This window comes from Perca flavescens, chromosome 9, assembly GCF_004354835.1.
Source record: "Perca flavescens isolate YP-PL-M2 chromosome 9, PFLA_1.0, whole genome shotgun sequence".
NCBI lineage: Eukaryota > Metazoa > Chordata > Actinopteri > Perciformes > Percidae > Perca > Perca flavescens.
The window spans coordinates 14,818,453-14,952,147 of record NC_041339.1 but is presented as its reverse complement, the minus strand read 5'-3'; the positions used below and the strand labels follow the sequence as shown (position 1 = coordinate 14,952,147).

The 133,695-nt window shown below is 41.6% G+C and overlaps 6 protein-coding genes and 1 long non-coding RNA gene across 10 annotated transcripts in view; 5 read left to right on the top strand and 2 right to left on the bottom strand.

The window, feature by feature from the left end:
• slc35a3a (solute carrier family 35 member A3a) overlaps positions 1-3,775 on the top strand; it is a 12,691-nt gene extending 8,916 nt beyond the window's left edge. The window contains exons 6-8 of the mRNA XM_028587289.1: positions 1,158-1,276; positions 1,434-1,567; positions 1,681-3,775. Of these exons, the coding sequence (XP_028443090.1) occupies positions 1,158-1,276; positions 1,434-1,567; positions 1,681-1,771 (344 nt within the window). The 3' untranslated portion in view covers positions 1,772-3,775. The remainder of the gene's footprint in view (positions 1-1,157; positions 1,277-1,433; positions 1,568-1,680) is intronic.
• Positions 3,776-7,568: 3,793 nt separating this feature from the next.
• Positions 7,569-10,045, bottom strand: fam78bb (family with sequence similarity 78 member Bb). Its single transcript, XM_028588505.1, has 2 exons — positions 9,780-10,045; positions 7,569-8,091 (listed from the first exon to the last, which is right to left on the bottom strand). Exons 1-2 carry the CDS (start codon positions 10,043-10,045, stop codon positions 7,569-7,571), a joined length of 789 nt encoding a protein of 262 aa, XP_028444306.1.
• A 2,033-nt stretch (positions 10,046-12,078) lies between these two features.
• Positions 12,079-19,404, top strand: rex1bd (required for excision 1-B domain containing). The gene is made up of 5 exons (XM_028588062.1): positions 12,079-12,230; positions 12,801-12,883; positions 13,054-13,258; positions 17,132-17,220; positions 18,970-19,404. The coding sequence occupies exons 1-5, from the start codon at positions 12,228-12,230 to the stop codon at positions 19,040-19,042; spliced, it is 453 nt and encodes a 150-aa protein (XP_028443863.1). The 5' UTR covers positions 12,079-12,227; the 3' UTR covers positions 19,043-19,404.
• Positions 19,405-20,258: 854 nt separating this feature from the next.
• On the bottom strand, positions 20,259-31,943 carry crlf1b (cytokine receptor-like factor 1b). 2 transcript variants are annotated; one of them, XM_028588450.1, is made up of 8 exons: positions 31,673-31,943; positions 28,784-29,062; positions 27,901-28,030; positions 27,500-27,672; positions 23,711-23,868; positions 22,860-23,028; positions 21,446-21,631; positions 20,259-20,564 (listed from the first exon to the last, which is right to left on the bottom strand). In XM_028588450.1, exons 1-8 carry the CDS (start codon positions 31,728-31,730, stop codon positions 20,548-20,550), a joined length of 1,170 nt encoding a protein of 389 aa, XP_028444251.1. In that variant the 5' UTR covers positions 31,731-31,943; the 3' UTR covers positions 20,259-20,547. The 2 variants fall into 2 exon arrangements, with proteins under 2 accessions (XP_028444251.1, XP_028444249.1); XM_028588448.1 differs by having other exon boundaries at positions 21,450-21,631.
• tmem59l (transmembrane protein 59-like) lies at positions 31,623-47,214 on the top strand. Of its 2 annotated transcripts, XM_028588451.1 has the most exons (9): positions 31,623-31,949; positions 32,968-33,357; positions 34,689-34,794; positions 35,891-35,985; positions 36,170-36,322; positions 43,214-43,319; positions 43,438-43,552; positions 45,055-45,172; positions 45,402-47,214. In XM_028588451.1, the coding sequence occupies exons 2-9, from the start codon at positions 33,193-33,195 to the stop codon at positions 45,558-45,560; spliced, it is 1,017 nt and encodes a 338-aa protein (XP_028444252.1). In that variant the 5' UTR covers positions 31,623-31,949; positions 32,968-33,192; the 3' UTR covers positions 45,561-47,214. The 2 variants fall into 2 exon arrangements, with proteins under 2 accessions (XP_028444252.1, XP_028444253.1); XM_028588452.1 differs by lacking the exon at positions 31,623-31,949 and having other exon boundaries at positions 31,989-33,357.
• A 1,929-nt stretch (positions 47,215-49,143) lies between these two features.
• LOC114562095 (uncharacterized) lies at positions 49,144-96,352 on the top strand. The gene is made up of 5 exons (XR_003693440.1): positions 49,144-49,486; positions 77,200-77,298; positions 77,868-77,926; positions 86,513-86,615; positions 95,647-96,352. It is a non-coding gene; the product is annotated as an uncharacterized LOC114562095 (long non-coding RNA).
• Positions 96,353-100,342: 3,990 nt separating this feature from the next.
• Positions 100,343-133,695, top strand: part of ssbp4 (single stranded DNA binding protein 4) — a 93,661-nt gene continuing 60,308 nt past the window's right edge. For both annotated transcript variants that reach the window (XM_028588095.1, XM_028588096.1), the window contains exons 1-4: positions 100,343-100,490; positions 114,607-114,679; positions 121,542-121,603; positions 130,616-130,700. In XM_028588095.1, coding sequence (XP_028443896.1) covers positions 100,435-100,490; positions 114,607-114,679; positions 121,542-121,603; positions 130,616-130,700 — 276 coding nt within the window. In that variant the 5' untranslated portion in view covers positions 100,343-100,434. The remainder of the gene's footprint in view (positions 100,491-114,606; positions 114,680-121,541; positions 121,604-130,615; positions 130,701-133,695) is intronic.

Sequence of the window (133,695 nt, the reverse complement as noted above, 5' to 3'; positions counted from 1 at the left end):
GAAATGTAAGTTTATGACATTTAATCAATGCATGTTGATCAACAGAGATGTTTGAAAAAAGAAAAAAAAAATGTTTCTGAAGCGAGTTCTTCTGTGTGCAGTTTCCTTTCTTCCCTGCGCAGAGAGCAAGCTGTGCTTTTTACCTCCGATATGTTTCCGTTAAGATAAATGTTCCTGTCTAGTTTATTTTTACCCTGGAGCGTGTGAGGCATGTGTTAAGTCTCCTGCGATTCCTGGTGTGAGCTTGGAGCTTTTCACCTGCGTTAAATGTTAGAGCCTAGATCTGCAACAAGAGCAGTAAAGAAAATGCTGTGTATCTTTTTGTTGTTGTTAGTAGTTGTAAATTAGTGCCGAAACCATTGGTTGATTAGCCTAGTTTGTATAAACTAATTAAAGTCATTTGACAAGCAATGTAGCAGACCTTTCTCTATTTTATAACTTCAGGCTTCCGGCTGTTGAGCTGACAAAACGAGCAATTTAAAGTCACCTCAGATGTAATTGGCATTTTTCACAACAATTGAAATAAGTACATCAACGTAACTGACACATTAATGGAAAATGAAAATACTTGACAGTATTTTAGTTACAGTTACAGCCTTATTAGGAAAGTAGGGGAGAAAAGCAACGTAGTTGGAGTACATGCTGTGGCAAGATATTAAATTATGCTTATTTGCTTTCTTGCCCGAGAGTTAGATGAGAAGATTGATACCTCTCTCATGTTTGTCCACTGGATCTGAAGCTAGATCCAGGAGAGGGTCAACTCTGGCTTAGCTTACTTTAACGTCAAGACTGAAAACGGGCAAATGGCTAGCCTGGCTCTGTTCTAAGAAGATAAAAAACGACTTCAAGCACCTTTTTTTTAAAGCTCACTAATCAACACTTTGTCTCGTTTGTTTAATCTGTACAAAAACCGAGGTGTAAATCGACAATTTGTGGTTTTGTGTTTATGTGCCAGACTATTTCTATTTCTGGCACAGGGACTGACTAACTAAGACGCGCTAAACCAAAAATTTGCCTTGCATTCTGTCTGAACACACAGTTGTCTTGGTACCATCTAAATGTCTCTCTTTAACTGAATTGTTATGGTTTTATTTTGGTCAAACTTTGGGATGAATTCTGTGGACAGATCTTGTGTGTGTGTCTGTGTGTGTTTCCAGGGATGTTTGGCCTGGTGTTTGGCCTCTTTGGGATGCTGAGCTACGATGGAGAGAGGGTGAGGGAGTCAGGAATGTTCCAGGGGTACAGCACCGTCACCTGGACTGTCGTAGCGCTGCAGGTAACACTCACTCCACTGCAAGTGATTCAATATGTATATAATATCACCAAGCCTCTGAGGGTATCCGACTCTTTATTTCATGGATCAGACTCCCTGTCAACCCGTTCAGGTCATGCCTTTGTCCATCTGTGTCTGTGTGTGTTTGTTGTTTCTCCAGGCGCTGGGGGGTCTGGTCATAGCAGCGGTCATCAAGTATGCAGACAACATCCTCAAGGGCTTTGCTACATCGCTCTCCATCATCCTGTCAACTCTTATATCGTACTTCTGGCTACAGGACTTCGACCCCACTAGGTAGAGGAAGCAGTCACTACCTCTCCCTCTGTCTCTCTCCTCATATTTTCTTACTTTTCTTTCTCATAATCCCAATTTCTCGAGCTGACGGTGCTGTCTGCTGTCGTCCACAGTGTGTTCTTCATGGGGGCTGTTTTGGTCATCGCAGCCACTTTCCTCTATGGCTACGAAGGCAAGCCGTCCCCCAACCCCAGCAGGGCGTAGGACACTCACGGCTGACACTACAGCAGCTGTAGGAGGTCCTGTTGAAGCGTCAAGACATGGAGTTGAAAGGAGGACAGAGAGCTGGAAAAAAAAAAAAAGAGGGGCAAAAGGTCATTATCGTATATTGTGATCCTGAAAAAGGAAAAGACAGAGCAAAGAAGAAGGAGAGGAGGTAAGCAGGTTGGGTACAGACTACAAGAAGGTGAAGAAACAAAAAAAAAGCAAGCACAACGCTTTGATGGGTCTCACACACCAAAAGTGCCTCAGCTGAAGAAGGGTAACTAATGAGAAAAGACAACTGTGTCGAAACAGGATTGTGTGTTTTTCTTTGTTCCTATAATTACCGCTGTAGAGATGATCCTGGCTGCCACACCTCCGCATCTGGACCGACTGATTGTGTTCATAAGAAGCCTGTTTGACTGCCAGTCACTGTTAACTGCCACATCAGTCACGCCTACACAATAAAGGATTACAGAGGCTGACCGGCAGTAGTTTCTAAATCTTCTTCAAAACCACTTTTTTTTTTTTAGACGTAGTGCAACTTCAGCTTAAATTGTTGACTTGTTCGCTTTAGAGTTGCGGTATTTAAGGCTCTGACCATTTTTCTTGTCCCATTTTGAGCTCTGAAAGCACATTTATGTGCCATTTTCCCACCTGAAATGAGTCTTTTTTTTCCAGCCATTGTTTACACCAAAGCTCTGTACAATACCGCAAGCTCTCTTAGGCAAATGGTTTAGGATGCCTGGGAGGCATAACTCGGCATAACACTCAATGCACCAAGAGCCTTTAGACTATGGTAGTTAGTTGCAGTGACCATAACTAATATTGTTTCCAAAATGGTTCCCATGTTACGTTTTGTCCAGTTATTTTTGGAAACGTCTTTTGTTGCCAGGCAACATATAGTCATTGGGATGTCTTTGATAACCAGTGACATAATTACTGTATGACTGGTGTCTGGTGGAGTTGAATGTTTTTTGCGGTAATCTGGGTGTATGATTAAATGCTACAGGAATAAACTAATCGGACACTTGAGACACGCTGTTCTCGGCTGTAACTGTGGTAATGATTTGAAGATATTGATTCTTGAAGTGAGAGTTTGATTTTGTGGTGAAGAGTATTTTGTACAATTTTGAATTATGTTAACCTTGAATAATAGCACCATTTTAAATTGTAATCTATAAATCTAATCAAATTGTCTGTTTGAGGTATCTATTAATTGGTTAGGCTTCCACATGACTTTTCAAAGCCACTGAATAGAAACATCCAGCTCCTTACGTCCTGTGCTCGTGTAACAATACACGCTGTTGATTTTGTGGCAAAGTAATCAAAAATGGCTGAATGTGGCCCAGTTAAGTCTGAACGTACTGAATTATACTGATCACATCAGACATGCGTGAAGCATTATTTACATCAGTGGTTCTCGACCTTTTCGAGTCGCGACCCCCTCCCCCCCAGAGTAATAAGGTTGGTGTTTGCGGCCCCGCCTTGACAACAAGCAAAAGAGAGCTGCAAACTGGTATCTACATGCCTCCCCCTGCTGATTTTGAGTGATTTTTTTTTTTTTTTTGTGAATGCTCTGATTAATACATGTAAACAAATAATGCTTGGCTTTACAGTTTAGTTTTAGCAGCTAGCCCCTAGCCTTGTCCAATGTGATCCAGGCTCTGTGGATTTTTTATGCATTTGTGACTTTTTCTCTCCCCCTGACCTGCCTTCAGACCCATTTCTGTGTTCCAGGAACTCCTGATCTACAGCTCTGAATATAAGACATTAAAATGGGCCAAAGTAATGTAAAAACCATTCCCCAGTCTAGGATATATGTTATTGCATTTTTTTTTCTCCCCAACCATCTGGCGACCCCCAGAAATGATCTCGTTACCCCCCTTGGCGGTCCCGACCCCCAGGTTGAGAACCACTGATTTACATCACAATTTGACTGGTGTTTTTCTTCTGGAATGTTTTTTTTCTTGGGATAAAGCGGGTATAATTAATAACTTTATTATTTTAATTACCAATATGTGAATCTTTTATAAAAGAAAAATGTTTCCCTTTATCTTTTCTGACTGTTATTGTGTTGAATTCCTCGTGTATCTCCCCTTAACATCTTTTCTACACTAAAAAGCAGACCTTTTTTAACCGCAGCAGTAGCAACAAATCAAATTAACATTATTCTTTACAAATTATCAGGGAGCCATTTTAGCAGCTTCTCATTTATTCCAACACCCCCCCCCACCCACCTTGTCTAATTTAATACTTGGCATGTCGCCTTAGAACTGCAAACTACATGGCATGAATACATTGACACTTTGATATTTTTGGCATTTGTTTTAATGCGTTTAAAAACACTGCATGCAAAAGCCAGACAGTCAGAGAGAAAGGACTGTAACATGGCAGAGTGCCATGTCCTTCATATTATAACACTGTAAATTACCATTACCCAGCCATTTTCTAACCAATAACTGTATCAGACTCCAATCAATCAACAGAACAAGTAGAAACTAACGTGTTAAGCTCTTCATGAAGGGCCGCGTACCGCTCTACCTCCAGTCCTCAGGCACATCTGTTACTGTAAAAGACACTTGAGGCCCTGATACACACAGACAGCAGACTGTGTGACCTCATGGTCAAGTATAAATGTATTTTCGCTCAACACTTAATTTTTTTTTTGAAAGATAATATTTTAGGGCATTTTTAGGCCATTATTTCCACAGGACAGATGAAGACATGAAAGTGGAGAGAGAGGGGGAACGACATGCAGCAAAGGGCCGCAGGTCGGAGACGAACCCGCGGCCGCCGCGTTGAGGAGCATACCTCCATATATGTGCGCCCGCTCTACCAACTGAGCTAACTTGGCCACAACACTTAATTTTAATAGGGGCAATATGTGAAAAAGGTTTCCACTTACTTTGCCCCTATAAAAGACTCCATAAGATCACCTCCTTTGATTCTCCAGTTAAAAGTGCTGCTCTAGCTGTTTCCCTTGATTGTCAACGTGGGCTCTCAAGTGCCTCACAAACTGCTTCAGTGTCATGGCTACAATTGGCATGTTGTTAGAATATCCAGTGTCCATGCTTCTCTATGATGAGTGTGTTGCAGGAAGTGCAATACACAGGCAGGGACACTCCTAGGGTCGTTCCAGATTGTGTGTGTGTGTGTGTGTGTGTGTGTGTGTGTGTGTGTGTGTGTGTGTGTGTGTGTGTGTGTGTGTGTGTGTGTGTGTGTGTGTGTGTGTGTGTGTGTGTGTGTGTGTGTGTGTGTGTGTGAGTGTGTGAGAGTGTGAGAGTGAGAGTGAAAAGGCTTATTCGGTTTGCACCAGGAGTAATGAGCAGCAGCATGGGTAAGATAATGTGGTTCCTTCCTCTGTCTCTCTTCATCTCTGTCTCATCTGGACCAGCTCAGCACTTCAGCGGCCCGCTGAGTGTGAATAAACAGAAATACAACGTATAGACCTGCTTGGAAAACAACAAGCAACATTTTCAGATATAACATGATTGTGAAATGTTCATATTCTGTAGTCATAAATCCTCATAAAAACACATTTTATAAAAGATCATAATGGCACAAGAGACAGGTTGTCTGTGTAAACCAGATACTGCACCAATCTTTAAAGGGTCACTTCACCCAAATAAAATAATAAAAGCACATTTTCTTACCTACTTCTGTCAGTATCTCACCATGTAGAAAGATTTCAGATATCTGTCACTTAGATTTCTGCCTCCACCCAATACAATGAAGGTGAATGCAGGGCCACTTGTTGGTGTCCAAGGCTTTGACAAATTTCATTAAAAAATCAATAACATGTCTCATCTGAAGGTTTTCATTGTAAAAACTTTCTACTGAAATGGTTCCTATGAAAACTGTTGGTATCAAAGTCCATGGATTATTCCGAGTAACCCAGACACTGTTTTTGGAAAGAAATATTGCGGTTGAATCTTGGTGGGAGATCGGTCCACCACTTTGGTCCCTATTGAAATAGCTCTACAACTACTGATGGATTGCCACAATATTCTGTACAGATATTGATGGTTCCTAGACAATATGTCCTAATTATTTGGCAACACTTCCTCTAGCTCCACCATAGGTTTGTGCTTAGTACAGTATTCCAAGACTACTATATGGTTGGTGCCCAGGGGATATTTTTTAATTACTTTGGAGACTAACTGACTTTCTACTAAAAGTCCAAACATTTATTTGTCCAATACTTTGCTTATGGCCAAATACCTACAGAAAAAGACAGTACCATCAGCCTCGGCTGTACTTTGTGCAAATTAGCAATTGTTACTAGCTAACACTCTAAACAAAGATAATTAACATGTTAAACGTACATGCTAAACATCAGCACGTTAGCATTGTCATTGTGAGCATGCTGGCATTTGTTGTAACTACAGCCTCAGAGCTGCTGGCATGGCTGTTTAAATGCAGTTTTGTCAAAGCTTTGATCACTAAAGACATTTCATTCATCTCCATTGCATTGGTTGTGAGACACAAATCTCACTGACTGATATTTCAAAACTTGGACAAATAAAATCTGAAAAAAAGTCTGCATGGCTAAATATTTTATTTGTAATTTAGGTGAACCGATGCTTTAAGTAAGTCTTCTTGTGTAAATACAGTTCTCTTTCACTACAATCTTTATTCTTAAAGATGTGTTATAGCTTTGTTTGTCCTCTTACAGCCACTGAAGGCAGACCCATTTAATTACTTGTAAAATAAAGTAACCTTGCTTCTTCACCTCACAAACCTGATTAGATTGGGCAGGGGAAAGACAATGTTTGTTTACCATTGGAGGCTGTCGTTAACACAGGCATCACTGGCTTTCAAAAGGCAGGGAGGGAGAAGCTCTGCAGCTTTGATGAACTGGCCATTTGTGATTGAAAAGCAAAAATCCCACTGCAGGGCTTCATGTAAGATTCTTCTCAACGCACAAATCGTGTGCATATCATGTAATCCAAAAGCTGTGATTTCTACATTTTCTGTGATATGTAAAAAAAAGCAAAGTAGCTCTAAGGATGCATGTGTCTTGGACAATCTTTCTGTGTATAAATCATCTTGAAAAATGTCCCTCCCTATAGCATAACCACGAATGAGGCCCGTGTGTGTGTGTGTGTGAGAGTGTGAGAGTGTGAGAGAGCAGCAAGCCTGGACCCAGCCCTGGGTTTCCATTATAGAAAACACACAACACACATGCCTGTACATCAACCTGTAACATTTCATTTGATATTATAGTTCTCTCTGTCCGTAATGAATACACCCCGCAGCAGTGTTGTATGGCAAATAAACACTATCCCCTTTCCTTGGTTGCACTCTTACACAGCACTTTACAGTACAGAGCAGGCCAGTATTATGTCATCATTAAGGCTGAAGAACCTTTTTTAAACAGGGTCTGTGTTTAGGCTTGATCATTTCTTTCTGGGCCTGAGTAGCTACAGTACAGGTTTGAGTTACATCCCAGCACTAATGGTGGATTTCAAAGTTAGCTTTGCTCAGTTGTGCTGGGCTGCAGTGAAGGCCTGAATACCCAACAGCTCAACAGCACCAGAAGTGGAGACCGACATACTTTCTTGATCGTCAAAGGCAGCGGTGGGGAAATTAAGGCAGCTGTCCCCTCGATACTTTACACGCAAAAAAACTGCAACTCTTATTCGCGCCATTGGCACAAGTCTCAGCCTGCTTATATATCTTAATTTTGTCTGTTTTTTTGTCTTTTAATCTGATTATCCTTTTTGCCGTTTCACTGCTGAAGTGACCCACTATGATATATAATATAACTAACGGCCAATCAGATGCTCTCAACGCTCTACTTGGGTGGTATGACAACAAGCGGAGGCCCTCTCCTCGGCCTCCACATCAGAACCTGGGCGTCATTGGCGTTGGGCCTCCCCATGGCGTTAGCAGTGATGGGCTCCATGCGGGTCAGCACCCGCGGCTGGTCCTGGTGCACCCGGCCCACCAGCCTGGCCCTGGAGCCCAGAGGCAGGGACGGATCCACCGCGATATCGACCCTCATCCTCCACTTGATGGTGTGGAGCAGGATCTTTTCCCTGGACGTGGTGTTGAGCGCCACCAGCCAGGTGGTGAAGCTCTGGTCCCTTTTGATGTTAGTCAGTAAGGGCGTGTTGGATTCACTGACCGGCACAGCCCAGGTGACGCTGGGGTAAAAATTGTCATTCATGCTAACGATGAAGCGGGATGGCTTAGAGGTGGGGCCCACAATGGTGACAGTCTCTGTTGTGTTTCCATACCAAGGGTAGCTCACACCGTCTGAGTCGCTGATGGCCCTCACCAGGCCTTCTCGGAGCTGAGGCAGCTCCCAACTCGACCTGAAAGGAGACAGACAGTATGAAACTGGAAACAGGAGATTTCTGGGTAACTGTGTGCCATTCATTTAAAGGAATACGTTTGGTGATATTCTTTATATTCATTATTATCAACAAAAGACCAAAACCAACAATGAATTGATCCTACTAACAGTTATTGTCTGTGTGGCCGAAGCCTGATATAGCTCACAGCACAGTACACTTCTCCCATTACCGCAGCAAGGTGAGAATTTAAACTACTCAAGGTCAGCAGAAACAAGATCTTCAACTGCAGTTAACTTGCTTTTTTGAAGCCCAATCAGTAATGTTTTACACATCCAATCTGCAGGTACATTCTCATGGTTGGACCTCCAGATGAACATAAGCATTTTGTGAGTTTCTCAACTGATAATTGAAAATAATTAGTCCTGACATTGAAGAAAATCCCTTTCTTGTTGATTAAATGATTAATGATTTTTTTTTTTTAAATCAAGTCAATTAAAAATAGTCAATTAACAGTTAACAGTCTTGGTAATTCATTTATCAATTATTAATCATTTATGTTGTTTATCAGGCAAAAATGCAGTCTGAGGTTACAGCATCTCAAATGTGTAGATTTGCTGATTTTCTCTGTATCTCACAGTAAATGTAATACTTTGGGGGGAGGATTTAGACTGTTGTTTGGCCAAATGAAGCAATTTCAAGATGTCATCTTGGGCTCTGGGAAATTGTAAAAGTCAGCGATTTATTTGACATTTTTTTATAGACTAAATGATTGATTGAAATAATAAAAATTGACAGATTAAGTGATAAAGAAAATGATCATTAGTGTCTAGTTTTACAACAAGAAACATATTTACATATGTATACATACATATTTAAGTATATGAGCCACCAGTCAATTTAGAAGTGATAGCAGCATTTTGGATTGTGGTGATGAGGTAACTCTTTTATTAACATTTGGATAAGGGATTGCTGGCATACTCGTGTAGACTAGGCTATCTGAGGTGTGAAAAGTTGTGAAATTTAGTTTACAAGAAGAAAATAACAAGTAGATTTCAGAAAGGCTTTAAAATTCTTTATCCAGACACAATCTTGCAAGGAGACTACAAAAGCCGCCTGTAATTGCTATATGGGGTTCAGTATGTCAGTGGATTATCTCATCTCTTTGTTGTGCCAAACAGTTTTTGTCATCTGGTGTCCCCCCTTCCATCTATTTGTTGTGCTTTCATGACCAATCCTAAAACCACCATAAACCCCAATCGCTCACTCCTAAACCCAACAGGATTAAACACCCCCTCACATATGCCCTCAGATAAAAAGGCTGTGTGTGTGTGTGTGTGTGTGTGTGTGTGTGTGTGTGGGGGGTGTGAGGGTGTGGGGGAGGACATGTCTCCGTGGTCACAATTTGAGTGTGAAAGCATCAACTGTTGTTTAGCTCCTCTAATAGCAGCTTTTCTATTTAGGTGCCAGAGTCACAGGAACAGAATCTGTCGGTGGGCGTTTGAATGAAGGAGGCTGACAAGCACAGTTAACCTGCTGCGTGCACCAATGCTCCTCTATGCAACTCAGTGTGGTGCACAAGCATGAACACGTTACTATAGGTACATAGTGTACAAGTAGGCTATGCACGCAGGCTCTTTCTTTTTTTGTATCTAAAAACACGTCACAAGGGTGTAATGAGGACGCAGGTGACAGAGGTGTGAACTCACATGCCGACGTCTCCATAGGTGTTGTAAAATTCCATCTGGGTGCACGCCTGGATCCAGCCCACCACCCATGTCTCATTGCGCGAAATGGGGGGCATCACAATCCGCGCCGAGGCTTTGAAATACGGCGTCTTGTATCGAAGCACTATGGGCGAGTTCTCCTCAATGACAGTCGGGCAGTGGTCTATGGTGGCGGACAGGTCGTACACCACTATGTTCTCCCGTTTAATGCGAGACTTGTTACAGGCGATACTCTGGATGCAGCCCATGGCTGTGCACGTAAAGGTGATGGTCAGGAGCAGCCAAGTGAGCCTGCCAGGCCTGGGGAACAGCACTGCTGACTGGGACTCGACCAGCGTCAACACTATGAGGCCGTGCATCAGATGAAACTGTAAGGCAAAGGTGGGTGCTACCACGCTGTAGGCCCAAATCAGAATCACAATAAGGCTTCAGTGAGACCACAACAAAGCGGGGGCAGCTGGGTCCAATGAGACCAGGATCCAGGTTCAATCCCCCTTGTGTCAGCAGGCACCTGCTTTGCTGATGTATGGGCACATCAGCCGGCTGCGGGGGCGCTGCTCAGTGGCTAACCCCGTGCTCTGACCTCTCTGGAGGCTGCACGCCACAAGAGAAACACCCTGCAGGGCTTAGTAAAGTGTCACATGAATCTTTGATACAGGTATGATTGTATCCTCTCCACTCAAACAGTGCACACTGTCTGTTTCCGTGTGCCCTCTCATCAAGGATCCGAGCCGTCTGCACTCTTGCTTGGACCCCTGCATGTAACCTTTGATCCTCTTCTTCCTTCCCCGAGCTGTCATGTCACAACAGGCGTCCGGGGACCGGCGGACACCGGGGCGCAGGCAGGGGGACCCTGTGGTCGGGCGTCGAGGCTTGTTGACGCGCCAGTGTGCATGAGATGCTGCTGCCTATAACCTGAGCGGCGGCGTTACTGTCCGTCATGCCTGTCGACTCGACGGGAGGGAAACCCGGTGAAACAAACAAAACCTTGGAGTCCGAGCATTTGTGATGGGGGAAAAAACAGCGTCCTCCTGCAGAGTTAGACGACACAGGCGGCGGGTCTTTCCCGATCAAATCGGGGGAGACAATGAGCTGCAAATAAACCGACTGTCAACATATGTTATATACTGATGAAACACTGACATTATGGCTACAAAATATCAGACAAACAGTATCATCTTAACCGTGTATAGGGCCTCTCGGCATCCTCATTTGATGAAAGCTGCACGGCTGTGTGTCGCTGTTCAGCCTGCGTGGTGCTGAAGATGCTAAATGGACCAATGAACGGCAGAGGGAGACTGAAGGCGTAGGAGTGCCCGCGTCTGCACAGTAGTAGCTTTGCGACCTCTTTCCTCCATATTGGAATAATGCTTTCTAATCGCACAGACACAAAGCAGACAATGCCCACATAAGCCCCCAGTCGATGGGCTAATTCTGTTGAATGGGCCTGCAAGATAAAGCAACAGGTGGATCTTTGCTTAATCTCAGGAACGATTTTTGTGATGATTTAGCCCAAATATTTGGCTTATAAAACACCACTCAATCTCTTATTGTTAATACATTTTAATAATACACACACGCACTGTAATGAAATAGAAAGAGATGGGGTGTTTCTGATTTTGTAGAGAAACATTTGATTGGTTAGTGGCAGTCAGACGCAAGAGGCGTTTTGACCCCTTTCAAAATAAAACCGTCTTGCCAAAACAAACTCACCACAAGGTAAATAAGAAGTTGTCCCAGTGCATTATTGTCATGGAGTTGTAGAAGTTTTAAAAAAAATGTAAGCACCTTAAGGACTTTTTTTTTTTTTTTAATGGCAACCAACATAATGAACAATGGGTTGTTAGACTGCTGGAAAATGTACAGCCAACCTGCACCTAACACATTATGACCCTACACTCTGCAGTCTACTGTAGACTTCATAAAGAGTGTAGGGTCATAATACAGGTCATCCCATCATGTGATGACCTGTATTATGCTTTTTAACTTTCAAGCTGCTCTGGGTTAATGCATGGATGCAGGGTTAATGGACAAAAACTGTCCCTGTTGCAGGAAGAGAGGTTCAGCACATAGACTGTGTAAAAATAAGATTCAGTATCATTTCACAGGAAGATGTCATTATAAATGTAGCACTAAATCAAAGAGTGTAAACATAGAGTAATACCGTTTACACTGTAGTTGTGAAGGAAGAAGTCTCTCTTGTCAATAGAGGCTACAGAAGCAACTGTGAAAGTCCGTTTTTGTGTATGAGAACTTTTATTTTGAAAACACACGATGCACAATGCGCTACATCATCATTTCCGTGTGGCAAGGCAGGCCGGCTGCTTATTCACATACAGAAGTAAAACAACGTCCTGTATTTATGAAATATAAACATGTCACTGTGATTAACTGTGGAAACCCAGCGACAGAATTTTCTGCCAGGTTACAATGGTGAGTTTTTGACATTTTATACTACAGTTAAATGTCTGAGAGCCTCTAAATTAGTAACGTTACTTCCACATGTGCTAAGCTAATCAACGCTAATGTTAAGTTGGCTAATGTAGCTGAATTTGTAGCGTTAGTGTCAGGGTTCTCTTAATACATCCATGGTTATAACGAGCTGCTTGTTACCTGTAACTTTATGCTCACAAGCTTTCATTTTATTTTCTCTTCATAAACACTAATTACAACCAGTCAAGTATAGTACAATGTAACATTATTCAAAATTATATCAATAATATAGTGTTTTTATTGGGACTTTAGCCCGTAATATGTCAAAATCCACATCATATGAGAGCTCTAAATGGAAAAAAAGTGCTTACTTAGTCTGTTAAAAGACCAAAACATATTCATAATATGGATACAAATATTTGCAAAGCTTTAACAACATATAGCGTAACTAAGTTTTTCTAATTGAGTGACAACGACGATAATAATAATAATAGGATGGATGGATTCATATTCTGATAATTCTCTGCATGCTATATGTTACCTTTCTGTAAAGTGATTTCCTCCCTGTAGGTCCCCACAGACTTTAAAGCCCTGATCCAGAGGTTTTATCAGCTTCAGGCTGAGCGGGTAGAGACGTATCAGCTCTTTGAAGAGTAAGTTTAAATCTAGTAATGACGCCACCACACTGTTGTTAAATTATTGTAAAGACACAATCACATTTCCTCCTGTCTCCAGGCATCATTGTCCTTGATTTTGGGCACATACTTATAGAAATCTAAATTGTACGCCTCACTTTTATTTGTTTTGTTTTTCTGCCTTCCAGAGGACATGAGGCCTACTTGAGGACAGGGCCCCATTATGACTTCGACCACTACAGGCAGCTGGTCCATGAGATAACACAGGCCTTCTGCGGCATCTCCAAGGAAGTGCTGGAGATCAAGGAAAAGCTGCACCATGAGTTTGACAGGCCAGCCCTTTCTGAGCACATTGAAAAGCTGCAGAGCAAAGAGAAGCAGAAACTTGAACTGGTATGTAACCACTCGCTGTATGTTTCATTTTTGAAATATTAAAACAGCAGTGTAAAAGCCAAGAAAATCAACATCAAATAAAATGAACAAGTACACTGGTTGACCTACAGTACATATAGAAGGTGAAGGTGATGTAATCAGCAGACTAGTCTGGATCAACGGAAGTACATTTCCAGGATAATTGCCTGACGTCCCGCGCGTGGCTCACGCGCCAGATGTTCCTCACCTTCCGCTCTCTGTGTGTTGCCGTTCTCAAACTCTGTTCACTTTGGGAAACAACAACAGACTTAGAGCAAGCTACGCGCTGAAAAAGGCATGTTTTTGAGAAGATTTGGATCATGCAACAAGGCAGACCTGCTTGGTTTGTTCGGGGAATGATTGTTAAGATTAACAAAGAATATGTTTACGGCATTTACTGTCTAACTGGGACGTTTTGGGACCGATTGGAGAGGATTGCTGTGGACGAAGTACACACGGCGATACCCTGGTAAGAACTAATGACGTATAGCCATGTATCCAGCTATTTAAATAGCTGATGCTGCTGTATTGTGTGAACATCCATCCATCCATCCATCTTCGTCCGCTTATCCGGTATCGGGTTGCGGGGGGAGCAGCTCCAGCAGGGGACCCCAAACTTCCCTTTCCCGAGCCACATTAACCAGCTCCGACTGGGGGATCCCAAGGTTGGAGATATAATCCCCCCACCTAGTCCTGGGTCTTCCCCGAGGCCTCCTCCCAGCTGGACGTGCCTGGAACACCTCCCTAGGGAGGCGCCCAGGGGGCATCCTTACCAGATGCCCGAACCACCTCAACTGGCTATACTCCGAGCTCCTCACGGATGACTGAGCTTCTCACCCTATCTCTAAGGGAGACGCCAGCCACCTTCCTGAGGAAACCCATTTCGGCCGCTTGCACCCTGGATCTCGTTTTTTCGGTCATGACCCAGCCTTCATGACCATAGGTGAGGGTAGGAACGAAAACTGACCGGTAGATCGAGAGCTTTGCCTTCTGGCTCAGCTCTCTTTTCGTCACAACGGTGCGATAGATTGAATGTAATACCGCACCCGCTGCACCAATTCTCCGACCAATCTCCCGCTCCATTGTCCCCTCACTCGCGAACAAAACCTCAAGGTACTTGAACTCCTTCACTTGTGTGAACAGTTAACTTCATTTAATATTGTATGTGGCGTTTTCTTTTGGTGTGCGAATGTTGCACTAAAACAAGTTCCTCTCAGAGAATTTTTTGCAGAGCCACTGGTCTGGCGGGGCAAAAAAAAGACTAGTGATAAGTATACACAAACATAGTTCAGATCAAGAGACAGGTTGAGAGGAAAATTAAGAGATGGATATTTAAATAAGAAGAAATTATTTATTTTTTTTATATATTTTTTATATATATATATATACAGTGGTGTGAAAAAGTGTTTGCCCCCTTCCTCATTTCCTGTTCCTTTGCATGTGTGTCACACTTAAGTGTTTCGGAACATCAAACCAATTTAAACAAAAGTCAAGGACAACACAAGTAAACACAAAATGCAATTTGTAAATGAAGGTGTTTATTATTAAAGGAGAAAAAAAATCCAAACCATCATGGCCCTGTGTGAAAAAGTGATTGCCCCCCTTGTTAAAACATACTATAACTGTGGTTGTCCACACCTGAGTTCAATTTCTCTAGCCACACCCAGGCCTGATTATTGCCACACCTGTTCACAATCAAGGCATCACTTAAATAGGAGCTGCTTGACACAGTAAGGTCCACCAGAAGATCCTTAAAAGCTACACATCATGCCGAGACCCAAAGAAATTCAGGAACAATTGAGAAAGAAAGTAATTGAGATCTATCAGTCTGGAAAGGGTTATAAAGCCATTTCCAAAGCTTTGGGAATCCAGCGAACCACAGTGAGAGCCATTATCCACAAATGGCGAAGACATGGAACAGTGGTGAACCTTCCCAGGAGTGGCCGGCCGCCCAAAATTACCCCAAGAGCGCAGCGACGACTCATCCAAGAGGTCACAAAAGACCCCACAACAACGTCCAAAGAACTGCAGGCCTCACTTGCCTCAGTTAAGGTCAGCGTTCATGCCTCCACCATCAGGAAAAGACTGGGCAAAAATGGCCTGCATGGCAGAGTTCCAAGGAGAAAACCACTGCTGAGCAAAAAGAACATCAAAGCTCGTCTCAATTTCTCCAGAACACATCTTGATGATCCCCAAGACTTTTGGGACAACATTCTGTGGACCGATGAGACAAAAGTGGAACTCTTTGGAAGGTGTGTGTCCAAGTATATCTGGCGAGAAGGAACACTGCATTTCATAAAAAGAACATTATACCAACTGTAAAATATGGTGGTGGCAGTGTGATGGTCTGGGGCTGTTTTGCTGCTTCAGGACCTGGAAGACTTGCCGTGATAAAAGGAACTATGAATTCTGCTGTCTACCAAGAGATCCTGAAGGAGAATGTCCGACCATCTGTTGGGTACTCAAGCTGAAACGAACTTGGGTTCTGCAGCAGGACAATGATCCTAAACACACCAGCAAGTCCACCACCGAATGGCTGAAGAAAAACAAAATGAAGACTTTGGAGTGGCCTAGCCAAAGTCCTGACCTGAATCCTATTGAGATGTTGTGGTATGACCTTAAAAAGGCCGTTCATGCTCGAAAACCCTCTAATGTAACTGAATTAGGACAATTCTGCAAAGATGATGGGCCAAAATTCCTCCAGGATGTAAAAGCCTCATTGCACGTTATCGCAAACGCTTGGTTGCAGTTGTTGCTGCTAAGGGTGGCCCAACCAGTTATTAGGTTTAGGGGCAATCACTTTTTCACACAGGGCCATGATGGTTTGGATTTTTTTTCTCCTTTAATGATAAACACCTTCATTTACAAATTGCATTTTGTGTTTACTTGTGTTGTCCTTGACTATTGTTTAAATTGGTTTGATGTTCAAACATAAGTGTGACAAACATGCAAAGGAACAGGAAATGAGGAAGGGGCAAACACTTTTTCACACCACTGTATATATATATATATATATATATATATATTTAAAAAAGTATATATTGAAAGGGGGTTCATAAGTAAAGAAACAGTCAAATCCAACTGTGTAATTAAATTAATCAAATGGCTAAATTCAGAAGACAATGTTTAAAAAAAATCTACTCTATGTAATGGAGGATTCATTTATTAATTTTTTATCTTTTTTCCTTTGCAAATTCTTTGTATAATTGCCGTATAACTTTACATATTATTTTACAAGAATTTCAAGAATCCATTTAACCTGCCACATTTAATGTTTCAAACCTTTAATAAATATTTAGCATGTAATGCAATTCTATTTTAAGTGCATACTTTTGGCTTGTTTGATACAACTCTACTGTTTTACCACAAGGAGGCAGACTTCTTATTCAAAACATGTCATTCTCTTTCTCTCATTTCACCACTGTCATGTTAAGGATTCAGCAGTTCTTAATATGCTGGCAGCTCAAGTCATACATGTCTTAAAGCAAACACCATTTAAGGAGGAAAACTGATGGGAATATTTGGGTTCTGATTCAAGTCAGTGATATGTTAGCTGCAGTCTGTCTGTGACGCTCATCATGATTGGACAGACAGTTTGAGACTGGTGTAAAAATGTTGCGCCTCAGTGCTTCCCACATTCTTCAACAGTCCGCATTTCATACATCTGGTGTTCAGAGGTGATGTGTAGCACTTTTGTGTGAAGTTTTACACTCCTATACTATTAACTCAACGTCCTTTCTGCCAGCAACATCACGTCATAAAGCTCCTATTATCTTAAGAGTTCATCTGTCTCCCCTCTGTCCCCCCACTGATGAATGGTTTGCATAAATCTTATCTGATGTGCCTTCTCAACAGACAGCCAAGCTGCAGCTGGCCAGGCAGCGGGCCCAGGATCACCCGGAGGACGAAGACTGTCAAGAACAGATTCAGGAGATCAAGCACGAGTAAGAACAGCTATTACCACCCCTCAGTTTACTGCGTTCGCTCCCTGCTGACCCAGCCACTCGCTCACTATCAACCTGCTTGTCAGTGCAGCTGACAAGCAGGTTTATTTCCTCATTTAAACAGACTATTCTTTGGTTGTAAAAAAAATTAATATATATATACACAGTGGGGGAAATAAGTATTTGACCCCTTGCTGATTTTGCAGGTTTGCCCACTTACAAAGAATGCAAAAATCTACAATTTTAATCATATGTACATTCTAACAGTGAAAGACAGAATCCCAAAGAAAATTCCAGAAAATCACATCATATGAATTTATTAAAATTGATAACCATCTGATGAGGAAAAACAAGTATTTGACCCCCTGGACAAACAGCATGTTAATATTTTGTAGAAAAGCCATTATTGGCCAGCACAGATGTCAAACGATTTTTATAGTTGGTGACAAGGTTTGTCCACATTTCGGCAGGGATGTTGGCCCACTCCTCCCTGCAGACAGCCTCCAAATCATTCAGGTTCCGAGGTTGTCGCCTTGCAACTCAAATTTTAAGCTCCCTCCAAAGATTTTCAATCGGATTCAGGTCTGGAGACTGGCTAGGCCACTCCAGAACCTTGATGTGCTTCTTCTTCAGCCACTCTTTTGTTGCTTTGGCGGTGTGCTTAGGGTCGTTGTCGTGCTGAAACACCCATCCTCGACCCATCTTCAGCTCTTTCACTGAGGGAAGGAGATGTCGGTCCAGAATTCCACGAAACATGGCCCCGTCCATCCTCCCCTCAATACGATGGAGTTGTCCCGTCCCCTTGGCTGAAAAGCACGATGTTGCCACCACCATGCTTGACGGTGGGGATGGTGTTCTTTGGGTTGTACTCGGTGTTCTTTGCCCTCCAAACACGACGAGTTGAGTTGAGGCCAAAAAGTTCTATTTTGGTCTCATCTGACCACATCACCTTCTTCCAGGCCTCTTCTGAGTCGTCCAGGTGGTGAATGGCGAACTTCATGCGGGCCTGTACATGTTTCTTCTTGAGCAGGGGACCTTGCGTGCGCTGCAGGATTTCAATCCATGACGGCGTGAGTGTGTTACCAACCGTTTCTTTTGTAACTGTGGTCCCAGCTGCCTTCAGTTGATTCATCAGTTCCCCCCTTGTGGTTTTGGGATGATTCCTCACCGTTCGCATGATCAGGGACACCCCACGAGGCAAGATCTTGTGTGGAGGCCCAGACCGAGGGAGGTTGGCGGTGGTGTGGTGCTTCTTCCATTTCCTGATAACTGCACCGACAGTTGATCTTTTCTCTCCAAGTTGCTTTCCGATTCTCTTGTAGCCCATCCCAGCCTTGTGCAGATCAACAATCTTGTCCCTGATGTCCGTAGAAAGCTCTTTGGTCTTGCCCATGGTGGTGATGTTGGATGCTGGTTGTTTGGGTGTTGACAGGTGTCTTTTATACAGGTAACGAGGTGAGGCAGGTGTATTTGATGTAGATAATTGGTTCGGATTGGGGCTGTGTCTTAAAGAAAGACTAACTGGCTTGTAGAAGCCAGAATACTTGCTGTTTGTCCAGGGGGTGATTTTCTGGAATTTTCTTTGGGATTCTGTCTTTCACTGTTAGAATGTACATATGATTAAAATTGTAGATTTTTGCATTCTTTGTAAGTGGGCAAACCTGCAAAATCAGCAAGGGGTCAAATACTTATTTCTCCCACTGTATATTCACAAAATATTTGTAACAAAGTAACTAATGTGTTTTCCAGGATCATCAAGAACAAAGAGGCTCTGAGTGAGATCATGCAGGACTTTAAGTATGACTCTGAGGAGTGTGATTGACAGGCGGCTCCCAGGAGGCTTGCAGCCGCCCTCTCACATCACCAGACGGCCGAGCTGACCGATTGGCTCTGCCGCAACTTCCATCTTGGACTCCTCGGCTGCACTTATCGATCCCCCTCTGGCTCCGCCCTGCTCGCTGCTGCAGTCTTACTCCACCCAGGGGAACTTTCACATTCTGGCTCTGTTTCTATCTGTCATGGGTTTGTGTTAATGCATGCCTCAGCAAAAAAAAAAAGAAAGAAATTGATGAAATGTGTACATACTCTAAAAGGTTAAATAATTCCTGGAGGCTTATCCTGCTATCTTTGTTTACTTGATGAATTGTATTTTAAAGAAATATAAAAAGACACTTTCCAAGACAAGTTTGACTTTGTACTGTTTTATACATTATACTCAGTATTTCTCAGAGGCACTACTGGTGCAGTAAAAGAATATAACTTAAAAAAAACTTTAAATATGCAGTTATAAAAATATAAACAGTATGAAAAGGTCTTCAAACAAATGGTAGACAGTATATACATTTTACAGATAGTGAGGCCTTATTTGGGAAATTAAATTCAACACCTTCAGGTAGCTATTTTAGGTAGCTCGCTACTTTATGTCGACTGTAATTACTGTTTAAAAGGGCTCAGTGATTTCACATGTCGTTTTCACTGAACTAGAGCTGAAACAATCAAATTAGATGATCAGCAGAAAATTATTTGCCAGCTATTTTGATAATTGATTTTTTCTCTCTCTCTCTCTCTCTCTCTCTCTCTCTCTCTCTCTCTCTCTCTCTCTCTCTCTCTCTCTCTCTCTCTCTCTCTCTCTCTCTCTCTCTCTCTCTCTCTCTCTCTGCATTGTAAATTGAATATCTTTGGGTCATCTTAAGAAGCTGTGACTGGTACTTCTCACAATTTTCTGAAATTTCATAGACAAAACGATTAATTGATTAATCAAGAAACTAATAGCAGATTAATTGAAAATAATCCTAATGGCAAAAACAATGTCAATCTCACATATTCAGATTAGCATGGAGAAAACCACCACTCTACAAAAATATTTTGCAAAACATTTCTTGACCTGGAAAAGTAAAGCTAGGGTTGTTCTGTACATTTTGTTCCCTGTTCCCTCATGTTACTACCATTGCTTTAGTATCATTAGACAAGTATCATCAAAGACTTGCATTACATTAAGTTGACTTAAAAAGTCTAAACTGTGACGCTAACCTTTTTTCTTTTTTTTTTTTCTTTTCCAGAATAAAAGTACAGTTACTGAAGCCTTTAACATTTGTGTCCGTGCAAACAGATCTAACAGATTCGGCCAGGGGAAATGGCAGAAAAAGGCTGAATTGTCTCACTTCAGTTATCTTCCACTCGGGCCCTTTAAAGTCAAGTTAAGGCGGTATGACCAAACACTGCAGTATCCCTCACACAGCTGGGACCCTCGGGGCCAGTTATCCGTCAGTTTCTTGATGCTGTTCTGGAATTAAACACCACAGTGGTGCTGAGCGGTGCTGCTATGAATTATCGTCTTGTAGAATCTGAAAGGACAAAAGCAGATGGTTCACACTGGGATAATTCAACGGGAAAAAAACCATGTCCTTTACAGTCATCACGATAATTCCTCGGTCTGGCTACCACTTCTCTGTCGTCCTCTCTTCATCTTTCTTCGCATCATCTTCTTATTCTCTGCGTATCGCTCCCAGCCCCCTGCTACCTTTCTCTCAAGGTAATCAATGAGAACCTGTCACGGTTTGTGAACAAAGACATTATTCAGGCGACAGCGTGTGCCCCCCTTAAGCACAGAAACCCAGAGACTGCTGAGCTAATTGAGTCAGGTGGAGTGAGGGTTTCTGTGAGTTCAAGGACTGAGCAGCAGAGGATGTGGCCGATGATCTGAACTCCTCACAAAGTCACATACTGTAAATGTACAGAAGATGCCGGGACTCTGCGTGCCATTTGGCCCGAGTTATTTTTTGTGAAAGGGGCTCCTTACGCCAAGAGAAAAAACAAAAAGGAACACATAACAGTGCGCCGTTAATTACATTTACATGCTCGTTGCTCTTTGTTGTGGTCATCAGCGGAAGATCAAGTCTACATCGTTAAAATATGTAATAAAATCGGAGTGCATCTGCTTTCATGCTCCCACTTCTGGGCCAGTAAAGTCCAAACCGCACATTTTACCTGATCATAAAGAACGGACTGAAACTTCACAGAGCCAACCAGTTCAAGAGAAATCGGTCCTCTTTGTGTTTGTAAATATGCTGACCACATGGCATAACAAAGGGTCAGAAATTCAGTTCAGGACTTCAATGCAGCTCTGTGTGTGTGTGTGTGTGTGTGTGTGTGTGTGTGTGTGTGTGTGTGTGTGTGTGTGTGTGTCTCAGGAGAGATAATGAAAAGCGAGAGATTTTCTGCTTACCTACCTGGTTGCGCGTTTTGTGCGATTTCTGCAGCCACACCCTCCACTGATCGTACAGTTTGATTGACATGCCGCTGCAGCCGGACGCGTGTTTGCGGACCCAGCCGAAGAACTGCTTGAGTTCCCGCCGCAGGGTGGAGTTCTGCTCACCAGGCTTAGGATCGCAGGAGCCGCTCTGCAGCCGCTCTGGGAGAGGCAGGGAGGGGAGAGACAAAGGAGAGAGTGTGAGTGAAGAAAGGAAGAGGTAAGAGAGAGGGGGGAGGATGAGAGAACAGCGTCAAGGTTATAGTTAGGACAAGTGTTAGTGCAAGGTGCGGTAGAGGCTAGACCATGCACCATCTGCTTGATGTGTCAGCATAAATGTGATAGGCATGGTTCTTATTCACACGTCCTATAGTTTGTTTTTTCTTTTTTCTTACACAACACCTCTCTGGAAAGCAGCCCTGATAGTAGATGAACCTGGTGAAAGAAAGTCAATTTTTAGTGTTTTTAGCCATGCAAACAGGCACAGCGTGGCTCTATGGAGGCAACGTTGGTCTGTCAGTCAGGCCAGCACTTTGGTCCAGACTGAAATATCGATCACAACATACCCGAGTTTTTATTTGGATAGAAATTACGCTTATTTAATATCAGTCCCAAACCCTAAGATAATGCTCTGGTGTATTATTAAATAAAGAAACATTTACAGTAGCACACCTCTCACTTCTCTCTACTTAAGAGGCTTCTGGTAAAAAAACGCAGTCGCTCTATGAACATTCATGATGATTCATGTTGCTTAATTTCACAAAACCTGACGTACACAGTTTTATATAATGACAAATGTTACTCGGTGTAATGTCCTAAACTGTGGAAGTGATTTACCATATTTGGGGAGGAAATTCTAAAGTCTGCTACAATCGATTCTTTTTGGCAAAATACAGAGCCCGATAACGACTTCCTCCCTCTGGGGAGGGCATACCGCATGACCTATGTAACTCATTATCTGCTCCTGCTGCTTCTACTCAAGCTTTATAGGCCCTGTGTGTGCTGCTACGACAGACAACCAGCTTTTTAACTTGATCAATCTTTGAAGCCAACGACAAAAATCTATCAAAATGTCCCCCTGGCTCTTTGCAGTTCCTTCTAATCCTCTGCTGGGAGATCTCTATCAAGGTATCTAGCCTATTGATGTTTGGTTTCTCCTGGGTCACATGCGGTTTGGATCTGCTTGTTCAGGATGTTGAAACAGGGATAAGGACATTGTTTTTTTTTCTGGCTTCAAATGGCAAGGAAAGGTCGATTATTAGAAAAAACAAACAGCACAAGATTTGTGGGCATCTCAGACGTTTGGGAAGCATTTAAAAGCCATTTAAAACATGAGGCACCGTTTTGGTAATTCAGTCTTGTATTAAAATGTCCTCTGCAATGTACTCACCACTGCTGGGTGTGGAGGCGGCAGCCGGGTGGCTCCAGTCACTCCAGATGCCGGGCTTCCTGGAGCCATAGATGCCCACTGGATTGCACCTCACCTGGACAAAATAGACGGTCCCGGGCTGGAGGCCTGCGAGCCGACAGGACGTCTGGTTACCAACATCATCCACCACCTGTGAGAGGCAACAAAATGACAGAGAGGATAAAAACTGTTAAAATCCTTCTCAACTCCAACTAAACAGAGATATTGGCAACATCTTTTATCACCGTTATTATTTTTCGCCCTAGGAGGCTGAAATTTGGCATAGACGTCAAGTGTGTGTGAGGTTGTGTGTGTATGTGATGCATGCGTGTATGTGGTCGCATCTATTGCAAATTTGCCCCTAGCACAGATGAAAAGGACATATATATATATATATATATATATATATATATATATATATATATATATATATATATATAAAAATGTAGTGTAGATATTAATCCTCTTATTCAAAGACATATTGTATGTACCTACACAACAGAGAAAAACATACAAAGAAGCTGTGGGGAGAAAACATCAAAGAAGCAGTTTGAAAGAATGAAAATGTTTCTAAAAGCTTCACTTCTGGATGAAAGCCAGCGTTCAAAATTTGCCAGCAAAGAATCAGGCAGCAGTCAAGGTTTTAACACAAGACGTTTGTAAGTTTGTAATGAAAGCACACACACACAGGAGGCTGGGAATGCAGCAGGAGCAACTTTTATGTTCATCGTTTAATGGATCAGTCGATGCCGCACATCAAATATTTTAACAAGCTGCCTCAGAGGTGTCATAGCTAGAGAAAGTGTGTGTGTGTGTGTGTGTGTGTGTACCACCTTCCATTCAGTGCTGTCCTCCAGTCTGTAGCGTATCTGATATTTGGCCTGAAACAGGATGTCCTTGAGCTCGGGGGGGCTGGCCCAGCGGACTGTCAGCTGGTCCTCAAGGTCGCCGACACGACTCACCTGCACGTTGGCAGGAGGGTCAGTGGTCACTGCATGAACAAGGACAATTGTTCAAAGGTTTGCATGAAGCAGATGTACAGTAATCAGGGCAAGGGTACAAGAGGCTTGAATGACTTCGAAAGAGGGGGAGAGAGAGAGAGAGAGAGGGGGAGAGAGAGAGAGAGAGAGATGAAACCTACAGTGAATATTGTACTATAATACCGACGGCAGACAAACATCACACCTCATCATTCATCATCCTCACCCTCTTTATGGTGAGGATGATCAGTGCTGAGCCAGCAAACAGCCATCTGTCTCATATACAAGTTGGAAAGGTCAAATATGTAGTAAGTATGGCTTACCGTTTGTAAACACATAGCGTTCAAAGTTAGGCCCTCCTCCCCGGCTCAACAGCCAGAGAAAGAGAAAGAGTAAGAGAAAGAGCAGCAGTGGTCGAGCAAGCTAGAGAGTGAATGAAGAGAGGGGGTGCCGAACAAAGCAGTGAATCAGAGGAATAAAAAACATTATTTTCTGATTGTTTCACAGCGGTTATGTTCTATAGCACAAATAAACACACCCACACCTCCATGGGAAGGTGCCACATTGCAGACCTTCATGCTGTCTGTTTCTGTGTGTCGGTTAAACTTGCATGTCGTGAAGGGGCAAAGCAAAACATTTATTATTATTATTCTGTGACTGGTCTTTTTGATTCTTGTTTTGTCTTTTTATTATATTCTTTATAATTCTGTCTCTCTAACTGACTGATCTTTCCTAAAAATAAAAATACGTCAGTTAGTAAAATGAAATACTTATATATTTTAGAATTAACTTATGAAGAAAAAGACAATGATTGCATGCACGTTATTTCTTTGTGATCAAATACTGTTTTATAGTTTAAAATGGCTCTCAATTTAAACACTAATAATGCCATCAGGTTTACCTCAGCCTGACGTGGGATAAGTTCAGAAACATGGGCATTATGGGAAGTGTAGGTTGCAGTGTTTTTGGAACTTACTAGTCTGGATATCTCTGCCACCGCTGCTTCCATTTTGACCAGTCATCTGCTTTACAACATGGTCAAAGTAATGGTGCATTTCCCCCAATACATACTATTCCCTTAGCGATTCCCAAAGTGTGGTGCGCGCACCCCTTGGAGTGCCTTGAGGAAAAATGTAATGGTGTAATAACTACACAAATACTTTTTAGTGGTATTTTTTTGAAATAAAAACCTAAAATTGAAAACTTTGCTTTATAAATTTTAAATTAAAAACTTACATTTTAATAAATGAATAAATCTACCCAAAATGCACTTCAGTTCCTGCCAGTCAGCCTATCTTTACGTAACGTACGCGTAGCGCAACATTACTAGCTTTAACATTACCTATGTATAGGGCTGGGTATCGTTCAAAAATGTTCAATAACAGTACCAATACCGTGACTTTGATACCGGTTCCTAAACAATGCTTTTTTTCAATACAAATTTTATAAAACAAAAAGAAATTGGGACTGGCACTAATCGTTTTTAGTAATTTTTTTTCAGCTCCGACTAGGTGAGCCCCCGTCTCTGTGTGTAACGTAGTTTCTCCTGCGTGTCTCTACAATGTGTAACGTTAGACAGCCAATCACAGACATTATTAGATCTTGGTAGAAGCATGCTGCGTGTTTATTGGCTCACTGACGCTCATGAGATTTCCTCCTTAGGTATTGAAATTGGGTATTGAATGACGAGGCCTTTTTCGATACTCGATACTTTAGAGGCAATTCGGCCGGTGCCTAAAAAGTATTGAATTCGGTACCCAGCCCTACCTATGTATGCCTACTAGCTGAAACTGGACCGGGAGAAGAAACCAAACGGGAGACAGAAAGATGAGATGAGGGAAATCAAAAAAGGAGGATCGGAGAGCACGGGCAAATGACAGATGCTCGTCATCCAGGCAAGTAGGGAAAAGAGGCAACGAGAGTGGGAATCGGACTGGAAGAAAACCAAGGAAATATGATGAAACTTATTTGGGTCTGGGCTTCATGTGGACTGGCGATGCAGATTGCCCAAAGCCACAGTGTGTGGTGTGCAGTGAGGTTCTGGCTAACAGCTGTATGAAGCCCTCTTGTCTACGTCGCCACCTGAACACAAAGCATGCCAATGTGAGTCAAAAGGCTCTTACTTTAATTTGGCCATAAAAAGAAAAGATCAAAAAAAGATTGGTGGTGCGTCAACCCGGTCAGGATGTAGAACGGGGTGCGTTGCCTAAAAAGTTTGGGAACCGCTGCCTTACAGTATAGCTTTCTCAAACTCTGTGCGGGGGAATAGTCCTAACATAATGTAATCGATATATGCATACAATGATTGAATATTTGCCAGCTGCAAGTGAAAGAAATACAAATAAATGAATCCGTTAACAGATTTATGTACACGAGAGAATAATCAATTACACTAAATCCTACTTCTACTTAAACAGGACAGTTCCAGATTGGAGTGCAACAATTATAAAAATGATTTTCCAGAAGCCTTTGGACAGTCACCATATGTAGAGGTTCCTAACTTGTCATTTCAACAATGAGCAAATGGAAGATTTAGGTATTTTCATTTGAATAGAGAAAAATTGTACAGACTGGCTAGCAGGCTTTGGTTCAGGTCAGTCTGTACTTCCTGTAGAGAGCGTGGTGTTCCCTCAGTCAGTATTAAGCTGAACATTTGATCTACTGCAATAAAGGTTTCAAACAAATCAAGTGCTTTAAAGGAGAGAAAGACAGAGGGGAAGATAAAAGGGGATGGCAGCACGAGAGACAAAGAAAGGAACTTATTAAAGAACTTGTAAAAGTGTTTCCTGTTTGTAACCTCCTGCTTTAGACATCCTGCACTGCTGGTGCGTGATGCTGTTTTTCAGCTTTATTTGTTCTAACGCATTCAGCTCAAGGGAGAAAGGGAAACCGAGCCAGAACAAATATACTCCCAGCTCATTGTTTCTGTTATTGAGGCAGTGCAATGCATCATACATATGGCAACACTCCTCCAACCCACTCACAGCTCCAACTTCTCTGTTCCTCAGTGTGAAGTGAGGATGAATGGAGGGAGAGGATGCCCAGTCACGGACAATAAACACTGCTTTCAAAATGTGGCGCTCGCTGGAGGCCACAACGCTAAGCAATTCCATTAGCGCCGGAGAAATTGTAAGATGTACCCACTGTTGCTTGTACATTATAACCTAAATTTCTCGCTGAGAAAACCTGTCAAGCCTTTACCGCAGAGGCATCGGATGTGTGGTTAACTTGTACAACAAAACCGTTTCTTTGAGAGTTGCAGCCTGAAACCATACCGCTGTTACAGAGGGAACAAACAATAAAAATGAATCCCCCTCTCCCTTAGAGAAGTGTGTTAGCCATATGCAGGAGATCTGCAGACAAACAAATGGAACAGAGGAATGGAAAAGACAGGAAAGAAAGAAAGGATAAGACAGGAAAGAAAGGACAAGAAAGGATAAGACAGGAAAGAAAGGACAAGAAAGGATAAGACAGGAAAGAAAAAAGGACAAGAAAGGAAAAGACATGAAATTAAAGAAAGGACAAGAAAGGAAAGGAAAAGACAGAAAAGGAAAAGAAAGGACAAGACAAGAGAGGAATGGAAATAGCTATATTATTTAAGCTCTACAACTTCAGACATCCTCAAAACCTTTGCTTACCCACCTACATCAAGGATGTCCAGCGTGGTGATGTCAGAGGTAGCAGAGCCCAGCTGATTGGCTGCTTCCACCCAGATCTCATACGGGGTGAAGAGGGCGAGGTTACGGGGGATGTAGCAGGAGTAACGCTGCTTCCCTGTGTTGTAAACTTCACACTCCTGCTCTCTCCCGTACCACCTGGACAGAAACAAACAGTGACCAAAATGAACTATTACGTTTGTTTTCCGAAGAGGCAGACTGACTGTAACAGCACACGAGCAGGAACAACACACTGCAGACTCTATACGCAGTGCGTGTTGCAGATGATAAAACTGTACGCGGCACTAATGCATTTATTGCTAGTCTACCTGAGTGGTGTCGGGCGAGGTGATCACCTGTGAGCTGCAGCAGGTCTGGGGCGCTCACCTCAATTTGTACTTGAGGGTGTATTTGGTTTGGATGTGGGTCTCACCCAGCCCCCCCGGGCTCCACTTGCAGCTCAAGTCCTTGGTGTTGTGGGACCAACACGTTAAATTGACTGGCTTTTCTGGAGGCCCTGGAGGAAAAAAAGAACAATGAAAAAACACATTTAAAAGAAACAAGATGTTGAATTGAAGTTAAAAAAAAAAGTGGGGTTGAGTTAAATAGTGAATATACTAGGCCTACTTAGTGTTAATCTTATTTTATTCTGAAATTTACGAGAAAGAAAACATAAGGCTAAGTTTTCTCCATTCATGTGAAGCGTTCACTCCATCAAGCCAACGCATTAAAAAAGCTGATTATGCAACAGACCTCATTACAGACAAATTATAATCAAAAAGGATTTTATGTGGAACTAACAATAAAAACAGAGTTCACAACAAACAGTTTAGGTTCCCCAAAAGGATAACAATGTTGTCTTAAAGAAGCTCTATTTGTCAATAATTATGATTTTGTAAGGAATTGCATACCAGTTCTTTTTAAGGTGGTGTGAGAGCAGTTGAAAGTGAAACAATCTTATTTATTTTAATGATTTTATAACTTAATTTTATCTATTTTAATTTCAGGTCTATATTAAAGGAACATCTATTAATTTACAGTGTTCAAAAACATATTAATTTACAGGGTTTGTGTCCTCAGATATTAACACCACCAAAAGACTATAAGACTGAGCTCACTAGAGCTTTTTTTTTTTTTTTTTTTTTTTTAAATTCATTCAGTCTCCTGAAATCTGTGTGCCAGCCTGACAGCCAGCCTCCTGAGCCCAAGGTGCATTTCAATGAGACATTTCCATATATGACTCTGCAACGCCAGAAAAGCCTCCACTTACTGCCCACATAGAGACACGAACCAGCCAGGACATGTCCATCTGCTCCGTGACACACGAGGTTGTCTCCAGACTGCTGCTGGGAGCCGTTGAGGTTGTGAAGGGTGATACTCAGGGTGTCGGGGCTCAACACACTGCACGCGCTGCTGGACACACTTATCCCGTTCAGAGTCCAGTACAATGTGCTGGCGTGGAGGCCAAGCTCAGGGCTCAGCGTACACGTGGCTGTCAGACTGGAGCCGATATGCAGGACGGGATCCTGAGGGGAGATCACTGCTTCATCTGGATGGTGGAAACACATATACCTAGTATTACCTTTCTTTCTCTTGTAATGCACCTTTACTTTTCTTCATGTAATGCTTTCATTGAGTTCCATTAGTGAAAAATGTCCCTCGCACATTCCTAGAGCCCAAGGTGATGATGACTTCAAATTACTTTTTGTCCCAGCAAATGTCCAAAATCCAAAGATATTAATTTAAAAAAATATATATAAAACTAGGAAAACCTGTAAATGTGTTGGATTATTTTATCAATTAATTTAAAAAATATATACATTTAATTCTCTTTCAATAGACTAAATGTCTAATCAACTAATCATTATAGCACTAATTTGGCTAATTATGTAATGTAAATTTGTTGGTTGTTCATGTGATTTCCCCCCCGTGTTTGATGGTAAAGATACTGTAAACTTGCTGACATTGTTTTTTTTAATACAACCATAATACATTTACATTTTAGGGTTTTGGCAGCCTTTTATCATTTCATTTCCACTGATTTGACCCTCCTTAATAACATTAGGTCCTGGGCAGCTGTTGAACTTGAACACGGTGTGACCAAATCTTTTGCCAACCGTAAGAAAACGTTGCGTTTGTGTTAGGCAGCAGTGGCAGCACTGCACCACAGAGCAGGAGCTCCGCACATATTTATGGCCAAGTAATGAAGTGGATTTATGGAGCCGAGAGAGTAGGATCGGTCAGAAAGGTCACCCTGGTTTGTCGGTCAAATCCTTGAATGCTTTTCCATACCACGACCCCTCTTAGACTTAAAGTTTGCCTTTATGATTGATGCTCATGAGAAACCCTCTGTTTGAATGTTACCACTGGGCTTTTTTTTCTCAGAGATATGAGGGTTAATGTGTAGAGGTTAGTTTTATTAACTGTGCTTCAGGTGGGCGGTGGACAAGCTTTCCAACATATGTGCCACTGCACTGTTTTCAGCCTCACTGGAGTAAGTAGCAACGAATATGAAGACAAACGTACAGAGATCAAAACTGTCTACATGTAGAGGAAGAGTGAGGGTTGACCTCTGGGCCTCAGTGAGTGGGATTCGATACAAAACATGTCGGGTATGAAATATACATGAGAAAAATAGCATGCATGTGTTTGACATGTTTTTTCATCACACATATAGAAGCTACTTGCAGATAATTTTTTCAGTCTTAACATTACAAATGTCTGCATGATAATAACTTGGAATATTATTGTTATCTTTCCTGCATTTCCTTCATGCAACAGCGCTGATGAACACAATTTATTTCAATTTGTCTCATCACCACCATCTCTAGTAGGTCTTGCTCTCAGTCTAATTACTCTCATAATCATGTGCTATCACTGCATCGAGATTTATTTTAGTGGAGAATAATACAATTAGGGTATTTTTATTTTATTTTTTGATTATTTTTTGGGGCATTTCCGCCTTTAATGGATAGATAGGAAAGATATGAAAGGGGAGAGAGAGGGGGAAGACATGCAGGACATCGTCCCAGGTCGGAATCAAACCCTGGACCTTCTGCGACGAGGCATAAACCTCTACATATGTGCGCCCGCTCTACCAACTGAGCTATCCTGGCCACCAATTAGGCTATTATTTGTGTTTTTGCTGGTTACAGTGCAATCACTTTTCAACAAATTTGTAAATTGTCAGAGATTTTTGCCAAACTGTTGATACCATGGTAGCTATCCCGAATAATATTTATGTATTAGGTCCTTGTAGACAATATTGGATTTTCATTTAGTTAGGTAGGCCCCTAAATTATCAGCTGGTTTCTTGTAAATATATTGGTATCTACATATCCTCTGATAAATAACAGAAAAATCTAAAGATATGTTTACGGTTATATAACAGACCGTAATTTTGTCTCTATAACATAATTTGTTAACCAGAGAGCACTGATCATTTTATTTTTCATTGTAAAATGTCCTGCTCAGTACTAAGGAATTATTATCAGAAATGTTAAATGTTAAAAACTTAATATTGGCTGTTATATAGATTTTTTCATATGGTCATATGGTGATATTGGTCTAGAAAATCCACTAGGTCAGACTGTAATTTGTACTTAATTTTTACATTTAAAACAATATAAATGTTTAGATTTTTAATTAAATGTTCTTGATTTGACAGGTATTCAATTCATAACATTTCTCAAAAGCTGATATTCCCATTTGGTGATTTTAACCATTAACACTTTCTCTATTGATTTTCCATAAAATTTACTATATCAGTATATCGATATCGCAATATAAAATGACATATACTGTAATAGAGGATTTTATCCATATCACCTCCTCCTAATAAGCGCTGTAAATTCTTGAAAATCCATCTTCTGTGGCTGCCTATTATAATTATTATTGGTGGGGTGATAGCACCTGGGCAGGTGAAAACTTTTTGCTGATTTTTTTTTAAAGTTTATTTAAATCCTTTTGTTTTGTTTTAGAGCCTCCATACAGCAGCTCACTCCGGAAAACACTGACTTTATCTTTAGCTAACTCTGCTGCTCTAAGTTGACACATATATCCTCCCATACCACACTGAGGTCTGCACCGACAGAAACACGGTAGCCTAATGTTCAGTCGGTTGTGTCTGTCCCTCAGTTGACTAAAGTTTGGTACTTACGTGTCGAGGACAACAGCACATGTGGAACAAGGAGGAGGAGAAACATGAAGGGAAACATGGTTCTTTCAGCTGCTTTTCTTCCTTCTCGGTCCCTGTCGAGTTACCGGGACGTGAAGAGCAGACAGGAACCGCGCAGCTTCACTCTCTTAGCGGCTCTTCTCAGATCAAATGTTGGCTCTTCTTCACTGGAAGTCCGGAGACCGAACTGACTGCAGGCTGCTGGCGGGAACACGAGGAGAGCTTCCTTTAATGCTGCTGCTGCCGCCGTAACACCCAGGTTCATGCTGTTTGCTCCTCCCTTGTTTTCCCACTCAGTCACAAGTCATTAGTGCTGCCTGACACACAAACACGCACACACTATATTACACACTAATATATTACACACTAATATTTGTTATATTATAAATAACACCCTTTTCTGGAAATATAGGCCTAATAAAGAGTAACTACGTACATTTACTCAAGTACTTAGTAGACTAGAACAATTTTTCACTTTACTTGAGTATTCCCGTTTTATTCTATGTATTCTATTACTCTACTACATCACATTACTATGTCAATTACATTAAGATTTTACATATAAATACATGATGCTACATCAATTATTTATATAGGCTACAAAACTAAATATTCTCTATTGCTATAGATTCAACTGTCCAGCAGTAAGAATGAAAGAGAATCAGCCCCACTTCAGCTACAACATTCAATGGCTGTTTACATTGTCCACTGTATATCAATACAACTAACAATATAACTCTTAAAAGGGGCCATTCTGCATAATGAGTACTTTTACTTTTAATATGTTAAGTGCATTTTGCCACTAATACTAATACTTACACTAGACTACTTTTACTCATGTATTTTTTTTTAAATGTAACCCTATACGTTTACTTGTAACTGAGTATCTTTGCTCTGTTGTAGCCTATTGATCTGATAACTATAAGGTACACCACATTCCTACAATGTTCACAATAATCAAACAGTCATCTTCACGTTACAATGTTTTATTATTAAAGCACATTTATAAACCAACCAGAGTGCATCACAAAGAAACCATCAAACAGACAATGACATATATATTAGTTGTTGGACCTCCAGGCAATCTCTCCTCAGCTGATATGTGTTGTCGCCCACATGTCCCAGCAGGATCTGTCCATTGAAAGGATAGACCTACATTGATTATGCATGAACTGTCAATACTTTAACAAACGCTCCACTTGTCTGCTCTGTTTAGGGCATATGCAGCTTGGCCCTTTTCAACTAACATTTTTTTTTAATGAATGTCATCACTGCAGTGAAGGCAGGTTGTGTGTGTGTGTTTAGGGGGGCCAGCTTGTGCGTGATGGTGATGATGATGATGATGCGCGTGACGCCACGAGCAGAGGCAGACCAGCGGAGCAGACAGGACCCGGGCTGAGGCAGCAGCATCAGCAGCATCCGCACCAGCAGCAGCGCCGCCACAAAGGGAGCTCAGTGCTGGTTGACGCTCGACTCTCCGCTCCTCTTCTCCAGGGTTTCAGATGCTCCGGCTCGGCGAAAAGATGTGCGGCTTCTCGGCCCTACTCTCGGTGCTTCTTGCCGGGCTCGCTGCGGCGTCTTCGGATCTGTTTGACAACCAACTGGGCGACATCAATTACTGCAAAAAGCAATGCCAGCTCACCATCAAAAACAAAAGCCCTGCTAAAGTAAGTTATTCCTGTGTGCTGTAGCGTAGGCTGCCTCTGCAGAAAGCGCATTATCGAAAAGCTGACAGATATGCTACATCCTGCTGTCCGACATTTCAGCGCCCGCACGGACACACAGACGTAGCCTACACCATATACTCAGCATAAAAAAAACAACCTCTATCTTTACATGAAAAATATAAAAGAAATGTGTTTATGTTCGTGCGTAATGGCATGCTCGCTCCGATTTTTCGCTGCATCCTCTTAGTTGCTACGGCGCACAATTAGGCCGAAAGATGGATGCAGCTCATTTTCTTCTGCACCTCACAGACTCGTCCAAGAAGTGTACTGCATTCAGTCAGCTCATCTCGAGATACACTCGCTTTAAACTGCGCCAATAATTGATACATCCTTAATCCGCAATTAAGATCGGACAGGACAGGCGTAGCGCATGCTGTGGACGATCAGTGAGACTATTATGAGCCATGAAACAATTATCTTTTAATGACAGTATAGCCTACACAGCATCTTCCTGCTTAGACGACGCCAGACTAGACCCTAGCAGGACGGTAAATGATTGCTGGTAATCTCACCATGGAGTTTATGTGTTTTATAGCCTTACCTAGATTTCCAGTGTCGGATGTTTTTCCTCCCACCACCTCCCCCTCTTCCTCCTCCTCCTCCTCCTCCTCCTGTGCTGCCTTCAGGTGTGGTTCAGGCATCCTGCAGGGCAGCAGGAGTAGAGCTGCAAAGCAGTTCACAGTCACCTGCTTTGAAGAATGTGATTGAAAACGAGCGACTTGAGCATAATATGTCGAGTTTTAGGGCCAACATACTGGGTAGTAACTACAGAAATGACGTTAATGACGTCGCCTGACTCGCCTCCAACCCATAAGTTGAATGGTTTGAGATAAACACCCCTCTGTGAATACACAGGGACACGCAGTGAAGATGATGACAAGCACAAGGCTGTAATAAACCGTTCATGGTCGCCGTCAGGGCATCTCTTTGTCTCTCCTGTTCCCAGAGAGGTCACCAGAGGGCGCTGTTTCCTTATTTCAAACAGAGAATTAATGCCTTATGACAAGAGGAAGTACAGTAATGTGCATCTTATTTTCTCACCACCCCATTTTCCTGCACAAGTTTTTTTTTTGTTGCTACTGGCTCATTATCACTGGTTTTCATTTGAAAGCTATCAAATGTTTATGACAGGCTATAATACAACAGCTGCACCGTGTCATTAAGGGATGCCATAACCCATCTTTGTCATGTTTTCTAACAAGGTTTATGCAAGAGTGCAGGAGACATCTCTAATTTTGCATCTCCCTTTCTTCTCTCTGTCTGCCTGGTAGGACTCCATAATGAACGCCTGTCACCGCGGCTGTCGTCTCTACTCCATCTGCCAGTTTGTCAATGGCAACGCTGGCTTCAACACCAGCAGGGAGGAGTGTCAGGGAGGTGAGTCAGTGTGTCAGTCTGTCTCTTGGACTGTCTGTTTGAATGGCTTTGCCGGTCTGACAGGTGCTGAGCAGGCCGAGGCCAAAGTTTAAGCTGCTGAGTAGGGCTGCACAATATTATTATTTTTTTTATCGTCATCGCAATGATATCGTCTTCGTCATATCAACTGAGGCAATAACACATCGCGAAAGGCTGCGACATATGGCGAAAGACAGAAAATTGCACTTTATAATGTATCTGTCGTTATTTTTTAGTGGTGCCTTTTATATTCAATTCAGTGTTCAATAAAAGAATGTTAGCAATGATTTCTTTTAATTTGTTTTAAATTAAACAATCAATTTGTTGTATTTAGCAGTATACGGAAAGCAGCAGAACTGAGATTTTAATATCTGTTTATTTATGGCAAGTAATATCGTTATCGCGATATTCAACGTTATCACATATCGCATATTTTCCCCTTTATCGTGCAGCCCTGCTGCTGAGGCATCAGTCCTTTACATGTTGTCAAAATTAATGGCAGTGGGCCGAATCAGGGTACAAATCCAATCTAAGTATAGCCAATATGATTCAATTCAACCTAAGTTTACTAAGGGCTACATAAAATGCAGGTTGAACTTACAGCTATTTCTTCTTAAATTGTCTCTTAAAACTTTGAAGAAGTGAATCCTTTTGACAAGACTGGACTCTTTTACCTAAACATCAAAATGTTGAACACAACAGCTCGGCTAATATTGCACTGTTTCCTAAAAGCTGGCAGACTTAGTGAGTATTTCTGCCGGGTGTTTCGGGCTTTTTTGAACTGCTGTATTGGAAATCAATTATATGATTTGTTGTCCAGAAGGCAGATGCCCCATTGCCCCCTGTTTTAATCACGGCAACGTGGAGTGAATGGTCTCCACGGACAGCCAACAGATACATATCCCTTGCATCTTTATCTTCCTTCCACATAAACATGCTCCATGCCCACTCTCTTTTGTGCTTCTTCTTTATCGTTTTGCTCTCTCACACCCCTCTTCGTCTCTTTCTTTTTTTTATCATCATGCTTCTTCTTTCATGCTTCACAACTATCTCTCTCTCTCTCTCTCTCTCTCTCCAGCCTGCCAGGAGGCATATATTAAGCTCCTGGAGCAGGAGGCCTGCTGCACCGGCTGTGCCAGCCAACCCTCTGAACCTGAGATCAAGAGGAGGAAGGTGAGAAAGGCTGCACACACAAACACTGCAAATGCAGCTATGAGAGCCAAAGTGACTTTAGATGTCTGGATGTTAATATCACTACTGACGACACAAGTGTGCACATACAGTATTACTGAAGCACATACATAGTCATAGTCAGTGCTTCTCCTTGTAATAGAGGATCTTGCTCTCTCTTCCGCAGCTCAGGGCCATGACTCTCCGCCCTAAGCCCCCCTCTGTGATGGAGGCCGTGTCCAGTTGGTGCAACGACATCGTCAGCTCTGCCCAGAGCTTCATCTCCTCCACTTGGACTTTCTACCTGCAGGCTGATGATGGAAAAGTTGTGGTTTTTCAGGTAAGACTATTCATAGATAAATGGTCAAAGTTAGATTCTGCTAAATGTTCAGGAAAATGAACGTTTTCTGTTCTGTCTTCTATTCACAGTTTATGTAACCTGATGGTGTTTAAAGCTAAACCCAGCTCCTAAAAGTTCTCAAATTTGCCTGACATGATGTGTTTTTGTGTTTGTGGCAGCAGCAGTGTGTTGATAATTTAGAGAGGAAAAACGATGGAGTTGTGGTAAGCAGCAATGCTTCCTATGGCTACACTGAAAAAGAAAATAACTTCCAGGTACACTGACCCAAACGTCACTCCCAAAAATGTAAGAAATTAGGCTGACATGTGATCTCTGCACCTGCAATGCTGCGAGAAAACACAGCAGCGAAGTCAGCTTTTAAAAGCGAGTCCTCTTCCTGTTTGGGTTGAAGTCCATCCAACACACTTCATACCAAATCTTATCAGTGAACAAAAGCAAAGACAAACACAGAATACATCACTTTATACTGTGATGGTGTGAATATGTGTACTTCTTTACAGTTTTTGTCTGAATAAGAATTAATTTAGGAATTATGTTTACATTTTAGCTGTAGTACTGCAAGATATTACTGTGTCATTCTGAATATCTGCACTGACAACACAGTTTGGATCTTTAAGTGCTTCGATGCAAATAATTGCATACTAAAATCTCCATAAATAAACTATCCTCATACACTATATTATGGCCCACTGAGTCATGATGGGGGAAAATGATAAGATTAATATCTACAAAGCTTTTTCATGTCACATGTTTTTACCTGGAGGTTAAAAGCAAGCAAGCAGACCTTTATAGATTATTAGTTGAGCTAACCCCTGCTTCCTGTTAAGATGGTGAAATATATCCTCTAAGCTATACGCTGCCGTAGAGCTTGGGTCACTGCCAAAACAACTCACAGCCCATTTTAGAGTCAGTGCATCTGTGAAGGTTGAGTGAGCAAGGGCGCACAGCGGGATAGGGACAAGGTCGCTGACTTCAGAGAGCTGCACACATTTTTTCAGCACTTTAGTTGTTTATAAATGTCCTTTTAAATGATGTCAATTACTTCAGCACCATGCATATTTGATAACCAGCAGGGCCAGCTGTGGTAAACTCACCTCAGGATGGAGACTCACTGGGAGATTTAGACTGCACTAAAGAATAACGTTCTGGCTGTGACAAATACATATTCAGAAGTTTTAGTTCTGTAATTTGAAATGGAGCTGACAGACTCAGTTTCATGACTAACCCCTACCAAGGAAATTATATGTTGGCCCTCTTTGGTTTGTCTGTTTGTTGAACATCTGAAAAACTATAAAAGTGGTTGAAAGTTTGGGAACTATTTGTCTTTGGTTTCAATCAAGGATTGTATTTAATTTTTTTTTACAGGATTTGAGTTAAGGGCTTTTTTGAACATTTTTACAACTGATGAACTACTTACGTCAGTACACATATACATCCAGTGATTATCTGTCACTTTGTGTTTATTTTCATGCAGATCTGTATGCAGATGCAGATTAAACATTTCTTCACATTTTCTATGATTTCATAGCACATTTATAGGTGTATGCAGAAATACTCTGGCTCTCTTGTTGAGCTTGCACATATTGCTAAGGTCAATGCAGTAAACCACCTATACATTAAGGCTATAATAAGTATTGGTATGTCTAACCACCAGACTACCCAACTATGTCCTCCAAAAACTGGTCAGAAACCTGCATCCCTGTCAGGGGGTTTCCCGTTTGTGACTTTGATGGCATTTTTAGCTACATAATTAAAGGGCTCAATGGGAAATTACAGTATTCATACACAGTAATCCATACAGAAGGGCTACTTTATAACAGAGGAGTCTTTTATATGCTGAAATTCACTATTAGGTTTAAGAAACTGTGCGCAGAGTGGACTCTGAGGCACCACCTCCTGTAGAGATGCAGCAGCCACAGAACATGAAATTACTAACATTTCTTTCAGACATAGTGATGGATGTTTGCTCTTTATGAAAGTGACATGCAGGCTGAAGCAGAGAGGGGAAGCCAGGCTCCACGGGGCTGTGAGAAGACTATCAGGCCTGTGTTTAGTGGGCAGCTGGCAAACCGCCACCAAGTTGACAGATTGACTCTCCGAGTGTTGAAACAACAGAAAAAGTCCAGCTAAATTGAGGGACAGCAGAGGGGGTGGGAACAAGCCAACGCTGTCTGCCATATAAATTATGTGGATGGCCATAAAGAGCTGGCTGTACTTAAACATCCATCTGTGTGCTTGTGTGACCTCAAGTTGTGAGAATAAACTGGTCATGTGCATAACAAACAAACATCAGTGGTAGCAGTTAGTTCAGATTATAAGGGTGGAGTAGGTTACTTTTAGGTACTTTAGGTGGTTTGTCCCCCAGTGATGGAAAAAAATAAAGAAAACTTGTAATTTTGAGGAAATATTGGCAAAACAGCCCTTTACCTCGGTCATTCCCTTCTCCTCACGGACCCCACCCCTTTGTTATTTTGACAAATCAGCCCATGATAGTTCAACGGAGTCAGAGTGTTTGGGACAAAAGTGAGTCGATTTAAGACTTCCTCCAAATGAGCTGTGGTTCTGTTAACGAGCTGGCCTGCAGAACAAATTGAACTCGGCGTAAGGCTGAATACAAAGAGAGAAAGTCCCTACCCTATTTCTTCTTCACGATAGCATTAGTCATTCTGCCCGAATACATTTCAAAGAAAAAAAAAACCCTGAACAGAGCTGATAGCTCCCGTGAAATAACAGTGTTTGAAGGAAGTGTGACTTTGACTTATGATGCTACACTGAAAAGGAAGTCGGTGTACTTTCTCAGTTTAGTTTACTCCTCCAGGCACAAGACACTGAAAGTGACTTAAGCACGAACATTACATACAGGATGCTCTCAGCCCCAAGCCCATTAGTTCCTACTGAAGACAAACTTTTAAAATTGGGTCACAAGTATATTTTTCTCATCTTTAAACAAGGCTCAGCGTTCTAAAACAAACTGATCAATTGTTTTGCTGTTTGTATCCTATGATCTACTGGCTTGCCCTCTGTGAGATGATTCTGAAATCATTACGAGATCTCGGAGGACAAAGTGACACGAAGCACGGTTCAGTTCACAATGTTCTTAAGTTTAATGAGACACACAAAAATATATAGATTTTCTTCCAATCGCTGCATTCATTTAGATGACGCAAGGGAAGATAGATAAGAGAGAGGCTTTAGAGGAAAGGAGGATCGGTTCAAGGCTGGTTCATGCAGATAAATCTTCAGAAAGGAAAACAGTGTAACAATTCATGAAACAAATATATGAAACCAATTAAAACAGATGAGAGAGGCTTTGTTTAGAGTTTTTAGAGAGTGGAATGTGGAATGTTGTATGTTCACAACACTCAGTAGTTTCCTAACAAAGCTGAGCATTGTAGTTTTTAAACAAACAGGAGTAAATAGTGCATATGTTGGGAATTATTTTTATCAGCAGATAGAGAATATATTGCAAAAGTTTTATGTAATTAATTACAGGGAAGTTACAGAGAAAAAGTATCAAGTTCTCACCAGTTCAGTTTTACTTGGCAGCTTCTAAAGGACACAGGGATACATAGTGAGAATATATACATGTCATAAGAAGAAGAAGTCTATGCTTTATTGGAAAGCAGCCAAATGAATATTTTTACAAACCAATGAAAAGGTTTTTCAACAATTGCCAGTAACCAATTACAAGCTCTTAAATGTATTTAGCTTTTTCCTTTAATGGTCACTCAGACATACTGTCTCCTTCTCCAAAGACAGGCTGTCAGAACAGTCTCAAGCCTTTCTGCAGCTCTAACAGTAAGCAAAACCCCTCTGCATTGGTAATTTGACTATATCTCCATGTCACAGCTCAGAAAACTCAGCTTCGAACAGATGCATTCAGAGAAATGTTGAAATGATTAACAAAACTCAAAGGAACATCATTTCTTTAACAGGAGCTTCAGCGAGACGTCATCCATACGAATTTGAAGTGTGTAGTCTTTCTAATTACGTATTTTCAGTCTTATACTTCAACAGTTTAACAATAAACTGAGACTTTCTTTGGTTGAAAAATTATCTTTTAATTTGACAAACATCATATTTGTAATCCATGGCTCAATTCAAACGGGATCAAAAAATAATTATTATCTCTCCATTGACTCGTTCATATTTTTTCGAAAGATAGGTCCCATTGGCCGGAAGTAGAAGAGCGTGACTTTGCCTTTCTATTTCATGATTTACTCACAACAAACTACAGAGCCCATGTTTATCCTGATGAAGTTTTCCCTCAGTTTGGGCAACAATGGAGTTCTATGGCACAGACCAAGAAGCTATATCAGGATTTTGATATTCAATAGGATCCGTTTGTTGGTTTTGGTCTTTTCATGAGATGTGTTGACAATTAGAGAAATGCTGAATATCACCAGAAATGTCTTTTAATCCTACTTGTGTTTCAGTCTGAGGTGTTAAACTCTTTAACACATGTTGTTTTTGTTGCATTTTCTATACATTTTTTGTTTTCCTATGTCGTCCCATGCCTAATGGATATACTGTAAGTGGTCTTAATTGACCACATGGGGGTGCTGCAATCAAAGTTCAGATTTAAGGCCTCTAGATTAAAGGCCATGATTTGGACAGTATCAGTCCAATTTAAAGTCCAATTTACGCAAAATAATCCCCCAAGGTGTCTTTGTTTGATGAATAATTTGCTTACGTAATGCACAGCCAGAGGGGCCTTGGATACCTTTTGTAACCATTTCCCCTCTCCATATGGAGGCAACGAGACAGTGTTTTGTGATTAAAGTCAGTCAAAGTTCTTTCACATTACACGTTTGAATTCATTTGTCGACCCTCAAAAAACAGACTGAATCCAGGCCCAAAATCAACAAATTAAGAGGGTGAGATGCAGTCTAATTGTATCCACCACTCCTCCGCCTGAAAGCTTGTCTCTTCATGGCTGAGACGTTTTCTGAACTCTCAAACCCCTCTTTATTTCTTTCTCTCTGTCTCTCTCCTCTCTCTTTCTGTAAGCCAGAGCACCTTTTGCATTCCCTCTCTCATAATGCATGACAGATGCAGATCAGGCTCCGCTCGTTCTGATGGTTAGATCTCCTCAGTCTGCAGCCAATGAGAATCAGCCCCCTCACGTCTCCCCAAACCTTCACACTGCCTCTGCATCTGGTTTCAATGCACCCTGTCCAAAAACATTGCTCGCTAGGGGTAATAAACCCGGTTCTGAAATAACTTTTTCAACAGAGGAGCTTTGAAGGATTGTAAGGGTTTTGGGAAGCAAACTAACTAGCCATGTCTCCACAGTTGACTACAGTATGTTGTTTTGTTATTCTGGAAAAGTGATTGAAATCATTTAGTAGAAAACAGATCAATCGTCTTCCACAGTAAAGTAATGAGAGTGAATGAATTTTGCTGCCTTCCCATTATAGCGTAAGACACAGCAAGAGGTTTCAAAGTTCATTGATCCACTTAGTTTCAGAATCGATAAATACTGGGAGGTTGATGCTACTGCAGTGGGATTTACTGTACTGCTCTGATGTGTGTGTGTATGTGTGCGTGTCCGTGTGCGTGTGCGTGTGCGTGTGCGTGTGCGTGTGCGTGTGCGTGTGCGTGTGAGTGTGGTTGTTGTTGCTGAGGCCAGCAATAGTATAGTTAAAGCCGACTACTGGAGGGAGGGTCAGCAGTGGGGAACCAAAATCCTCTTTTAATGAGTTCTCCAGGGGGAACCAGAAACACTGTGCACATAATGAAACACACGACAGTGCAAATACTGTGTGTAGCAGTCGTTTTTTAAAGCTATTTTTTTCAGAGGTGCTGTCCCAGTTCAAGGGGTTTTATTAAACGGGTTTAGGTAAGAAAGATACTGTTTTACATGTTGAGCAGGCAAGAACAAAGGAAGGGATTCATTATTTTTAAGGCTGTTTGATTAAGTTATGCAACATATTGAGTGTTCCCAATTAATTTTGCTAGTTAAGTGTTCAGATTGATTCGGGAGACTTTTTACTGAACAGAAGAGTTAATTCAGCTTTCTCTAGCTTTCGACATAAATGTCTTTTCTTCCATTTTTTATTTTTACTTGGCTACCTCACCGTGATTGATCATGCTACAGGCTGAGAAAAAGTCTAACCCTAACTTGGTTCCAGCTCCAGGGCTGCAGACCTCTGACCTTTCTGTGGAGCAGAGCAAACAAAAAGAGCATTTTGGGTTTCACCTTATTTAAAGTGTCCAAAGTTCAACTAAATATCAAGTTATGCTTTACATAGAGGTAACTTGTACAGTTTTAATATTGATCTTAATATAACATAAGGTGACTATCAGCTGGGTGTTGCATTTACAGTACATCTACTATATATTATAACTTCATTTAAATTTGTTATCCTTTTTTTACCATTAATGTGGTGTTAAAGGAATAGTTGGACATTTTGAGAAATAAGGTTTGACCCCAATTACATGTCTGAAGGCTAAATATGGAGCGAGAGCCGGCCAAGAAGAGATTAGCTTAGCTTAGCATAAAGACTGGAAACAAGGGGGAACAGCTTAGCTCCATATTTACCATACGGACATGAGAGAAGTACTGATACTTATTACTTACTTAGTACTTACTTAAGTACTGATTTAGATTTCCTTGACATCTGAATAGTCCTTTAATGCTTACTGTTCTGTTTCGTTGTGCTACATTTGGAAATGTAAAAAGGAAATCGTCATAGTTAATTCATCTCCTGAGATGTTTCTCTCATTCAAGCTTCCCAGCCAACTATTGTTAGTTGGAGCTCCTCTGTGGTCTGACATCACAGACCTTTAACAGACCCTTTCCTGGTAAATGACTGTGGTATAATAGCTGTTATGATGGCTGAGTGTCTATGCTGTTGTTGTTCTCAGAGCCAGCCAGAGATGGAGTACTCTCTGCCCGAGCTGCAGGCTCCTCGATCCAACGTGGCGGACAAACCCTGGCCTCAGGTCCACTCTCACACCCAGAGACCCCATGGTGAGAACATATTCAACACATACAATTCTTATTTTATTGATTTATAGCAGCACATGCATGTCCCTCATTAGCATCCAACTGAAATCTTTTTTTTTTCCTTCATTGAATTGTTTGGCAGGTGTGAGGGGACATGGCGAGAGGGGAGCATCCAAAGCTGGAGGCAAAGGGAAGCACCCTGTCCAGCACACAGACGACCCCACAGCTGAGCACGACTTCCTTGGCTGCATGTCACGGTGAGCTGGAGCTTGAGTTACCCTGTTGAGAATTAAAGGTCCTATGACATGGTGGTCTTTCGATGCTTTTATATAGACCTTAGTGGTCCCCTAATACTGTATCTGAAGTCTCTTTCCCGAAATTCAGCCTTGGTGCAGAATTACAGCCACTAGAGCCAGTCCCACAATGAGCTTTCCTTAGTATGTGCCATTTCTGTAGCTATTGAGGAGGAGAGAGGGGGGGGCAAGGTGGAGGGTGGGGGTGTGGCCTTGACCAACTGCCACTTTGCTAGTTTGAAAGCCATGATGTCTCTCTCTTTCTCATGTATGGGCCAAATTCTCTGGGTGGGCAAAACAGAGAAAGGGGAGGTAACCTTGCTCCTTACGACCTCAAAAGGAGCAAGATTCCTGATTGGCCCATCTGAGCTTTCATTTTCTCAAAGGCAGAGCAGGATACCCGGGGCTCGGTTTATACCTATAACCATTTCTAGCCACTGGGGGACCATAGGCAGGCTGGGGGAACTCATATTAATGTTAAAAAACCTCATAAAGTGAAATTTTCATGCCATGGGACCTTTAAAGACTTAAATGAGAGAACTAATGCTTCCCCCATGAAATATACTTAATATTAGTGACAACCGTTTCCAAAAGCAAACCACTTAGGCCGGCCACACACTGGCTGCGTGGCGTGAGCGTGGCGTTTCTGTTGCGTGTCAGCTGCGTGGATTTTTCTATGTCTTTACACACCAGAAACGTGTCTGATGCGGCGCTGCTGCTGCTAGCCTTGTCTGTACATTTGTATGAAACGCTTCCAACACGCTTGCTTGTCGCGTGAAAAATAGGCATCGGTTCTATTTCTAGCATGCACACGTTTTCACCACGGCTCGAGCCGCACCTGAGACGTGCGTTTCACGCAGACAGTGTGTAAGCTCTAACCTGTTAACATGGGAGCCGAAATATAAACGGGCACGCCACGCAGCTGATACGCTCACACCACGCAGCCAGTTTGTGGCCGGCCTAAGTCTTAGTCTGATTTCCAGTTTACCGTCAGCGTGAAAATGACCGTGCAGAGACTTGCAACTTACTTGAGATAGCTAATCCATCACACATACCTGATTTGTTCATTCAACTGTGATACCTGATACCTTGCATATTGTAACTTCGACAAAAACAAAGGTAGACGTGATGGATTGAGGTGCAGTCACTGAGATGGGTTATCTAACTCTATGTTTCCCATACTGACAAACTAATAGCTGCGTGTATAGTACTGTAGGAAAAACACAATAAAAGATGTAAAACAATTGCTACAATATATACTTTGAAAAGCAATTTAAAGTAGTTGGGATTTGCAGGACAATGTTAAAAAAGGCTTCAAAGTGTTTTTTTCACATATTTATTTACATTCAGGCAAGTTATATTTGTTGATGTCTTAATGTTTAATTTCTCTGTATTTCTAGCCCTCTTCGGTCTCATCCCCTAACTCTCGTCTCCTTCCTTTCCTGTCCGACTCTTTCGTCCTGCAGACGTTCAGGCCTTCCGCGGTGGATTTTAGCGGCCTGTCTCTTCCTGTCCATCATGGTCATGTTGTGGCTCAGCTGTGCCAGCCTCGTCACCGCACCAGAGCAGCACATCAAGACGCAGGTACACACACAGAACCAACAACCACTGCATACGCATGCACATGTGAGGGAAGCAATGACTTGAAAAAATTAAGTTTCACTCACAAATTCAAGGGTTCTAGGTCTGCAGCGGTTTGGTGACTCAGCAAACATGACAGTGCACTCTAAGTGAGTGTGAAAGTCAAGGTGAACTTGACAAGTGAGCTTGTTTTGTCGCTGTTCTCAATCATTTCTTCTTTGTGTCTTTTCAGCTGAGCATCAATGGAGATAAAGAGTTTCTGGATAATGCCCACAAAGTAAACCCGTATCACCTGAGTCCTGTGATCGCTGTCGCCATAAAACAATCGGAGGAGAGCCAGGAGGCGGGGCCGCTGCCGGTGAAAGTTGACCTGAACAAAACTTGCGTTTAGAAAAGGACCAATGGGAGAGCTGCTGTCTTGTTTTCCAGGGTAACCGTGTCTAAAATACGTGGCCCATCAGTGCAAGGGGTGAAACAAACACATCACGGGACTCAACCGGTCACCAGAATTTTTAAAAAAACATATTTTTAAGAGCATGGCACCCGCTCCCATAATTTAAAATTATGATACTAAAACATCTAGCTTGGTCTTGTTGGTCTGATGGCATTTCATTTCCTTGTACAGCCCAGATTTCATCAAATCCATCCTCAGATTATCCTTAATGATCAGCCTGTCCATTGCTTATTGATAAGTCAGTGAGAGCCACGCTGGAGACAAGCAGGGAGGATGGATTGCAGCTGAGAGCTTTCATAGCATTTTTAATGTCTAGCGTGGACAAGAGAAGACAAACGCTGATATTCATTCTAGATTTAATTTTGCCTCGTTCTCACAGAGAGTTTGGATTAATTGATGGGTTGCTGAGAGTGAGAGAGGAAAGGAAGATGTATGGAGAGAGCACTCTTGTGAGCACTGCAGCAATTATTAGAAATGTAAAATCATGTTTTCCACTTCGCAAACACATAAAAAAATTTGCAGGTGAGGTACACATTCTCACCACGATCAGAGAAACAAAGGCACACGTACTCCAAAAACTAAAAGAGTGGCTTTTATCAACTTATTCCTCTGTGTGTTTGTGTAAGTTTGGATATGTCTGTGTGTGTGTGTGTGTGTGTGTGCTTGTACATCTACAACAGCACACAAATACTGAAAAACTGGTAGATTCAAAACTGGAACTGGATTGAAAACTGGACACTCTGTCTGAGAATGAGTTAAATAAACACTATTTATTTTCTCCTCTATTCAGAATCATCAACATCTGTTAAAAAGTGTTATTAAAGTGCCATGTACAGTTAATTCATCATACAACTGCAATGGATCTGTATGTAAAATACATTGCAACACAGATTGGAAAGAGACACATAGGGAGAATGCACCTATTACTGTATTATTATTATTATTATTATTATTATTATTATTATTATTATTATTATTAATAATAATATCATTATATTATTGCTCTTATATCACTCCAAGAGTTCTTAGCTGTTATATGTGCCATGTGCTTTCTAATAGCTGACTATTTTGTATGTCCTAGGAGCACACACTGAAGGATAACCTCTGTAACAATGTGTAATGCAAAGCTTTTAACATAGACCGTTGTTATTGGACAGAGCTGCAGTCTTAGACAAGATTTTCTGTTTCCCTCTCAGTGCTTTTGATGTCCTGTAACGCTCTTTTTTTCATCCAGGCAATGTAGACAATAACCCGTGCATGCAAGTGACGCTTTGATAGTTTAGCTTAACCGCCCGCCATGTCCGTATGGCAAAACTCTACTGTAGACTTGTGATTTTTTGTGTTACTATTTACTGTAAACATTGAACAGAATGTGTAATAATGATGAACGACGATATCCTCGTGATTTACAGGAAGGACTCTTAATTAAAAAGCCATTCAATCGATATCTGCGCTGGTTCAAACTGAAGGTATATCACAAGGAGTATTATATGAATTTCAAACTGTATTGTTTCCTTTTTACTGGTCTTTTTATTTTCAATGAAATGATACTTACAACATGAAGAAATAAAGTGTTTTCATTGTAAATAAATTAGAGAGTGAAGTGTTTTTTTTTAAATTTACACTAAAAAGTATAATGTAATGTAAAAGTATACTGATATTCGTGTGTGTGTGTGTGTGTGTGTGTGTGTGTGTGTGTGTGCGCGCATGCATGTGTGCGTGTGTGAGTGAGTGAACCCCCCCCCCCCCAAGACAAAATAATAGCAGGATGGATAACTAAATGAATACTGGGGAATTCAAAATACACTGCATTTCCAAAAATATGTGGACACCAGTACATTACACTTTTGTGTGATTGTTGAACACCTAATTCCAAAACCATTGGCTTTAATACAGTGCTATACCAGCATACACCTTTCTGGGAAGGCTTTCCTATAAGATTGCGTACACTGACTGCAGGGATTAGTGAGGACGGCCACTAATGTTGTGCTATAAGGCCTGGCCCACAGTCAGCCTTCTAATTCATCCCAAAGGTGTTTGTTTGGGTTGGGATCAGGCTCTGTGCAGGCCAGTCAAGGTCTTTCACATCATCAAGTATGCGGACATCCACATTCTTTTGGCCATATCATTTAGGTTATTCAGTCTCTTTTTCAAAAATCACATTATTACATTTAGCGCTGGTGACTTTGTAAAACAAAAAAAACGTTTGGGTTTTAAATCTGTTAATAAAATTCCACTAATCAATCTTTCTCTCCTAAAGTCTGACTCACTCTGACAATGAACTCTGAATGTGTAATAAGTGTTGCTGTCCACTTAGTGGCAGCATAGTTTCAGTAGTTCTTAAATTACCATGATGTGTGCCTTGTTTTGTGTTAAGTGATATATTTAATAACTATACACGTTTATGCATCAGGGGTGTGTTTTTATTTTTAACATTTGATGTCAGAGAGAAGGTTCTGTAGATGATAGATGTTTGCCGTTTTCCTTACTATACTTAAACAAGAAACTGATTTGGTAGGCATAATAGTCTACAAAATACATTAAGTTTGTTTCTGAAGGAATAAAAAAAATGCTCATTGAAAACATAACAGATGAGAGCTGCAGCATCAAGTGAAGGCAAAATTTGCTGCTGGGAAGACTGCAGAGACAATATATGAAGCAGCTGCCTGCCTTTACCTGCAGGAGACAAAACATGTAATGAAGTTCTTAAACCTTTCTTCAGCGTTTTGGCTCAGATCAATCTCCACACCAAAAGGGTCGACATGTGGTCAACTACAGACTTAATTTACATATAATCTTGTATCTATATTTGTATTTTCTCCTGACAGTGAATATATCATTTGTGAATGAAAAGTTGCTCAGAGTTGTTTGTAGGGTTGAATGATCCTCAACTTGTACTGAGACCGTACAGAAGATTAGATTTATTTGCATTACATTCTGGTACCATGGCCAGAAAATCTGTATACATCAATGCAAATAAGAGCAGATTACAATAACACACCTTGTTCTATCTTCACTTACCTGTAACAGATTTAGGTTCATTTAAATAAGCTTCTTCTAAAACAAGATTCACTCAAGAAAAGAAAAGAAAAACATAGAAATTTGCTTTGGCGTCCCTGTCATTGCATCATAAACAGACTAGATACAATTAATGCATAATCAAACACAAACCAGGGGCAACACAACAGAACTCCCAGTGCATGTGTCCAATTAGCATAACATGCTGGTTGGCTGTGTGAAAGATAGACAGACAGAAGGAAATATCAAAACATGCCTCCTTGTTGTCAGCTGTGACACATAATCAAAGGAAAGACGCTTCTCTACAAGAGGGTGTTACATTACATTACATTACCTTCTGATGTTTTGGCAGGACTTTTTTGTGTTAAGTGAAGTGTGGAAAGCGTGGTGCCTGGTCACCATACATACTGTGAAGGCAGCACTGACACTCCCCATTAACACTGGGGTGTGTGTCGGCAGGTGACGACAATTAGTACAAGTCTTTAGTGAAGTGAGAGGAATCATGGGAAGTTAACTGGCTTAGACCAAACTTTTTAGAGCAAGAATCCTCAGACTTTTTGTTGTTTCCTCATACCAGGTCATTGCCTCAAGCTGCGCGGATAGAAGGGGCACATTTGTGTCTTTGACTCCCTTTTCACCCACCACACAGGAGGTGAAGGTTGGATCAGAGCTCTGATTGGTCTGCCATACATTCAGACACTTCAGGTAAAGAGAGAAAAATTGCCTACTGTAGTGCCACTTCAGTAACTTGACCGGGTCCGGCCTTCGCTCTGCGTGCATTGAATGAGTTTGGCAGCAGCTGGGCTCCCATTGATGATGAGTTGGAGAGAGGACGGTAGAGAAAGGTAAGGGGTCTCGTGTGTGTCTCTCCAACAGATCTGGCAACAATAGATCCCATATTTGTGTGTGGACATGAAGGAGAAAAAAGGAAAAAAGTAGGAACAGATTGTGCTTTTCACACTGACAATTGGACTCATTCAATGCAAATGTGCCCTGTTGTCTGACTCTTTCTCGCTCACAATCAGTATTAACTCTGTTGACACAGGGAGAGAGAAACTGAGATTTTATGATCCTTGAAGCCTCAGGCTTGGGACAACACACACACACACACATATGTCAATCGTACTTTAAACGCAGTGTGTGTGGCCCCCCATCAAGCAAATCTGGGTTTAATCCATTTCAGCCATTGGCACTAGCTGGAAGAAATCCTTTGCACAAGGATGGTGTTTTCTTCTTTCTGCCACAAGATAGTGGCTCAACACAGGGCCTTACCCATAACTTGATATATCAATGCTGGTCTTGAGTCCAAATTCTCCCAGAACAACCCCACTCCCACTTAGAAATGTTTGACCACAATGGTCTGTACTGTTAGTAGCTATGGCCCTGGCCCCAAGATATTCGCTTTTCCCCTTCCCTCTCTCCTCATGAGCTCTCCTTTCCCTCACTCTTTCAACCCTTCTCGTCTTCGTCTACACATGCTTCGAAACAGTTGTCGCATCTTTAAGTCTATTCAACCCCAAATAATTGACATGAGTGCCTCATTCAGCAGCGGGGTGCACAAACCCAGCACAAAAAGGACCCCCTGTCCCTTGGGCTGTCACACAGCTTATCACCCACAGGGGGCGCTATGGATCCAGGTTTGAGTGCTGATGGCCCCATTATTACAATTTAATGGTTTATGTGAGTGAAGAGGCAATGTTCCTCTCTCTTTCTCCCTCCCTCCCAGCAGAACGCTGTGTGCTGCTCTTATCTGGTCAGACCTGCTGCAGGAGCCAACCTGCAGTGCATTAAACAAGCCACCACACACACACACACACACACACACACACACACACACACACACACACACACACACACACACACACACAGGTGAATACACACAGAGCAGTGTGTGTGTCTGACTGTGGAAATGAACAGAATAATGAGAGAGGAGCGACAGTCAAAGACAGTTAAAGGAAGGATAAGGAGAGTTCATCAGGGGGATTGATTGGACAGTCTATTGTAGCGTATATTTGTGAATAATTCATCTCAGAGATTACACTCAGAGAGAATGATGACATGTAATGTATTCTTGCTCTGTATGCCCTGTGCAAGAAAGTAACCTGGAGATGGGAAGTTAAAGAAAGAAGCCAGAGTAATGGTCTTAGAATTATTCAAATTAAGGATGCCACGGAGATTAGATAAATTTAACACTGAAATACGTATATTTGACTATTTTGGTGTTAGGGGTTGATAGCTGTTTCCCTTATTTGACAAATCTTGAAATTGAAATCTTGATTACTGGTATTGCTGTTTTTATTTATTTTTTTACTGTTTCTTTGTGCACATGGACAAATAACAGAGCTAGCTGTGCATGTCACCTGTCAACTTCGCAGCCATCTGAGTCATGCCAACTGTGTGTGACAAGTGTCAAGATGATGTGATTCTGTGTCAGATCTGCCACAGTGAAAAGTTTGGTGTTTTTTTTTGTTTTGTTTTTTATTGGGAGGGAATTGGAAAAAATACACACACACACTCTCTATCTCTCTGTGGGCCATCCGCATTGTTTCACACATTCTCTCTCTCTCTCTCTCTCTCTCTCTCTCTCTCTTACACACAAACAGAGCTAGAGGGGAACATCCACCAGAGCGGACTTGGTTGGAGCAGTAACTTTATTTCACCTGTCATAAACCTCCGCAGCACCTAAAACAAAGATTCAATCAGAGCTTTAACATGTCAAATCAAAATTCCGATCACATTTTTTTTTTTCCTCGGTCTTTGTACAGCAGTTATAGCCATGCACGTACACATTGGGAGACAGACATGTACATACAGCACGGATGCTACCCGGACTATTAAACTCCAAGCTGCCCGACACGCCACTCTCCCCAAACTAGGCGCACAGGCACGAGCGGCCGGTTTCAAGCTGCCCTCCCTGTGAATTGATTCTACTATGAGCCTACACGAATCTCTGCTCTCAGAGGCGGGGGAGAGCGGTACAAAACAACGTGTCCAATATGGCTTAAAACCTCACTTAATGTCACACAAGTAGAGCCACGTATGTTAAAACATGTGTGTGATTGTGTTTATTTCGCTACAACAGAACGGCAGCTCGTTTTGCGAAGGATTCGTATTATCTTCCAGATTCCGCCATCACCATGCCGCGAAATGGAACATTCCACAATTTATTCCAGGGAAAGACTGACAGTTTTTTGGGTCATGAAGCAGCTGTTCAAGTCAGCGGCCGGTCCCCCCTCCGCTGGAATAAGAAATTAGTCCATTTTAAAGTAAATAACTAAAGCCTCTGGCCGATAAGAAGGAATTATAGAATGGTGTGCGGGCTCAATTTGACGGAGAGAGCCCCCAAAACAGTCAAATCCAATAAATATGATTTCCCCCCCTCCTCCGCCATCAAATTCTTAAACATTAAACAACATGGGTGCTAGAGTTAAGCGAAGTTATTATCAACACAAGGGAAGATGGGAGACTACATACCATAAGCAACTTGCTCCCATTATTGAAAAATTACATTTGCAAGGCTGTCCTATGTGGTGGCAAACAGCCTGTAAATGCACATATAATGACATGATTAATTTTTGGTGCTTGAATGAAATTTTAGGCCCCTGAAGGTCATGCAGAACATCATGTGTGCAACGTTTGATTCCTGATTGCCAGAGTTGCTGATGATGATACTGTTTTGCTTATATAACTGTAATCACAGACTCTATTTGTGTTATCACTCCACTTAGTTGGAGTTTGACAATAATTTGATGTATGGAGAGAGCGCATGACAATGATCTTTTGTTTATTCCTAAAGTCATTATTCTGCACTCTGACTTATTAGACACAGAAATAAATACATTTGTTGAGCAAAACTTGTGTTTGCCATAGTTAAGTTACTTATCGTTTTGACCTTTCACTGCAGACGCTATGTAAGACTTTCTGTGTAATTAATTTCTCTGGCTTTAAACAAATGCCATCTAACACCTTGAATCTATTAGTTGGAACATATTCCAGATTTTAAAGGGCTGCATTAGTTAAGTAGGCCATTAGTTAAGTAACAATCAGGTAGTGTGCCAACATATAATTACATTTTGTGAAGCATATAGTACAAGCTGGATGAGATTAGCAATTTGTATCCTGTTGTAGTTCTTTTCATTTCATTCTGTGTGTAATGAATTACATCCTAATTTTTAGTGGAGCTAATGCTAAAAGTGGTTCATATGCAGTTCATGATGAGACTCGTGATATTAAGTATAGGCCTAGTATATGTCATAGATGATCGAATCATCAGTTTATTAAATATGAAGACCTACGCTGTAAAGACGTACTGTGTGCCGCAGAAGGAACTGTGTAGTGGAGTATTGATAATGTCATTTGCAATCTCTTCACTGAAAACACAAATTTATTTTCATTACTCTAAACTGCTCTCATTTGTAGCTATTGTACTAACTGTGATGGATGTTTACAGCTTCATATTTATGGACTAAATGACTTCATTAAATAGGGTAAAAAATCATATAAGTTGAAGGAGACAGGCTTATATATTCTTCAAAGACATGTTTGACATACAAAATACCAATAACATCATTAATAGCGATGACTTTTATGTAATAAATGAACAGATGGTATAAGATGTGATGATGTGGTCCATCTGCATATCTAAAAGAAAATATACATTTCCTTAGCGTCGTGTGTGTGTGTGTGTGTGTGTGTGTGTGTGTGTGTGTGTGTGTGTGTGTGTGTGTGTGTGTGTGTGTGTGTGTGTGTGTGTGTGTGTGTGTGTGTGTGTGTGTGTGTGTGTGTGTGTAAAAATGTAAAAGTCTGAAATCAAACCAATCACTCCCCATAAATTGTAAAATAAAAAGGCTGGTTCGTTATTAAAAAATCAGTAGCCTACTTTTTTTCTGCACACAATTTTTGTAAGGGACAAAACTCTTGTACACAGCTAAATATGAAGGAGTACGGGCCCGGCCGCTACTAAACTGGATTGAATTTACACCAAACCCCATTCACTTATTCCTTCACATGTTTCTGTTTTTATTTTCATTCACTTATTTCATCCATTTCAACATCTCTTCTTGGCTTGTCCACCTGATCTATTTGTCTCTCTACTTCTACATTTCTCCCTCCACGCCACTCTCCATCTGTTGGCCTTACTCCAACCCCCCATCCTGTCTGCCCATAGTCACCAGTCATCCACCAACATGCGTTCCTCCTCTGGTCATAATGGAGATCATATGTTGAAGCCAGCTCTGAAACCCAACACGGGACGTCCACATCAAATAAAACCTGCTGTCAGCAGCGAGGCCTGGCTCTGCCAAGAGGAGTGAAACAATATCTGTCGGCCTCACCAACACGCTGTAAAATGGAAGCCTAAAAGACCGACAGACAGACCAACCTCACCTCTCTGGGAGACATTCCATTCTCCCACTGCAAAACTGCAGTTTTTGTTACATATTGGTTGAGGTGTGCTCAAACCTCTGAGGTGAAGTTTGCAGCCTTTTTGTTACCTGCAAATATACCTGCAGCGGTCAATCATTCAGAAAAGAGTGATAGGCCTAATGTCTGATTGGCAAGTGAGTTATGGAACCACATGAAGATTCATCCTGTCATCTTAAAAACGTTAACACTTAACCTTTGCAGTTCCGTCATCACTGTGCAATGCTCATAAGTCACCGGATACTCTGTTTATTACATTACCTTCCTTGCCTGAATACATGGATTTTCTGTACTGCACGCAGAGTAATGTTGCTTATCGTTGTGCGCCTAGTTGTCTTGTGAAATGTGCTTATCTTTTGCCAATAAACAAAACAGCGCAAATTTCAAGTTGACACCATACATGGAGAACTTAAACTTGCAGCATCGCTGGACTATCAAACTTCATTACACTGTAAAAAGAATGTGACTACAGAGGCTGATTATAACCTTGATTTGGCCGTGTCAATTGATTTTCAACTCCACGGAGACTCGCAGAAAACAGGACAAATAGGAAAAAAATAAGACAAATCACCCTGGACAGTTACCATCAAGTATCTCACCTCCCAACTGAGGATCAGACCTGTCAATGCGGTGACAATTATATAAAAGATGTTTGATAATGTGTACAAAATGAGTTAGTCTTGGTCCGGATCAAACTGAACCATGGTTCGGTTCAGACCCGAGAAGCTCCTTAAGGACTAGCTCAGTGCTTATAGTGTGTAGCCTAGATGAGAGAGAGTGACGGTGAATGCGCCCAGAGCAGACAGCTGTCAGCTATTGGAGCAGCGAATAACTGGCAGTTTACTTGTTAAAGGTCCAATGTGTGGGAATTTGTCCCATCTAGCGTTGAGATCATATATCACAATCAACTCTCTCGCGCAATGCAGTTCAAAGTACGTATTACATCTATGGTAGCCTTCACGCTTTTTTTTTTTCCTGATGATGCCGGTCTCTTGCTCTCTTCTCTGGGCAAAGAAGAAGACTCCTGGGGTCTCATTTATAAAACTGTGCGTAAGATCCTTACTATAAGTGTACGTACGCCCAAAACCCCAAATGGCGTACGCCAAAAAAAAGTCAGATTTATAAAACCGTGTGTACGCACACCTATAAGAAATGTTCCCTTTATAAATCAGAGATTACCTACAAGCATGCGTACGTGGATCAGCCTCTTATCCCGCCCTGTGCATGCCCATTTTCAATGGGCATGTTTAATAGAGAGTTGAAATCCCGCCCCCTTCATGGACCTCATGGGACCTTAACTCAGAAAAAATATGAACGGTAGTGAACGGGGAGAAGCAAATAATTTTTTTATCCCGTTTGAATTGGGCCATGGATTACAAATATGATGTTCGTCAATTTAAAAGATAATTTTTCAACCGAAGAAAGTCTCAGTTAGCCGTAGGTTTGTCATAGTACCACTTATGGCGTTTTTCCATTACATGGTACCTGCTCGACTCGCCTCGACTCTACTCGACTCTACTCGCCTCGACTCGCTGTGCGTCCGTTTTCCATTGCAGATTTTAGTATCGCCTCAGCGTGGCTGGTCGTCATAGCAACTGCCGTGGGTGTGGCTTAGTAGCTTGCTTTCCCATTGACATATCCCCGACGCATTTCCTGGTTCTCCGTCTCCGTAAACAACATGATATCAAAGAGATAGTTAACGTTTACTGCTCCAGATTTCCCACCGTGGTCACATATATATGACTCTAGAGTCGCTACTCGCTTTGTTTCTCTCACATATATATGACTCTAGAGTCGCTACTCGCTGCGGAGATAATCGCCGTCACTCTCTCACTTCTCCCTCGCTCACTAGCTCCCCACACACACACATACGGCGACTCGACACACACACATCACACATGCACACACCAGCGCACCAGTATAACTATCAGGCCACTTGTATAATACGGAGAAAATTCTGCGTGGAGCCTCCGGCAGCAAAAAAACACCGCTGGCTAAACTATTTAAAAATGCCGTCTCTCGCTAACAATGCAGTGATCAGTGATGCTTCTTTCCGACCAATCAGCAGCCTGCAGGGTTTCACGTCACCTTCTCGGCTCGCCTCAGCTCGCTTGGAACCTCGACTGAGCAGGTACTAAAAAAAGTACCTGTACCAGGTACTTTTTTTCGTAATGGAAAACCAAAAAAGGCGAGTAGAGTCGAGGCGAGGCAAGTAGGTACCATGTAATGGAAAAGCACCATTAGTTTTGTGTGAAACCGCTCAGTGGACTACATCTCCCGTCTCACACTAGCTACCTCACCTAGCTTGATGCTCGGCTTGTTCGCTAGCTAGCTAGCTTAGCTCTGTTCCACAACACATGTAACTTACCTGATGTGTTTTATCCAGTGAAGTGTTTTCAGCAGATAAGCAAAAGAACAAGCAAGATCCTCTGCTCATTTGAGTAACGTTACATCCCCGGTACAATACACCGAGACGTTGTACCTTCAGCGAGACGTCATCCATGAAGTGTGTAGTCTTTCTAATTGCATATTTTCACAGTCTTATACTTCAACAGTTTAACAATAAACTGAGACTTTCTTCGGTTGAAAAATTATCTTTTAAATTGACGAACATCATATTTGTAATCCATGGCTTAATTCAAATGGGATCAAAAAATAATTATTATCTCTCCATTGACCGTTCATATTTTTTCGAAAGATAGGTCCCATTGGCCGGAAGTAGAAGGACGTGACGTCGGCTCTCTATAGTCAATGAAAAGCACCTTGTGAATGCTGATCAGTATATATATGAATGACACTGGCAGTTGTTACACCGTATCATGATGACTGGCGGAGAAAAAGCAAAAAACTTCTCAGACTTCAGGAATTGCTGCAAATTGAATTATAATTTCAGCCTGTTCTTGCACAGTGTATTTTTATATATATATATATCCAAACAAGCCTTAGTGATAAAGTTGAAGATTATATATAATATTTATTTTAAAAAAAAACACTTATCTGTGTGACATTTCCCTCTGGATACAGCCGGTTTCCTGCAGAAGTGGCGAGGACCTGTATTTGGACCGGGATGACACGGTTCCGGCGCGTTGCCCTCTCTACTGGACCCAATTCAGTACATAGATCCAAGAGCTCAGCTTTAGAAAAAATAAATCGGCATATTAGCCAGTCATCATCATGGTCCCTGAAGTCTCTTTTTCTCCTGATTCTCCCATTAGCGTAGTTCTCCTGCAGGGCAAGCAGTGCTATCATGCAGCATTACGCATGGGGGTCACCGCAGTATTTAGGTTTACAACAATTTGTGATTGTTAACACCTTGCCATCACAGCATCAACTAGTGGTATCCCCCACCCCGAGATACAATTTGAAGACAAAATAAAGTGTTTTAGGAAAACACACTTTTCTTCATGCAGGTTCGGACCGATAACGAGCACATTAAGGGTAACGACATTTGATGATATATGCACAGTTTTAAAGACAGATATTTAGTTATTTACACTGTGTTCTGCCATTATCTAATAGTATTTGATGCTATCCTGTATGCCATGCAGTCGGGTCATCCCCTCCTCCTGCGCTCCGTAGAGGACACTGTGACGGCGAGACAGCGCCGATTAAATATTAAGAACAAATTTTTATTTAAGATTTAGTTGGAGGTGTTTATGGAACAATTATCTCAGTACAAGCGCAAATAACACTGCTGGATTTCATCTTCATGGTAACGTGGATGATATGTGAGTGAATGTGCGTGAGGCATCAATACTAGAAAATATTACGAGTAATCTTATTCCCATTTACTTTCTGCAGTCTGACTTCAGTTCACCACCTCACCATATGTCGCCAATTCCTATTTTGTCTCCAAAATGTGCGTATGCATGGGTCAGAGTTTGTGTGGAGGACCGCACATTCTCCCGTCAAGTTTGATTTTTATAAATCACAATCTTTGCGTGGGAAATGGCGTAGACCTACGCACATTTTCAGCCCCGTTTTGTGTGTACACCACGTTTTATAAATGAGAACCCAGTTCCTGAAATTTGGATTTTTAATACGTGTGGTCCTCCATGTTTCCTTCTTCAAACTTGCTAGGGCCGGGAAGCTACGATACCCATTAGCAGCATTAGCAGCAGCTGTGAGTTTATCATGTGACAGCGAAAACGCGAAAGGCAGTGCAGTATGTCCTGTATGTCCCTTACCGGCTAACGTATTTCAAGATGGTGCATGAATATGGAGCGTCTAACCCAGTTAATGGAAATGCAAATGTTAATTTCAAGCCAATACGGATACTTAGAATTGATGGTGGTGGTAAATATTCATGAAAAAGGACAAGTTTGTGAACGGCAACACAGATTTTGATAATGAACAACTAAAAACGTTACACACAGGACCTTAAGTGCTAGAAAATGCCGGCTACAGTCTAGGTTTCAGTTTGTTTCTGAATAAATGCTGCCGCTCCTCAAAACCCAAGTAGGCTAAAGTTCCCTTGTCTTGCTTCTCAACAACGCAACAAGACAAAAAGAGCCGCGGTAGCACAGGGTGAGCAGCAGTCAGTTAAAAAAAACTCTGTCACAGAGAGAGGATAAGAGAGTGATGACGACAGGACGTAGTTTAGTCATTTATAGCTAACCTGCCTCTCCTTCCTATGACACACTGAGCTGCTCTGCAGTGCCACGTTACATCCCGCAACGCCCCGCTGTGATGTTCATACGCACAGAGTAGTCAGGATCCGGTATTGGAGACTGCACTACTCAGTATGACACGATGTGCCCTGCTATGACATGAACTTCCACGACTACCTTCGAAGTCACTGTTCCATTATCTCTAATGTGACTATTATTTGCCACTGTTCATCACACCCCCAACCGGCCCCGTCAGACACCGCCTATCAAGAGTCTGGGTCTGCCGAGCTTTCTTCCTAAAAGGGAGTTTTTCCTCGCCACTGTCGCAACAGCCACTGCTAATGCTCGCTCTTGAGGGAATTACTGTGTTGGGGTTTTGGAATCTATAGAGTGTGGTCTAGACCTACTCTATCTGTAAAGTGTCTCGAGATAACTCTGTTATGATTTGATACTATAAATAAAATTGAATTGAAATTGAATTAAAGTTCTTTACTGCGTTTGCATAATTGCAGTGTGAAACTAAAACTTAGCTACCTGATCAATGTATATAATGTGACAAAAACATGAGCTTGGTTTCGGACTTTCAGGTGTGAAAAGGCCCTAAGTGGCAGCTGTGACAAGAGCTTTTGTCGAATTCTCCAAATGCAAAGGAAACATGCTTCAATGCTTCTTTTTTTGTGCCTCCTTAAGCACAGGGTACACTGAACCATCCTTTACCAAAGGAAAGGAGACAATGCTGTCCCATAATTCCTTGCAGCAGCAAACGATGTGCCTTTCTTGCATAAATTTAACAATTATTTTCATACAATCATACTAATTGGGATTCATGTCGATAAATGGCGGTCAGGAGGGTGAGCGTAAGCAACCATTCTCAAAGTAAAAACAATTTTGTGTAATTGTTGTGACTGGTAGCCTATATTCCTTGTTTTATTTTAATTGTTTTATTTTTTTTATTTATGACTGAGATTGAATTGCCCTTCCAGTCCCCATGTCTGAGCAGTAGAGATAGAGATCCAGAGTAAGAGCTGGAAGATGGATGGAGCATTGGCGGTGATGGTACTGCTGCTGGGGGGAGATGGAAGCCGGAGTGTCCTGTTGTTCGTCAAGTAGCTGAACGATCAGATGCTATCAGGCCAGGAGGTGTCTGCTCTGCTCTGCTCTGCTCTGCTCTACTCGGCTCTGCTCGGCTCCACTCTACAGCCAGAGCACTGCACACAGCAGTTAGTTTACGTAAAGGATAAACAGTGACCCGGGGGTTGTAATCCACTAGCAGGCCGAGCAGGAGCTGTGTGGATTACTGGAGGCTAACTGTAGCCTCTCCACTTGTTTTACACCTCAAGAGGATCCTAATTGAGCTAAATCTCATTATTTATGGCCGGCTATGGAGACAGTAATCAGAGTGGCTGGTGTGTCTTTAAACAGATCAGTCAGGAGCTGCCCCTGCTAAAGAGAACATGTGCCACACACACACACACACACACACACACACACACACACACACGAGATATGTTCCTCTCCTTTTATTTCTCCTGATTTAATGAATCCAGCTGATATTCATTGCAAGCAGCTACCTAGACCAGCAATTTCCCGTGTTATTAAAAGGCAGGGATCGTTGATATGAAGATATGAAGTTTCATTGCTGGCTGATATGAGAATTATGAATGGCGACAGAGGGCAAGAGCTGACCCTGTGTGGAGCCATGGCGCTGAGGGGTCTGCAGCCTCAATGAGACAATGGGGAAGAAAAAACTCCAAGAGCAGTTCAAATAAATGTCACGCTTTCTAGACTGCTAATAAAAAAAGAACAGGGCTCACAATAAAAGCTGCATTGGAAGAGCAAAAAAACGGGAGAAATTAAGCAAGCAAGAAAGAAAAGGAGGAGAGGAAGAGTGTTAAATATATTTCAGACAAAAGGGGAGAAAAAGAGAGACAAAATGGCGGTGGAGAGATTTTGCAAAGATTTTGAGATGGTTGGGATGAGGTGATGTGTAGCAGAGTGAAAAAAGAGAGAGAAAAGGAAAGAAGAGAGATGGTGGTTTGGGAGTTTAGAAACCTCTCAACCATATGCATTTCTATGTCTGCAATATACATGCAAATGACGGCATGCATGAGTGATAGGAAAGCATGGAGCAAAGATAGTTTTTATTTTTTTCAGAGCCACATTATCCTAAACGATGCCAAGCTCCAGCCCACCTCCACCCATCGACACAAAACACAGACAGATGCAGATGGCAATGGACATTTAACTCTTTAATTTAGCATTTTCCATCTCTGCAAATCTTAATCTGTATTCATGACTGTAGTGAAGTCATGTCTTGTGTTCAAAGAGTTATTTTAACAGACAATTAGAATTGTTTTGGCAACACACAGAATGGGAAAAGAAAAGAAATAAAAGATGATTTAGAGCCAGGGAGAGACTGTAAAACAGAGAGACAAACAGACAGATCCTGGTGTCTGTAGGAAGGGGGACCTGGCTTTAATTTTGGCAAACAGCTCATACAGTTACAAAGAAGCTCCAACATAGACATGGAGAACCCAGGGAGACATAAAGCCCCAAAAGAAGGAGCTCTGTTGTTGAATGTCGATCAGGCTGCTGGATGGAGGGAGAACCTGTCTGGAGCAGATGTTTTATTGGGACACATTTAGTGTGTGTGTGTGTGTGTGTGTGTGTGTGTGTGTGTGTGTGTGTGTCTGTGTGTCTGTGTGTGTGATTGTACTTAAATCTCCGTGGGGACCATTTTGAATGTTAGACTCAGAGTGAGGACATTTTTGGATTTTGAAGCATTTTGGCTGCCCTACACTTTAAAGCGCTTTTTGCAGATTAAGACTTGGTTTTAGGGTATGGTTAGAATTAGGTTAAGGTTAGTGTGCTGGTTAAGGCTAGCTAATGCATTATGTCATTAAGGGTCCTCACAAGTATAGAAGAACAAATGTATGTGTGTGGTGGTGCACTTTAGCACCTGCTTTTTTGCCAGCACAGTGAACAGAAACCATTCAGTGATCACTAAGATCTACTTTCCTTGACAAAGCGCTTTACAATTTGCCTATCATTCACATGTACAGACAGACAGACAGACACACAGACAGACAGACAGACAAACAGACAGACACAAAACCGTGGCAAAGCTGCCATGCAAGTAATGTACAATGAACAGATTTCTTTTATTTCTAATTTCTGACCTCAAACAGCTGAAGCACCATTTTTCATTCTTTGGAAAATGGACGTGAAAAGAAACAATATTTTTTCTTCTTTATCTCAAATATAATGACATGAAATGTTTAATTGTGTCAATTTTAGAATCCCACAAAAACATGTACAGCGTAACATGTAGAGCGTTCAGCATTTGTTTGCATGGCAACATACAACAACCTGTAGTGTGAGGGTGTAAACTGTTGTGTGGCGGTGTGTGACAGGGCTTGTTCAGTATGTGGAAGGTCCGAGCGTTACACATGGGAGTGTGTGAGACGGGCTCAATAAACACAGGAGTGTTAGAACAGGAGTTTAAGAGGTTGGAGAGGTGAGGAAAAAGGGAAGCCAGTGTAAATGTTTGTCTGAGAGACCGTAAAAGCATTAATGTATTGTGTGTGTGTGTGTGTGTGTGTGTGTGTGTGTGTGTGTGTGTGTGTGTGTGTGTGTGTGCGCTGAAATGGTGTCTGGGTGTGCCAACAGTTCTACTGATTGTATTGTACAATCATTGTATTGATTGTGTAGCAGCCAGCAGAGATATTTATTGTTTCTCTTTGGATGTGTGTCTATGTATGTGTGCAGATCATTGTGAGAGGAGCTGGCAAAAGTCTTCTCTCTCCTCTCCTCTCCTGCAGTAATCAGTGAGAGTGGAGGCCTTGCCTTCTCTACCTCTCCCTGCCTGTGGTTTGTTCACATACCGTCCCAGCTGTGTGTGTGTGTGTGTGTGTGTGTGTGTGTTCTCATGTGTCATACCGATTGTGTGCACAGTAATGTGTGCATCTTTGTGTGTGTGCACATCAGAGAGAGAGAGAGAGAGAGAGAGAGAGAGAGAGAGAGAGAGAATGCGTTTGTGTGTAAGAAGGGGGTGGGGATTGAAGAGGCCCTGTAAGGGAGAAGACAGAAAACCTGAAGGTAGTTAGTTGGCCTTTTCCCTGCAGGAAACAGCACATGATACACATGAATTCAAACCAGCCTGTTGTGAAGTGTAAGCATGTCCTATGAAAACGATAAACATTTCATCAAACTGTACCGAAGGTAGCTGGCTGAATGTCAGCTCAGGGAAGGTTAATATTATAATTGGGGAAAGAATGAAAAGAATTACAGATCTGCATTTTCCATCAGAGTGCAGGCTTCCTGTGCAGTATGTTGGTCTGTTGTATTTGAAGAAATTCAGCTGGAGAAGTGTTGTTTGTTTTGGCTTTGTTCACTAGAAAGTGAAGCACACATACAAGTCCATTTTGCAGTCCGATGCAGGCAGAGGAGGACAGAGGGAAGCATTAAAACACCACTATTTATGCCTTTTCCCAGACAGTCTGCATGAATTGGTGAGACTGTCTGCTGGTTCCCAGAAACTGACACACACACACACACACACACACACACACACACACACACACACACACTTTCATACTGAATTAGCAAACATGAAACTCTCTCTCTTTCTGTCTTACACACACATTCCCACTATCAAGTTTTATAAATGAACTGTGGCTCCCGAACAAGGCACAATGCGCGGTTTATATTACACCGGCTTGACGTGATCCCTCAGCTGAATTATTATCACAATGTGATGAGAGGTTGTGACGACACGTGAACAGGGAACATTTGGTGCCTCTCCAAAATATGTCACTGTTACGATAACCCACTTACCACAATGTTATGATGACTTTGCAGTCATGGCAAGAATGCCTAGCATGTTTCCATTGCAGCTATTTGATTCTGTTACGGCTTTATTGAACCATGATGTCATTACCTAAGAATTGTTGCCTCATCTTGTGAGTTTAAGGTGTTTAAGTAAAAAAAAAAAAAAAGAGTTATTCTCCTTTATTGCAAATCAAGTATAAGTCAATTGGCACTAAAAACAAGGCAGTCTGTGATGTTTATAAGAAAAACGTCCTGGAGCTGGTTCATCACCTGTGACTTGGCCAACTGTGACTAAATGCTGTGTCATGCCAGGGTGATTTTCTGGAAACGTGACTGGTTTATATCATCCAAAACTTGAACTGCTATGATGAGATCAACACAATTTACGTGGAAACGCTCAAACTAATTCATTTTATGAAAACATGCTTGGCTAATAATTGTGAACTTAATTTAATAATTTGAACTTAATACTGTTTTAAGGTTAAAGTGATGCTAGTGATACTTAAAGTTTTTATTATAATCAAATTCCCCAAAGGACCAAAACCAGCAATGAGTTATTACCATCCAAATATAGCGATAGTGATGTAATGACTTGCTTTAGGTTGAACAGCAGAACTACCATTGTTTGTTTGTTTGTGAACAGTTTTGTTTGTGACAAAGATGATTCAAAGAAGATGTTATTTTAGAGTTCTTCTATCATTTTGGGTTTCTTATCTGTGCTGATCTCTGCAGCCTTCTCTGGAACTCTCTGTTCCTCATGTATGTGCATACATACCAAGCGGACACAATTAACATACGTACTGTATTTAGTGTACCCAATAACAAATCTGCAAGCTGTCTCTGTAATGGGATGAATTCACAGTAAATTTCACAGGATATTATTAAATTATCAGTGGACAAACTCCTAAGATCTCGATAACATCAGAGATCAGCATTTTTTCCCCCATCATCTTTCTTGTAGCTTTGAGAAAGAGTAGTTCATACTCACACGTGTTTAGGTTGGATTCAAAGATTAGCATATTGAATAAGTATTAGTGTCACATTGTCTGTGGTTTAGTTACGATGAGAATAAGATCACTGACTCTCTTGTACAATCCCTAAGCAACAACGCTGCAGCAGAATCTCAGCTGGAATCTATAATTCAGTGTGAAGCATGACTGGAGTATCAGCACGAGGAAGACAAACGTCGGCAGTATTGACGGCAAAATAGGCTACAGAATATTTCGTTCTGTATTGACGTGCAATATTTGAAAATCGATTTATTATTTTTTTTTTTAAATTGCATTTATATCTGCATTTATGTTAAAACCTAGAGACTTTCAAACATGGAAATGTCATTTATTAAATGGATTTGTGTCAAAATTACATATAAACATCTTTTCGTATTCTATTTTGCCTGGAAACGCTTCCAACACGCTTGCATATCGCGTGAAAAATAGGTGTCGGTTCTATTTCTAGAATGCACGCGTTTTCAATGCGCATCGAGACGTGCCTGAGACATGCGTGTCACGCAGGCAGTGTGCAAGCTCTAACCTGTTAACATTAAACAATAACATAAAAACGGACACGCCACGCAGCTGACACGCTCTCGCCACGCAGCCAGTGTGTAGCCGGCCTTATTCCTTGAAGTTGTGCGGCCCGCGGAGACTGGGTGTCCACGCGGCGGCAGGATAATGGGGTGCCTGCTGGGCTGTCGCTGCTCAGACCAGGGGAGAGGTCTCAGCTCACACGGTTGGTCTCATCAGCAAGCATGGCGTCAATTCGGAAGTTTTTCGATTTCTCCAGGACGGCTTCACTCAGGACTGCAGAGTCTAAAAAAAAAACGTATTTCCATCCTTAGCTCGTTGTGATCCATTTAGTGAATCTGTGCGCATTCACAAGAGCTTAAATAGCTTGTTGCTCACAATAGACCTACCTGTGATCAAGTGTGGTGCATCATGGGGGTGGGGGATGGTGCGATTTTTGTTGGGTCAGACCCATCTGCTAGCGATGGGGGGCCGAGACTGAGAGCTACATGGAAAAATATGCACCAAACAAGCCACTGCTGTTTTCATGAATACAAAAGTTGGGTGCCCCCCCACCCTAGACTAAAAAACGTTTCTGGTGTGCAAAGACATAGAAAACGCCACGCAGCCGCCACACAACAGACATAATCCACAAACCGGGTGTCCTAAATCTCCCGCATCCAGGTCTCGCTTCAATTCCTGGTATGTATCATGCCGCTATGTACCCATTATCCGCGTTGGGTGGACAGCACCCTGCGTTTGCATACACAGGTTTCACACAACTAACACAGACCTACCCAGAGCACCAAAAGGCAGCTGCCATGGCGGGATCTGCGCCAGTATCATGATGCCACGACTACCAGATTACAGCAGTAAGTATATGATGAAATAAAATTTTATATTTTATATTTTATCCTGACCAAATAAAATTTTCCAAACACATGCACACGTCACTAAAGAACCGTTTTCCGTTATCAGTTTTTAATGAGCTCTGAAAAAATGCTGGTGTTGTAAACTCATTGAACACATTGACATTCATTATTGACTTATAGTGAGGAAATCTACTGAAATGGCCACCATCCTGGTGGAGTGTGATGTGTAAGATGAGAGGTTAAGTCATGTATGTCATGATTGTAAAAAAACAGTGGCTATCTTTACATCTTTGCCAAGCGCCAGCCAGTACATAAGGCATCAATAAATTGTTGGGGATGCTCATTCCTCTTCCCAATCATTTTGGAGGGTCATAGTCAAGTCTATTTTGTCTAAAGATCCCAAAACTCCTCTGGTAGCTTAGCCTGGGTAAACCCTGACGAACTTCCAGCAAATTTGAGATTTGCTCTGCAAATCAGTCTGGCGAAGAGCCCCTTCAAGCCCATTTCCAAGGTCCCCAAAATCGAGGCACCAATCACAACCGTTGAGGCAAGATTTACGCAACGACGATAGCGCAGTGACGGTGAGCAGCTTTTTGTTTACATTAAACATGACAGCTACCGAAGCGCAGCGTCACCCGGATCGTTGGTCTGATTGGTTGAAGGACTATCCAATGCGCCCAGAGGCATTTGAGCGGCGTCCGTTGGTGACTTCGCTTTGGAAATGAAATGTCAATGAACCTTTCCCAGACCCACTCTCAGTTACAAATGAGAAGGGTCTGGTGTCAACCAGGCTACCGGTAGCCCCTTAAATTAAAAACAAACAGTCCCTAAAGTGACTGTACATAATTTACCAACTCAGAAAAGTGGATTTATTTTTTAATTTTAATTTACTCTCTAAAAAAAGGAAAAAGGGTAGATTTCCCTCCATGGCATCCCTTTCACATCTGGACACATGTACTGGAAACACCCTGATTAATGATTACAGGGCTTCAGTGATTTAGGTGCTGCTGGGTGCATCTGATTGAAGCTGTTTGTGACCCACCCTAAAGTAAGTAAAATGGAAAGTGCGATATGCTCCCATCTCTCTTTGAGCTCATCCTAAGCCACCGCCCAGTCTAATTCCAGCCTGCATCTCAGTGCCTGGAAAAAAAAGAAGGAAAACACAGAATCATAAACAGATTAGGTCAGAGTTGGTTTCATAACCACTCCATGACCTCTTTACTCTCTCCCTCTATTCCTTTCTCTTTCCCTTTCTGTCTCACTCTTTTTCTCTTTTCTGCATTTTCTTGTCCTCTCTCTTTCCTTCCTGCACCCTCTCCATCTCATCTCTCCACTTTTTGTAGACCAATCTGTCCTCTTATTTGGCTTCCCTCTCTTTTCCAATCTTCCCTATCCCCCGCTCTCTTTATGTGCTCTATCTTCACACTCTTTCGCCCACTTTATAAGGTCCCGCTGTACCTCTAAACTTCACAAGTCCCGTGCTTCTTGTATTTTCCTTTTCTGTTTTTTCTTTTTCCCTCACCTAGAATTTATTTTCCATTTTCTGTGCTAAGGCCATCTTAGTCACCAACTCTCAGCCCGCCGTCTCAACGCGGCAAAAAGACATTTCATAACAGCATCTATAGCCAAGTCGATATATAGATGACTTCCAGCAACCATAAAAAAGACAGTGAGATTGATGAGGATAGCATTGTGGTGGCGTGTGAAAAGAAATTGTACATGTAATACAGAGTTGTGGGTTTACAGTCATCCTACACATGATCTTCGCTGTTTTTTCTCTCTCTTTTAAGTTTTGACTCATTTGTTCTGTTTCAAAACTGCCCACACAAATTTGGTAACAATAAATGTTTTAAGCAAAGATTTCCTTCACATGGGTATTGATCTGAGTTGGCCTTGACCAACTGCCACTTTGCTTCTTTGAAAGCCATGATGTCTCTCTCTCTCTCATGGGTGGGCCAAATTCTCCGGGTGGGCAAAGCAGAGAAAGGGAGAGGTAACCTTGCTCCTTATGACCTCATAAGGAGCAAGATTCCAGATCGGCCCATCAGAGCAGGATACCCAGGGATCGGTTTAAACTTATCGCCATTTCTAGCCACTGGGGGACCATAGGCAGGCTGGGGGAATGCATATTAATATTAAAAAAACTCATAAAGTGACATTCTCATGCCATGGGACCTTTTAAGTCTGAGAACATAACCCTGATGATTTCATAGGGATGTTATCAGGGTTATCTCTGCTTGGTTTAAGATTATTTAATTTAAAGATTACAAAAATAGCTATGTGTCTCCCGCAAGTCACCCTGCTTTATGTCAATACAACACAAAATACTGGAGTATTCTTTACTTTGTTTTTCCCACATTACTTCTGGGAAAACCGTTCCAAAATTATGATCTGACATTTTGTTGTAATATAAGTAGGCTAGTTCTTTTCTTAATATACAGTACAGGCCAAAAGTTTGGACACACTTTCTCATTCAATGCGTTTCCTTTTTATTTTCATGACTATTTACATTGTAGATTCTCACTGAAGGCATCAAAACTATGAATGAACACATATGGAATTATGTACTTAACAAAAAGTGTGAAATAACTGAAAACATGTCTTATATTTTAGATTCTTTAAAGTAGCCACCCTTTGCTTTTTTTATTAATAAGGGAAAAAATTCCACTAATTAACCCTGACAAAGCACACCTGTGAAGTGAAAACCATTTCAGGTGACTACCTCATGAAGCTCATTGAGAGAACACCAAGGGTTTGCAGAGTTATCAAAAAAAGCAAAGGGTGGCTTCTTTGAGGAATCTAAAATATAAGACATGTTTTCAGTTATTTCACAGTTTTTTGTCAAGTACATAATTCCATATGTGTTCATTCATAGATTTGATGCCTTTAGTGACAATCTACAATGTAAATAGTCATGAAAATAAAGAAACACATTGAATGAGAAGGTGTGTCCAAACTTTTGGCCTGTACTGTACCTCTAAACAATGTTTGTTTATTTCTTAACATTCTTAAACCTATTCAAAGTTGTGTAAGTCTGGGTCCAATCTGCAGAAGGGACATCAATCTAACAAATTAGTGAGACTATATAAGTTTAGAGTCCAACATGACATAAATATTCCAAAAATAATACTACAAACTGCTCCACTCAAATTTTATTTGTAATTCCAGAACCAGACCAACTAAAATCAGGAATAAAACCATACGGTGCAGCCTAAGCTTGGCTAAAACTGTTCAACTAATCTTTATCTGGGCCAAAGGACAGCATGTACAGTATCAACACTCTTAAGAGAATATTTGATATCTTTATATGCTCACGACATCTAAATTTGTGAGCATATGTTTATATCACCAGAATGAGGATGAGAAATATATAGATGTATGAATGTACGTATGCAAAATGCAGTGTATATGAATTAGGCCTACATATTATCAGGAGCATATGTGGGATGTCACAATTGACAACATGTGCACAAAAAAGTATTGCATCTTGGCATAGGCCTACACTTTACTACTGGGACAAATGTATTGGGGAATTCTAATGTTTATGTTTTGTAAAGCACAAACTCTGCTTCAGGAAGGGATCCTGAATGATTTATTGGCCATAACATTCATTGATCACAGCTTTTCAGAAACCCATAATCTAACAGCATGGCTGCCGGGCATATGGCCAAATATTCTGTAATCTGTTGTGGTAATTTAATTAGGCAAGTAAGACTATGATTAATCAAATCAATTAGATTGCACTATGAAACATAAATCATGTTTCCCTAGTCTTATTATCAACCTCGGGGTGGACGTGTGCATGTGTGTCCATGAAAACGTGTACGTGTCTCAATGTGGCAATGTGTCCAAGCGTGGCAGTGAGAAAATATGGGTTTATCATTTAGGTGTGTGCGTGTGTGTGTGTGTGTGTGTGTGTGTGTGTGTGTGTGTGTGTGTGTGTGTGTGTGTGTGTGTGTGTGTGTGTGTGCACGCACACACTAGAGAGTAGCTGGAGAGGAGAAAGAGGGGGATAAGCATTTGCAGGCTGCAATTATGGGTAATTTTCCAACAGCAGCAAAATTAAAGCCCCCCAAAACAAAACAAAGTGGGCAAATTTACTCCATGGACGAGTCTGTCACTGACGAGAGAGAGAGAGAGAGAGAGAGACCGGTTTACATACAAAGCTTCAGGCAGCATCATAATACAAATACTGAATAGCGATGTTCGTCATGTTGTTGAGTCAGATTGGACGCAGGGACTCGAGCAGCTTTCTCATCTCTTTCCTTTGGACCCTGACCAGGAGGAGCCTTACTTGGTTGCTATGGCATCACATTAATCCGACCACACACACATCCTTTTATGCTCATGGCTGTATGTTGAGTGCATATTCAGAATAGATCTGCAGTGTGTAACCAGCTCTAACAGGGCGAATACCTCCATAATGTGTATGCTGCGGTGGTATATGTGCTAGCTAGATGTTTGTTTTTTCTCAACATTTCGTTGATTTAGCATTTTCTCTACATGCTTTTCTGAAACACATTTTTTAAAACTGCATTAATTGTTGTTGTTATGGCCACTTGGGGGGCTATGGAACAAGCTGAAAATACAATAGAGAGACAAAATGAATTTGTAACTCCCGGATCCTGTTCCTAAAGTAAGAAAAATCAATGTAATGTCATAACGAAAATTACAAAAAAAATCCTTCCTTGTGTAATTCGTCATGTTGTTCACTCCATATATCTACATACTGCAGGCATGGTAAATTTGTAAAAAAAAAAAAAAAAAAATATATATATATATAAATAAATAAATAAATAAATATAATATATATATATATATATATATATATATATATATAAATAAATAAATAAAAATAAATAAATAAATAAATAATATATATATATATATATATATATATATATATATATATATATATATATAAATTTACAGTTCATGTCAAAAAGGAGAAGAAGAGAGAACCCTGTCAGGTTTTCCAAAACAATTGACCAGTTCCTATTTCTTCAGAGGTATATGGGAAGCATTTTCCATCCTGACCAGAATACAGTTATAAACTGAGACATATTTTTGAAATTGCCCTTTATATGATCAAACAACACCAGCTCGACTAAATACAGCAGTCCATGTCACCAGACATGTTTATAATAACAGCAGGACAGATGGAGATCCAATGATGTAACTGTAGTTTCTTTTGTATGCTAATGAATTAATATTGTTTAACTTTGTTTGGATCTTGAAGGTTTCATCTTCTAAAATGAAGTTCTGTAACATATTAATTTAATTTGGAGTATGGATAATAAAGCCCAGGCAGAAACACCTCATTTTTCAGAAATAAATGCTCAGACACTGTTCAGCAACAGAAGCAAGTGTAACAGGGGCTCCCCCGGAGGTGACTTCAGGACTTTATCATTTTATTTAAGTTAAGGAAAGTGTTAGCAAACAATTGTCCATTTACACATCCTGCAATAATCACGCAACATAACTGTCTGCCGTTTGCAGCTTGGCAATACAGTTTTCACTATAAGGAGTCAGGTGATAATTCCACTATAAGGAGTCAGGTGATAATTCTCTGTGGGTTTGTCACTACCAGTGATGTTTTTTGTTAACCTGTTAACCTAGCAACACATTCTCATGAAAGGGTTTGCATGATATTGTAAGAAAACTAAACCTAAATTACGTAATGACCGGTAAGTTTAGCGGTCTTTATGGTTAAATTTAGCCAAGAAAAGGTTACTGTGAACAAGTGATAGAGTACTCGAGTCCTGGACTCAGACTTGAGTCTGACTCAAGTTGCTATTCTTTGGACTCATGATTTGACTTGGACTCGCACACCGATGACTTGGACTCGAGGATTTATGAAATCGAACTCGAGCATTCATGAAATAGGACTTGGAAGTTGGATGAAGTTTCTGACTACTTTTATGTGTAACAGGCAGTGAGGGAGTACTTGAGTCCTGAAGTTGGACTCAAGTCCAACTCTAGTCACTATTCTCTGGACTTGTGACCTGACTCTGACTCAAACTCAGGTAATGGTGACTCGGACTTGGACTTGGACTGGAACACTGGAGACTCGAAACTTGACTTGGACTCGACAGTTGTTGACTCAACTACAACACTGCTGTGAGCTGGGTACCTGTCACCGTTTCAGAAGCCGTTGCAGTTGAGTTTAGTCAAGGAGACTGAGCTGGGTACAAGGCACTGCGAGGTTACGGTCCTTTCAGTGGCCATTGCTGTTGAGTTTAGCCGACAAAAGGTGACCGTCATGCAGCGACGACAGTAAAAATGAATAGTTAAGATTAGAAAAAAAAGGTTGTGGTTTGGATTAAAACACCGATCCCCTTAAGTAGTACTCCCGGGACACAAACACTATTTCCTGGGTAAAAGTCTTGTGTTTTCCCTGGGACACAAACTCTTGAAAGCCCAGTGTTTTATGACCCACCCATCCACCCCGACCTCATCTCTAAATGGACCAGAGTGGTCTTAAGCGTGATTTATGCTTCTGCGTTAAATCTATGTTGTGGCTGCGTACGTAGGTACGTCAAAGCACGGGCTGTGCCGGACCCTACGCAATAGCCTGACATGCACCTCTCGAAAATGTAACTAAACGTCACACCGACACACATCGCTCAGCTGTGGTTTAGTAGTGTTGCATTTCCTCCGACTCATTTCCTGGTTCTCATTCTCTATAAACAACATGAAATCAAGGAGAGGGTGAACTTTTCCTGCTACTGATTTCCCACCGTGGTCAGAAAACACAGGGGAGACACTTTGTTTCTCTCACTATGACTCTAGAGTCAGTACTCTGTCCAAAGCTAAACCCCATCACTGTCTCACTTGTTCTACCACGCACTCTCCACGCACACACACATGCCGACCCTGCTATTCTCTTAAAGAGATCGACGCACACACAAACGCACAAGTATAAACTTCAGGCCACTTATGTAGGCTACGGTGAAAGCTCTGCGTGGAGCCTCCGCAGAACCATAAATCACACTTTATCCAGCAGCTGTCAATGTGGTGCATACAGCAATCAATATGTGGAATACATACGAATTACAGTGCATTACTTTTTGTAGCTGTACGAATGGTTCATGAGAACAGCCTGAGCATAGATAGTATTGATTAGTGGAGTGTTTTGTTTGTATTTGTTGTTGAAGACAGTGAACTACGGTCAATTTTGAGTAAGGGTGCAAACAATATACTATAAGTAAATATGTTTTCCAAAGAGAGAATCTCACAGAATTCTGTGAAATGAACACGGGCACTTAACTCAAAATCTGTGGCAGTTTTACGGAATCCGCAAAAATTCTGTGATGGGCCCACCGAACAATTCCGTGAAATGAACACAGCCCCTTAAGTTAAGGAAAAGGTTGTGGTGGGACAACGGGACGGTTGGGTTTAGGAAAAAAATAATGGGACACGGGACAACAACGGGACGGTTGAGTTTAGGAAAAGAAGAATGGGACAGTTGCATTTAGTAAAACAAGAAAGCGACAGTTTGGTTTAGGAAATGTAACATGTGGGACACGATCCCCAGTCTCCTGGGTGAAAGTCCTGTGTTTGAACCATCCACCACCCCAACCAACCTTACGCAGATTTTCGGGCTTTCATACTAGGCTACTCGCTACCGTAGTCGCTCTTAATGCTACGTCATCTTCTAACTGACTTTACTTTGGCATTGTTTTCTGTGGTGGCCACATGGAATTTTCACACATTCCGTGCCACCACCACATAAGAGTTCGTGCTCATTTCACGGAATTCTGTGAGACCAGGCTGGAAAATTAATAGATTAATTCAGTCTCAAGTTCTCACAAGCCAGCTCTGACAAAGAGGAATAATAGAGTGAAGTCGGGTAGGTGTGACTCATCCTGTTCTGAGAATCACCAGAGCTGAAATTATAAGATGGTATGCATATCAATGACAATTGAACTACCAGGATAACTCCCAGTGAACTCAAATATATCTCACAACATGTATACCTTTCTACTGATTTATTTTTCACACTTTAATGGCAGGGAGCAATCAGCATTTTACACCAGCTCTGGATATGTAGCAGTGTGAAATGTTAGCAGTGTTTCTATGAAACATTCCTTTAATGCTCGGAGTGTCTTCCAGAGCGAGGTGATAGCAGAGAGCAGCCGCGGTGCAGGATAGGGGTTAATTAACTAAACCTCACAGTGACACTGCACATCTCCTTTCCTCTCCTTTCCTTTCTTTTCTCTCCTCTCCTCTCCTCTCCTCTCGTGCCCAGGGCCACTTTTTTAGTTTATGTTTTTTCCAGTGACACTAGAACGACTATCATTAAAAGCCATCCAGCATAGCCCTCAGCGCAATAATCCCATCAAAAGGAAACAGGGTAACAACCTCTGTCTAATCCCTCATTAGCCTAGCTCCTCCCCTCACATCCTAACCCCTCCACCAAAGCACCAGTAATTATCTTAGCACTAACGAGTCGCCAGAGGTAGCAATAGTTCATCATAGCTGCTACAACTCATGTTGAAGTTCAAAAAAGCTGCTGGAACAATGGCATATGGCTATGTCTATTACTCAGTATCACATATTCCCCAACCATTCTCATTAATGACAACTATAACAGATTACCGTTTCAATTTCAGAAATCATTTTAACCCAATCAAAAATAAGTTGCTCTGTTATGAATCCATCTAAAGATGAGGCTGAATTATTTAAAATTAGAAATCTTTCACAGGATCTGGTAGAAAATGTCAATGAGGAGCAATCATTATGGTCTTATTCTTACAATAATTTATAAGGAAACTCAGAAAGGAGTTCATTTCTTTGTCATATTTCCAAAAGCAAGACAGGATGCTATTGCTAATTTAGGCTCAAAATTGCAAATTGCAGATGTTTAAAATGTATGGTTTAATAATTGCTTTTCAACATGTGTCATGTATGTGAGTATTACACAAATGTTCAGCTCGGGTTGGATTTCTATGAAATACATGGTGCCCAGAGGATGAATCCTGGTGACTTTGCTGATCCCATGAATTTTCCTTCTTAGTTAGGCCAAAATGTGTATTTATACAATACTTTGGTTAATGACAAAATACCTGCAAAACTATTTTACCATCAATCTCAGCTGCACTTTTTATTTAGTGCTAATTAGCTAATGTTAACATGCTTAACATGCCAAACTAAAATGGTGAACATTGTAAATATTATACCTGCTCAGCATGTTCACATTGTCATTATGAACATAGCATGCAGAGCTGCTGTATGACTGTAAACATGTTGCATCTTTGCAGAATGGTAGGAATTCTTTTTTCTTTTAAAATAGACCTATATACGCTGAATTACTGCATTCCCTGTATTTGAATTGAGAGCTAGAAAGTACTTGCAGTGATATATCTGAACTAGAAGCAACACGTGGCATCATCAACACAGATATCATCAGTGTGGCAAATTATAAAGTTTCACGTGTTGCAGAAGACTTGTGCTCACAAACGCTATGAGAACATACTGTTCAGTGTGTCCCCGACCTTAACAGTCCACTGGCTTTTTCTCACACACATATACAACACACAAAACATAGACAGTGACACCCACATTGGTGCCATGAAGAACAGGTTGGACATGTAGCAAATTTATGTTAACTTCAGTGAACATCTGATGAGAATGACTTAGTGTTCTTCATGAAAAACTGCCAGGCCTATATTTAAGTGTTAGTCACAAACTCTGTGTGTGTCTGTGTCAATGTACACTGAGCCATGAGCATGCATGAATAGGAGAGGGGCAGGTTGAGTACCTTCATCAACTTGCCAATAAAAGAGTTTAAAGAGGAAAACAGGAAGTGGAGAAAACTGTTTTAATGCAATGGCAGAGGTTCATGACACAAAAATAATAATGCTCTCCGCGTGGATGTGGATGATGTTCAGTATTACTGGGCCATCTCATTGAAAAACATAACTGATTTAGTATGTGCACATTCTCCCAAATGTTCCAAAATTATAAATCTATTTATTGCATAAATACATTTGTTTATTGCCTTATTGAAAGTCAGTGAGCTGAAATATATTATCTGAATGATGAAAACTAGGAAAACTAGCTTTTATAATTTTATAAAAGCTAATAACTAAAAGAGATTTAGCTAATACAATATTAATTTTAAGCTTATAACCATGTACCATGACTTGGTACAGTCAACTCAAGAAAATCCTGAAGTAAACAAAGCATTAAGTCACTGGAGCATGTAGATGTATGTCTATGGGGGAAACCCCCTTCAAGGCAACAAGAGTAAAAATCTGTATGGTGTGCATAATATCTACAGTATTTTAGGGAGGCAACCTCTGCCAGTATCATTTAATTTAATGCAATATTGTTGAAGTGCAATCTGTGGTAATTGTGGTTCTTGTTGAACTTTCCATTACAGTTTGCCTGCTTTGATGTCCGTTTCCTCGTTTTTTTATTTTATTAAAGTTTGAGTCTCTGTAACTGGCCCTATTTCTTCTTGAGTTCACTGATCACAAGTAGACAAAATATGGGCGGGAATGCATCCAAAGGAAACACGAAAATAAAAAATTTTACAACCACTTTTTTTTAAACATGGAACCAAAGGTGAAGCCAAGCATTCTATTATAATGACCAATGTTGTCTTTTGACCTGCAAATCACCAAAAACCATGCTAACTGGCTTGAATCAGGGAGGTCTCCCGAATTGTAATAGCCATTAGTAATAGAAAACTTGTATAATAGTTTTAACGTTCAGTCTATAAAGCTAAACTGGGCTTGTTTGAAACCTGTCTGATCACTTGTATTTGTAATGACTCACAGGCTCTGTTGTAATACTGTGTTGACTCCCTGGTAAGTAAACTGTTTTACACAACCATATTCATTATGCAGTGTAAATGTGCATCCACAGTTGCACTGAAGGACATACATATTCAGCTTTGTGGTAATATAAATGACAACGCTTGTTGATTTGCCTATGCATAATTCAGAAAACATTATAAAATCAAATTGGAAATACCAAATAGCCACTGCAGTCCTCTTATCTGATCTGATATTTTTTTTTTCTTCAGTTTCGCAGCATTCAGTGTCCCCACAGATAAAATCACATGTGAACAGAGAAGCAAAAGTCTCATCAGAATTGGTCACTGGAGACACATTTGAGATGCACTCTGCAGGCCATCTGAAATGGATCTGGACACAATGAAGATAAATGACTAGATACAAGCTATTAGGTCTGAAAAGGGCCTTTGTTCAGTCATGGTGGTTATCACTGTTCATGCTAAATACATCGTTCTTATGTTGTTGTTGTTGTTGTTGAGGTCAGAAACATACATTTTCCATTTTTTCCTCCACAGACGCCCCTGATTCTGCATGAGGAGAGCACATTTGAAAAGCTTTTATGACCTGGTTACTGCGTCACATCAACTGCTAGAAGAACGTACACAAAAAATAAGGTTATACGTTGTTGTTGTTATTATTACACAGTCAAGAGGCAGACAGTAAATGCGGAATGAGAAAGTGAGGGGTGATGACATAGCCTACAATTCTTTGAGAGTATGACAGAATAGATTTGTAATGTCCAAAACTAGACCTTAACTTTCCCTACCTAGACGATACCACAAAAGCTTTTTGAATTGAGACAGGTTATGTGTAGAAAATGTAACACAACTAGAATTACACTTTGATATATTATCGTTTGATCATGGTTTTCTATTTGTAAAGACTTTTTTTTTTTTTTTTTTTTTTTTTTTTGGCAAGTCAATGAAGTAGCAAATCTCATATTTTACCAATTTACAAATGACCCAGACTGGCAGCTTTTGTTTTTGTGCTCTGAACACAGATTAACCTAATGCTTTACCGTCACCTTGGCAGTGTGGGTAAACCCAACCTTTTACCCTGCAGGTGTTCACACACTATGATTTACTACTTTGGTAACATACAGTCGGAGGATCCCATCCCTATAAACTGATAAATCTCTCTCTTCCTATCTTCCACTCTCTTTCTGTCTCTTTCACTCTGTCAGGCTGAACCCGGCTGATCTGTTCAATCACCCAGGAGCGCTGAGGCAGGACCCTGTAAAAGGTGATTCACTCCATTTCAGCCCTCCATACACCATTTGTCCTGCTCCTCTCCTCCCATCTTCTCTCTGTTTATAGTTCCCCTCGGTCAGCCATTGTTGACCTAACACTGCCGCGTGACATTGAAATAAACAATGTTTCTATTCTGCATAGATAGTGTAGTTTATATTACAGGCACAGACACGCCCATATGTATTTCCCAAAGTAAATATTTCTGTTATGTAACTGCCACTTAAACTAGTTTATTCTGGTTTAGTTTCTGAGAGACATTTCTGTAACTTTTGTGACATTTTGAATTTTTTGACAGCTTGAAAAGCTGTAGAGTTTTAACAGGCACACTGTGTCTGCTACCAGTGTCTTGTTTGCAACCAATGACTGACATCATGTTATTGATGCGGACCGAGATCCTAGGGGTTTCCAAACCTTTGTACATGTCACTATTACACATGAAGAGTTTGACAGCCAAATGTATAAAGTGACTGCGAGGATTAGCCGAGAAAGAAAACCTGGCAAGTAAAATGAATAGCTACATTTTATCTACCTCAGTTGACCAAATTGAGATCTTGATTTGGACAAAAATAAATTGAAAAACACTGTCTTTGTCCAAAAAATATGGTAAACAATTACCCTATGTTCCCTATTGTTTCAGCCACTGACCCGTGAAGGCTGAGAAGTGACTGATGTCTGATTGTATTGTGTTGTGGCCCCTCATCTCGATTCAGTGTAGCCAGTAAATGTAGGGGAACTGGGCAATTATTTCTGATTTATCTACTTGGACAAATCCTGGCATATTGGGCAGGGCTCTGGAGTCTAGTTGAGGTTTGTGTCCTCATTATCGATACTCTCCATACTGTTGGATTATTTCAAGCTTTGCCAAGACGTCCAGTTTGTTCTTTGGGTCTATGGTGCATGACTGATCTTTAAGAAGCATGATTTTCAGTCATGTAAATGAGTTCATGAGTGAGTAAGTCACTAAAGGAGGAGAAGCTGGCCTGATTTTGTCTTAGAATTAAACATAATTGCTGACCTTAGATCGGATATGACGATGAACTCAATCTGTGTATTTGTTGGTGTAAAGGAAATTGTCTGTAGCTCTTTAAATGTATGGGGGAAAAGATTTATGATTTGTCGGAATTGTTAAAAATGTAGAAGGAGAAGATTGCCTGGTGAAGTAAGAAATCGTGTAAAAAACAAAGTAATAAATTATTGTTTTGGGGTCAGAGTTCGTGTTGTTATTTGTAAAGAAAAAATATTACATTACATAATATACTAACAAACTAACAAAAAACCAATTAAACATGTTACTTACTTGCCTCAACATTAGCCACTTTGGACCACAGGTGCCTGTTTACTAAGGGGACACAGCAGGAGAGCTCATTTATCCTCACAAACCTAACATGGTGTTGTTGACTTGTTAAATGTGATGCTCCACCAACGTTTACGGTTGCAAAACTCGATCAGATGCCATATGACATCTTACACAACGCTTAACTACCAGTTTAAATATGAAGACATGACTCAGAAATCCAGTCCAGAAATCCATCCTCCTTGTGTCTATTAATGTGCTCTGAAACTGCTGCAGCTGTGGCAGTTGGTGTCTTTAGGCTGCTTTTCATTATAGCTTTAGTATGTTACATGTACAATAAATACACGGCTATATTTGTATGTACAGTGTGGTAAATACTAATGCTATAAAATATACTGTACACTATGTGATAATGTTGTTAATGAACTGTTTTGGCAGTTAATATACTGAAGATGATTAAAGTTGTGCTGCGATAAAACATGAATCAAACACTTCAGAGCATGACATACAGTTTAGACTTTACAACTGCAGGCAAACATAGTGTACACATACTGTCTTTTTATTTATTTCCAGTGAATATGCCCGTATTTATGCATACTGGCATTTTTATACATAATTTGGTCATTTTATCTAGTGTTTGATTAATCAAATCATGGTTAGAACTAGTATTTGTACCTACTGTACTTACATGCAACAAAAACAAAAGGCACAAATAATAGTGTGCTATAAGTTCAAATTCATGATTCCAAGGCATGTCAAAATCAGATTTTATGCACCCGCATCTTTCAAAATTGCATCTTATTAGGTTTTGTCCATTGACATTTAGATACAGTGCCTGAAGGAACAATATAGAAACACCCTGTGTTTCAGAGGTTCAGATGCTGACCATGTTTCTATTTTTCTGGTCACTGAATGTATATGTACAGTGGCTCAATATTGCTTGGTGTTGGTGTTAAATATATTCTTATGATAATCCTGCAAGGTAAATTACAATTTTTTCACTCTGTGGTTAGAACACACAGGCCTGAAATACACATACAAGAGATGGCAGAGGTATCCCCAGCAGTTGGGGGTTCAGTGCTTTGCTTACGGGCACCTTGGCAGTGCCCAGGAGGTGAGCTGGCCCCTCTCCAGCTACCAGTCCACACTCTGTACTTGGTCTGTACAGTGACTTGAACTTGCAACTCTCCTGTTCCCAACCCTACACCCTACAGACTGAGCTACTGTCCATAATGATACTGCATTAAGGGACACTGAATAAAAGCACCATTAATGGTGTTACATTATGCATGTGGGACAATAATCTCCCACCAGAAACCCTCGACTCACTATAAACTATTCCCCATGCTTCATTTTCAATCAATTTAAACCAGCAGATCATCTTCATCCTTCTCCATCCTACTACTCCCCTGCTCCACTCATCCCCCACCCCTACAGTAAATTGACACTGCTCGACACAGAGCATGGTCATATTCTTGCACATGGAGTGGCCCATTCAATTAATTCCCAGGCAAGCAGCTAGTCATCCAGCCAGCCAGTGAGGCGGGCAGCCAGGGTGGAAACATTCTTCAGGAGGGGGCTATGTTGTCTCGGCCAATCATTGGCGTACCTATCTTGTAGCTACAACTGCGCCTCCCTCATAGCCAACGCTGTGGCTCGGATACGCCTCTTTGTTCCAACTAAATCCTCATTAGTCATGCAAAACTGACACACACATACACAAACACTGATCCAAACCCCTCCAACGTCCACCTCAAGTGATTCACTTACTATAGAACAATAACATAACTACTATGGGACAAGAAACACACCAGGCCCCTATAAAGTTTGGGCTGAGATGTGTGTCACTCCATCAACTCCAGCACTGCATGATACCCTGGTACAATGTACAGTGAGTTTATAATGTCCTACAAAAACCTTTTACAATTGATAAAAAAATGTTTTAAATGATAAAAAAAGATGAAACACATCTCAAAACTACAGCAATGGCCAGCTGACCGACAAGATGCACTTATGTTTTAGAAGAATAATAACACCAACATCTCTACATATGTCCATCTTTGTTATAACGGTTTATCCTTCAAACCAGATAGGAACTAGGAATACTATATGCTGTTTGCCAATCAACAAATGAAGATATTTGACCATTTTCATATTGTTTTTCCATTTCAGATTGCAGAACAAGCTCTTTAAAAATCACTACTTTAGGAGTATCTTAGAAAATGATCAGATCCTATGTGACATGTAAATTACGTTTTCAACAGAACTGCTTGTCAGATGGTCCAACATTCCCATTTATTGTGTCTTCCCCCTCTCCATAAAGGCTGGTCCTCCAAAACATTCGATCGCATAGGTCACTTGTTTCTACCCTCTAAAACGACCTGTAGGAGCATTTTATAAATGAAGACCCCTTGCGATGGCAGGAAATACGACCAATAGGAGCGTACCTAACCATAACGGTTGTGGTTTTTAATACGTCATCAACATTGTGAAATCGCACAATTATTATTTGGTTAGGGTTAAGGTACAAAATTTACTTGGTTAGGTTTAGAAAAACATCATGCTTCGGGTTTAAATCAGAACATTTGTTAAATAACTTCACTTCCGTGCATATGGACAAGATGTAATTACGCACGTCATGAGGACCTGACGTAGTTCCGTGAAGTAAAAATAACTCAATTTACTTTTATTTTCAAACGGGACACCAACTCTGGTCTCCAGGGTGAAAGTCCAGCGTGAAAGTCCTGTGTTTGTTTGACCCATCCATCACCCCAACCTACCTCGTCACACCGAGTTTGTCACTCTTATACTTTGTCACCTTACTTCCCATTATAATTGCTACGGCCACTAGATGGTGCAGCCTAACAATAAAGGAAAATATGGGTTGTAATTGCTGCTTTGACAAGGGGTCGTTTTTCGGGTCGTTCAGAACAACTATAAACACTTCTCACTTATGACGGGGTTGAGTGAAATTTCGTACGTACTGGTTCTTTTAAAGCATACCTCAGCCTTCAATATGGACGTGGTCTTAGCAACTTCAGGATACCTAATGGAGCTACGTATAGATGTTCGTCTTGGTGGTATAATAAGCTGTCACATAAAAGCTTTCTGAGGGCTGTGCCTGATGATCTGAGGCTGGGGTTCATAGCAAGGTGAAAGGTCTGCAGTAAGGCTCATAGCCCCAACTTCAGCAGTTATCAGTAAAATCTTTAAAAACTACAATTTTACTGCAGCTTTGTTGACAAGCTACTGGTTGATGTACATAAGCGATAAGAATAGCTTAAGTGAGTGGAGAGAAGTGTTGATTGGTCAGATGAATGCCTAGTTCACTGTGAAAGAAAAACTGAGAATCAGGCCATTTGCATGATTCTTCAGACAGTGAATGATTCATATCAATAGGTTTGAGCCTTGTGGAGCACACTATTAATATACAAGTGTTACAGTCCTCTGAATCACCAATGCCTCTTGTTAAAGTCTTTTTAAGAGATGTACGCCAACAATGACCGCAGTGTCAATGGTGCTGCTTAATCATCATCAGTAATAACTACCCAGACAATCAAACACAAGCAGAGGCACAACAAAAAAAATGCAGAGAGCTAAATCTGCTAAATTTAAAGTCTGGATTCTGCGTCACGGTAGCGGGGGCCGTTTACAGAGGACGAGAGTGTGTGAGTGTGTGTGTGTGTGTGTGTGTGTGTGTGTGTGTGTGTGTGTGTGTGTGTGTGTGCACGCACGCACATTTATAAATGTGCAAATATGTGTGTTCTTTTGAGACAGTTTTTGTTGAAATAAATATGCACAGCACATCTACTTTTTGTACTTAGGCAAAATAGATGGCATTGCTGGTGAGCAAAACATCTATCATTTCTGCCTCTGATTAATAGTTGTCCTGGGGATGAGAGAGAGAGAGAGAGAGAGAGAGAGAGAGAGAGAGAGAGAGAGAGAGAGAGAGAGAGAGAGAGAGAACACAGCAGTGGCGCAAGAATGAGAGCAGAGAGGGAGAGAGAAACTCCTGCTCAGGGTTCTGAAACAGTTAAACAGAAAACTGAGCTCAGAGATTTCTGAATGTCTCCTGTTGTGTGTTAAAAAAGGTTTATGAATAAAGCCTGTCAAGAGGATGTCGTCATTATTGGTGAATCACAAACCACAATGAATTATAAGTTTAAAGGTTTTCTTTTTCCCAATTCTCCTTTCTTTCTCTTAAAATATGAATATTGTAAGTTATTAGTTTAGCCTTAAATTATATCATATATGAATCTGTTACCATAGTTACTATTGTGTTATGGTGGTGATCATGTTCACTGCAGAGTGAGCATCATCATGTAAACTGTCATGCAACCCCTCAAAATAAAAATTGTTGGCCACAGGGTTTCTCACATAATTATTAACAGCTTCTCCAAACTAAACAACAAAATAGTTTGTCTTTAAAAAACAACCAAATATGAACATTTTGGCAGGACAGCATCATTTGACGGTAACCAAAATAATAGTCTGTATCCACGACGTTCCACTTCCGGGATTGCTCCGATGCTGTCGGAAATTCAGCTGGAAGTCCTTTTCTGCTGGATGTCCCTCCCCTTTCACCTCTTTGTATTGGAATTTTAAACTCCGGTCGATTTATGAGGACTATGGTTAACTGCTCCTCAGCTAGCTAGACTATCTGTCCAATTTGAGTTTTCTGTTGGACGACTAAAACAACTTTTGAACGTACACATGTTCCACCAAAACAAGTTCCTTCCCGAGGCTGTTTAGCAGCGACACCGTGGCTCCGTTCGGCACCTAGCACCGCCCAAGACAATTGTGATTGGTTTAAACCAGAGCACGTTTTTCTCCTATCCCAGAATGTTGTGTGGACTAAAGATCAGGAAAGATCACGGTCGTGGTTAAAAGTAAAGGTTAGCTGTGAATGGGAAGCAGGATACAGTGCAACCTTTGCTGGTCCATCCAACACTCCAGCCATCTCCTGAACAGGTTTCTGCGGCACTAATAATGACACGCTATTTCGCCTTTTAACAAACAACAGTAATTGTTCGCATGGCCTCCTGGAAATTTTCATCCATTAATTATCTGTAACCGCTTATCCTTCACAGGGTTGCGGCGGGGGGGGCTAGAGCCTATCCCAGCTGACAACCAACTTCCGTTACGTACGTAAGTTAAAATAAGTCAACATTGACTTTTGATGTCACACGGGACACAAACAGCGGTCTCCTGAGTGAAAGTCCTGTGTTGTTGACCCATCCACCCCGACCTCCTCTCCTCTCTACGCAGACTTTGATTAGAAACACACTGTATTTGTGATACGTCAAAAACAAACATAATCCTGGACAAAAAACGACCGGGCAACTCGCAAAGTGATTGCCTAGTCGTCGCTATGCAATCACAGTGCTGTCCGGGCAGCAATTACTTTTCTTTAAAAAAAAAAATTTAGTAGTATAAAAATGGGATTTATATGAGACAAGAGGTTCTTGTCAGATAAACATAAATGTAGGTTGATTTAGGACATTCAACAAATGACCAATATCGTAATTTTTGTGTTTGGGGACAGTTCATTTTTTTTTTACATTTTAAATATACTAAGTATTTGGTTTAACTTCAAATTTACCTATCACTCCCTGTCATGTCATTCATTTATCAGTTTTGATGGTGTCAGTCATACATGATCACATCCACTGGAGTGTGAGCTTCATCATGTAAATTGTTTGTCATGCAATCCTAAAAATGGAAATTGCTGGCCACAGGGTTGCGCACGCATTCACTCATGATGTCCATCTACTGTGTGTGTGTGTGTGTGTGTGTGTGTGTGTGTGTGTGTGTGTGTGTGTGTGTGTGTGTGTGTGTGTGTGTGTGTGTGCCAGCCATCTGCTCATGGTGTTGAGAGGGTTAAAGGCAAACAAAGGACACAATGCAAATCATGTAAATAGCCTTCTTCTTGCCTGTCTCTATGACACAAGTCACTGTTATCTGCAGTGTGTGTCTGTGTGTGGGTGCCAGTGTACAAGTGTGTGTCTGTGAAATAAGGGTGTATGCTAATAAGAAGCCACATGGATATGTAGGTCACGTCAACCTATTTTCTGCAAGGCTTAGACCCCCCTTCCATGTAACATAAACACGCACGCAAGCACACATGCAAAACACACAAACACTCACACACACACACACACACACACACACACACACACACACACACACACACACACACACACACACACACACACACACACAGAAATACAGTCACTGCAAAACTCAAAATCCCTCCTTACTTCTTAAAACACCCGTTTTTAGTTTAAGCCACTTTGAGGTAGAGGGAAAACGAGTGAGAGGGAGGGTTGCTACATTCCTGACACACACACACACACACACACACACACACACACACACACACACACACACACACACACAGGCCTACCAGGATGCTTTTCTTATATAAGCCCCGGTGAGCATCCTGCAGAGCCTCCACCTCAGTGTGGAGACTGCGGTGTCATTCCCCAGGCATCCCATGGCGTTGGCTGGGTTTTGATTTTAGTCTTCACAGTGGTGCAGACTGAGACAAAAGCTTCAGTGTGCCATCCCCACTGCCTTCTTATAGACTTCAAGATTTTTTACAGTGCAATTTAAAGCAGGAGCAGGGTTCATGCAGGAGACAGGCTCCTGTGGGTCTATCTATGAAGATGTTTAAGTGCAAGCAAAATGGGGAGGAGAAGAGAACAAAACAATACCTCCATCCTACTCTCTTGACAACACAGGCAACTCTAAATTCATCATCCCACTGTGGCTAATTTTGGAGCTTAAAAAATTAGGCAAGTGTCTCCTGATCTACTTCTCTGTTTTATTCTGTCTCTCCCCCTCCCTCCCACCATCTCTGTCTGCCAGTCAGCTGGCGTAGGTGTTAAGAACGTTAAGAATGGCTGTTTACTTTCTGTGTGGTATTATTCATATCATTGAGCCCTCCGCTGCCCCCACCCTCCTCTGTACACTGACAGGATAACAATCCAGTCTGCCTGCCCACCGCTATACCCAGCTAACCCCCCACATGACATACACCTCCAGCGATCGTGTCAGCTACTGTCCCCTCTGTGACCTCGTCTTTGCATCACACACAGTTTAGCCAAGTTAGTCAAATGTACAAGCAGCTGACAAGTCAGCTAGAACAAATCGCAGCTGACAACACATTAGTGTCCCTCCATTGTCTCCATCAACCCGTCCCTGCTTTTTTATAGATACCAATTGTACTACTTGATACTTACATATTGTTGTAAATAATTTGTTTTGTGTGTTTATTTTCAGGAGTTCGGACTGAAAGATCACACGTTTGGAAAAATCTGACTTGCAGCCAGGAGACGGAGTTGACTCATCATGATCAGATTAAGTGAAAATACTCAAAGCTGAGGTAGGCAATTTTTCTGGAGAAGGCAAAAAGAAATTGTAGAATTTGAAAATGTAGTCCTCCTCCTGTAGCTCTCCCCTCTCCTCTAGGCGTCTCCCACCCGATGAGCACATTTTGTACTACGACTACAACTACGACGAGTACTAGTCATTCATTTCAATCTTCCCGATCGTGATTGTAATACCTATTTCATTATATAGCTAGCCTGGATATCCAGACCCAAATCCGAAAGATTAAGGGTCTGGCAATGAGTAATGAAAATGGCCCAACTCGAGGGGTGGCACCAACCATGCATTTGAAAATCTCACTGCACATAATTGCATAACACTACGACCAATCACAACAATAGTTTTTGCCAAGCCCCATGCTCTTAGCTACCAGCGGAGCTAACTGGTAGATTAAACTCCTGCTGTATCCGGTCGGCAAACAGCAAAAACGTCCTTCTTGCAAAGGAACGCTTTGAGCGCCGTCTTCTGTTCCTCTTTTAGATAAAAAGCCAAGTCTAACTCGTTCATTGTAGCAGTCAAAGCCGTTCCAAACAACTGGTGTTCATCCGTAGCCATCTTACAATGTTTACTAATGACTTTGACGTCGCAGCGCTGTTGTCATCTGTTTACTTTGCCTCTGGCCCACCTATATCAGATACACCGATGTGATTGGTGCACCTCGGCTACAAGGGCATAGTTAATGAGCATCATTACTGAATGCCAGAGTGACTCGCTGAGCAAATTATAATTGTGCTCTCGCGAGAACTCTGGAATACTTTGGTATTATATAGCGGCAATTCTATTTGAATTACCGTCCTGTTTTTTGGAAACTTGTGGGCCTGTAAAGCCCTTTGAGATGACACTGTTATTGAAGGATCTAGCTATAAACATGACCTTGAATTAGCCACAGTCATTAGTCTTTGGCTACAGTTAGCAGAAAGCTAAGCAACATTTTCTCTCTATCTCTGAAACGCTCTGCCAATGTACACATTTTGTTGCATTTATTGTCAGACTCTCTTTTAGCCTGCATTCACTCTGTCTGCGTCGGCCATCAGGCGGTGCAGCGAAAATGCAGATCTGCCCATTCATTTTGGATGGGGGGTAGTGTGTTTAGGCTGCGGGGGGAGCCGAAAAAAGTTGTGCTGCGGTGGCCAAATAATGTAACCGCCGATCTGACTTGTCAGTCAGATAGAGGCGGTGTGAGAGTCCCGTACAGTAAACAGGAAACATCCCTGTCTCTATTGCTGCCACAACTTTTAAAACGCTATGAGGGTAAAAAACTAAACACAAGCACTGAACTGCCCAGGATTTTGTGTAACAGCTGACTGTTTGCCAAACAACGGTAAAGGTAAAGGTACTTTTGTCCCATACACATAGATGTAGCGAAATTCATTCTCTGCATTTAACCCATCCCTCAAGGGAGCAGTGGGCAGCCATTTACAGTGCCCGGGGACCAACTTGAGCCAGTGCCTTGATCAAGGCCACTAACTGGAGAACCTAGGACATGTTTTTTGATGGTGGGGGAAACCAGTAGCCTGGTCCTACCAGACCTCCTACATTTCATTTGTACAGAGAGTCTGGCCACTCTCCATTGACAAGTGTTAACTTCCTTGAAGGCGGGTACTCTGTTGAAGTTTAAAACTATTGGATCTGCCCAGAGCCACTCTGGATCTGCCATAAGCAATCGCTAACGTTTGGTCGTGACGTATGTCATGCGCATGTGCAACAAGAGGGGACACCGACAACTATATTTAGCATTAGCATTGCTAGCGTTAGCCTTAGCCAACTCCTTCACCACTAACGGAGCAAGCTGGAAAATCTAACTTTTAGGGCCACAACATCATGGCCACCAACACAACTCAGCAAAGATTGTTTCTGGCTTTAACTTCTGGATATTTGGCAGCGTAAGCCACAACGGACTGAATGGCTTCTCTTGCATCTTTCTAGCGCACGTCCTCAACGTCATCGTTCTCAGCCACTCCCTCTGTTCGCAGATTGGACCGCCAAATATTTGGCCGGAGAAAACACAAGAATATACCGCAAACCCAGATGGAGTACTGAAGGGAAATTAAAATTGAGCGGAAGTACATAGTAGGGTGGAGTCAGTCAGGCTAGGAAACCGGAGCACCCAGAGGAAACCCACGCAAACATGGGGAGAACATACAAACTCCACACAGAAAGGCCCTTTTTCAAAATGAAGCTGCCTTCATGTACGGTCAGAAACGTTGAGATCTATAAATGATCTGACGAAAACTAATACTTGATAAATATAAAGTCTACTTATGCTACATTGGAGGGTTAAATAACACAACAGGACGTCACACAAATCCCACACCGCTGCACAACCCTGCGGAAAAAATCTCTGTATCCCCTTTTGCTGGTCTGAATGCTCCCTTAGGCTCTCTTTTGATAAGTCCGTCTTCCTTTTTTTGTGGTTGCCAATGCTGGAATAGCAACTTGTTCTGCAGGATTTTCTGTCATTGAATCAGGCTTTCACCGTCTGAAGGGATGTGTATGTGCATCTGTATTTAATAATAATAAATTTAATTTATATAGCGCTTTTCACAAACTCAAAGTACTGACCTGGGATTGGCCAAAGTCTCCCATCACGGGCTAGATTTTCTAAAGCCTGAAAACAGAGCCAAGAGGAAGTGCAGACCACTTGGATTACAATATGCAAAAAAACAACTGCTTTCTCCAGCTTTAAAGGCTGTAAAAGTTGCAGGTTTCATTTTCGTCTCTGTGTGATTGATAGTTTCTTCACCGAAGACTTGTGGTGTGAAGCTCTGGGAGTGAATGATGTTCATAATGGTACCAGTTCTCTCTGTGAGGGCATAGAGGAGCAGACAAACATCTATCCCTGACTCCCTGGTGTGACAACCCCCATTACCCGTCTGCTTAAACCCCATCCCCCCCTGGAACACACACACACACACACACACACACACACACACACACACACACACACACACACAAACACACACGCACACACACATTGGCCCTCGGGGTAGTGGGAGGTCACAGTGCTCCGTGCCGCCTGGCAGTGGTGTACAAGGGCGCGTGGGAGACATGCAGCAGAGACAAACTGATGCAGAATGTATGCACGTGCTAGTGTGGGCACGCATGTTGGCAAGCGTGCTCTTGGGCATGTTTTGGAATGGAGAATTAAAAAATGTGACAGAACTGCAGTGTGGGGTGGGGGATGAGGGGTGGTATTTTAAAGAGAGAGGTTGCTGAATGGATTGTGGGGATGGTAGAAGGAGGAGTGACTTGGTGCGGCATGTTTTTGTGGGTTCCACCGAGGCGTGTTTTTGGCGTGGTGGCTGCCTTCACGCTGATGATGCAATTTCAACGTCTGCCTGCCAGTCGCAGGCGTCGCTTGTTCCTCTGCCATCGCCGTTCGGGTCCTTATCAGTGTGCGAGTGCGGGTCCAACTGAGGGGATCAGGGTACCACAAAGCCTATTACACAAACAGCTAGCTGCAACTCTCACTTCTCACTCACTCCGACTGTAGACGGTCGTCTTCCTCAGCTCTATCATGGTAATTTGACTCTATGTCTGAGGAAGGCAAAGCCAATATATTGTGGTGGTGGGGAAGTAGAGGATAGCGGGGTGGAGCATGGTGGATAATGGATAGTGGAAGGAGAGAGTGAGCAGGCATAGGATGTAACCACATGTTTCAGAGTGGCTCTGTCGGGTTGGGCCTAGCTGTTTGTGGTTCCCATCTAAAACTAAGCAGGAAGCCGCACTGGAAAAATCCAAAGCAATTCTTCCTCACAGTTATCACCCAAAAATAAAGGGAATCTACTGGTGAAGACAAATTTAGAGACATGTTTGTCTCTGTATTGTATCAGCTGTGATGTATCGGTCACATATAGAAAATTCCTCTGGTGAGAGCAATACCAGTACTTTCACTGCATCTGAGGTCTTTCACTCTCTAACATACAAAAGTTTTACTCAGAAAATCCTCCTTTTCTTTCCTCTTCTCAACCACTCCTCTTCCTCTTCCATGTCTGCAGAGTATGATGGGAACACAGCTGTGGAATATGGTCGTCAACATGGCTCTCTCTTTCTGACTCTGTGAGGATAGGGACCCTTGCTCACACGTAGAAAAATGTGTTGCCTTCCTGTGTGTGTGTGTGTGTGTGTGTGTGTGTGTGTGTGTGTGTGTGTGTGTGTGGGCAGGCAGGCGTGTGTTCATGCATGTGTGTGTTTATGCTGCGGTGGGGCTGTGCCACTTCCCACAGAAAGAAAACACATGAGAACATTACCGCCGCCTCCCTCTGTCTCTCTCCCTCTGCCACTGCACTTCTCCCCACTCTCTCTCGCCCCCTCCCCTCTCTTTTTCTTTTTCTTAAAGGTACAGGGACAAACTAATGGTGTCGAGAATCGAAGTGGAGGAGGAAGACAGTTATCAAAACACATGCCGCTCTCTGCACCTGATAAGAAGTTTTTATTCAAGTATTTCAACAACCGCTACCTCCACCACCACCACCAAAATTCACGGTCATCTTCTCTATATGTAAGCAATGTACTGTATGTCAAGGCCTGCACACACTGTGCGATCTTAAAGGTTCATTGCATGTCACACTCTGGGAGATGAGTGTAATAAGTTGTTAGTTGCAATCTGTGTCAGAAGGCTTGTTCAATATCAATTTTGAAGGCGTGTCACATTTTGCAGGCAGGGACACGCATCAACTCATGTAATCCCTCTGTGCCACTCTCATGTTTTGTTTTTGTTGTAGCACTTGTCACATTCTGAGAATTTGGCCATATCTTGGCCATGTTTTCTGTCGCCAAAGCTCTAAATAGCCGGTCAGTGGCCTCACAGTGTGACCTAGGACCACTATTTTGGAATGACGACGGGAGATTTTACCACATTTCTGTTCAATGTCAAGTTTTGTTTGCGACAGCCCAATTTTCCATGCTGGATGCAAACCCCAAAGGCTGTGTACTCCTGCAGAACCCTAGTTCCATTCAATGAGGCCACTGCGTTGACACTGCCGGGGTGCCAACACAGAGGGGTCGTCTGGCAAAGAAGTTATACCTGAGACTGAGACTAGATCTTTGATTTCTTCCAGTAACTGTAATATTGCACGGCTGCTTAATCTGTAACGCTTAATGATTTCGTGTTCACTCAACTGAAAAAGTGTGATCCCTGTGACAAAAATTCTTTCAGCTCGTCTCCTTGGCCTATGTCTTCGTCTTGCTCGGATAACTGCTGCCATTTCACCAGGAAGCATATGCAAGGAAACACGCATACTGGTTTACACCCGCTTTTAAGAGGCGGAGAATTTTCACTGCAAAATAGAGGCACGCTTTCACAGGCATTTTTTGTACATACCGCGGAATACATAATTAGGCGCATTTTACGCTTCGCCTCCCATCTCTTTATGGGAAACTCCCACTTTCCCCTTGACCCTCCCGTGAATGCATGTGCATGACACCTCACTGGTACCTGAAACAACATGACGCGGTTGTTTCCAATCTAAACGCCTGTTTAAGGCGTCATCTCTCAAGGGTTCAAGGTTCGATGGATGGTAAGGTGGCTTTAGCAGCTGGTAAATCTGAAGTAACGGCATATACAAGTTGAAAAGAAAAAGATTTAACAGATCCATTTTACCCATTAATGCTTTTGTGTTGTCAACTGCAGTATGTAGAATAGGGGTTTTAAAGTTTGCAATGACTTTGAACATTGTTACAAGGCGGCCCAGAAAGAAACATAGGAGATGCATTTTATTATTATTGCTTTCATGTGTGGCTGCAACCTGTATCTGCAGAGGAGGGACACAAAAGCAACGAGTGCCAAAGCTTTCCTTCTTTCTTTGTCTCTAATTATGGGAGCGCTGAAGAGCACAGTCTTTCTTCATCACAGCATAGGCACGCAATAGCCGCTGGGTGTCAGATGTATTATGCGAAGCAAGGGGGGGGTTGGGAGGCTGGGAGGGTGTTTTGGGAATGGCACAGATGAACTTGGTGACCAAGTGGATTGATGCAAATCAAAACAGACAAACAGACAGGAAGGCAGGCGGACAGACATAACAGCTGGTAGGTAGGCACGTAGACAGACAGAATAACAGACAGACAGACAGAATGGCAGACAGACTGGTTCATATTTAGGATAACAGAGTGCTTGAAGTTATGTAAGCAGGGGCTTACTGCTTCGAAAATGTTTCAGCTCCAGTAGATGTTTATCAAGGCTGTGTTGTGCAGATGGATTTTTCATTTAGGCCTACTGTTGTATACAATTTCCTACATGCTCAGTGTTTCCTTTGGTCTTTGCTGAGATATGTAGTTTTTGCAATTAAAAAGTAAACACCTTCAAGGGCAGTATTATTCAAACCTAGCAACATAAAAAAAAAAAAAAAACTGTTTGTTTGTGGAAGCATGATTTTGAGACCCTGGTTTCAATTCAGTGACCGAATGACAGACAAAAACATATGCTTCACATTAACAATGGCTAAATGACCTATTGATTGATGTCTCCTTGCAGTTTCCTGTGTCAATTTCACACTTACATGTGAGACAGGATTAGCATAAATTATTTTGCCATATGAGCATGCCTAACATTGCCTCCCAAGTTCTGTCACATGCAAACACATGAACTTCCTGTTTACCCAATCAGAGACATAAAGCAGGCTGTTCTCATAAACCATTCGTACATATACTGTAGCTATGACAAGTAATGAACTGTAATTCGCATGTATTCCACTTCCATTATTCCATTATTTATTACTGTATGCAGCACACTGACTGCTGATGTACAAAACGTAAACCACAGGGCTTTCAAGTGGGAGAGTGAAGCTCGAGTCCCGGAAAAAGTTAAAGGAACACGCCAACTTATTGGGACTTTACCTTATTCACCGTAACCCCCAGAGTTAGACAAGTCCATACATACCCTTCTCATCTCCGTGCGTGCTGTAACGCTGTCTGACGGCTCCAGCATTAGCCTAGCCTAGCACAGATCCTGCAGGTAACTGGTTCCAACTAGCCTACTGCTCCAAATTGTGACAAAAGTGACAAAATAACGCCAACATGTTCCTATTTACATGTTGTGATTTGTAGAGTCACAGCGTGTACACAAAACAACGTAACATGAGACACAGCCATCTTCTAACCGTAAACAAGCCGGGAACTATATTCTCAGACAGGCTTGCTGCGAGCATATCACTCCGCCAAAGTACTATATTCTTCCGCCTAAGAATATAGTTCCTGGTTTGTTTAGGGATAGAAGGTGGCTGTGTCTCATGTTTTTTGTACACGCTGTGACTCACAAATCACAACATGTAAATAGGAACATGTTGGCGTTATTTTGTCACTTTTGTCTCAATTTGGAGCAGTAGGATTACTGGAACCATTCACCTGCATGTTCTGTGCTGGCCTGATGCCGCTGGAGCCGTCAGACAGCCTTACAGCACGCACGGAGATGAGAAGGGTTTGTATCGACTTGTCTAACTCTGGCGGTTACGGTGAATAAGCTAAATTCCCAATAAGTCGGCGTGTTCCTTTAAGGGGAAAACACAAGATTTTCTACCCAGACTGGTGTTTGTGTGCCGGGAGTACAACTTAAGGTGACCAGTGTTTTAACCCAAACAACATCTTTTTTCTAATCTCAACTAGTCGTTTAGGTACCTAAACGACTAGTTGAGAAGTGTCGTCGCTGCATGACACATTTTGTCGGCTAAACTTAGCGGCAAAGGTCGCTAAAACGACCGGGACGTCAGAGTGCTCTCCACCCAGCTCACATTAACCTTTTGTCAGCTAAATTTAACTATAAAGATTGCTAAACTTAACTGTTATGTGACCGCTCGTCACGTTACTGGCCACTTAATTGTAACATCACCGGTTGTTACGTGCTCGCTGTAATTTTGTAGGCTATCATACCAAATTATTGTGCGTAAGTCAGTGATTCCAGAAAAATGCGGAGTTTTTTTGTGATTGTTGCCGGCAATCCTTGATTATGCGGCACGTTTTCTTAAAAAATGTGATGGAATATGCGGGATATTTATGCATTTTATGGGATATAATTGCGGGAACTTGCAAAAATTTATGACATTTTTGCACATAACGTTCCCACGGCAACAGGGGGAAATGGCTGCTCTTGTGTGAAGTAAACGCAACATTTTTCAACTTTTTCAATATATGGGACTTTTTTGCAACGAAAAGGTGGGGATTATGAAATCATGCGCGGAAATTGGCAATTTATGTGGCGTACTTGAAAATATGCGGCTGATTATGCATTGAATTACGCGATCGCATAATCGCGTTTTTCTGGAGGGACTGATAAGTTGTTGTACGATATCATACAAACCCCTTCACGAGAATGCATTTCATAAAGACAGTAAAGAGGTATTTGAGTAGAACGAATTACGCGATCGCATAATCGCGTTTTTCTGGAGGGACTGATAAGTTGTTGTACGATATCATACAAACCCCTTCACGAGAATGCATTTCATAAAGACAGTAAAGAGGTATTTGAGTAGAACCAGCCCCCCCAGAGGAATCCAGTTCTCAATAATGCATTTTAAAAGTACCATTTCTCTTCTGTAAGTCAAGATGTCAAGGAGAAGGAGAAGGAGAATGAGGAGGAGGAGGAGGAGAGGAAAGATGGACTGAGAGTGAAGAAGAAGCAAAGAGGCGGATCAAGGGGCCACTGCGAGTCAAGGCTGACTCATAGTGATTGTAGGGCGGAGGTTTCATTGCTGTCTTGTGTTTGGTTGTTTTGGGGTTGTGTGTTTCTCTTTTTTCTGGCTCAGTAAAGAAGCTCCTCCACCACACACACACACACACACACACACACACACACACACACACACACACACACACACACACACACACACACACACACATAAACAGCACACATGCAAGCTGTGGGGACGCCTCCTGAGGCAGGTGCCGAGAAATGGACTAAGAAAGGCATCCATTCGCTCGGCGCTGAATTATTCAACCTGTGATTAATTATAATTTGGCCTCACAAAGGCATGGGCTGGGGGAATTCCTCTGTTGGTCTGGACTGCAACTTATTGTGTTTTTTCCTTCCCGTGCAGGCCGATGTCGGGGCGGAGCAAAGACCTAACAGAGGTACTGGATGCCTGCACGTCTCGTGGACCCTCACTGCTGGAGCTGTTGCATAACATGAAAGTCTTTAAGAACTGCATTCTGCAGACTGCTACAGAGCAACAAGACTTTAACACACAATTCAGGGTAAAGAAGGCCAAAGATGGCTTAGTGGTTCCTGGCTTTGTAACTACATTGCTTGCCTGAGTGAAAGAAAGGCTACCCAAAAGAGAAAAAGACGGAGAAGGATAAAACAGCACTAGCTTACCTCTAGGTTCCTCCCAAAATTGCTATGGGTTGCCAAAATTAGATGTTCCCATACATCTAAACTGCATTCTCAATTGCATTTTGAGGGAAAAGAATATTCTCCGCCGGATTATGTTTGTTTCAACACGTCCTTGTACCAGCGACAGGCGCACAGTGTGAAACGTTCATAGTTTTAAACACGTGCTTAGCATTGTGAATTGAAACAAAATAACTTAGGTTAGGTTAAGGAAAAGATCATGGTTACTCAAAAGTAACTGTAAGGCGTGGTTTCTATTACTTGAAATTGTATTGACAGCTATTGCTTTTCATCACTATTATTGTCCTTAACCTTTGACGTCCAACATGTATAACTTTATCAGATGGATTAACAGTTTTTACATTTTACCTCAGTCTGAAGTTAACCTGACTCCGCCAGATGGATTGCTTCACATTTGCTCGGCATATCCATCTGGGAACTTTCCGTTGGAGAACTTGTGGGAAGGGGCGAAAATACTGGTTAGCTGATTGGATAAACCATGTTGGTGATTGACAGGCCAAATCAACCAATCAGATCAACGAAGCGAATGAAAATACAACCACAATCCCCTGCTGCTGCAGGCAAAGCATAGCTCGTTAGCTCAGCAAGCAAGCAACATGTCGGTAAAGGATATTTGCCGTTTGTGTAACCAGAATTTACGAATAAAAGGCACCATTTCAGGTTACCGGTCCATATTCCAAAAGAAGGATCCAAGAGAAAAAAGCATTAGCGAGCAGCTAACAGAATTAGGGTTACCGCTGTCTGAAAATACTGGTTAGCTGATTGGATAAACCATCTGTCTATCACCACCTAACCCGCCTCAAAACCAACGCTGATTGGCCCGGTCGTTTGGCGAACGGCTCCAAATTTTCTCTATCTCAAGATGCCAGACTGATCTGCGAGTTGAAAACTGGAGCTCGCCAGATCAGGACGGTCTCACGAGGCTAGTCTAAAGTACCATCTTAAGTATCTTTGTTAGTCGCCCCGACAAGTTTCTTCACTGTTGCAATGTCTAATTATTTAGTTTGAGCAGGCTTAATCTTTTTCAAGGCAAGTAAATATGCCAGTCAAAACGTTAACGATGCAATAAAATAAATGAAGCTTTTCAAAATATGTGACTATCTTCTAGTATGTGACCTATGCTGATTCTATGTTTTTGAATTATTGTCACAAAAATTACTGTTCCAATGTTTTTTTTTACATTACATGAATCAAATTTCTTGGATATTGATCAATTCAAAGTCACAATTACAACAAATCACAACCCTTTGAGATGACCCTGATGATGTCGTCATGGTCACCTTGGCTTATCTTGGGACAATTTTTTACGGGCAGCCTACATTACAAACAGGAGCTGTAGGGTTTGAAAGAGGACGGGCAAATTAGTCTCATTATGGAAAATGTAGGATGCAGGGATTTTGGAGCTTGACACTAAGGCCCCCTTGTATTCTTCAGATCTGGTTCCTGACTTGTGTCTCTTTCCTTTAGCCAGCTCTGTATCATACACTGATCTCTGTGAGCAGTAAACTAACCTGATAAGGGAGCATGCTATCGGATATTAAACATTAAAGATCACAAGCACGTCCTGCCTTTAGGCCTGGTAGACAAATACCATAAATGTGTCTCACTTTAAGGATCTAGTAGCTAATCATAGATGCTATTATACAGAGCTGGTCACATTCGGCGATATGGAGCAACCAGTGTGCCACCTCCCTCCAGCTGCTTTGTAATTGGAGTCGGAGGTGTAAGAGTGCCAGGGAAAGTGGGTTGCCCTAGGGACATTGGGGTGTCAGAGTTGAAATGAATAATAATAACCAATCCCCTTTTAGCTAACAATCAGCTAAAGATCTCATCAGGACTGTGGCCCTGTGCGAGATGTGAAATGTACAGTAGAAGCTGTGTTCTGACTGTGGGGCGATGCAGAACAGTGAGTATGACTTGGCACTGGAGACTGCTGCTTAAGCCTCCCTTGTGTTAAGCAAGAACGCCCTTGGTTAACTCATCACTTCCGGATCCGCATTCAAACGGTTCATTTTTTGATTTTTTAATAATTTGAACAACAAAAGATCATCGCCTTTGCTTCTCAGGAAGCAGATTCAGTAAAGTAAACCTCAGAGCTATTTGTGTGGTAGGTTGCTACTCTGACCAGACTACATTAATGATTATCCCTCAGAGTCAAATAAATGTGAATAAAAGGTGCATAAACTGTGACCTCACTTAGTGATTATCATCAGGCAAACACCCACCGATATAATTAAAAATCAATAAAGGTTTCAGAGAACCACCTTATTTCTTTTAAAGGCCCAATCCTCATACCAGTTTGACAGTACTTACACCAGTGATGCATATTGTAAAAAATTCTGTTTCAAGTGCCTGCTCCTTTTACTGTAAGCATAGGTCAAGAGTTGGTGATTTTTTCCCCCTCCGTGTCCAATGACCTGTATAGATGACCCACATCAAGATCCGGGTCTAATCCACATGTGTGAAATGAGCAGCTTGATGAAGAGGTTTGAAGGGGCCAGTGAGTAGAAAAGTACCTGACCCTAACAACCCCATATGTCCTGTGGAAGGGGCTTGAGGTATATGGGTCCAAAGGGTCCCAAACAGATTGTCCCTGTGTTGGGAAATGTGTAATTGCCCTGGTGTAAATGGTCAGCATATCATACTGAATCCAGTGGTATGAGAAATATTACCAAGTAGTGTTATTATGGCTACCTGCAGTTTAATGCATGCTAATTACCAATCACTCAAATAGACACGTATATGTCTGGGCAATGCTGGTGAACACGTGTGTACACAAGTTTAAAGTGTTAGCAAAACATTTGCTCATTGCTTTATCAATCTAATTTAGGGAGATGAGACCATAAGGAAAGAGATGTAAGATAAGTAAGATAAGTTTTGAGATCAGTCTGAGAACACAGCACATGAACACTTGGCACACGGTCAAAGGTTTCTAGCTACAGCTAACCTCTGTACAGTTGGCACATTGAGCTGTTTGCTGTTGTGTATTAAAATAATTGATTTCTACAATATCTGTGTATGGCAGCTATGGTAAACTTAGGGTAAGAGAAAAATTGTGGTAATGGCCAATAAGCTATGGTCTATATAGCTGAATTTAGGCAACGAAAACACTTAAGTTGAATAGGTTACCAGCCTACTAACTACTTGGTTAAGGTTATGGTTAGTCTATATCCAAGACGTTCCACTTCTGGGATTGTTCAGGTGCTGCCACAATTTCCGCCGGATGTCCCTCTTTTCGGCAAGATGTCCGTTACCTTCCGCTTTCTTTGTGTTGGAATTTTAATCTCCGGTCGATTTATGAGGCCTATGGTTAACTGCTCCTCAGATCTCTGCAGGTCAAGAGACAGCTAGCTAGACTATCTGTCAAATCTAATTTTTGAATTAAACACACTGCAAAAACACTCCAGTGGTAAAATTCATGCACTAACCAGTCACGCTGCCGCTGTAAAATAGCCTTGGGAAGGAACATGTTTTGGTGGAACGTGTGTACGTTCAAAAGTTGTTTAAGTCGTGCAACAGAGAACTCAGATTGGACAGATAGTCTAGCTAGCTGTCTGGATTTACCCTGCAGAGATCTGAGGAGCAGTTAACCGTAGTCCTCAGAAATCGACCAGAGTTTAGAATGCCAACACAAAGAAAGCGGAAGGTGACGGGACATCTGACCAGAATGAGGGTCATCCAGCGGAATTTCCATCGGCACCAGAACAATCGTGCAACTTAAACATCGTTGACATAGTCGATATAGACTAACATAACAATAAGTTTTCTTGATAATGTTTAGTAATTATTTTGTGATCATGACAAAACAATATTGCTACATCAAGACCACATCACAATATGGGAAATAATACCTTAAAATAAGAGTCTGTGCAAATATGCTAAAAATGAGAGTAGTGTCCTCATTTGTGTAGGCCAAGTCAAAATCTCAAAATCAAATTGGAGTCAAAGTGCTAGACTTTTTTAAGGGGAAAAACATAGGCCACTGACTATTGCCAGCCTCCCAAAAGGAGCTGGCTGTAGTCCTTAAGTGCAAAACCTGTACCCGGCATGCCTTCCCCCCATCCCCCCCCCTTCTCTCCTCATGTTTCTGAGGTCAGTAAACAAGAAGTGTGTGTTTCCCTTTAAGGAGCCCCCACCGTTTGCACAGCGGAGGGAGGAGGAGCAGGCCTGCGGAACAGCGGCTGAAGAGAAAAAAAAAAAAAAAATCCAACGGAGGACGGTTTCAAGTCCCCCCAATAGAAACTGTGCCTGATTTGTGGCCAATGTTGGAGATGTAAGAAAAAAAAAATGAAGAGAAAGAGAGGGAGGGAGAGGAGAGAGAAGGAGGAGGGGGAGGAGGAGGAGGAGGGGGGGGGGGGGGGGGGGGGGGGGGGAGGAAAAACACTAAAGGGGTAGCTATGGAGATGGAGCGTTTTCCTGGCTGCTTTCTTTGACAGGTGTTGAGTGGGGCAAAAGTCTTAAAACAGAATCCAGCATGTACGCCAAAGGTAAAGGAGCTGTCGTCCCTTCCGATAGCCAAGCGAGAGAAAAGTAAGTGAATTATGCGCTATATGTAAGACTTTACCTGCTTATCAAGCAGGCGAGGGGGCAGAGAAGGGGAGTCCAACTTTCTAAACTAGGTACTGTAATTTAAAAGGAGTGGAGGCTACTGTAGTAAAGTGCGCTCCTCCGTGCGGTTTCCCCCTCCCTCCGACCACCTTAGAGGTGCGTCTTTTAAACTTTTTTCTTTTTCTTTTTTTTTTTTTTAATTTTACCTCTTGTTTGCACTTTGGCGTTTTTGCACGGGATATTTAGGCTACTAATATTGTGTGTTCGTGCAAAGCGCACACACTTCTTCCTCTGTAAGTTGGTGTAACCTTTTGGAGAGCAACAATGTATTTGATGTTATGATACGGCGCGCGTCTGCAGCATTACAAGTAGAAGAAGACGCGCGTTTACGTTTCATTTCGGGTAAAACATGTTTGTGTAGAATGGATGTGTGCTCGTCGCTGCGCGGACAGGAGGCTGCTCGCATCGTCTTGTAAACTTTAGGAGATGAGGCTGCTGGGTGGTTGAATCACGTTGTGTTTCAGAGATAGAAACGGCCAACCTGCTCATGCTGTTTGCTGTGTTTTTAGGCGTAAAGCCGGGCGCAATCAAACCTGGCGATGAAGGGAAAAGTTTTGTCCCATTCAGCAGCCGTACAGCGGTGGTAAACTTTTTTAGCATCCGTTCACACGAAGGAGAGTCATGCATGCTGCCACGAGCATTACGCTGTATTACAGAGGCATACTTAGCCTATTTTACTAGACCTGTCGATGAATGTAGTATCGCATGTAATACCTAATGGTTATTGTGTCTGGGAATATTGCAAAAAGCACTGTTGTGTGTGTGTGTGTGTTTTTTTTTTTTAAGTCGGTTCAATTCCATCATGCTAGTTGCTAGATTTTGTGTTTAAATGTTCTTTTTTTCCACATAAAAAGCACATTTCTCAACGCATGGATTTGTTTAAAAGATGAAAAGCCAACTTTGAAATGTCACTGTCCCTTGTAGACTGAAGGCTGCACTGGTGCTCATGCTTGCTCTTTATTCCGACGCTGTCTAGAATGTGTCTGTATGTGGCCATTCATAGATTTGGACCTTCTTTGCATCCCAGCTTTTAAGATCGGTCTTTTTTTTTATCACCATTAGCTATTTTTAAGCACTAAACAGTCTGAGGTTAGAGGAGTGAGTAGAGATCCCTGCTGGGATGCAGTTGTAATCTAAAATCACTGTCAAGTCCTGAGAGGCTGCTGTTACACAGCACCTCATACATCTGTAATAGAAACAACATTTCTTTAGAGACTTGTGTTTTTTGATTCATTTCGTGTCACATTCAATTGATTAAGCTTTCTAGAGACGTGGCTCGCTTATGTGCTTAGTGTAAGCTTCCTGGAATACCACTTTGTACACTTCTAGTGCCACGAGCGTTTAATTTCACTCTGAATTCGCATCAGATTATTGGAAAATTGAGCAGCTCTGTGTGTGTGTTTGTGTTTGTGTCTGTGTTGAGGTGAAGGAGTGAATCCTAAACGAAAACAGTCCCATGTGGTTTGATGAACAGCAGGCAGAGTGACCTTTGAACCAGCATATGATGCTTTAATATTGCATATGAACCATCAGCAGACGTTAAGCTGCTTCTACACCTGTTTGTGTGCCTTAGCTTCGTAACTTTATTTACAATACATCGAAAGCAATGGAAGATTTAAATGCTGTGTTTTTTTAGACAGTTTTTAGTTGCCCTTGCTTGTTCAGGGAGTGTGGATTATGTTCCACGTGTTATTGGGAGTGAAATCAGTGCAGAGGCAGCATGTATTTCAAATGATAGTGTAGGAGGAGGATTAATAATTTAACTCATAAGAAATACAAGCCTTTTGGGAGCTGGAAATGATGAATCCTTCTGTGTTAAGGCTGCTTGTGAATAACAAAACCCTTGAATTTGTTTTTGTGTGTGTGTGTGTGTGTGTGTTTGCATTTATTTTATATATATATATATCAGAAACTTCACAGTAAATATATTCTTTAAACACATGTATATATTTAGTTTAGTTCGAATGTGTGTGTGTGTGTGTGTGTGTGTGTGTGTGTGTGTGTGTGTGTGTGTGTGTGTGTGTGTGTGTGTGTGTGTGTGTGTGTGTGTGTCCCAGGCCTATAGGTATTGTCCAGACATAATGGACGACGCTTGCCCTCTCCCCTCACCTGTCTTGTCACCCTAACCTGCCCCGCAGGGCCAACACATGTTTCCTTGTTAATGTGAAGCTCACAACAGCTGCCTCAATGCATCACTGAATTAGCTCATATTCATATTTACATATTCATATGGCTCTTTACATATTCAGATACTAAAAAGAGGGCACCCCGGATGGACATTCGATTAAAGCATACAGTATGAGCAGTATCACAGCTGCAGCTGTTGCTTAGAGGATTGATTGTTAAGTATATGTACTTACTTAAATAAATAAACTATATAAAAAAAAAAAAAAAAAAAAATATATATATATATATATATATATATATATATATATATATATATATATATATATATATATATATCCTGGTTTTATAAAGTAAGGTTGGAATCAGTTTGAGTCAAGTGATGTTCAAATTACAAAAGCTGACATTACTGAATATTAACTCTAATTAAATTAATTAGGTGTTATTCTCCCTATGTTCCAAATAATGTTTTAATGAGTGAATGTGTGCCTGTTTAAGCTTATATGATTCTTTTGATTAAGACTAAGTCGCACCATATTGCAGTTAGATTAGATACACAAAAGTTGTTGAAGGAAAAGAAGAGAATGATAGTAGAGTAGTAGAGACTGGAGAGAGAAATGTAATAAGTCCAGAGCAGTGTTGTATAGTTGAAGGCGATTAGACAATATAAGGGTATGGGCAGAGCATGTGAGTTTACACCAAGTGGTGTGACAAGGAAGAAGTTGCAGAGGAGAACTTTGTGTAGCTCCTGCAATGACTTTTGCTAAAATGTACATACACGTACAGTATTTCAAACAGACTTTATTACACCATTTGTGTTTGTTAGCAGTCTGGTGTCATTAAGAGTGATGGCCAGCTGCTGAAGCTTTTCAGTGGATTAATCTCACTGTTTTTGAACAGCCCAAAAAAAAAAAAAAAAAAAAAAAAAGAATATTCATAATCATTTTTACACCACCGTCTCTTTTAACTCCAAGAAAAGAAGGAATCCTAAAGAAGTTCAAGCAGCAGTGATAAAGGCCTCTAACTCACTCTATGTGCTGCAATGTTGCCAGTGTTCCAGGTGCTATGTAGTCTCGTATTGCCAGACCTTCCTCCATAGCGCTGCGGAGGAAGGTCTGGCTAGTCCACACAGCATTCCGGGATGGGAGAAAAACGTGCTCTCGTTTATTGGCATTTCTTCTAAACCAATCACAATCGTTTTAGGCGGTGCTAAGTGCCGAGCGGAGTCACGCTACCGCTGCAAAATAGCCTCGGGAAGGAACTTGATTTGGTGGAACGTGTGTACGTTCAAAGGTTGTTTTAGTCGTGCAACGAAACGAAACTCAGATTCCACAGATAGTCCAGCTCGCTGTCTGGATTTAGACTGGAGAGATCTGCGGAGCAGTTAACCTAATAGTCCTCATAAATCGACCAGAGTTTAGAATGCCAACACAAAGAAAGCGGAAGGTAATGGGACATCCAAAACGGACATCCAAAAAGAGTGACATCCGGCGGAATTTCCACCAGAACGAGAGCAATGCCGGAAGTGGAGCGTCGCGGATGTAGACTAGGTGCTATGGTGCTTTTATTAGCTACTGGTGTTGTAGTCCTCCCATATTGCCTCTGATAATGATGATCTGTTGATTTCAGTTAGAAGTAGTCAGATTTGGTACAGTTTCTGCATGTAATCTGGAGTGTACAGATGTGAAGTCTGAGGTTCATAAGAAGAAGTAAATGCTCCTCTATAGTACAGCACGTCCTCCTGTGTGTATTGCACTGAAGGCTTCAGTTTTCAGCCACCTGACTGGTATACAAAAGTTCTCAGGTGTGGTATACAAAATGTATGTACGAGCTCAAGTGTGCATTTAAGTGTATAATGGCATTTCCTTCAAACCAAGGCTCGAAAAAACAACCTTTGTTTGCTTAGAAATGCAACATAAAACAGTCATATGTACATATCACATGTGCATTCCTCCGCACAGTCAAGGCCTCGCCATACAAGTGCAATCAGCTGCCTGGTTTCACTGACGCGAGATCACAGGTAGCAGGCAGGAGGGGGGGTGGGTGAAGTGGGCTCCTTGCACATCCTTGAGAAAAATTATTGTGAGCAGACATTTTGTAAAAAGAAAACATGCTAATAATAATAATAATAATAATAATAATAATACGAAAGGTAGATAAAAAAAAACTGTTGCCCTTGCGACCAAAGAAATTAATTACTCTCCGGACTTTTTTTCCCCAGCATTTAATTTAATTTAATTTATTTTGAACAGGTAATACAGCAGCTTCAATATTAATGTCACCTTATTATTTAGTAACTGGAACCTCTTTGAAATATGCACTGATGAATCCGGCTTCCTAATTAAAAGTGCCATTCACAAACGTATTTAATAGCTTGATCAAACATCTCATTTTTTTTTTAGAAGCACGTTCTTAGTTTTCAAAAGAATTCTGCTCCCTGCGTTTGTTTTCTTATCCTCTGTTTGTTTACAGACATTTTAGTGCCACTTCAAGTGTCGCTGGATTTGTTTGGGGGAAAAAAAACTTCAAGTTAATCAGTTTGTTTTGAACATGGGTTCTTTACATCCTCCACTCCTATGGCTCCTCCCACGTATTTAGATATAGCTCGATGGGGATCTTCAGGTCTGAATGCATGGTTTTGATTCTACGCAGATGGCTCTGCCATCTGCATTTCAGCCTTTTGATAGAAGCATAAAGAGCTACGCACTAACATAGGCAGAAACATTGCACTAAAAGTAAAGAAACCCTTGATTTACCCTTGGCACCCTTTGGCTGACTGCTTTCAGATATGTCAACAGTCAATTAATGCAGCCTTTCGTCAGCTGCTTTGGGTGCATCCGCACAAATTTGTTCGTTTTCTCACTCAAAATAAAGGAGACAGTATAAATATTGAGGCTATGTGCCTGAAGTCGTTAATCAGTTTGGCAACAGAGCACACAGAAGAGAAGTGTGTTTGCTTCATCAGCATATAGAGAAAAGCATCAGCCTCAACAGACCACAGGTACTTCACTTCACGAGTTACTAAAGATGAACATAGAAAACAAATGGTTGGTTTGTTAGTTAATGTTACAAAAGCAAACAAAAAGTTACATCATATTGTGCTCATTAACTGCTGTGGGAGGAGGCTCTGGTGATAACAAAACTATGTCAGCTATGTCAATGTAATCTCTTCGCACAAATCATTATAATTCTCTCTCCTCTTCCTCTTTCACTGAAAACCGAAAATGTACATTTTCAGTCAGTTAAACTCTGAGGTTAGAGGACATTTACAAGTCAGTCTGTCGATGGGTAAACGTGTGTGTGTGTGTGTGTGTGTGTGTGTGTGTGTGTGTGTGTGTGTGTGTGTGTGTGTGTGTGTGTGTGTTTTTGTTTAACTATATTCGTGGGGTCCAAAAAACGGGAGTCCTTAACTTATGAGGGTTAAGACTTGGTTTTAGGATTTAGGGATAGAATTAGGTTATGGTTAGGGTTAGGGTAAGGGTCAAGGTTAGGCATTTAGTTGTGATGGTTAAGGTTAGGGTAAGGGGCTAGGGAATGCATTATGTCAATGACGGGTCCCCACAAAGATAGTGCCACACACCTGTGTGTGTGTGTGTGTGTGTGTGTGTGTGTGTGTGTGTGTGTGGGTGTGGGTGTGTGTGTGTGACAGTGTGGATTAACCCATGGCTAAAGCCATGCGTGTTTACACGCGTATTGACACTGATTTGTTTTGACAAAGGAACTGCCATATCAAAGCTAAGCAAATATAAACAGTGTGTGCAGTGGGAATAGGCTTTAGTGAAACAGCGTCATGGTATCACAGGTGTCTCAAACAGGCATCCAATCTCTCATTCACCTTCAAGTGATAACATCACCACATTCACACCCGATCACCACCACAGAGTGAGATCTATACTGCTTTTTATATGATGTTTATAAATATTTAGGAAATAATATTTTGTGTTTTTTGCGCTTTGTGTTGCATTCAGTGTGCCACTGAATACATAAATGATGCATGCTATACATGTTTATTCTTTTGTGAAAGATTGCATATGAAAGCAGATGCAGCAGCTAGCCCTGCTGAAACCTCCTCCATCACTTCCTCCATTCATACCTTACCTCACCCTGCCCCTGCTCTCGCTGCTGAATTATTAAAACGAAGACATGAAAGTTAATTTGCTAACTGTCTGTGCTTTAGCTGGCTAAACTCAGCCGAGATGCCCTTGTCTCTGGAGACGAGCGAAGGAAAGGGAAGGCTGGATGGGGCAGCCTGGGGCTAAATGTCAGGTGTGTTTCCTGGGGACGAGGCAGTGGGAGAGAGCTCCTTGATGTGCGGACACGGAGCAAAGTACTAGTTAGGTTAGGGCCAGGGAAGGAAAGAAGATCAGAAATGGTGTTGGAGATACAGTACAGGCCAAAAGTTTTGACACACCTTCTCATTCAATGTGTTTCTTTATTTTCATGACTATTTACATTGTAGATTCTCACTGAAGGCATCAAAACTATGAATGAACACATATGGAATTATGTACTTAACAAAAAAGTGTTAAATAACTGAAAACAACCACCCTTTGCTTTTTTTGATAACTCTGCAAACCCTTGGTGTTCTCTCAATGAGCTTCATGAAGTAGTCACCTGAAATGGTTTTCACTTCACAAGTGTGCTTTGTCAGGGTTAATTAGTGGAATTTTTTCCCTTATTAATAAAAAAGCAAAGGGTGGCTACTTTGAAGAATCTAAAATATAAGACATGTTTTCAGTTATTTCACACTTTTTTGTTAAGTACATAATTCCATATGTGTTCATTCATAGTTTTGATGCCTTCAGTGAGAATCTACAATTTAAATAGTCATGAAAATAAAAAGGAAACGCATTGAATGAGAAGGTGTGTCCAAACTTTTGGCCTGTACTGTATATTAGTTAATAGATGGTGGAAAAACAGCCACAAATGATCTTGTAGCCTAAGAGGGGAGCGTGAGAAACAGACACATACGCGGCTTGGCTTTGTGTTTCTTTTAATGTACTCTGCAGCGTTATATCATCACCCTTGACATTTAGTCAGCACAGGTCAACTTTTCTTCCTCCCATTCAGACAAGCTTCTCATCGTGTAATTTGCATCAATCTACTATAAGGTGATTTTCATGTGAACGATGACCACGTCAGCCGAGGAAGGAGAGTGAAATGTGTCATATAGGAAATGGAGATGTGGAGAGGACCGTGTGGTTGTGGTTTGTCTTGTAAGCATCTCATCTTTTATTCCTGAGTGACATGTGTAACTAGTGTAGGGTTCACAGGGAAGGGATTCAGGTTTACAGTACCCACAGAGGAAAGAGTGGAGGCTCTGACCTTCAGTTTCCCTCTGACACAGCTCTCCTGTACAGTACCCCCCCTCCCCCGCCCCCCATGAGTCCTTTATCTACCTGGCCTTCCTCAGGCGTTGCTCCATCAGTTCCCAAAAAAATTCCCCATTCTCAGCCGAGTTACACTTACTGCTTCTGACAGAGTAACAAAAGGTGTCCCCTGAAGCCTGGATTGAATGAGTGTTTTTAAATAATGCATTGCAGCTGGGCCAGGTGCCCATCACTAGGGCATAGAGCCCCTTAGATCACACCAGGCTCTGCCATGAAAATTTCATTGCATTGCTCATGGGAATCTCTTTTCGATCCTGTACAGTGCAGACTGGGTGTATAGGAGCTGACGCCTGCCGATGGGTATTTCACAGTGTGAAGAGGGCCTGATTTGTACACCAACAGACTCTTCAACCAGAACCAGGGAACAGCTCAGGCTGACGGAGCAAAAAAAAAACAAAACATGGATGCTTACGTCAGCATCACAGTGAACAACCACAAACGCAAAACTAAACCAAAACAGACAAAATTGATAATTAAAAAAGTACTGTTACACCATACATAATTTCCACTGGGGATGGGGGAGGGGGTTCGGAGCACTATACCATGGATATAACAAAGGTCCCATATTGTAAAAAGTGAGATTTCCATTTATTTTTTTGATTATAAAACAGGTCTAGGATCTATATAAATACTATGAAAGTATCAAAATGCTCAATCCACAGAGAAATGCACACCGCCCGTATTCAGAAACTGTGCCTTTTTAAATGAGCCAACAGGGCTTCCGTATGGTTGTGATGTCACAACCGTACTTACAGCCGCTACAGTGCCGTTGTTTATTTCTAAAGAAACACGACAATGTATAAAAGGCTCTATTACCTTGTACCTCACGTTATGGCTCCGTAGCAGACGTTTTTGTAAAAATAAGCTAACGATTGTGTCATAACCAAGTGACTTACTGTCGCACAGTAGAGGAATTACCGTATAGTACAGGAGAAGCTCGCAGGCAGTTTTGACTTACATTAGCTGTTTAGGTTTAATTACTAATGTTAACTAGCATATTAGTTAGCAATAATTAGCCTGTGCTTATGTTATCTCCTTACATATACCTACGCTCTCCGTCTCTGTAAGATTGGAAATGATTGAGATTTCTCTTGTCACAGCTACCAGAAGACTTACAACTTTCAGACACGTTGCTCACGTCACATTTACGTTGTCTCTGTCAGTTGGAGGCTGCGCAGTAACGCTCAGCGCTCACCGGAAAAGTGCTTCTAATATCCTTCACTGGTCTCCGTCCAGAGCAACGGGGTCTATTGGTCCATTATATACTGTCTATGTGTGCATCCTGTGATGATCCCAGAAGTTGTAATACCCCATGTGGCCACTACACAAATTGATTTACAGCCTAGTGTCATTTCTGGGGGACAACTCCTACATTTTTTTTTTTTTAAATCTATGTTTTATTCACAGTTAATATTCTCCCTAAGAACACATTAAAATTAACATCAATCACAGATATGGCAGAAATGGACAGTGCTTTTCTACCATTAACTATACCTTATTAACTAAACTAGTGCAGAGCCTGTTGAAAATGTGCCTGTTTGGAATGGGCGATTGCTTGGCCTATGGTATTGCTGCTTGTAGAATTCTTCAAAACCAAATTGTACACCAAAATGACTTACAGAAGAACCCTACACCCCTTAATATACAACTCCACTCTATAGACTACTACTGACTTACAGTGTAGGCTACTACAGCATCAGAGGAAGATATTGTACTACTGTATTTACCTGACAGAGAACAGGGCAGATTCAGATGTGGAGTAATCAGACATTAGCCTCATGGAGTCATGGCAGTGTGCTGCCCATCCGGCCCGTTATGAGAGATAATCAGCACATATCTGTGTTCATCAACCACCAGAACCGGACCGTGTGTGTGTGTGTGTGTGTGTGTGTGTGTGTGTGTGTGTGTGTGTGTGTGTGTGTGTGCGCGCGTGATCTCATTTAGTCCTACTTTATGGGTTTTTTTCATGTTTTTTTTTTTTTGCTTTTGCTTTTTTCTTTGTTTTCTTTCTTACATTTGATACTTAGTTTACTCAATGAATTGAATGTATGTATTTCTTCTCACATTATTATCCTTGATGCTTTGGCAATATTGTTATTTCTGACATTCATACCAATAAAGCAATTTGAATTGAATTGGAGAGAGAGAGAGAGATAGAGAGAGCGAGAGAGAGAGAGAGAGGCCAATTCCGGTCACCGGCCGGTCTATCAGTGCATCTCTACTCTTTGTCGTTGTTTATATGTATGTTTGTTCTTATGCTTTGGCAACACAGATGCATTTTTTGTTATGCCAATAAAGCAACATGAAATTGGAATTGAGAGAGAGAGAGAGAGAGAGAGAGAGAGAGAGAGGTCTTGTGTCGTATAATCGTTAATGAATTTAACACTTCAGCAGAGGTGCTCATTTCCATACAGGTTTAGAGGCTTGACAGTTAACGATGAAGTATGGATTTGATTCGTGGGGGTATTTTGGCGACGGTAATGTTGTTAGTGTTGTAAGTTAGCAGTAGACTTAATTAATCTGACCCAGGGCGAGTCTGAAGAAAACTGATGTGTCTGCCCGTTTCAACCCGTTTTCTCGCATTGCACAGCGCTGTGAAGGAATAATCTCCAAGATTACATTATGTTCTGCTAGCTCACAGCAATTTAATAATTTGTTCTGTTCTAAAGTGTTCTGCATGTGGCGTCTGAGTGTGATGTGCAGTTTACCTTCCCCCCCAAACACACCCCCAAACACGGACACATATATACAGATACGTCTCGCTGCCACTTGTCTGTAGCTGGCTGTGCTTTGCATGTGTGGGATTCTGAAACGTCCTTAAATTCGGGAATTGTCGTTTGTTTATTCAAAGTCAAAGACAGTCCAAAGTAGTGCTACTTTGCACATTTTTGTGGGTCTGAGGTGTATGTCACATTTCAGCTGCCAAAGCTCCGCTGCTTTCTTCGACCCTCTCTGTCTCTGGTCCTGCACTGAGCTCGGTCAATTCAATTGTATTTATAGTATCAAATCATGACAAGAGTTATCTCAAGACACTTTACAGATAGAGTAGGTCTAGACCACACTCTATAATTTACAAAGACCCAACAATTCCAGTAATTCCCCCAAGAGCAAGCATTTAGTGCGACAGTAGCGAGAAAAACTCCCTTTTTAGGAAGAAACCTCTGACAGACCCAGTCAGTGTGCAGTGTGAGAGGGGGAGTGGCCAGCGGCTAGAGTGGCAAAAGCCAATGTGTGCTTCTTTTACCTATATATTTAACGATATCTTTTGCATTTCTTATCCAAACAACGTCAAACTTGACACTGCACTTACTTGTGCCCGTAGCAAGACACCTGTCAAGTTTGAAATCCATCGGACTAACAGTTCGAGAGATATGCGCATAACAGACAGACAGACGTTCCTGCAATTTATAGATAGATATAATTTTAAGTAGGGTTAGTGCATTCTTTTTTTTTACTATGTAATCTTTGGATATATACCTTTTCTGCATTTATTATGAGAAGCTCGATAAACTATTTCATCATAATATGTTATTTGCTAGGTTTATATAAATGTATATAAATGCAGGACATGGAATTTACAAAACATTTTCAGAGCACACATAATTAAACGTGATAGACTCGTTCCTAAACACAACACTGATCAGTTTCACTTAACGATACAGGGGCAGCCACTCCATTTGAGGTCAATATTAAACATTTACAACAAGCAGTTTGCTCCTTCTTGTGACTCGCGCTTCTCACAATCCTTTTCTGCACATGCAATCTATGGCCGGGCCTTAAGTAGTGACGCCTCTTTAAAGAACCACTGACCTTTCCTCTGTCACCACATCCACCCAACACACACATAGCCTGCTACTCTAATGAAAAACTCTGTCGAACTATAAATCCTTTTCTTTAAACAGCATATTTACACTACGTATCTGAAATGGGTGTTGATACAGTTGTATCTGATGTAAGAGTGAGAAATAGAAGAGGCGATAGCATCTAGTGTCTAATGCTAGTTGAAACTGGTTTGGACCAGCTGTAGCAGATCATTTTCTTTTAGCAGATAGTTGTCAAGACATTGCAGCGCAATTCAGTGATATCTTTGAGGAGATAAAAACTCAGGTTGCTCAGCCCTGGCTCATTATTGATTTATTCAGTATCATTCAGCATCAACCCAAACATCATAACTCTGTGTCTGCTCTGGACCTCGATGCATGTGATCAGCATAAAAACAATCGCCCACCGTACACAAAAGCACAGAAGCTCCCCTTTTCTCTATGTCAGACAATTGCAAACAGATGATTGCAGGCTGTGATGTCTGTCCAGACTTCTGCATTGTAGTACAAATATTGAGTTGCTTATTTGTGCTGGCCAGGGGCAAATGGTGCTTCTGTCCCGATGTGGTCAGAGTGAGAGGTCCATCTGTGTCTTTCTGCAGCTTCATGTGCAGTCCAATAAGGACTGGGCAGTATACTGAATATCGGACATGATCCTGATAATTTTGTTGCAGATACAGAAGACAATTTAATATTAAGTTGTTCTTCAGATGAGTTTTGAGTCTGGCCCAGCTGCTCTAGTCTTGATTTGTTCTTGTCTGTTAGAAATGAGCACCAGCAGAGTTAACAATGCAAAGACAGTGACAAGTAACAAAGATGAGTCAGCGGTTGGGAGAAAGCGAGCAATGATCTGGTGCCACCCAAAAATTACACTTTTTGATATGGAGATGGTTTGATTTTAGTGGATCGGATTCAGAACAACTTTCATCCTTTTTGCTTCTTCAGGCCTTTGTTCTGTCTGTATATTGAAGTAGTTCACAGACTAGTTCAACATTTGGGAAATAGACTAATTTGCTTTCTTGCTGAGAGTTAGATAAGAAGATGGAGACCACTCTCATATTTTACGTACAGCCAGAAGACCGTTAGCTTAGCTTAGCATAAAGACTGGAAGCAGAGGGAAACAGCTAGCCCATCTCTGGCTGAAGATAAAAAAATGCGCCTACCAGAATCTCTTAAGTTCACTTATTAACACGTGTGTTTAGTTCATATAAAAACCAAAGTGTAAAAACCGGCACATTGTGCTTTTACGAGGAGTTATGTGTTGGACTATTTCTTAGCCGGGAACAGTGACTTCATGGAGACTTGTCATCTTGTTGCCAAGCAACCAGACTTTTATTTATTTATGTGAAAATATTGCATTTACTCTTTTGTATCAACACATTAAACAAAATGCGGAATCAAAATTGGCACAACTTGTCATATAATAGTAATGTACTTTAATAGAAAGTAACTTTAGGTATTTTGTTCCCCTCATGACGGAAGTGTTCAACGTGCAAATAGAGTACAGTCGGCATCTTTCTCCTTTCATCGGCAGTTTCCACCATTACTATAAAGGTTGTGCTGTGTTTAGCCATTTCAGGAAAAAAGCTTAAATATCGAGATACACCTTTATATAATTGTTTAGTGCCAATAGAATAAAGACTTTATTTCACTCATAAGCCCTACTTGTAGCAGCGATATTACACTACAGGTCTAAAGTTTGGGGTTTGACATTGAAATTTCTATTCCACTCCATTATATACAGAATACCAGCTGAGATCATTTGCATTGTTTTATTTTTTTAACCAGGGCAGCAGTTTTCAGATTACATTATGTGCTTACATAATTGCAAAAGGGTTCTCCAATGTTTTCTCAGTTAGCCTTTTAAAATGATAACCGATTAGTAAACAGAATGTGCCTTTTGGAACGTTGGATGAATGGTTGCTGATAATGGGCAATGTAGATATTGCATTAAAGATCAGCCACTTCTTTCTACAACAGTCGAGAACCCTTTTGCAATTATGTAAGCACATAATGTAATCTGAAAACTGCTGCCCTGATTAAAAAAAACAATGCAACTGATCTCAGCTGGTATTCTGTCTATAATGGAGTGGAATGGAAATTCCTAAGTGACCCCAAACTTTTGTGTGTGTATGTGTATGTATGTATATATATAGGTATCAATGTGTGTGGCATCTAAAAAATATCAGGAATCCAACAAGCAGCGTGGTGACATCAGAGTCCAACTTCAGCCATATTTTTTGTCTCGCCTGGCCATGTTTCTCAGTGCCTACGCTGTCTTGTTTTCAGCCTTTGTGCCTCAACAGCAGAGTTCCTAAACCCACAGGGATATGGCTGAGTGCCACAGAGGCTCTTTAGCTCAGAGTTGTAGAGCTTTACATCACATATTTACAACCCCTCCACAGTGTATATGGTCTTCATGCTGTAAAATCATGTTTATCCAAGCTCCATCTAAAATGACAAAGTGATGATTTTCTGCCAATTGTGCACATGTTGTTGGACTTACCTTTATTGGCTACTTGGAAACAAGGGTGACACAGTTCAGGGGGAAGAGAGAGCATGACCTTGTTTTTTTTTTATTTCTTTTTATTGATCTCTCAAATGAGTGCTGTTTTTGAGAGTTAAATGAGGAGGTTGGAGGAGTGTAAAAGATGTTCAGCACTGACTTTTCTCTTTCTCTCTCTCTCTCTCTCTGTTTTCCAGGTTAGCTTTATATGTGTACGAGTATTTGCTGCATGTCGGCGCACAGAAATCAGCACAGACCTTCCTGTCAGAGGTAAGACCTTCTTTCAGCTTGACTTCCTGTTTCTAAAGCGTGAGTGTGGTTCCCCCTCTATTGTATGACCTGGAATGGAATTCACATTATAAGTTGTTCAAGCAGCTGAGCAATCTTAGTAAAAGCCGAGCTTTGGACACTGAAAACTGTGACAATAAGAATACATGAATGAGCCAAGACTTTTTTATTTATTTTTTTATTTTTTACTGTAACAGCTGCTGAACAACAGCAATGTTCTTTTGAGTGTTTATTAATGTGGGACAATGTAAACATGGCATCGGTTTGACTACTTAATGTGATTACCCTCCCTTCATTATAAGCTGTAATCTGTAATCATAAACATTGTATAATTAGAGCGGTTTGACATATTGTGGAAACGTGTTGTTGCCCGCTCACTGCCATGACATTTAAGAAGAGGAGCCAGTCCCGGCTAAGTTAAATAAAGTTTTACCTTTTTTAATATTTCACACCATTCCAAACATTACCATGTGTCCTAGCTCTTCTAGACTTATCAGTCTGATATTAGGCCCCTGAGCTGTTGAAGAGGTAAGGTCTCTAATATGTTGCATCCTCTTCCTTAATGGACATCTTTCCTGCTAATGGTCCCGTGTCCAGGCCATCTCCTGTACAACACCTCTCCTGCCCACTGGCTTTATTCAGCTCCACATAATACACTCCCATCACTGAGAGGGGCTTTAATGGCAAGCAAAGGCAGGTTTATATCGTTCAACTTCAATACTGACATTTCATATCTGTCTTTTCATCAGGTGAGCTCAGTATAGAGTCACATAGAGGTACTGTTGCACGTGCATAAACTCACACTTGCTTGCTGCACATCCAGAAGTGAGAATCTTGTGAGGAACAAGCAGCTCAAGTGATCATCTGTAGGAGTGCTAGCAACAGGCTTTGATGAAGTAAAGCTTTTCTACTGATTAAAAAAAAACTGCAATGTTATCCTTAGGATTAAAGTAATAGCTCGGAATTTTGGGAAATGAGCTCATTTGCTTTTTTCAGAGAGTTAAATTAGTAGATCTATACCACTCTCATGTAGGGCTGGGCAATATATCGATATTATATCAATATCGATATATGATTGATATTATATCAATATCGATATATGAGGCTAGATATCGTCCTAAATTTGGGATATTGTAATATTGTGATATGACACGAGTGTTGTCTTTTCCTGGTTTCAAAGGCTGCATTACAGTAGAGTGATGTCATTTTCTGAACACACCAGACTGTTCTATTATTTGCCTTTACCCACATAGTTATTATATCAACATAACTGATTATTTATCAAAAATCTATCGATATCGAGGTATTTGGTCAAAAATATCGCATTAATCACATAAATAATATATAAAAAAATAATCGCATTAATCGCATGCCGCCATTTATTAATTTATTTTCACTTCACTCGGCTTCACGTCGTGCCTAACAGGCTACTATTTTGACCATTTACCGCACCTTTACTTATCATCAAGCTGTCATACTTCCTCCTAACACATCCTACTGCTGCTGGCTGCAGGCATGATGGAGAAATGCAGCAGCAACACAATTCTGAATGGCGCTTTTTATTTTCCAAAAGAGAAAATCGAAAGCCATAGGCACATTGTGTAAAGCCGAATTAAAATATCACCGAAGTATGTCAAGCTTGAGCTACCACCTACGAGCTAAGCATAGTACAGTTAACGTGACTCAAGTTGATGCTAGTGGGCTCAGGCAAAGCACTATTTTGGAGAGTGGTACTCGCCGACCTGTTATTGAAACCAAAGTGCAAAGTACAAACGCTGTCTCATCAACCGGTGATCACTGGACATCAGTGAGTAATCAAAATTATTTAGAAGTTACTGCACACTATATTGACTCTGATAAGTAGGGTTGGGTACCAAAACGTGCGAAACGAAAATTCCGGTGCATGACTTTACACTACACCTGACAGCAGGTAACGTTAGCTAGCAGCTGGATTAAACACGGTTAAAATGCTGACAGCTAACGTTAAACAGTGTAAAGTGTGACTGTATTTCACTGTAGAGGATTCCAACACCGGGACGTAACAGTCTGCTCTGCAGCGCAGCAGCTGCCATTGTCGGAATTAAACAACACAGACTGTGCGTTCACTTAAAATAGGTAGCCTCGTGGTGCATTCACAGTAATTGTAAAATACCATTTTCCCATCTGGTGGTTGTTTTTGTCGTTCAACAGCAATTTACTGGTGAAAAAGTTATTGTTATAGTCATTACATTATTATTACATCTTTAATTTTGACCATGGCCTTAACAATAAACAAGTTCCCGACTGTTGTTTAGTACCCTTCTTTTTTTTCTTTTTTCTTCTTTTGTTTACAGTAAATAAATAATAAGCTAATACAAATCTTAAAGTCAAGTTCATGAAGTAACTTTCTTTGTATTCATTTGATTCCCCGTCAAGATACACTGGTAGGAATTGCTTTCCATTGTTAATGTGAACTTAAAAACAGTTCTGAAATGCAAAATAATAGAATTTTAATCATATGATAAAACATGCGATTAATCACGATTAACTATAGAAATTCAGTGATTAATCACGATTAAAAAAAATTAATCATTTGACAGCCTTAGTGCTAAGCTAAGCTATGTAGCTTCATATTTACAGTAGGCCTTACAGACATGAGAGTGGTATACATTTTCTCTTTTTTTGTGTGTGATCAACTTTTTATAAGCACCTTCAGACATACAAAACAAATTCCACAATGTGTGACAGGGAATATCAGATGGTGCACAGAACAGAGAAATACAAATTGAACAAGAACAAAAACCCTCTCCCACCCCCCACCCTCTGCGGTCTTGAGGAAAAAAAAACAAAACAACAGAAACCACACCTTGCCTAATCACTCTCCTCCAATTCTTGTGGGGTTGAGGTCATTAAGTCTGATATTTGTGCTGCTGCGCTTCCCCATAAGCTGATAGTTGATGATTTGGCTTTGTTAATCCTTACATTTTCTCATTTGACTCTCAGTAAGAAAGAGTCAAGTCAGTCCATTATCTTTCTATTACTGCTTTCAACTTCAACTATTTATTTTATGTCTGACTTGGCCTGGGCAACAAACGAATTGTCACTATCGATATCACATGATAATACCCTCATCTTAAAAACATTATGGGCCCTATCTTGCACCCGGCGCAACGCAGCGCAGCGCAGCGCAGCGCAGCGCAGCGCAGCGTAAAGCCTGACCCAAGTGTCTTTGCTAGTTTAAGACTGACTCAGTTGTCAATTTCCTGTCCAGTGCCCACGTTTTTTAAATAGCAAGTGCACCCACGCCTGCGCCCGTGGGCGTGCTGGTCTTACTGGGAGGTGTGTTCAGGTGAATTCTTGGCGTATTGCTATCTTGAGGCAGCGGAAAGTGGTCGCACCATTGACCAACAAAAACCTGCTCTAAAGTCAATAGCGCAGCATTTCATTGTTATTTTAACAGCAAATTAGTAAAATGCGCCTAGGCTCGTGCACAGCACGCGCACACTATGCTTGTTACACACACACAGGGAAGCGCAGCAGCACACAAACATGCAAAAGATTACAAATAAAAACATTACGGTGCAAATCCTCCATCATAATGGCAATGCACCAAGGTCCAAACGCGCCTTTTGCCTTTAAAGGGAATCGGAAAAGTGGATTTGGACACGCCCTAAACGCACCTGCGCCAGGCGCTTCATGCCGTGCGCTAAGATCATTAAAATAGGGCCCTATATCTCTTCTGGTTGTGTTTTTTGGATTTTTGAAGGAAAAACACCTAATGAAAAAGTAGACAAAAATACATCAAAAAGAACCGATATAATCACTCTCGATGGGACATGGATGTATCAATCAGACGCAATCAGACAGAAGTTGGTTGCATTTGCTTATATTATGCCGGCAGCAGGGCGGGCAGAGCTGGAGGCCTGCCCAGCTGCCAGCAACCATGAGCGGGCGTCTAAAATATGAGGCAAAGATGGCGGGAGCAGCACAGGGAGATCAAGTGGTCGCACTGCAGAGAGCCTCGCTCATTTCAGATCCCTTGTGGGTGAATCGTCTCCCAGAGACTGACTGTTATTGGTGAGCTGCTGGAAAGAGGTGAAGTTCTGGGTCGCAGGCAACCGGAGGCACACAAGCATGCACGCACACACAGACCCACACACACAGACCCACACACATTTAAACAGCCTTAAACCGGAATTAAAACAACATCTACACAGACGGGGATTAAAACAACATACACACAGACCCACACAAACAGTCCATGTCCACAAGGCATACATGCAAAGACTGCTAAGTCAATTTGACGCCAGTTGTCTCAAATTTTGCGCCTGCAACAGTATATTGTTTCATGATTTTGTTTATTTCAACCACAGCATCGTTTGTACTTAGTTGTCTTATATGGTCAGAGTCAGTGTATTTGGATTAGACTGACAGTAATGGGTAAATCCGAGCAAACACTGCAGCTTGACCTTTCCCCTTTGACTCTTCATGCAGTCCTAGCAGTAGGCTTTAAAGTGTTGAGGGATTTCTCACGTTTATTCGAAGAAAGGTTGCAAACGGACTCCTCTACATCGCTCAATGTTCAGTTACTATGTTAGCATTCATTTAACGTTCGCCAGATTTGTCTTGAAGCACACAGAACCTGATCACCCTCTCCTTGCTTTGATTTTTTTTTCCTGTGTTCCGCCCTCGTTCATGCTTTGATCATCCGCCTTTTTTCTTCGGTGCCTCTCTATGAACCTCTTGTTTAACCTCCTCACTCCTCAAGTCCCATTAAGAAAATAAATTGCTGCAAATAAATATAATACAAGCCAATTGTGAGAAACATTCAAGAAAACACATGAGGGGCATTAAAATAACAGCACAATTAAAAATGTACTGCAAATACATGCTGCAAATAGAACACAACGGAACTAAGTCTGAAAGTTAATTCTTGACTTAAGAGATGCGGTTGAAAGCTCTGCTCTCGAAAAAGCTAGTAAGTGGTCTATTTCAGTAAGTAATCATAATTCTCATTGTCAATTAATCTGCCATTTAATCTTGATTAATCGATCAATCATATTGTCTCTCAGATACCAGAAAATGGTAAAGAAAATACTGTATATATATATGATTTTCCATAGGTCATGAACAGTTGACGTGTTCAGGATGTCATGCTAAGTGTATTGTGTGTGTATATATATATAATGGAAACAATAATACATATATATATATATATATATATATATATATATATATATGTATGTATTATTGTGTTGGTTCCATTGTTTTGTACGATGTGCAGCGGGTCTTGGTTTGAATTTGAGTGTCTTTATGCTATGCGTCTTCAAGTTAGTGAATGTGGTTCTCAATTTGCTTGTTTTCGTATTTCTTTGCTAAATCCCATGTATGTGTTTAAGGCGGGATGATGTTTTCTTTGCAATGCATTGAGATCTCTCTACCTCAGCACCTTTGTACCTCACAGTATCATACACAGAACACACACACACACACACACACACACAGAAATGTTTCAATAGATAAGGGACTTCTATCCCTTCAGGTAGACTGAAGGCACACACCACACACACACACACACACACACACACACACACACACACACACACACACCTGCTCATCTAATGAGAGCGCTATCACCTGGACTCTCCTGCCTCAATTAGCCTCTGTTCTTCTTCAGTGAGGAGCACACACACACACACACACACACACACACACACTTATAGTATACACATAATACACTTCTGTCCCCGAGAGGACTTTGCCACTCCACGCTCTCCTGCACAGTGCAGCACTCAGCTCTTTAGCTGCATTAAATCAACAGGCCCAACCCACATACAGCACATCACTATAAAGTGCACTGGGGAAATCTATAGAATAGACACTTTAATAGAAATCAAAGGCATGGATCTATGATTGATATATATATATATATATAGCTTACTGTCAAAAATATTTTAATCGCGATTAATTGCATGATTGTCCATATTTAACTCGTGATTAAATGCAAATGATTTGCACATTTTCTATCTGTACTAAATCTACGTTGAAAGGGATATTTTTGAAGTTTTATAGCTTTTACCAACATGGGAGCAAACAAATAGAACTATTCTTACTTTATGCAAATGATTATTATTATTATTATTGCAACAATCCAAAACAATGACAAATACTGTCTAGAATATTCTCCAGAATAACCTTAAACAGTTAGGCTATACTTATAACATTTAAACTTTACTCTTGTCGATAGAACCATCTGAAAGGACTTTGAAACTGAACTTGCTCAGGGAGGATTGTTTCTGCTAGCCATCCACAACGTTACTACTACTACATCGCTTTCTGATATTTTTCAAACTACGTCCCAAATCACAGAACATGCGTGCATTGATCACGCGTCCAAACAATTAGTGCTGTAAAAAAGAATTTGCGTTTAGAGAAAACGTTGACGTATTTTGCTGCTGTCATACTGTCCTCACAGACTCATGTATGTATGATTATGTACGTGTGTGCGGAATCATGTCAGTAGGAGTGTGTGAAGCAGGCAGCGGGTCTGCTATCTCTCACTGGATCTTATCTCGGTGTCCAGATGCAGACAGGAGCTCTGCTGGTTTGTGATGGCAGTGGAGAGGGCCGCTGCTTCAAGACAGTCACAGTTTCTTATCCACAAACTCAGCGCTGCACTGCACTTCGCTGCGCTGCCCGTTGGCCTATTTTTCTGTCCGACAATCGCTCTGTCTGTCTAAAGTTGGGAGGACAGTTGAGCAAAATGATTACATTATGCATAAAACATGCTGCAAGGTCTAATCTGTCATTTCCCTCCTCTGTCTTCTCCCCTCACTCCTCTATTCCACTTCTCTCTTCCTCTCAGATTCGATGGGAGAAGAACATCACACTTGGGGAACCTCCAGGATTTTTACACTCATGGTGGTGGTATGTATATGTTGATCCTCTTGCTCTTTGTCTCTCTTGACCACACACACACACACACACACACACGTGTTATTTCAACAGCTCACATTCATACTGTAGAAGTACTCTTGATGGTCTGAAAGAATGTGCAGGGGTGGAGAGGGACAGTAATTGCAGGGAATGCTAAGTGCATCTTCTCACGCATGTTTAAGTGCTGTTATCCTGGCGTCTCTCTGATTGACAAGTGAGCTAACTTGCCTTGCTCTGTTATTTAAGCCGAACTATTTTCTTTTTTAAAAAGCTCACATCGAAGTGTGACCTGTCCAATCAAAGTCAAAATCTGAGACAGATCCCATGATGCTTTGTGGGATGTAAACAGGAAGTATAATGTTACAATGGATTAATTGAAGTCTGGGCTACAATTTGAGCCACTGAGCCTACATTAGTCAACATTTTGGCAAATTATAAGAATTGAATAAGCTATTAGTAGTTATTGTGTGCCATGTACTCATGGATGTACAGACAACTATGACTGGATTACTTTGAAGAGAACTTAAAACGTGATAATTTTCAGGCAAGGAGCGTCTTTTTTTATGATTTGTACACTGATTTATAGAAGTTTGTTTGTGATGGACATCAGAGATAATGGCATCATCTGAAAGTCTAAGTCACGTTTGGATCTACAAATATGTGTATCATTTCTGTGTGGTCACATTTGACTGAGTTATGACTCCGAGATGGAGTGCCGTTTGAGCTATGTGTCACTGCCTCTGCTGCTGCAACTGCTAACTGTCAAGTCAAGTCATTTTTATTTAAATAGCCCAATATCACAAATCACAAACTTGCCTTGGGGGCTTTGCAATCTGTACAACATATGTGTTGATGAGCAGGTCAAATCAGCAGGTCAGACTATGATAACTAACTTCCAGTTGTTTTGCACTGGTTTGCACCTCCCCCTTTAAGCTCACACACTATCTTTGCCTCACATCTTTGAAAACCTACGCCAGCGTCAAAATTATAAGACTTTTTAAACCTGATGCTCCATTAAACAGAACAAGGCTCTTACGTGGGTTGTTCCTCTTTTCATTCTGCGTCTTTAAACAAATCCGTCAGATCTCTTAATGCTAGATTATTAGAGGACAGTGTTCTCTATCTGGCTGTAAGAACAGGGTCAGTGGGCTTAGGCCCCGACACGTACACTGTTTTTTTTTTTCTATGTCTGAATTAGAAAGAATAGGAACACCCAAATTTAGGATTCCCCCTTTTCCAGTTGTCAGAACAAGAGCTTTCAAAGTTAAAGGCAAAGAAGAGAGCAGACTGCCGGTGTGGAGGAAGCTAGGCAGCTGGAAAGGATGCAGACAAAGAATCAAGCAGGGCAAACAGGCAGGGAGGTTGAGAGGCTGAATCCTCAGCAAGGCAGCACGAGAGGCGAAGAAAGCCAGGATAAGAGGTTTGACAGGGCCCGCTTTGTTTGTCATTCATGCTATCCTGCTCATCCCTGCCCTGTGTAATAAACCCAGACATGCGGCTTCATTTATTCATCCTCTCTGGCCCCAGTGTGCGTTGTAATTGTGCAGCCTGTTGACACGGTTCATAATGCTCCTTAAAGAGCCTGGCTTCTCTCAACCTGGCAGCTCTCAATTGGACAGCTACCAGTAATACTGACAGAATGACATACACAAACATACAGCGCTGCGTAAGTTCGCGCTCGCTTCTGCCTGAACCAATAAGAGGGCTCGGGGAGACTGGCCCAGCGCGTGTGTGAGAGTGGGAAACTGAGAGGGAAACTGAGCGCTCATAGTGTGTGTTCTGACTCTATTGATATATTTCAGCAGAGTGTGGGAGATGACCTAGTGCGTGTGTGTGTGCCAGAGAGCAGTTGGAGTGTAGGCTGCTGATTAGCCAGGCTGAGCGAGGCAGGGCTCCAGTGTAGTATGACCTAGCTGAGGGGCGTCTGTCTGGGCCACGCAGCACGTGGACATGGAGACTCACTGGGGGTGGGGTCTGGGGGTCTGCTGCTGGGGGGAGGAGGGGGGTGGAGTCCCCTGTCCACCCCTATGCCTGCACCCAGCACACCCCCCTCCAACCTCCAGCTTCCCTCAAAACAAAAGCTCCAGATGGTAGGAAAGCCACCAACCTCCCTCATCCCTCACCCTTCGCTCCCCCCTCCCTCAACCTTTGTCTGGAGGCCTGTCCCTTTGTTTGCGGAAGAGAGACCCCAGAACGGATTAACTCTTTGCATTCCAGCCTCTTTTGTGTTAAACAGCCAAATCTAAGACCCCGACCCTGCCTCCAACCCAGCCCCACCCCCCCTCCTCCCCTCCTCAGCACCTCACTGAGGTTTTCTTCCCTCCTGTCTCTGCTTTTGTGGCTGTTTCCTGTAGGATGGCGTTGTGGGGTGTGTGTGTGTGGGGGGGGGGGGGGGGGGAGGAAGAGGGAGCCTGGTGGTGGGAGTCACTCATCCACATCTGTTGTTATGGATGGGAGGATAAAGAAAAGGCTCAGCGAGGGCTGCAGGTGTTGATTGTGTCATTAGCTCCCTCTCTATTGGCTGCTGCTAGTTGTCTCCTCCTTATCCCAAAATCGATTGCTTTAACCAGTTTTCACTGGATGGCCGCTGCATTCTCAATACACCACCCCCCCCCCCTACACACACGCACACACACCTCTCACCTCAACACACAAAACACATAAAAACCTTAGCGCAACAACAGTGTGTCAAGGGATCCTCTGTGAGATTGCCTCTAGCTGAAATTCTTGTTTGTGAGGGGCAGAGAAAACGGTACAGCCGCCCTCTGCTCCGTAATGTCTGGACTGCTCTTATAAACACAGGTTTCAGACAGTATTCTCCCCTTTTCCCCCCTATCCTCTACTATCCTCTCCTTGCTTAATTTATCCTTCTTTCTTCATATCATATTGTTCGATCGTAAATTGGAGCAGCTGAGTTCGGAAGAACCTTGCAGTTCCCCGTGGGAGATGGACCACCGCTGGCACTAGTGCTGCAGCTATCGATTATTTTAGGAATTGAATAGTCTACAGATTATTTAATCGATTAACCGAGTAATCGGATAAGAAATACTTTTGCTTTAGGCCGGTTTAACACTGGTTGCGTGGTGTGAGCGTGGTGTGAGCGTGGTGTGAGCGTGGATTTTTCTATGTCTTTACACACCAGAAACGTGTCTGACGCGGCGTTGCTGCTGCTAGCCTTGTCTAGACACATGATAAAATGAAATATCATGTTAAACATAAATATATACTGATTTGATTACAGCAAAGACGTCGGCAGTATTGATGGCAAAATAAGCTACAGAATATTTTGTTCTGTATTGACAGATGCATCAAGTTTTTTGTTTTTAATTACATTTATAACTGCATTTATATCAAAACCTAGAGATTTTCAAACATCAACATGTCAGTTATTAATATGTATTCCTGTCAAAATGACATATAAACATCTTTCCTATTCTATTTTGCCTGGAAACGCTTCCAACACGCTTGCGTGTCGCGGGAAAAATAGGCGTCGGTCCTATTTCTAGCATGCACGCATGCTATTTTCAACGCGGCATGAGCCCAAACTTTCTGTCGTTTGCTCTTGCCTGTCTCTTCTCTTAACCCCTCACTATTTTTGCTTTTTTTCATTTTGTAATCCGCAGCGTCAGTCCGTGGAAACACAGTGAGCCGTACAACGTTAGTTACATTGATTAAACAAAGCTTCGATTTTTAGTAATCACATTATTTGAGGTACTCGAAGGATCGTTTCAGCCCTAGCTGGCACTTAAAATTTAAATAAGATCCAATAGTTACACTAATACATCCAATTCAGCTCATTTAGAAGGAGCTGTACACTGTTTGTTTGCAACTGGATTCTCTTTGAACTGCTACAATTATGCCACAAATCAAAAGACTAATTTAGGCTGGTGAGTTTACAAGGCCAGCAATGGGGGGAACCATCTTGGAATAATGCATCAACAGTCTTAAGTCAGAGAAAGTCAGGTAGTCTTTGGTCTTCTTCTTTTTTTTCTTCTGCGCCCAGGTCATTGTTATGTTACAGTTGTGGCTTCGGTCTTGCCTTAGTATATGTCCGATCATCTTCCATCCATGCTTCCATCCATCACTCAGCGCCTTCATGTCGGATTGTTCCAGTGACTTTTAAGTACTGACATTGAATTCGGAAGATTCTACTTGTTCTGGAACACATCAACTACTTTGTTGTCTTCCTTGTTCATTTTCCATGTCTCACTCCCATATAGCTAGACTGGCACCACCAGTGTTCTGTACAGCCCTATTGTTGTTCTTCTTGAGATGTTGTGAAGCTCCAGGTCTTCTTTAGTCTGAGGAATGCACCTCCTGACTTTTGAGTAGGGTTGGGCATCGAGAACCGATTCCTACTTGGAATCGTTTCAAAAATTACGATTCCATCGGAATCGTTTCTTTATTGGAATCGTTTGGAATCGTTTGGAGGATTTGGTTTCAAATCTGATCATGGGTTCCAAATTTAACAAGTTTTGGTTTCCGTAGCGGCCAGCGTTTGTTGTGTTGCAGCCATGGAGCACAGTAAGCGGTGCTCTAGTGTGGCTTTATTTTACATTGAAAAAGCCCCATCAAACTGCAACCCACCTTTGAATCAAAATAAAACTTTCCTCTTATTTGTGAAATAAGCATGTGACCCGTTTCAACTCCACCCTTAAAGAATCGGAATCGAGAATTGATAAGAACCGGAATCGAAAGGAAGAATCGGAATTGGAATCAGAATCGTTAAAATCTAAACGATGCCCAACCCTACTTTTGAGAGTCTGCTCTTCAGGGCCTTCATTCCACCATTCCACTTTACAAACTGTGGCTCCCAAATAAGTGAACTCACCTACATCTTCAATGTCTTGTCCATAGATCTTAATTCTCTACTGGTTCCTTGCATTAATCCTCATCGCTTGTGTCTTTTCTATGTTGATTTGAGTCCCACATGTCTGGCTTCTTCATCCAGTCTTGTTGTTTGTCTTGAATCTGCTGTTTGGTTGGGGAGAGTAGCGCTATATCATCCACAAAATCCAGGTTGTCAAGTTTTGATGTGAGCTTTCACCTAATACCAAGTAATAGTAATATTAATCCATAACAATCTGGAACAAAAACCCTGAGGTATTATATCCTTGTTTGACGCCAGTTTTCATGTCAACCATTCACATATTTCTCCCTGGTCTTTATAGAATATTTTTACCATTCTCTATCTTCTCCGGGACTCCATACTTCTTAATGATTACCATGAGCGAATTAGCATTGTTGTCCAATTGCAAACCCTCTTGACAGTGCTGACGATTGAAGGAACGGCAACACAACCGGCGCGACAATGTGTGAATTAATTTTGGCTGTCCAGAAGGTCTTTAAAGTCTCCACCGTGTACCTCAATGCAGGAGTATCCTCCACCTGTATGTGTGAATATGTAACAACACACATACAACTTCATTTTATTGTTGGTTCCTCTGAAGCCATCCATCTGTATTCATTAGCCACAGTCTAAAGGGAGTGTTCCTGATTTACATGGCACAGGGATGTTGTTGTTGTGTCCTCCTGCTTGTTGAGTCCATTGCTGCTACCAGGAGAATAGCTGGTACTTGAGTCAAGGTAATAAAGACAACTGGAAGGGTTGTGTTTCCCCACCTCCGCTCTTTGATTGCAACACTTTGCCCCATTAAGAAGAGTCTGTTGTGATAAGAGGAGGAAACGGCATGGTTGGCTCTCTGTAACTTAGTTTTTTTGACTCTGTGGTTCTTCGCTCATGCTCTGTCTCCACCTTATCTCCATCTGTCTCCATCCCTGCCTTAATTTCTATGTATATTTCCGTCTCTCCTGACTCACTGACTGAAAAGGCGCACACAGGATTATCATGTAGATCTCCCCCCAACAGCCTGTTTTATATCTTTCTGTGTCTTTGTTTACACTCCTTATTATAATGGAAAAGCACATTGTAACCACTGGCTTTGTCAGACCACAGTTAATTGCAAATAATTATGGTGATGACATTTCATTTTAGTAATTGTGTTCTTCTGGACGGCCGGTCGCTAATCCCTTCCTCCTCTGTTCTGGATACAAAGTGTGTGTGTGTGTGTGTGTGTGTGTGTGTGTGTGTGTGTGTGTGTGTGTGTGTGTGTGTATCCTTTAAATGAATAAAAAAGAGTTTGCATGACCCCAAGCTGCAATCAAAATCTCTCTTGTGACTCTTCAAAGTAAGAGCGGTAGTTTTCTTCTATCCAGAGTTGTGTGGCTTAAATACCATCAGTTACTACCCATAATACCATAAAGAGCTTCCCATGATGAGATGATTAGATTGAAATGATTAGATAATTGGATAGAAAATGTACTATTACAAGGGTGTGCAGAGTACAAGATTTCTTGCAGATTGCTGGTGCTAATTAACTGCAAATGTTGACTTCCCAGATAATTTCTAAAGATTAGTGTCTCTGAAAAGGAAGCGACAACAACTATGACATGGGCTTTTTCTTCAAGATATGGGTGGGATTGTCAAATCAGAGCTAACAATGGTCCCATCCAGACTTCCCAGTGATATCTGAGATGTTACAGTTAATGGGAATGGATTTTTTTTCCCCTGATTGCTCCCTGAAAAGCTGCCTTTCTTTAGCACAATATTAGAGTAATTCAATTCGCTAATCTCACACCTTTTCATTCTTAATGGCTCCATTGTAACCATACAGAGGAATGTATCCTGTGTCAACCACCTAAAATAATATCAGAATAATGAAAGTCTGTGTTTCAACGTTTAGTCTCGTCCACTGGCGATCCTGCTTCAGATTATGCAGAGACACAGAGAGAATACGATTTCCCTGCGTGGCTCAGACAGAAGCAGGTCAGCTGTTCAAATCGCAATATATTTCAGACTTCACAGGCCATGAGATGTTAGATTACCTTCCCCCCCACCCCCCTGGACCTGTACCTGGATGTGTCTTTTTAGGTAACAAACTATAACCTGTCTTCCATTTCATTTCCCTGAGAGCTGATTGGATTTGCGATGGTTGAGCCTTTGCACCGCTGCTTGCGGCTGACAGAGCAGCAATCTCTTTTGACACCAACCGATAGATATGATAATGTACACTGGTTTTATTGTCAAGTGACAGAAGGGCAGCGGGACAAACGCACCATATGTGTTCACCACCGTCTTTGCACAGTCCCTCTCTGTTCCTTCAGCGCCCTCCTCGTCTAGAGGGGACCCCAGTGCTCGCCCAACGCCTCAGGGCACCGAGTCTTTTAATCTTTAAATACTTTATTACATTTCTATTGTAGTTCATATGCTTTGAGAGTTTGGTATCGTGTGCCGAAGGGTTGAAATGTGTCATTCTTTTTTATTTTTTACAACACCTATCGTTGCACTTTTGTTTTCTTGATGTCCTCGAAATAAAAAATAAAAAGAACTTATGGGAAAGTGTCGATCAGTGATCATCAACAATGTTTTTATAATAACTGTATTTAGGCATAATAGGATAATAGCACCAAACCCTGAAAATCAAACATGTTGTTCTTTGAAAAATTACCAACATTTGACAGGGTGTTAGTGAACGATTCTGATATGACAGATATGGGCAATCGGCTAATATTTTCTGCTCCATTTTGCAGTCATATCAGTTGTCCCAGCTGTCCCTAACATCAGCAAAAGAATGCATGTAACAGTTTATTTGCACTTTTAAATGACAGCAAAAATGAGTTCAGCAGTTCTTTTTTTATCCATACGCTGTCCATGAAATCATTATCTTGAAGAAGGAGAAGTCCTTAATGTGGACCGGCTTAGCAGGTACTTAATTTCACTGCAGTAATTAAGGGCCCATTTGGAGTGGGACCTGGTGGCCTCTGCTGCCCTGGAGGAGTGGGATTGGTCTAATTAACTAATATGAGTACGGCTGATTGGGCAGTAAGTAACATAATCACAGCTGATTGGTCAATAACTTGCAGGTCACCAGAGCAGATTGAGAGGAACATTTGGTGACCTGTCTGCTGCAGGCTTCAGGCTGGACTGTGGCAGCTAACATGTAACATGTATGTGACTGTAGAGGGTTCATGTTTTTTACAGGGCTTTTCAATAGGGATTGGTATCTAGTCTTTGAGTCTATAGCGTTGAGTATTGAAAATGGTAAAGTAGAGCTCAAATACATGAATAAGAAATTAGATAACTGATTTTTATTCTTTTTAGCAAAAATGCTAAAACACAAATGTGAATATATGCTGGTTTTGTTCGTTCATTATGACAGTAAACTAAATATTGTTGGGTTTGTGAAAATTGGTTGAACAAAACAATCATGCAAGCAGGTTTATGTAAACTTGGGCTTTGTAAAATTGTGACATTTTATTCCAGATAATTAATCAAGAAAATAAGATAACAGACAATGATTGCGCGTTGTATCTCTATTGTCAATTTGATTATCATGACTTTGCCAATGACACAGGATTTTATTTGGTAAAAAAGCATGGCTCTTACTACTCAGTACATCAAACTTGTGCTCTACTCTCAACAGGCCGTCTCCTAAACTATATCATTTCTGCCAAGTTCTTGTATGACTGCTTATGTCAAGGCACTGTTTAACGCTGCTGTCGCAGTTGGACTTGTGGTTTAATAAATAAAAACTAACAAATAATACTGACACGAGTCTCCCAGTGTGCTACGATACACTTTACCTACGTCAGCATCCAAACACTGCTGGTTCAGAGAGTTTGGCTTGCTTTGTTAAAGGAACTGAAACATTTCTTTATATTACTCAAAAAAAGTATAATTTCAGTATATTGTACCTGTATCCTATTCATGCCAGTATTTAAACATTTTGAATGATTCCCAGCTCTACTTTATAATTGTCTTAGCAGATTTGTTGTACCCCCTTTACTCCACTTTAACCACTTTCACTCACAACATTGTTAACAGACTTGTCTTCATTTGCTACCACATCCACCTCAGAAACACTCAAACAAGAAACATAATGTATCTTTGGATCACACAGTGAAGTGTCTAACTGCTGTCGCTCTCTTGTCCTGTGTGCACAGTGTATTCTGGGATCTGTACTGCGCTGCCCCGGACCGGAGGGAGACATGTGAACATTCCAGCGAGGCCAAGGCTTTCCATGACTATGTGAGTGAACTTAAACAACCCTCCAGTTGTGTATGAGGGGCACAAATATGCACACATCCACCACTTGGACACACTCACACATGCTTGTGAGCACACACAAGCACACGCAGAGTGTGTATCAGAGAGAGGGAACTATTCTGTCTGTGATAATGCTGCTGGTTCTTGTTTTGACATGCCTGGTCTGCATGCTGCAGCCTCTGTTCTGGATGGGACGGTCTCTGAGCCAGACGTCTGAAGTTGCATGCTTTTAAAAATGCAGCAACGATGAACACCACCTGTATATTTTATTGGAAAGCCCTTAGACTGCCATCTTTGAATTGTTAAAGTCTAATCGTCTACATGCCATTCTGCCACATTTCACATGATCAGCCTTGGTTGGATATCTGTTCTCTAGCGCTGTAGCTCAGCTGCTGGCCTCACTTCCTCGAACGCTGACCCCTGATCCCTCAGGTCTCAGCGTAACTGTCGGCCTGAGGTGAAAGGTCACAGCGCTGCCTGGCTATTTATTGGTCCACTCAAGGCTTCAGTAAAGGTCAAAGCACATAAAGCAGCTGGCTGATCACACAAGCACATTAACGCACACAATACATATACACATAGGACACATTTAGAGCTGGACAGGCTTTGCTAGTTGCTAGCTGGCTGCAGGGGCTGGACGGGCATTGAAGGGTCAGAGTCCATGGCCCTCTTGACCCTCTGAAGAGATGGTGCAGTCGATTAGTAACCTATCGAACACACACAAGAGCTGGTTGGTCAATTGAAAGTCTTTGTTAGTCCAGCTCTCATTACTGCAAATGACCATTTTGATGTGATTGTGGCCCTAACAGACTCAACTCTCTCACTTTCTGTCAGTTTGGGTTTCAAAATGGATTTCCGTGTCTTCCTTTTTGGCTTTGTCCACACTATATGTTGCTGGAGACATATTTAAATATAGATTACACGGGTGTTAGGATGTTGACTGGACAGACTGCTTCAGCCACTAGATTATCGTTCCACCGGGGCAGCAGCAAAACCTGAAATGGATTACGAGGTGCTATTCTTGCCGAACGCATTTCATTCAGGCTGTTTTAGCCCGCAGCAAGTCACCCATTCAGTTGAACTTTCTTATGAGGTTTGACAGCAAAAGTGTGAGCATTTGTCAGCTGAACAGATTACATTTGTTGTGCATGTAATACGCATGTGTGTGTGAGCACAAGTTAATGTGTGTGTGTCTCCGCTCCAGTCTGTCTGTGTGTGTGCATGTGTTGGACCACCATAAGATTAATTACATGGTTAATTAAACCTAGTAGTTAATTAAATCTGACAACTGTGTCTAATTAATCTAAATGCAATATAATTTCCTACACCTTTCTCCAGAGGTGGGCCAGCTGGATACCTGCATGTCAGCTCTTTAACGGCTCCAGTTTGACAGGCCTGCTAAATATATGGCTGAACATCAAGCTTCAAGTTCTGCCGCCGGGAAAAAGAGACATTTTAAAAGTGTTTCTCTCTCTTGGCTACATAAATCAGTTAGGATCACTAACACTGCTGTATATGTGAACATGAGAGTGAATAAACAAAATGTAGACTGTAGTGTAGGACTTGATCCAGTGGAGTATAGGAAGCCATGAGGTCTTGTGAGCTCATTTTCAGCAGACAAGCACATAACTTAAGTTGTGAGCGAAGGATTCCGATGGCTGTTTGACCTTTGACCCGGCTCAAGTTCAGGAAGTCAGAGTGTGTGAGCTGTCTGTCTGAGAGGGCTGATCTGTTGGTGACGCATCAGATTTAAAGGAATTAGTTGTTAGCCTTTTACACCTTAAGTTATAATATTCTAAAACATTCTAGATGATTTTGTACACATTACAACAGAATTCCGATTCATGTGTTTGTTCTCTTTGAAATGCACTAGAATTTAAAATAAAGTTCTGCATCTCTGAGTAGTGTTTTTGCTGCACAGCATGAGTTGCTAATGACTGACCCAGTGGGGTGCTGCATTTTAGTGATGCTATTTTATAATAAAGGAATACTATACGTATTTTATTTGGTTTAGTGTTGATTGTAAATGCTGGAACCTTTTTTAAGATTCACCCCTAGGTGACAGTCAACTAAAGTGTGTGTGTGTGTGTGTGTGTGTGTGTGTGTGTGTGTGTGTGTGTGTGTGTGTGTGCATGGCCAGAGGCCGTATGAGTAGTAAAATATAAGAGTAGGTGTGTGTGAGCAGCTTTTGTGACTCTTACCAAGTGAGTGTGTGTGTGTGTGTGTGTGTGTGTGTTTGTGTGTGTGTGTGTCTTTGTGTGTTTGTGTGACAGAGAGAGGGAAAGAGTGTCAGGGTCGAAGCGTGTGACTCCCCAGGGTGATGAGGGGTCTGTCTGTCTCTGATTAACTCTGGCTCCTTGGTCCCCGCAGACCGACGGCCTGATCAAGTCTCTATCGCGGCCCCTTGCTGATAACGGCTCCGTCATTCCCCCCGGATCACAGAGTGAAAAACAACACGGCTCCCAGGAGTCGCACGCGCTCGGCTCTGTGTGTCGTTCAGCAGGAGTTGTGAAAGAGGAATGTGTGTGAGATCGGGCAGGATTGGTTTGTTTTTATTTATGTTTTATTTCAATTTACATAATTTCTCCGTTAGCTACGCTGTCTGTTTGTTGTGGATAGCAATGAGAAAATATCAGCACTGTGCTATAAAACTGATATTTAGAAATACAGATTGCTCATTCATTTCCTGGAACTAATATGGTTGCTAGGCAACATTGAGCCAGCGTACAGTCTTAGTTACAGATTTGGTTTGGCTCAGCTCAGTTTGGCTCAATTTGGCCCGGATTGAAGGCACCTCTTTACTCAGCCCTGTCCTACTGGCCCTCGTTGTGAGCGATGATGTAGACTTTGTGGACTCTCCAGTTTTGGAAAGATAATGGAATATAATGTGCTAATCCTTAGATCTGGGGACTGGTTGACAGCTAATCCAGGGGAATGTGGTGGGATTGGAGCCCTGGCCACACTCCCAGAACTAGAG

What these genes read in the sequence shown, in the direction of transcription:
- fam78bb (XM_028588505.1), bottom strand. Translation starts at nt 10,045, where the DNA reads ATGGGCTGCATCCAGAGTATCGCCTGTAACAAGTCTCGCATTAAACGG. An exon ending in ACCTATGGAGACGTCGGCAT is followed by an intron (nt 8,092 to 9,779) that starts GTGAGTTCACAC and finishes GTCTCCTTTCAG; the next exon opens with GTCGAGTTGGGAGCTGCCTC.
- rex1bd (XM_028588062.1), top strand. An exon ending in ACGTATCAGCTCTTTGAAGA is followed by an intron (nt 12,884 to 13,053) that starts GTAAGTTTAAAT and finishes TCTGCCTTCCAG; the next exon opens with AGGACATGAGGCCTACTTGA. An exon ending in AGAAGCAGAAACTTGAACTG is followed by an intron (nt 13,259 to 17,131) that starts GTATGTAACCAC and finishes CCTTCTCAACAG; the next exon opens with ACAGCCAAGCTGCAGCTGGC.
- crlf1b (XM_028588448.1), bottom strand. Translation starts at nt 31,730, where the DNA reads ATGTTTCCCTTCATGTTTCTCCTCCTCCTTGTTCCACATGTGCTGTTG. An exon ending in TTCGTGTCTCTATGTGGGCA is followed by an intron (nt 28,031 to 28,783) that starts GTAAGTGGAGGC and finishes TTTTTCCTCCAG; the next exon opens with GGCCTCCAGAAAAGCCAGTC. An exon ending in ACCCTCAAGTACAAATTGAG is followed by an intron (nt 27,673 to 27,900) that starts GTGAGCGCCCCA and finishes GTTTCTGTCCAG; the next exon opens with GTGGTACGGGAGAGAGCAGG.
- tmem59l (XM_028588451.1), top strand. Translation starts at nt 33,193, where the DNA reads ATGCTCCGGCTCGGCGAAAAGATGTGCGGCTTCTCGGCCCTACTCTCG. An exon ending in CAGGGAGGAGTGTCAGGGAG is followed by an intron (nt 34,795 to 35,890) that starts GTGAGTCAGTGT and finishes CTCTCTCTCCAG; the next exon opens with CCTGCCAGGAGGCATATATT. An exon ending in CTGAGATCAAGAGGAGGAAG is followed by an intron (nt 35,986 to 36,169) that starts GTGAGAAAGGCT and finishes TCTCTTCCGCAG; the next exon opens with CTCAGGGCCATGACTCTCCG.